This window comes from Thunnus thynnus, chromosome 10 (genome assembly GCF_963924715.1).
Source record: "Thunnus thynnus chromosome 10, fThuThy2.1, whole genome shotgun sequence".
In the NCBI taxonomy this organism is placed as follows: Eukaryota; Metazoa; Chordata; class Actinopteri; order Scombriformes; family Scombridae; genus Thunnus; species Thunnus thynnus.
In genome coordinates, this window is record NC_089526.1 from 5593640 (window position 1) to 5723391 (window position 129752).

Consider the following 129752-nt stretch of genomic DNA (forward strand, 5'->3'; position numbering starts at 1 on the left):
TGAAATCAACACTAGCTAGCATGGTCACACAGTAATGTACATGTAATGCTAAACAGCATATAGCCCTGTTGATTGTAAGCACATTAACATGTGAATTCAACATTGTTAACATGCTAACATTAGTGTGTTCGGCTAAAATTCTGTTCATGCTAATGTTAGCATGTTAAATGTTAGTGGTTCTCATTCTGCCTTCCACAGAAATGTATGGTAATAACAATAAACTTGATTTGATGTGAACATATGCACATTTCCAGATCTATATTTGTAATCAGGGGCTCTATTAGAATATTTTTGCATGATTTACAGTTCCTTATTTAACCCGTACCGACCCTTTTTGCTGTTAAAACCTGAGCTAACTACAATTAGCATTAGCATAAAACATAGGAAAACTATTTGAAAGCTAAACCTCATTAAAATCTAAATGAACTTGGCCTTTAAAAAAAGATGCTATCCTACTCAAAGTAGAAGAGAAATCAATAAAAGCAAATGCTCTTGATGAGATAGTATGTATTATGTTAATTACAATATCTGTAGATACCTAACATCAAAAATTACATGTGGAGACATCTTACCCAGCAGTGGGGTAAGACAACCTTTAGCTTTTTTCTTTATATTTGCAAGAACTACATTTAATATCCTACCGACATATTACCCATTAACCGTGTTGGCATATGCCTGATGATACTGAACAAACTGAAATCATATTCAAACACTTTGTGTCTTTTCAGTAAATTAACAATGTTCTAAAGGAGACGTCTTCCCACATTTCTACAGATGGATAAAAAGTAAAAAATGTTTGTTTCTATGCAGGTACGGTTGTCAAAACATTCATAATAATGATATAAAATATTTCTATCAGAAGAACAAGACAAGACTGCAGCCAACAACAACTGCGGTTGCACCGAGCTGTATGTTTAATCTGTGTGTAAATCTCTTGAATGGAGCTGTCTAAGGATGCAAAATGAATTTGAGTGTAAACTGACAGTAAAAGTTGTATCATATCATTAAAATAAAAGAGCCTCATGCTTCACGTCTTAACTGAAGATGCACCATCATTGTTCCCACAATGCTTGATGTGTATTTACGCTCTTACTCTGCTCATCTGACACAAAAAAATTTAAGAGCTCTTTTCCCACCATCCCCCTCCTCTTCACCTCCCACTGAGGGAGTAATCACCCTCTGGCCCCTCATCCCTCTCAATAACATCCTCATGGTCAATCTGCCGGACAGAGAAATCCCCCCTCCTGCCAGATTACAGCGCTGGACGGCTGGGATTAGGTTTTAAATGGCGATGGGAACCGTGTTATTCTTATCATTTCCCCTTCATGCGCGCACACACACACACACACACACACACACACACAGATGCTACAGAGTGCTAAGCAGCTAAGGCAGCAAAACAACCACACCATGATTTAGGGCTTTTTGTAGCAAATTGGATGTAGAAATACAGAAAGTAATGTAATGACCTAGAATGAAATTTGCAGGTTCAATCTAAATGTACAACAATCTACAAAAGTAAAAAAAATGATTCAGTATTTCCGCTACATCAGTTAAATATATTAAATAACTGAATAATGTGACATTGTTGTGTTATTCATCAGTTATTTAATTGAATTTTAAACCAATCCAGTCCTCAGTTTGTTTCTCTCAATTATCAATTTTGTATAAAACGTTTTGCAGTGATTACATTTGACATGTAAAATAGAAGTAAACAAATAAACAAGCCTTTATTCCTGAATTGTAGAGTTTTTTTATTGATTTTTTTTTACAAGTTGTGATTGGTTCATTTAATATATTCTGTGAAGCAACCATGTTATCATGCAAATGTGCTGTGTACAATTAACTAGTACCTCTGGAGATGAAATAAAGCATTTTGTCGTATATATTACAGTTTGTTTCAATCATAAATCAAATCTGAAAAGAAAAAAAAAATATATGTGGAAGCTGATGTCACACAGTATCTCTGTAATACAAAAGATGAAAGAAGTTTGAGTATAGACGTCACTATTTTTCCAAATAAGAATGAAACACACGCGTCCACAATAGCTCGATAAGCCTGTGATGTCACTACAAACTGTGCAGTTTACACACTGTGAATGAATTATGTGCAGATGTTTTGTAGCAACGTCCCTAATCCCGACACAAAGGCGACAGATAATCCAGTTTCTCCTCCTGGAGCTGCTCTTTGTGAAAAACACGGACACAATGGCAGAAAATACAGTAACAAACCTCGTTTTTTAGTCTACAAATCCTTTATTCACAAGGAAACGTGATATCTTTTGGGTTTTGGGGAGATTACTTGTCTTGTGTTTCTTCTTTATTAATTAATATCATAGTATATAGTATATAGTATAGTAGTATATAGTTTACTCAGGTAACCTTTTTCAAATACTCAGGACTCATGCCAGTTTTCTCTTAAATCACTTCTTAAAACTAAATTTTATCAGTCGACCTTAGAAAAAGTTAAAGTTTGATACCTTATTTTTCATCTTGTTCTGCATCTCAGATTTGGCTCATTGAATATATAATCTGGTTTACTGTTTTATTTATGTTATTGGTTTTGTCTCTTTCATGTGAAGCAGTTTGTAACGCTGTTTTTTATTAGTATAACTACTTTATGGGCCACATGTATGAATTGCTAAGTGGAAGTATGTGTACTGAGGTACTGCACTTCAGTATAATTTTTGAGGTTCTTGTACTTTGAGGATTTTCATTTTGCTTGACTTTATATTTTTCTCCACTAAATCTCTGAAACATTGCACTTGAAATGTTTGACTTCTGTCAGCTGTCGTTACTTTGTAGATTACGATCCAGTCAACATGAGAAGTTTGTAAAATATTGTTTTTATTTTAATTGTCCAACAGTATGATGAAGTCGTCAGATTCAGTGATCTTTCCATGAGATACTGTTCAGAGTTTAGTGCATCAATTACTTAAACCTCTTAAAGGAGCTGTTATCCTCTGATACATTTTAAGCTCTGGTATGTTTTGGTGCCAATACTTTTTTTCTTTTATCTAAAGGGACTCTACTAATTTTCCATGTCTCAGTCAATTTACGAGTCACTGGAAGTACTTCACAGCCTGTAAAAACAGTTGTATAATGACTTCTGTAGCTCAACCAGGTGTTTCAGCTTGAGTTGCATTATAGGAAGTGTAAAGTCAGGATATCTCTGCCACTGCAACGATTTTGACTATTCTTATAAATCTATAATCTGTCTTTAAAGTGCAGTATTAAATCACTGGAATAATCTTGATGATCAGAAAACTTCTACAACAGGTTAAAGTAGCATTAATAGATTTCTGTTACAAGCTGTAAACACAACATTGACAAATTATAACTGTATAAAGCTGATGTGGTCAACGCGTTGCTTGTACACATCCAGGAGACAATCAGCAGCATTAACATTTGAAGTCATTTTCCCTTCCAACTGGCAAATATAAGTCCAATATTCACTCTCCTTCTTTGGTTTCCACCAACCCTGAAGGAAAATATCTGGCTCTTCAGCTGCTAAATGCTCCACTATGTTCACCAGCTAGTCGCTAACTTTTTCTGTGTTCTGCTCAGTAGTGAGTGAGTAGTGTACAGTGGAGGTTTTTCTGGTGAAACAGCTTCCTGCTGCTGCTGGAAACGAGGTTGATGAAAACAAAAAGCTGAAAGACAGTAAAACATTACATTGAGCTGAGGAGAACAGCATAGTTGGGTGATCATTCTGTGGGTTAATCTATATGAAATATAAACAACCCATCAATCACATTACAGTCATTTGACCCACTGATTATTGCAGCTTTATACACAGTGGTTGCAACTTTTACTTAAAAACTACTTCTACAACTGGATAAAAATGTACCTCAAATTATAATATACCACACTTATTACTTAATATCAATGTGTTGATGTTAACCATGTGTTGGTCTTAAAGGACTAGTTCATCCATTCTGCACTACTGTAGAAATATGGCAGTGCAACATGGCGAGCTCTGCCAAGTCTGTTCTGCTCGATGCCACTTAATTCTACACACTGCTCCTTTAACTGTGGCCAATTTTACTTCACTTACTGGTCTAGAAAGGTCTGTCATGCACTAAAAGGACGGGTTCACAATGTTTCAAGTCTGTCTTAAAACAATAATTTCCTCCTGTTCATACTTAGAGGATCTCTTCATAATGCACTTACAATGTAAGTGATGAGGGACGAAATCCAGAGTCCCTCTTTGCAAAAATATATTTAAAAGTTCATCTGAAGCTAATATGAAGCTTCAGCTGTCCAAATGAGTCAAATCAAGTAGATATCTTTCAACGTTAGTCTTTTTAGTGCCAAAGTCCCTCTTTTTGTTACTATACTTCCACCGCAGCTCAACAGGGAAACACAGAGGGAATTTGATGCTTAAGACTAAATGTGTCAGATATCCACTTGATATGACTAACTCAGACTGTTGAAGCCTCATATAAGCCTCAGATAAACTTTTAAATGCATTTTTGCACAAAATGCATTTAAAGGTTTCACTGAAAAGTGCATTTGAAGGATCTTTTAATCACCAGTATGAACAGGAGGAATGATTACAGCCAGGAAAACCTCCTTTAGGGTTTATACGGACACCTGACTGTTGTTTTAAGACAAACTTGAAAGATTATGAACTTCTCCTTTTGCCCTGTATGAGTCTAAACCAAAATTACTTTGCTGGTGACCAAATACAGCACATGATCCCGTAGTTATTGACTAGTCCAGCTTCCACCTGCTGGGCTCATTTTATTACCTGTGGATATTTTCCAGACTGGTATTTCACAGTAACACCTGAAGCTTATGAGATTCAGCATGGCTTATGAAAAGCTAATTTTGTGTCTTTGTGTGTGTGTGTCAAGAAGCAGTGAGGAAAAATGGAACCAAGAAATGAGACATCAAACTCATACAAAACACAGTTTATTCGACAGTGTCTAGGTCCAAGTACCAACAGACCCCATACAAAATAAAAAAAGGAAAAACAAAATGCTACAAACTTCCAAAGAACAGAGATAACTTCCATCTACACAAAACTTCTCCTTAAAAATACATTACCATTAACACAAAAAAGTATCGATTAAAGATAATATATGTAAGGGGATTCCCGTCATATTTAAGTGACATTACATAACAAGCCTGGTAAGATGTCGAATGGATCGAAAGGAGGGAGCGGTGAACGAGAGCGTGAGTCGAGATGTGTGTGTTTTGTCTTCTTCCAACAGGCTGGGAGAAGAGGGGCAACAGTCAGTGATGCAGCAGTCGTGTGGGCGGGAAAGAAAAGAAACGATTAAAAAAAAAGAGGAAACGAAAGGAAATGGCGACGAGAGGTAGCGAAGGGGTGCGCAGAGAGGTAGCAGATAGCAAGAGGAAGATTTCTAGAAGAGGTAGCTAGCAGATGAACGAGGAAGAGGTAGCAGAGATACTAACAGTGCTAGCGGGGGGGGGGGGGGGGGGGGAGTCGTTTGGGGTTAAGACTTCACATTAAAAAAGACCTTATTTGAGCTTATTATTAACCTGTGTGTCGACTGTGGAGAGATGAAGGATGACGAGCACGAAATATTTTAGTATATATAGGTTACTAACCCTTTTATTTGTTAGAATAATTCTATATTTGAAGCCAACATTCATGTTAAACTAAATGTATCAAGCGAATGCAAGTCACGTGGAAGGGAAATTAACTATAAATATAATATAGACTTTATTTTAGATTTGTTTAAAGGCTAAAAACAATTAGTTGGCAAAACAATCTTGTCACAAAGTACTTTAGTAGGAGGTGTTTCTTTTCCCCAGAGGGTTTTTAATTTTTAAAGTTGAGATTGCGACTTCATTCTTGATCTTGGAAGAAGCAGCTGACAAAACTGGATGAGAAGATCTCAGAGCGCCCGGAAAAAAACTGAACATCTACAATTTCCATGACGACTGGGTGAACTTCATCTGCTGAAGATCATGTGATACTACAGCTGATTAGTTGATCAACAGAAAATTTAACCAGCAGCAATTTAGATAAATCAAATAATCGTTTTAGTAAGTTTCTAAACGAAGGGTTTCAGCTCAATCTCAAATATAGAGATTTAATGATTTTCTTTGTTGTACATGATAGTGAACTGAATTATCTTTTGGGTTTTGGACTGTTGGTTGGACAAAATAAGACATTCAAAGATGTCAACTGACTTTGGGAAATTAGCAGGCATGTTTGTCCTGTTTACTGACATTTTATTTACAAAATTGATAAAATAAAAAAAATAATCAGCAGATTATTCGATAATGAAGATAATCGTTAGTTGCAGCCCTTTGTGATACGATCAAAAGCTCTGGAGCTGCTGCTAATAGAGACTTTGTGGCAAGATTGCTTTACCAACTGCTTTTTTTTCTGAGATCAATAATGATGAATCAACAGGAAATCTGGATAATTGATAAGCAATTGAAATAAATATTTGCAGGTTCCAGCTTTAATTCTCAGTATTTGCTGTTAATGTTTTCTTTAAATAAACAGCTGTTTATATGAAATAAGCGACCTGAAGATGTCACCTTGGACTCTTCTAAATTTTCTGGGCGATTTTCCATATTTTGACACTTAATTGCCTTATCGATTTAACCATAATGAAAAAAATAAATGTTCATTGGAGCCCTATATTTGCGGTTGTTCCCCTTGTTTAGATTTACTGCAACATCACAGGACAAAATGATCTGATGACTAAACTCTGAAATCACGATTGCTTCTCCTTGTTTGTTAACACTTGAGGACGTTGAGGTGGTTCCTCAGGTGTGTTAACACACAGGAATGAGGATATTGCTAACCTTTACCATGGCTAGTGGCTAAAAAGCAATGCACAAAGGTGTGTGTGTGTGTGTGTGTGCGCGTGTGTGAGGTCGGGTTATGAAGTGGAGTAGGAAGGGGTTAGCGAGGTAGGCAGCACTAGGCGTTAGGAAACCGAGCAGAAGAGAGGAGAGGGGGGGGAGGAGGTGGGAGGAGGCGGGTTTATTGGCTACAGTATCAGCACCTAAAAAACATCTAGAAGCCCACTGCGCTGAGGAAGAGCGTCGTTCATGTTCTGATGTTTCAGTCGAGCCGCATCACAGCGTCTCCCTCTCTGTAAAAGGCTGTGTGAAGGTCAGCAGGAGATTATATGTATGTGTGAGTGTGTGTATATGTGTGTGTGTGTATATGTGTGTGTGTGGTTGTCCAGTGCTTTGTGGCAGGGTCTGGCCAAGTCGGTGTGTGCATGCAGCCTCCAGTGTGAGCCTCAGCTTAGCTTACGTTTCTGTGTGTGTGTGTGTGTGTGTGTGTTACAGTGGTGTGGGTGGTGGGAGCAGGAGGAGGAATGACGGGTGTTTTAGCTTCCTGTCCTTCCTCAACAGTTTGACTTGAACAGTTTGTGCCAGTCATGTACTAAGATTTTACATCTCTCACATCTTATGCATTAATGCTTAAAAGTTTTTTTCTTATTGTCAACAACTAGAATCAATGTATTGATTCTCCTCTGTGTCGTAGATCTCTGTTGTTGTCCAAAGTTATTATAAACACATCGATGAGCAACACTGTTGCACTGGCTGACGTGTGTTAATTCACAGCAGAAAATAGTCCAAATTCACTAATCAATCCTGTTGAGTAACATTTGTTGAATTCAACAGAGGCCAACTGATTAGCCTTCTTTTAAAATGAAATTATATATTTGTGAGGTGTTTCGAAAGATTTGTCTTTAACAGGAACCAGTGAGTTTGGGGTTGAGTGCCAGTCAAAGCAGAGTAGTCAGAGAGTCAGAAGGTTTTGTCTTTTCATGCGATTTGTTGAAAATAAAAATCCAGCCTCATATTTTAAATTCAGTCATAAAAAAACAAACAGTTCCTGTCATATTGGGGAATGATGTTACAGGTTTTACAGCATTTTGAAAGGTCATCTTCAAACTCTTCCATCTTGTAGTGACGAATATTTGCTTCTATGTACAATGAGTTAGTTTTAAGCTGTTTCACAAGGTCCGTCTCTACTGCTTGACCCACACACGGCAACTACATGAGTAAGGTAGCGTTGCTCTTCACTGTGGGCTTTTTTTGTAATCATGACAAGACAGAAGAGTCTTAAAAAAACCTGTCAAACGTTGCTTTTTGTCCTTTTACCTGCCTCTTTTAAAATATTTCAAATGTAAACTTTTTAAGCGACAGTTACATGAGAGGCACAGACCGGTCAAAGGAGGCAAAGCAGACGAGTGAACCGCCATCAAAACACCCCTCTGACTTGAACACACACACACACACACACACACACACACAGAACTACAGTGTATCATTTAAAGAGGAGTGAGAGGTAGATACTCGACAAGACAAGAGTGAGGGCAGGCTGGGTGCTCTCTCTATGTGTGTGTGTGTGTGTGTGTGTGAGCGTATTAATGTCTGATTCATCGTCTTCTTGTGTGTTACAGCTCAGGCTGATCAGCGCACAAACACACCCCTGTATGTCTGAAGGCTCTCTGGTCTCACTAGCTCCCCCTAGTGTTTGGCTTAGAGGAAAGAGGCACCAGACAGGAAGATGTGTGTGTGTGTGTGTGTGTGTGTGTGTGGTTTTGTGTGTTAAGAGACGGGAAGGGGAAGGGGAAGGGGAAGGGGGGGGGTTACAGTGTCATTTAAAACAGCATTGGGAAGAGAAAGGTGAGACAGACGGAGCTTTTTCATCTGTTCTGTCTCCTTGTTTTGTTTTCTGTACACAGAGTCATTCTCTCTCCAGCCTCCATCTGGCCCAACAGAGCAGAAAACAGTGTTTATTACTAGACGAACCTTGCCGCTGTGCCCTGAGAGGAAGTCTGGATGTGTGTGTGTGTGTGTGTGTGAGAAATTGGGTCACCCTTGCCACTGAACCCTGAGTGTGTGTTTGTGTGTCTTTAGATGAAATTTATGGTTGTTTTGGGTGTTGTGGGGGAAAAAAATACCGAGCCAGTTGCAAAGGCCATCAAAAAAGGGGGGCTGAGGTTCAGAGACAGAGTTAGATTTGTTTGTGTTTGTTTATGTGTGTGTGTGTGTGTGCTTTTGTGTGTATCTGAGTGTGTGTGTGTGTGTGTAGGTCTTAGTTGTCAGCCACACGTCCACTCGTGGGCGCTGGAGGACCAACAGGAGCTGCGGGTATCGCTTCAGGCTGTGCAGGTGGTGGGCCAGGGTCTGAGGAGAGGAAAGATGCTCAGTTTAGAAGAAGAATCTTTTGCTGATCTTATTATGTGATGTTATATTGTTTATTTCTACTGTATTGTCTGTTTAGAGTACCAGGTGTAAGCAATCTGTTTCCACCGTTTGATGAGGACCCTGTGAGGTCGAAACCAGTGACCAGAGCGAACGTTTTCTTTTACAAAGAACACAAATGCACCACGGGTTTGATCTTTCCTGGATCCACCGGAAGAGTTCTTATGTAAATCTCAGGGGTCATGAGATGTTTAACAGGTCAGGAAAGAAAACGCAAAATAATGCTTTATTTTTTCTTAAAAAAAAAAAAAAAAAAGGGAAAAACACTTTGGTTTAACTGCTTACAGGTCGTAGACGTACAACTGTGGCAAAGGTAGTCAAATGTACATATTTTTGATTTAATGGCTCACAAATTTTTAAAAAGTTTAAAAATCACTGGAGTAGACTTCATGTATAGAAACTGGCTCCTAATCAAATAATCCAGATTCAATGTTGTTTCTTTTCTGGGATTTAAAACCTACAAACTACAAAGACTGAAGGAGGATTTTAATTCCTGTAGGAAAACAGAGAGCACCTGTCTGATGAACTCTCATCAGTCTGCTAAACTGTTTTCATCATCAAAGTGCCAGAAAACGTCTATTCATGGTAATCCAAGAACATAAAATTGGAAAAATCATTACATTATTAAAGTGTCTCTGATCACATTGAAGCTACAGTTTACATGAAATATATTCGGACCTATTGTTTTTTGATCATGTTAAGTTATTTTAGATATTTGTATAGTGATATTTAAGTACGTTAATTGACTGATTTAACTTTTTTTAAATGTTAGTCTTTGCTTTACTTATAAAAACATGTCATGATGATTTCAGTTGCTGTTGAGCTGCAGGATCAACAAGGTTCTGGTTTGGCCTGTGATGTGATGCTAATAAAGCATTTAGCTGCAGCAGATATTCATATTAAACACCAACTGTCTGCTCTTGGGTCACGGCCATATTTAGATTTCCAGACACATTTTTCTCTTCGGTTGTTTGTGGTGTAAATACTGGTTTAAAGTACGCTGGCTCTGGTGAATTGAACGGTGTACTCAGCACCCAAAAATAAATCCCCTTAATAAATCTGATGTACACAAACATACGAGTTTATACATGTAAACACACACACACACACACACACACAGCTCAAACATCATGAGTGAATGTTGCAGAAGTGAGGTTTGTACTCACACATGCCGTTGGGAGCTCCGGGGTGACGTGGAGGCATCATGGGAGGCATGCCGCCAGGAGGGGGGCCGGCGGAGGGCGGGCCGGGCATCATACGGCCTGGCATCGGCTGGCCTGGTCCCATTGGTCCTGTAGTGCAGGAAGTATGGAGGGAAAACTTCAGACACTGGGAGGTATTGTTTGTTTTACTGAATGTAATCAAGAGTTTGCTGTGGTTGGTGGAGTTTTAATTTAAAATAATGTGTAACCATGGCAACAGATGACCCAGCAGCACACATGCTTTGCATTCGTGTCTCTCACCTGTCTGTCCTGGATGGTGAGGAGCCATGGGGTGGTGACCCATCGGGGGGTAGCCGGGGTGCATGGCGGCACCGGGCGGGGGCCCTCCGTGGTGGGGTGGTGGTGCTCCATGGTGAGGAGGAGGTCCTCCGTGGTGTGGCGGGGGCCCTCCAGGGTGCATGCCTGAAGGAGGTGGCCCGGAGTGGGGTCCAGGGCCTGAAGCCTGTCCCTGTCCTTGAGCCTGAGCGGCGGCGGCGGCGGCTGCGGCAGCTTGCTGCTCCATCTGCTGCCTCGCCTTCATCTCGGCGTATTTGAGCTGCTCCATGTGGAACGCCTGACGCTCGGTGAGCAGCTGCTGCCTCTGAAGCTCCAACTGCAGAGAAAGAGAGAGATGGAGGAAACGCCAAGAAAGATGATTAAATGAAGACGACCAACAGCGAGAACAACTGACAGCGACGCACTAATGACTGATGGGTGACGGTCACGGTGGAGGACAGTTGGATTTAAATTTGACAACTGTCCCCATTTCATCCTTAAATATTAGCACAAGAGAATGTGGAAGAAGGTTTAAAGGGTTTCTTTGCTGAACTATTATCTTCAATATTAATAAAAACACTCTGGTTCTTTAAAACAAAAGTCTTCTGAACAAATGTTTGACTAAATCTCATCAGAGGGGGATGTGCGGTTTGAGGTTTTGTCAGAGAGAACATTTAATGCAATCAAGCACTAAAAACAATAATAAACACTACATCATATGAAAGCTCTGTTGTCCCTGCAGCTACGGTTTGTGGTTGCCTGCACGTCTGCACGGGAGACGGTGCACCGACTGATTCAGTGTTTGTGTCTCTAAGCTGAACTGTGTGGATCTTTGTTTTTGTTTTTTTTGTTGTTTTTTTTTTTTTTTAGAAGCTAAGTGTTTTATAGCCGATGGCAGCAGCAGCAGAGGTTTGGTTTCTCTTCAGTCTTGAGAAAGCTTATATAAACCACAGTCCTTTTCATGCACTATTTACAGCTGTGAAAACTGGGCTACGGTCCGGATGCTTCCAACAGGAGAACACAGTTTTACACTCTCGCTGGCGTCTCCGGGGATAGACCAGCGGCAGGACACACACACACACACACACACACACACACACACACACACACACACACACACACACACACACACACACACACACACACACACACACACACACACACACACACACACACACACACACACACACACACACACACACACACACACACACACACACACACACACACACACACACACACACACACACACACACACACACACACACACACACACACACACACACACACACACACACACACACACACACACACACACACACACCAGAGGGCTATTCATTTACCCTGTAGAAGCAGGTAACAGTCTCACTTGCCTGACTATACAACCGCTTTACTCTCAAAATGTTTTATTTGCAATTCATCACCCCTCACAAAGAGGTAATTCGGCGTGTCCTCTTCAGTCTTGGTGGAGGACTTGGACCAGGTGGGAAGCCAACTTGTACAGCGGCCAATGCTGGCAGATGAACTTCAAATATTTACTGGCTACTTGTGTCAATTCAGCAACCACACAACTGTGTAATATTGGTCATTTTTGGATAATAATTCCAAAAACCTGTGTTTGAAATTCAGTGCTTTCCATGTACACTTCTTTGTTGTTGAGTGTAAACCCGATTTCCAACGTTTTTGTCATCTTTACATACACTGGCATTCTGAAATTATTTATCCATCATTTTAGATTTTTGTCATTTTCAATCCCCAACCGATGTTTATTTGTTTTCCCTCTGGAACCACAAACAAACAGGCTTTATACAACTGTTTTAGTTGTATAAACACTGAAGATATTAACTATTATGAGCGATTCGGTACCAATCTAAATCCAAGAAGACTGAACAAGGTACCTTTTTACCTCAGCTGGGTTGTGATTACATTTCACATCAATCAGAAATTCTTCTGACTGATCAAAAATAAACATGTCTCCTGTTCAGCAGAACACCTGTTTAAGTTTTTTTTTTTTTTTTTTTGAATGTGCATACTTTTTTCTCCTAATTGTTGAAACGCTAAATATAATTAGATTCAATAAGCGGTTTGAAAGGATTCAGATTAAACACTTAGACTCCAATTTTGGTCTAAACATGCTGCACAGTGTTTCCTTCACTTTCTGACAGTTATGATACTGAACCATCAGACTGTTACATTTGAATGTGGGGAGATTGTAAATGTGTTTCATGTTGTCCAACGTAGGGCTGCAACTAACGATTATTTTCATCATCGATTAATCGTTACCTTAAAGATTTTTAATTTACTCTCACGTATGACAAAGAAAAGCAGCTTGAAAATGACTCAGAAGAGTTGCTGATTCATTTTTGAGTTGATCAACTATTTGATTAATTGACTAATTGTTACAGTTCTCGTCCAATGTTTAATATTTACATTTACATTTAAGAGAGTGGCTGTGACTTAAAGCTGCATGATGAGCGTCTGTTATCAGTGACTAACTAGCTGAGAGCTCTTCTTGAGCGTACAGGGAGTGAAAGTGAAATACACCAGCTGGAACTCAATAATCAATACTGTGCCGTCATCCTTCTCAAAGCACAACTTACGGCTTCTTTCTCTCGATCCATGATGGTCTCGAGCTCCTCGAAGTGCCTCAGCTTGATCTCTAGCTTCTTCATCTGGGTCTCCACCAGCAGAGCAACCAGGGACTTGATCTTCCTCTCCTCCACCGCCGCCAAGTGCTGAGAGGAAGGATAAAGACGAGACAAACCGTAAATATCTGATCAATGTCAAACAACGACATGACGGTTACATCATCATGATATCTTGACTTGATGTTTGGCTCATTCTGGGAGTTAAACTGTGACAAGAATTTCACCTTGGTGGTGTAACCCTTTCTTTATACATTTCCTATGTTTTACAGGAATAAACCACAGAGGTTTCTAGTCAAGAAAAAGCACAAGTTGTTGCTTTATGTCTAAACCAATCCTTAAGGAGCGCTACATCCTTGAGTACTGTGGCTTTAGTACACATATTTGAGTAAAATTGTAGCCAAATAACAGGTGAACACTGGAAACATGAAACTTGTGTGTTTTCTATGACTCAGTCAGCACTGCCGCAGTCTCACCTTGGCCTTTGTGGCAGCAGACGCCAGGGCAGCGGCGGCCGCGGTTGCGATGTTTCCCTCTCCGATGTCGTGCTCTAGCTTCTTCCTCTTGTCCTCTCCCTCCTCCGTAGCTGCCTTCTCCTCTTTATCTTTCTCCTGCTCCGAGGACGACGTCTCCATAGCCTCCTCCTTGTCCTTGTCTGACGGGGACGAAGACAGAAAGCAGAGCAGACGGTGTCAAACACATAAAAATGTCCTTCTGAACACTAAAAGTTTTAAAGCAAAGCTTTAACTTTTGCTGAACAGCGACTCCTGTGGCCACAAGTGGCAATTACAGGATAACCATTATATCATGGCTTGTAAATTGCTTGTTTTGTGCAGTTCCATATGTATTTTATTGTTGAATTTTATGTATTTTAAAGGCCTGAGAGTAAAAAATGTCTATCATAATTTCCTGCAGCCCAGGATAAAGTCTTCAAATGTCTTGTTTTGTCCGACCAACAGTCCAAAACCCGAAGAAACTCAGTTTACAATTAGATAAAACAGAGAAAATCAGCAAATCTTCATATTTGACAAGCTGGAACCAGCAAATGCTTCACATTTTTGCTAATTATCAAAATGATTATCAAAATAGTTGCAGATAAATTCTGCCAATTGACTAATCGCTGCAGGTCTACTTTACTACTACTAACAAATAAATAAATAAAATCCTACACATCTCTGATTTTACATAAAGAGAACAAATCTTTTAATACGTAGACCTGACAAAGATCCTTACTGGATTAAAACATGTTCTAGTTGCGAGCTCATGAACTAGAAGTGTGTTGGGACATTTTTTAGTATTTTTGTCATGAATCTCAGCGTTACCTGCTGGAGCGGTCTTCGCCTCGCCTCCCTCTTCGCTCTCCTCCTCGCGCTCCGACGTCTCCGCTCCCTCCTTCTTCACCTTCTCCGTGGTTTCTGTCTTGTCGCTCTTCTCCGCAGACTCGCTGGGCTTCTCCGCTTCGTCCTTCAACTCCGCCTGAACGACGAGGACACGGACAGATGATAAAGTAAGTACAGGCACACAAATGACTGACATACAGTATCAAAGGAGAACATCAACAAAAATAAATGTGGATACAATCGTTTTGAGGGGTCATTCTAATTTAAATCTATGTGGCCAGTAACAGCTGGTAAACGCTGTGATGCACAGGGTATTAAAGGGAAACAGAATACTGGGTCGAATCATGACCCCTATTCACTTTCCGGGGACAATCGCTGTGATTCGGACAGAGTGTCTGACACTGGATAATGGATGCTAATGAAGAAGCCATCAGGCACAAAGCTGCCCAGCAGAGCGTGGACAACGTTAACTGCCGTTACATTCACCCGCTGGGCCTTTTCCAAACTATATGGTCTAAATGTAGAGGAATCAAATACAAGGTGGGACAGAGAAAAAGTGTCAGAGGGAGGACGAATACAGAAGAACAGCAATGGGACGGCTGACAAAAAAACAGACAAGCACCAGGCAATTTAGTCACTTTTAAAACGACTGATATTAAAATATAAATCAAATGAGTGCTTCTGTGGATCCACGGAGAGGTCAGATTCATACTAAGAACAAACCTTGACATGCATTTTCATTCATAAATGCATGACATGTAGGATGATGCCTGGAGATATGCAAACAGATGACCTGATTTGATTTAAAAATTGAAGAGATTGTGCCTTGCCGTCATTGCACGTAGCTATTTATAGTAAAACACTGAAAGCTTTAAGGCCATTTCTATTCTGTTGCATTTGGATATGCATAACTCTTTATGTTCAGTGTGTATATCAAGGCACAAAATTAGCACCAACCAAATACTGATGAAATATACAAGTGGCTGGTAGATTTGCTTCACTCACCAGCCAGAAAAAAAACAATTGTGATCTATAGAGAAGCTGGTAAAATTTAATCATTCACCAGTCATTTGGCCGGTGGACAAAAAAGTTAATTTTGAACCCTGGTGTACATGCTGGGGTTGTGGGGTTATAGTGTCTATAAAGCTTGCAGGTTATGAAGTTATACAGCGAGAGAAGAGACTTTTGTTCCCCGTGTTTGTTCCTCAGACAGCACTTCTCTCCAGGCTGGGAGCAGTTTTATGGGATATTTATGTTGCCTGAGAGGAGGCGTTGCCTGAAAGGTTAAAGTCAGGGGGGGAAAAAAAAAAAAAAAAGTCTCTCATGAAAAGTGAACACTATAGATTACATCAAAGACCAAAACATGATCGTCAGCAGTGCTACTCTGCAAGATGTGCAGCGATATTTGGGGTGCAACTCATCTGCAAGGGCAGTGCAGCAACCGCTATACTTATCTTGTGCTTCATCTTCAAAAAAAAAAAAAAAAAAAAAGGCAAGTGTTCAGGTGCATTTTGGATTGAATAACTTAATAATTAGCTTATCGAGACAAATGTTCAGTATTTTTTGAATACTTCATACACCATCAAAGACTACCATTAGCAGAGAGAAGCACAGAAGTCCAGCACTAACAGTCGAGACCAGCTGACCAACACACACTGCAGCACTTTTAACAAAACTTCAACCAACTCTAGTTGAGCAAAGAAAACAACTCAGTATGTTTCATTTCAGAAGCTCCTGTTCCTGTACGTTTTTTTTTTGGATAACCATAGTTTTCCCTGATATCAGCGTTGTAGCAGAGAAGCTGCTCTCCACTGCTGGAGACGTCACATTAGTAACAACAAAACTACTGAAAAGTAGCATTTTGGTCAACTTGTGCTGTTCTTAATTGTGCTTCATATATATACACATATAACGTGACTTTTCCTGAACTTTGAGCGGTTTCTTTTTTGAAGTATTCTTACCTTATCGCCCTGCTGGGAGTCTGTGTCCGTGTCAGTCTTTTCTGCTTCTGTGGTTTCTGTAAGTGACAGAAGGGCAGAGAAATGTCACATCACGTCACAGACTAAAACTGATCCTGATTATTATGCTGTAGCCTAAATTTTCATTTCAATCCCTTCCCAAATGAATCGCCTAAAAAAAAAGATACAATATGTAAGATTTGGCGAGATCCAAATAACACCGACGACGTCTGCTGATGCAGACGCTGGCCGGGTGAGACATCAGCTGGCCGTCTCAGCTGCATGATCCAGTGAACTGCACCGGGTTGCACCAGCTATGTGTAAGCTGGCATGATGGCATTTGGCATCGTAGCACATTGTAGTAAGTTAGATCGATATTGAAATATCATGAATAAATTAGGTGCTGGATTACCATGTTGCAAAATGGCAGCAATTAATTTTAAAAAAATGATGCTGTGTGGTAGAAAAAGCGCTGTTATGACATTTTATGATTTACACCTGCCCTCGGGGCATGTGTGTAACTATTCAGTTGTTACTCAGAGTTACGTTGTAACTCATCTCTGTGGTGAAACCGCTTTCTGATCCGTGCAACTCTTTTGTAATTTACCACTGGCTCTGATGTCTCTGTAGTATTTTAATATCTAGAAGCCTCCGCACAGACTCACTGTAAACATTAAGCTATAGTCAGTGAGTGATAACGGTGGTGGGGATATGTTGTCCCCTATTTGTTTGGATCAGGTGGTCAATCCTTACATACTGCACCTTTAAAAAACAAGTAAAAATCAGGGTGAGATTCTGTTCACGGATGCATAATCACACACACAGATTAGAGATCAATTTTCCACATGTTGGCAACAGAATGAGGCAACAGTGTCAAATCCAAAGGTTTTCTGTAAAATGCATTTAAAGACTCTCTGAAGGTAAACACCATCATAAACAAGTGTTTGAGAGAAAGACATCAGGAGAGGAAATTAAGGCCAAGGACATTTTTAGCGAACAGGCCTAACAGGAAGAGTGTGGAGTGTGAGTATAAGTGTGAACACGCACGTGACCGGGTGAACACATGTGTACCGTGTCTCGGGTGCACTTGAGCGTGTGTTAAAGGTCTGAATATTGATTGTGTGACGCGTGTGTCGGTCCAGCGCTTCGGGCTGGTCGAGGCACTGAATGCATTTAAAGTTTACTGATTGCAACTGTGGCTCTTAGAGGGCGTTTATTCAGGTGTAACAGATGATTGTGGTGTTGTGTGTGGATGTGTGTGTGTGTATAGAGAAGAGGAAGAAGTGAGCAAAAGTGAAAGAGAGAGAGAGAATTTTTTTAAGAAAGCACAGAGGCAAATAGAGAAGGAGAGAAAGAGATAAGCACATGGTAGAGTGTGATGACCCAGTTTTCTGCTCCCCCTCCTCCCACTCCCCCTGCCCCATCTGCCACCGTTGTTTTAATCCACTGGTTACTACGGATGTATGCACACACACACACACACACACACACACACACACACACACACACACACACACACACACACACTCCTGCATTGTTCATCCCTCTGCTGATAAAAACTGAGAGGTGCACCGACTTCAAATGTCAAGACATGATTATCTCTGTCTGATATTCAGGTGAAAACAATCTTTTGTGTTAAAAGTTGGAGGAAAAAATAAAGAGTGATGACACTGTCCACTCTTCCTTTGGCCTTAACATGTCCTCTCACACACACACACACACACACACACACACACACACACACACACACAGCAGTATTCTGCACCACAGATGTCTCTTCCTGCTAGATGGCTCGCTAGTGAAACTGATTATCTGCTGCCCTCTAGTGGCTGCACATCACAACACACAAAACTACCGAACCCTGTGTGGATCAAATTTTACTCGTTATAACTACTATACATATATTCCCTCGCTTTTTTAAACTGATGTTGTTTTGTTTTTTTATTATTTCTGTTTTGTAACAATTTTATTATTGTTTATTGATGCTGTTTAATGTGAAGCAACTTTGTAACTGAGTTTTACACAGTTTTATACTTTCATTCGTGGGTTTCTGACGTTTGTAGCCCTCGTTAGGTGTAACTCACCCGTCTTTTCTGGCTCATCTGGGGCGGTGCCAGCAATGCCGCTGCTCTCCAGGCCGAAGGCGGGGTCCACCTTGCCCGTGCTCCTGGCCGCCTCCTGCACCTTTTTCACGTGAGCCTCCACCAGTTCAGCGGGCACCTCCTCACGCACACGGGAGAACTCCTCTGCGGACGGAGGACATTTTCCATTTTCAGTTCATGACCGACATTAATATGATACTCTCAAGGTGTGTTCAGAGTGAAAAATGCTACTGCCTCGCATTATTTGCAAAAAAATGACTGCTGGACCGTTTTGGATGTCATTATCAGTCAATTTAACAGTCAAAACAGTTTAATCTTACCTAGAGCTGCCCTGGCGGCAGCAGACGCCACTCTGGGATCAACCACAGAGGCAAGGAAGGCAACAGTACTCATGACGGGGTTTCCAGACTGGCTGAAGGGTATGGGCTGGTAGGCGAGAGGGCCCAGGGAGGCCTCGGTGCTCTCCAGGTACGGATCCTCGATGGGCAGCCGCAGGAAGTGCAGGATACACTCGTCTTGGGTGCGTGAACCGACGTGCTCCGACACTTTGTTCCAGTCGTCTTTGAACATCTCGAGGGCCTGTTAGCAGGTGAGGGGAGTTATAACATTAGGGCTGCGACTAGCAACTATTTCCATATCTATTAATCTGAAGAATAATCTTAATTTTGCGATGAATCTTATAGTCTATGAATTGTTTAAAAAAAACAGTGAAAAAATTGCATTCACGGTTTCTTAGAGGCTACTGTGATGTGTTTAATTTACTTGTTTTGTCTACTAACAGTCCAAAACCTTCAGCTTTTCAATTCACTGAAGAAAAACACAACATTTGAGAAGCTGGAACCAGACACTGTCTACATAATATGAGTCTTAGTGGTCATAACACTTTGTCAGTGTGAGCAATATTGATTGATGAGCAACTGAAGCGAGGGAGGACAGAGCTACAGATTTAAGGTGTGTAAGGTAGATGACAGGTGGAGGGAAAGAGGTTTTTGCATAGTGGAAAGGAGTGTAACTCACAAGCAAATAGAAAGAGGAGAGAGAAGGTCACTGTGAGCAAGGAAGGAAAATTTCAGTCAGATAAATCAAAAAAAGGTGCAGGGCTTACAGGAAAAGTTGGAAGAATGAGGAACAAGTGGGAAGAGAGAGACAGATGGAGGACATGCAACAAGTGCAAAAACCATATTATGTGTCCATCAGTGTTTATGACATCTGGATAGAGGAAGAGACCGAGCAGCTAAAACATAATTGACAGTATTTTTTTTTTGCAGATTTGTCCTCTCCTATGTCCTTGTGGGACTCACCTCCAGCAGCAGTAGAGTCTCCTGCTCGGTCCATTCCCTGGTGGAGTTCACCCCTTTACCCTACAGGCAACCAAAACCAATATATTCACATTAAGAATCACATTAAGATAGGGATCATATAATAGGAATGTGTATTAGGAGTATTTAAAGTAGGATAGCAGACACATTTTCATTATAACCTCCAGCACAAGGTGAAAAAACTAATTATTATACATGTGTTGATACTGCTGTTCACCCTTCTTAATTTACTATTTTAAAAATCAGGAATCATAAACGTAGAAAAACATATTAAGTCTGGTGTTGTGTGCTGACCTTTTTCTTGTTGTAGAGGTCGGTCCGAAGGCCGAAGTTTTGCAGGTCGATGGGTTTGTCTTTGCCTTTGTCTGGGAAGTTGGGCATCTGCTGCGGAGGTGGAATCTGGAGGGATGAAACATATCACATTAAGCAACCAGACAACCTATATATCAGTTTGTCATTGAGTTTTTAAAATAATCCATTTCTTGGAAACAGCACAGAAAGGCATCAGAAATCCAGAGAGAGCAACACGTTACATTCTCATTTCTCCTTCCATCCATCAATCACTCCAGTTTGCTCACTTTAGTCATCCTTACCGGAGGAGGTCTGTGGTTCAGGGGCATGAGGCCCGAGGGTGTGTCGGCCAGCACGGTGAAGTGGGGTGTGGGCGGGGGACCCATCGGCAACGGGCGACTGTCTGAATCAACCTGATAGTTCACCAAACCCCACTGCTCCAAGAACGCATGAACCCTGGAGACACACAGCGATGACATTTTATTATATATCGTTTGAGCATTTTTATGGTTTATTTAAATTCATTCATAAAAATAAAGTAGAGAGAGCTAACCCCATCATAAAGATGTGCACCGTGGCCTGCTAGTGTTTAAGTGCTGCTTTGCTTTAGTGACAGTTCAGACACTGAGGTTGAAAAAATACATGGATTCACTACGCTAAGATGCTAATAATCATTAGCAAAGCAGTTTAGAAAACATTCAAGTAGCACTGACCAACGCTTTCGCCAGTCAAAAGGTCATATCAGCTGTCACTAATTAATGTTAATTCTGTGAGTAACTTCGTGACAGGCCAAAATTAAACTCATTATCTGGTTTGTGTGCTCTCTGCAGGCATATGTTTGTAATTATACTCTTCAAAGAGTGTTACTCCAACAAGAGTAATATGTCCTTTCAATTGTCTCCCAATTGAACTTTCGCTTTAAAACTTAATTTTTTTGAACTTTCAGTATTTGGATCAAGTAGCTTGTAAAAAATAAAGAATTTGAAAAAATCAGATCGGACTCTGTATCGGCAGAATAAAGAGAAACTTAGTTCACCTCATGATAGCGCAGACGTCCCCGGTCAAGTTCCTGCGGCAGGAGGTGGAGGTGAGGTACTCTTGAGGGTTTAGCCGATACGTGTCAATCATGAAGTTGCGGTAGGCCAGGTATCTGTTCAGGAGTCGGGAAGAACAGCGTTAGCGGGGCGTTACTGTAATATGCAGGTATGTGTAGATGCTGGGTGTGCGTCTAAACTCACATCTCTGGAGTTTTGGACTTGTTCTTCCCGTTGAAGAACTCAGGCAGGGCTCTTCTCTCAATCTCATGAATGCTGGCAGAGAAAGAAATAAATTTAATAGTTGAGCACTGCTGCTGCATCTGGATTCAGCCAAATGTACACACACACACACACACACACACACACACACTAACACACGCCTTCTCCTGTGACCTCCGGGCTTCCATACATCCTGACCCAGCTCTTACCAGTTGTAGTCAAACCAAGCGCCGTAGCTGGGGATGATGATGTGGTGCGTCTGTTCGGTCACGTTGTCCTCGCTCGCGTCTATCAGTCTGTTTATTTCAGCTTTGCCCTGATCCTCGTCGTCCTGCAGTCGATTTATTTAGAGAACACGTTTAAAAACAAGACAGTTTGAAAAACACCTGAATTTCCCCCCCATGGTGATCAATAAAGTGTTTACTGCAGCATTACACAGAGAACAAATAAATAGTAGAAAATAAATAAATAATAATACATTTGGTGTTTGCAATGGAAATAAGATGCATTGATTTCTTTTTAAAGGCCCCATATTCCAAAAAGCCAAAAAGCTCCAAAAATCAAAGAAACTGAGATGATGTTGGAGTAATTTATTATTTTGGTGAAAAATTGTCTCACATTTTAATACGTCCAGCTCCAACACTCAACCCAAATTAATATTAATTAATGGCATGTAAAAAAAAAACGGGCACCAACGCCTTATCTGTCTGAAAAGTTAAAATCAATAATATTAAACATTTTCTTATCCCTCAGACATGTTTCTGGATTCCCTTCATTCATAATAATTTCTTCATTTCACTTGTTGACGTGTTAGGAAGCTGTGATTAAATTTAAGGGTTTCTGTGAACAGACTGATGACGAATTTTGTAAATAATTATTTTTGTCGTGATTAGTCATTTATAACTTGCTTGTTATACCTTGTTTCACATGAGGTTATTCTTGTATTTTGTAGGGTTCATTTCATGGAAAAATAAATACCTTTTATTCTAAAATACATTTCCTCCTATGTGATAGTGTGCAGTGGATTGAAGCAGAGACATTTTTTGTTTATGTGGCATTTATTTTAGAAAACTGAGCTACTGTTACACGACCTTTGACCTACACTGAGCTCTAATAACTTAAGAGTGTCGATTTGTGACGTTCTATACAGCTAAAAATATATATTATTTACTTCCCTAGCACTCACACACACACCTACAGTGTTTGGTTTGATGACATAAGCAGACAAGGAGTCATGAATCATCTTCTTACCTTTCCACCAGACAGCACAGAGTCATCCTCCATGTCATCTGGAAGAATAAATAAAAAAACAACAACAAACGTTTTAGTTGAGATACATCACACTGTGGCATGGTCTATACTGAAAACTTACTGATCACAGTAAGTTTTTTTTTTTTTTTCTAAATGGTTGATTAATTTAAATTCATACACAACTAAACAGATCATTTCAGTCATAGACACATACCCAAGTCAGCCACATTCCCTCCTTTCACTGGAGTATTCTCACTGTCTTTCTTTGAATTTGCTGTGTATATAAATAAAAAAAGTAAAAAAAGAAAAAAGATATATGATGAGGAATTGAGCACTGAAGTAAAAGGAAGACAGTTTATAACTCAGCCTTGGGCATGGAGGCATTAATCGGCACTCTGGTTTGCAAAAGAGGACACTAAAATAGACCGGGTGTATGTATGTGTGTGTGTGTGTGTGTGTGTGTGTGTGTGTGTGTGTGTGTGTGTGTGTGTGTTAGAGAGAAGAGAGATTTTTGTAAAAGTGGGACATCGCAGATGGGACTTGGTCTAAAAAGAGCATTTTTTAGTAAGGATTGTGAGTTTAATTTTTAAAAGACAATCCTCAAGGAGAGTACTGATCAAGCTCAATTCATCATTGGTTATTCAAAAAAACCAAAAAAAAAAACCCAACAACACATCCTGAGGCTGTTTTCCTACTTTTCTGACTGGAACATGATGTGCGTCTGTTTGTGGAAGAGTCAGAGGACTTCAGCGCCGCCGAGGGGATTTAGCAACGAGCGCACAGGGAGTCATAAAAACCCACTACAGATCTAAACTGGTCTGTTAATTATGGTTTCAAAAATAGAGACCGCTCGCTCATATATTACGACATCTTCAAATACCTTTTTGAGTATGACCAACAGTCCGAAACATACAAATTTACAATGAAAGCAAAGAAAACCTGCAAATATTTATATTTGAGAAGTAAGAAAGAGCAAATGTATGAAATTCTTGGATGATAAAATACTTAATAAGACAGATTGGAAAAGTCTCCTGAGAGGAAATCATCACTTCAACTGATGAGCAACTTAAGTTGACAAACTTTCTAACAGGATTCAGAACGACAGTAAATGTAAAGACTTTGTGATGATTGGCCTAAAAATAAAATGAACAGATTCTTTTTCCATTTATTTGAAACAACATTGTGTCAAAATAGTGAGAAAGAAAAGACAACAAAGCCAAACATACAACTATAAAAACCTTCATGATGAACCAGGTGAAGGAGCTAAAATGATCTTTTTGACATTTCTCTGCCTGGTGTGAAGCTGACTGCAGTCAAACAACCTCATGTGAATATAGTTTTTTGTATTCCTTTAACCTGAAGGCCAGAATCTTTCTGTCTCTCTAAAATTTTTGCCAGAACAGAAACTCAAAAGCTTACAATAATACTAATGATGTTACATTCATGGGTAAGCCTTACAGATGGTAGTTTGTTTCACTTCTAAAGGGAAGAAGGTGGATGATGTGCACCTCAAACCTCCGTTAAGTACAAGTGAAAACATAAAGCAGCCTATAAAAGACAAGAAGGTGTTTGGATGATGCTTGCTCGACCTTGTAGGTCTCAATGTTGCATCAATACATTTTTTGGAAGCTTGAACATCTCAGCGTGTAGACGACCTCTTCTTTCCCTCCTCTACATCTCCATGTCTGTTCTTCAGTAATCCGATACAGAAGCTAAACCAGCGTTTTCAGTATTTTGTGACTAAAAGACGAGCTGTTCAGACAAGTCTGAACAAAAGAAATTCTCTGGTGTTCCTAATGTTCAACGACAAATTGTTCTCCCCCAGGCTTCTGGCTCACCAGGCGTTAACGGCACTGGGGAAATCTAAACTTAGAACACAGTTCTGCCAACTTTCTGTCAATCATTCGCACTGACATACAAACCTCGAGTGCTGAAACGATCAATAGAGAGGCAAATTAATAGACAGAAAAGAAAACTGATCTACAAGTTCAATAATAAATGAATCATTTAAGTCCTCCTCTGCTCAAAAATCTGTTTTCTTCTTCTTGTTCCTTCAGTTCGATGTTTGAGCTTCACGGTGCAGAATGACGTAAGTGAAGAGTTTGACACTGGATGGCTGTTTTCATATTAATCTGCTGGAGGAGCTCATTGATAATCCAGTATTCAACTAACACAAGTGTGATGTGGAAACTTGAAGCCTCCAGTGCAAATACAAACGGAGTTCATGAGAAATCTTGTATCCAACCGTAAATATTTGCATATTCATAGATGGTGGAATTTTAAATGAGGCAGAAAGATTAAATGTCATTTTAATGGTTTTAACAAGATAATTTAACTTTTTTTGTGGAAAAACCACATCAGTCATAAATAATTACTGAAAGCAGAGTATTTTATATACATCATGACATGAAATACAACATGTCTGGAGGGGATCTTTAAATAATTTAAGTTTTATTATTATTGTGAATTAAGTTTGGGACTGTTGGTCAGACATAACAAGTGATGTGAGAACGTTACGTTGGACTCTGGAACTTTCTAGACACAATCAATCGAAAGGATTAGTGAAAGAAAGATGAATCAATTCCTGAAAGTAACTATTAGAATCATTCCTACTTTGGCCTTAAGCTACACATGATTGCATCTGATCAATTTCATTTGTTTCGGTAGTCACAACAGTGATCTCAATTACAACACGATCAATAGCGCAGCTCTTCTTTGGTCAACATTTTAACCAAACTGCTGCCTTCATCTGATTGTTTAATCAGATCATGCAATAATCAAAAAAGGGGAGTGTCCCTCCCAGCTCGGGCCCCGACCCGCGGCACACATACCATTCTTGGACATGCTGCCTTCTTCCATACTGGCACCGGCCGAGGAGTCGTCCATGTCCTTAGTCATGTCCTCCTCCGTGTCCTCCTCTTCGCCTCTGTGGCCCCGTCGTTTCCAGTGAGGCCCCGGGTTCCTGACACAGAGAGGGCAGAGTCACAATCAGTTAACCGCAGCTGGAAACCCTGACAAAAGTCGAGTCACTGTAGATGGAACTTAACATTGTGACATTTAAAAAGATGAGGGTGCAGGTTTGAGATACTTGTTTCATCATCCTTACGTTTTGAATGTTTTGCACACACTCAAAAACACAAAAATTGGCCTCCTTACCCCTTCTTTCCTCCCTTCTTGCGGGACTCAGCGGGAGTGCTGGGCGGCGAGGGCGAGCGTCTCCTCTTCTTGCCGGCGGAGTTGGCCTTGCGCTCCTTGCGATCGGGTGTACGGGAAGACTGATCAGACAAAGCCCGTGCAGCGCAGGGAGCGAGGGATGGAGGATGAGAGAAAGAGCCGCAGAATGAGAGGATGGAACGGTTGCACACACAAGGAGGGGAAGCAGTGGGAGAACGACGGCGGGGAGGGAGGGAGGGGGGGGAAGGGGGGATGCTGTGGTGGTGGAGGAGACGACCAGGGTTCCTGTATACTGACCTCTCTTAAAATATCTCTTTTACCCAAACTTCCAATTCTTGATTTGTGCATTGTAAAGAAAGTTTTATCTTCTGAACAAATCACTAATACTTTCTTTTTTAATGCTTCCTTTCTCCATGCACTCTGCACCAAACACAAGTAAAAAAAACACCTCCGAATCAAACACACTTTCAATTTGCCGCCAATTTTACTCGTCTAAATTTAAGTAGCAGCATTGAAACATCTACATGGCCAGTTAGCTTAATATTAAGCAGAAACTGAAGGTGTTTCCATGCTTTTACATGGCATCTAATTGCAATCATGTGAAAACTTTTGATCCGTAAAGCAATTTGTGGCTAGTAAACTTTTTTTTTTTTTCAGTTTAACTTCTCTCTGTCTGATTTTTTTTTTTTTTTTTTTTTTTTTTTTAAATCGTTCAAAATAATTTTCCAAACATGAACAGAAACCCTGAAATACATCAGAAGGAGAGAAAGTGTGAGGAAAGGTTTGGAAAGGATGGGCAACAAACAGACGCAGACGGAAGGAGGACGACGCACGATCCACGAGGACACAATCCACCTCATGCAACGAGCACAAATCTGCAGCAAAAACTTCTCACACACACACAAACACACTCAGACACCAGCATTCACGTTTATTTTATCACTCAAAATTTTCCATCCCCAAGTTCCCATCCAGTACAGAACAAATTCAGTGTCTTTTGTTGGTTAGTTTTAACAAGTATCACTCTAGACTTGTTGTTGACATTGTTGACAACATACAGCATCAGTCAGTTCTCATTCAAATGAATGGGAAAGTGTTTTGACTTGTACAATAGTTTCAATTTGTACTGATGAACCAGGTCTGGAAAACTTTTGGGAACAATAGGAGAAAAAACAAACAAACAAACAAACACACACACACAAAATATCTACCTCCTCCTCCTTGGGGAAGATCCTCTGGCGGAAGCAGACTGGTTTCTTGTTCTCGTCCACCTCGTAGTCTTCTTCATTCATCCACTCGTTGAAGGCATCAGTGTCTAAAACCCACTTAGCGTGGACCTGAGGGGGGACAGTCAATGACATATTATGTGTAGCTTATCCTGCTTGCATGCGACTGCCATCACGCCGTTCTTCTAACAGACGCTTTCCCTCATCGTCTCCCAACAGACTGAACTCACTGTTGCAGCCTGATGATTAGTAGAGCTTTTTAGTGTCGATATTAGAATGATGTACTGCACTTTTAAATGTTTTCTTTAATGACATATAACAGTAACTGTAATCAGGGCATCATCTACATATCTGTTATGGATTGTTGGTCATGGCAGCTTAAGTTGCCACAGCTGCTGCTTCCTGCATGCTTCTCTTTGGAGCTAAAAGCCATCATAAAACAAAAAAATAACAATGATGGCCTCACTTGACACTAGTGACTAACTGTTTCTTTGGTATTCAAAAAAGAAAATGGTCCATTTTAGCTTAAAGATGTTGAACTCTGCTGTGAGTGTTGACTCCTCGCTGCTCACCTTCCACGGCCTGTCAGTGCTGGGCGGCTCCTCCACGTCACCATCCACCTCGCTGACTGATACCCAGGTATCATAGCTAACACAATAAAAACAAACAGCCACGGGTCAGTAATAAGTACAACATTGATAAAGAGACTAGAACAGTTACTCAAACAGACCTGAGATACAGTTTACTGTAAGTTATGAAAAGGATCATTATTTCACTAATTAAAAATACACTAAAATATTCTACAGTGCTCTTAGTACGGCACTGCTTTTGAATTACTTAGAGACATTTGATTAAAAATCAGTTTAAAAATCAAAAGACAAAAAAAAAAGACAAAAAAAGACAACTTAGAAGGAAATAAAGATACAGAAAAGTGAAGATCTTTCTAAGCGCTCTTGCCGATCTCTCTTAGGTTAGTTATACACTGCGTGAAATTTAAATATTGGACCCCAGAGCATCCGTTTGTGTCCTTTACCAACTAACTTTAAATCACTTTAAAACGAAGATAAAGGTATGTGCCTTTGGTGACATAAAAAGATGTTAATTCAGAGCTAGTTCACCAAAAATAATAATGAATGAAAAGAAATGTATAAGCGGTGGTGGAGGCCCGTTTGTGAGGCTCTTTATCCTCCTCTCTGCTCACCTGTCCGGGTAGAGACCCCAGTGCACCAACACCTGTTTGTCTTTCCTCATGACAGGACGCAGCCACTCCTCTGCAACACACACACACACACACACACACATATATTAACTTATGATCTTTATGAAATATTGAGTACTGTATGAACAAAAAAAAAAACATACACACTATAACAAAATCATTAACAACAAGATAAGTGAAGCACTTGTTTACATTTGATATTTTTTGCCATTTACTGTGTAAAAATGTATCTTTTTCATGGCAATAAGAAATGAAACACATTATGGTATATAAAGTCTTAGAGATAGTGAAAGTGGGACCAACCCTGGGAAATCAACCCTAAATGTTATGTCTTATGATTATGAATTGACCTAACAACAGTTACCTTCTTCTTGTTGAGATGGAGAAGGATAAATATGGTGGGTGGCCTTTGATTTATCCTCAGTGATGGAGCCCTGAAGAAGACGGAGAGAAGAACAAAACAATTAAATCTATCAATCAAAGAGATTGATTTAAAAGAGAAACAAACCGACGGGGTTTGCCATTAGCAGGAATCCCTTTTCTCCTCACCTGGTGCCTTTTGATGGTGTCTTTGAGCTTACTGGCTTGTTTCTGCTCAATGTCCGGTGACAGGAAGACAGTGGGTCGAGTCAGGCAGTTGTTCTGGAAGTACAGAAATATTAAGTTAAAATCAGATTACGACCACTGCTCATCTGTCCGTCCAAGCAGTTTACACTGAAGTCAAATTACAAGAAGCAGCAATACTATGGCTGCAACAAATGATTATTTTCATTATTATTAATCTGTTGATTATTGTCTTGATTAATTGTTTGATATATAAAATGTCCAAAAACGGTGAAAAATGCCGTTCAATGCTCCCCAAAGCACAAGATGCCACATAAAACATCTTGTTTTGTTCTGAGCAACTGCCACAACCCAAAGATATTCAGTTTATCATCAGAGTAGACTTAAAAAAAAAACAGAAAATATTCACATTTATGAAGCTGGAATCAGAGAATTTTAGCTTTTTTTTCTTTAAAAAAAAAACGATTAATTATCAAAATAGTTGTGGATTAGTTTTCTGTCTATTGACTAATCGTTGTAGCTCTAATCAATACCATTACTAAATCAGGATCAAAAGACCTCAAAAAAGCAGATTAATGTCAGTTAACTAAAACAGTAAACTTCTAGCTTTAATAACTGGATAAAATGAATCTTAGTTCAAATGATACAACCAGTTTAGAAGTACAGAACTATTCCACTAAGACCAGTCAGGTTTGTCAAAATAATAATAATAATAATAATAATGAAGACTGTGAGCTGTTCGTCAACCAGCGGCCTGTGTGTGTAGAGAGTACGGGTCATACCTGGACCAAGTTCTTCTCTACATTTAAGAACATCTCCACGTTCCTGTCCATCCGGGAGGGGTTTTGCAGGTCGAACCGACGCCTGGGGATGGTGAAAGACATTCAGTGAGATGTGGTTGCAGTGTTCCAGTGTACTAATCATGCAAATCAAATGACTTTTATGTCATTAATCAGTGACTTGAAGTGTGATTCCTATGACTGTTACCTTCCAACAACTGTTAAGATGTTCAGTCTGGGGTGAAAAATGGAATTTAAGGTATCAGATCCTATTTTATCTTACAGCAATCACGGAGAGAACGGATGCGTATTTCTTAATTTTCAAGAATATGAATAATTTAAGGAATTTCAAGGAAACAAATATCTTTGTTCATTTGTAGGAGTGGTTACTCTGCCACAAGAGAAGGAGCTACCTGGTTTACATGTCAGGACTATATGTGAGTTTAAATAAGGGTCTACTGAAGTTAACCACAAACAAACTCACCAGCCCTGCTCGCTCTTAAACTTGTAGACCGACCCCAGGATGTGACAGAGAGCGCCCCCAGCTTTGAAATCCAGGAAACACTTGGCCTTGAAGATAAAAGAGGAACGATGAGGACAAATACCACAAACCGAGACATGCCAGAATGTGGTTTTAATAGAAATACAAAATGTCTGTGTTGTGCTTACAGGCAGCTTGGTGAGAGCAGGATTGTTGACCCTGCGTCCAAAAGCGTCCTCCTGGAACTGCAGCAGCTGGACCACAAGGCCCGCCAAGGATTTACTGGAAGGGGAGTCGTTCTGGACATACTAGGAAGAGACAGAGAGAAATGCATTCGTTAACATGTACCAGTAAAACTTATAAACACACACATCGTGGAGCCGCACGATTTCTCACGTACACACGGGATCAAAATTTTAGTTTCGACAACCAAGAGTGGAAATTTCACCTTTGAGTAAGGCTGCAAAATTAGTTCAGTCAGTTACTTTTTGATTCATCGAATAACCATCTGATCAAAAATACAGACAAATACCATTTACTAGGGGTGGGAGTGTTTGGGAATCTCATGACTGGATTCAATTCCGATTCTTTGGTGTCCAATTTGATTCAGAATCGATTGAATGAATAGAAAAGGGGGCACAATTTTCAGTCTCTTGCTCCAGTATACTTTGTGCCAAACATTCACTGGTTCCATTGAAGTACAATATGAAACATAACTGGCAGATAAGATAAATGGTCCACAGCCTTTTTCTTTTAAAAAGTTAACTGCATTAATTAAAACATGAATTAATTTGAAAGCATCTTACAGTCTCCTGCCTGTATGTGAGGCAGAGTCCTCCTCTGTGTTATTTAAGTCATGTCTCCAGCAGTGGAGAGCAGCCTCTCCGCTGCACAGTTAGATTTGAGGGAAGCCATCGCTGTCCGACACCCTGAGCAGGCGCAGGGTTTTTGAGGCGAAGCGGTCTGAGCATCGAGTTATTTTCTTCACCTCATAGTTGGTTCAAGTTGTTTAATGTTGCAGTGTGTGTTCGTCAACCGGTCTTGTTTGTTACTACTGGATTTCACCGCTCCGCTAACATTAGTCTCTCAGCAGCAGCGTAGAGTATTCAAAATATACTTCATGTTGGTCTTGCAAAAGTAATTATTTAGACATTAAATCAAAACATGCTTGTAACCACTGCCTTTTGTGAAGATAAACTCTAGCCTGCGAGCTTTATACTGTCCGAGTGTGGCACTCCCACTCCCTGCTTTTTTCGTTCCATCAACATCACGTTCTAAACTAACATTTAGAAAATCGATTTCTGACATTTGCAAAAATTGATGCAGAACTGTCCACGCCTGCATCGTGATACATCTGAGAATCGCCCCCCCCCCAACCGCTATCATTTACAAGTAAGGACCCAAACAATGCCCTAAAATTTGTGCTTGAAAATTTTACTCCAAGTGACAAAACTTAATGTTGCTGGAATTTTCAATAAATGAACATTTAGTGTTGCCATTATTGGCAAAACAGGTGCACCTTTTTGTACCATGTCAAATTGCACACATGGTACAAAAAGGTGACCAATTAGACAGACATAAGATTTAACTAAATATACAGACAACACAATAAACAATACAAAAACAGTAAGACTTAAACAAATGTTATGAGTTGACACAGATTTTAAGTTGTTTATGTTTATAGGATTACTATGTATTGACTCATATTAGTACATGTTTCTGTGCATGTATGAACGTGGTGGACTTAATTTAAAGCAACCACTGAACTGTGTGCTTTCACTTGCTGCCCTTCACAGAAGAGGTCAGAGGTGCTTCAAGCTAAAGGTTAATCTACCAAATTTCACATACACATAACAGTTTTTCCTTGCCTCAGGTACATTTTCACTCTTGCTATGGCATTGAGCTATAATGTTGCAAGGGGAAACAATGGCACAAGGTCTGGCCATGAGGAAATAGGACAATCCGCACTAAAAAGGAGAAAAGCTAACAAAAGAGCGGGTATATTTATAACAAGGTCAATATCAGGGAGACCTACTTTTAGCCTTAAAGTTGGTGTAATCTTTGCAGTGGTTAGATATAAACAAACTCAAGCCAAGCTCCTAGGTTAGTCTTTGTAAAAAAGCTAAGTTTACATATTTAGTTTAAAGTGTATTTCCGTGTTTAAAACGTCGCTTTGTATCAAAAGCTGTACTCACAATCCCTCATCTATGTTTATTTAATTCATTTATAAATTATGTTTGTTCATTCATTGTTTTCTTCATCATAACAAACCCAATGTGTGTCTGTGGGTTTGAGCGAGAGCGTGAAGAGACAGGAGGACCATTCTTTGTTTGGCTAACTTTGTGGGCGAGTGGAGCCTGCACAGTCTGGTATGCTGCTGTGTTGACAAAACTCAACACTGCTTACTCTTCTGCACAAAATACAATTGCGCTTGCAAAGTGCACAGAGGGATCGGATGGTTATTTTATGACTAGACAGTCGTTTGAGTGGGAATAAAAAGGCAGGCTAGGTCTTATCTTCTTAATAGTATACTGTATGTTGCTTAGCTGCATGGTGTCCCGTGACTAACATTTTAGTTAGCTTCTCGGGCCTTTTGCAATGCTGATAAAAGGAGAATCACTTAACATTTTGTGAAATGAAAAAAGTTGCAAATCTAAGCTGAACAACTAACCAACAGAAGCTGCAATCTGCCGCTCATTTGTAAACATCCCCCCGTGCGTGTGTGTTATTAGTAACGTTACTGAATGGGCACTTAGTGAGCTAACGGTGAGCTAGCTATCAGATAAACAGCTTGGCTCAAGTAAATTTCGCGCCTGTCTATTTTGTAGCACATTTAACACCAGTACGAACAACTGCGTATCACCTAATACTCGCAAACAACAGTAAACGTCTGAGAAAGCAGCCACAACCTTCAAAATAGTTAATTTTGTCTGGCTACAGCTAACGTTAGCTCGGTTAGCATCGCTCCATTGTGCCAGCGGGACGCGGGCCTTCATAGGAATCAATGGAGCCGCACAGCTCGCTCACCTTCTTGTAGTGCTTTCCGACCCACAGCCGCACCGTCTCCAGTTGAGATATCGTCTCTGAACTCTCCCAGAATTTCGTGGACGGTCCGCCGTCCTTCTTTCGTCCCACTACGGTTCCACCGCCGACCGGGCCGGTGGCCGGTCCGCCCGAACCCGTTCCGCCTGCCGTTGTCGCCGCCGTCGCCATTGTGTGTTTTGTTCGCTGCGTTGTCTTTCTCCTCCACCGCGTCGCCCACCGTGCAAGTTTTCGAATGATATTGCGCAGCCGCAAACGTGTCGAGACTTTTCAAGTCTCGCGAGTCGCGATATAAAAAGGGTTTATGGGACATGTAGGCGCCAACAGGAAGTTTGTTCTGTTAGTACTTACATACATTATACATTACACGTTCTTGTCCTTATCGAGACTAATAAAACGAAAACAAGTCTCCAGCGGTGGAAAGTAAGCAAGTACAATTTTGAAGTACTTGTACTTTACTTGAGTATTTCCATTTTATGCTACTTTATATTTCCACTCCACTACATTTCATAGGGAAATATTGTGCATTTATTTGACAGCTTTCATTACTTTTCAGATGAAGATTTGTCACAATGAATAATAATATATATAATATTCCAACTTTTAGTGCACTAAAAGTCTCTCCTTATAACATAATAAGAACTGAAAGTATTTGCTGGAGGATCACTAGGATCGCTTTTGTTTATTTATTTATTTGTTTTTAAAGGCTATTGTTTTCTTTTTCTTTCTTTTTAATTTTTTTTTTACTTTATTTATGTGTTTATTTAAAACACATACACATGTATACATTTTCCAACTTCTATCACTAGTTAGTGTGATGGTTGTGCACACTACTTCGTAACAGTCTTTGGAGGCCCATTCAGTCCACTTGCACTGTAGGACACATTCAGACCTTGTCTTTAATTTCATGGGATAAACAGCCTTTCTTTAATTTTAAATTGAGGAGGTGAGTGAATTCCACAGACATGGAAAACCGCCCCATCCCTGGACCCCTGAACTGACCTCTTTGCCGAATGGGGGTCTGACAACATGATACTAACCAAATTAAACAAAATTTTAACTTTTGATCTATTAACCTCATAGACATTCATATTTTAATAGTTAAATTAGATAGGTAGCTGTATTGAAAGAATGAATATTCTGAGGTAACAGGCATGTAAAGAAATTATGTGTGAAGAATTTCAGGTTGAACATTTTCTTTTATTAGGAAATAATAGTCATATTGAATGTTTTTATATTATGAAATAATAGTTATGTTGAATTCATATTTGAAATTATGTTTCTGAAAGTTTAATCTAGTAACATTATTGTTGCTTTATTTCATTCACATAGTATTAAACTTTATATCAGTGTAGATAGTTTGAAAAGGTTGAATCAATGAAGGCTGAATGTCTAAACATCAGGAGAAGCGTTACTATGAATGTTAATGTTTGGTATGTTGATGAGGAAGGATTAACTTATTATGAAATGAATGTATAATGCTGGACTGTTTTTTCTAATTGGTTTTTACAATATATGGTATAAGGTGATATGAAGTATTCAAACATAGTGACTCTGAAGTGTGAATGTGCATTTAAAACTCAAAACTTAATTCCCCAGCAGTGTAAGAAAAGTTATTTGCCATGTCAAGTCAAAGTCAGCCACACCTTAAGAGTTCCCCTGAAACAAGGAAATTGAATATTCATCAACAATTGAGTGTGAAAACATTTAAAACACACCCAAAACTCCGCCTGTTATATCCAAACTTATAAAACAACCTCAGGGGGATTTCTCTCTGAGCTGGTTTCCAGAAACTCATGAACCAAGACATAATTCCTCTATTACGACGTCTCTTTTCTTTGTTTTTTGACCAAGTATGTGCGTATTTTAATTTTTTATTGAAACAATTTGTTTCTATTTTACTTGTAACATTAAGTCTCGTGCTTCCACATATAGTATTTCACTTTGAAGTTTACACCGCTACTGAATAAAGATTATAATGTAGTCAGGAAACTTTATTCGGCACTCAACTAAGATTTCAAGAAGCCGGCCAAAGCCTGAATCCTCAATTCAAACTAAAACGTCGCTTTGAAGAAGACAGCGACGCTTAAACTGGAGCTCAGCCTGCTTGTTGAGAGCGTATGGCCACTGGGAGTTAAACCGACAGAAAAACTCTTTCACAGAGCAGCCTGAAACACGGCGTGACTCCTCATCAGTGGTTCAACACTGCTATATCACAAGGACTCATCTGTAACACGGCCCAGGCCGGGCTGCACCGCATCGCTGTATAACTACAGTCTAACTCTAGCTGAACCCAAACAACCCCGGATCTGCCGAGACGACATCTCTGCAGCAACGAAACTCGTCAACAGTAGGGCATAGCGTGGCTTTGTGATCAAGGGTTGATGTTGAATAACTTTAAAATTAAAAGATAATTTCTTTAGAGAAGTTGAGTTAGCTTTTCTTTAGCATACCCGTTGCAATATGTTAACCATGAGTCACTATTTCTTTATTATTTTATTTTTATTATCATTTAAAGGCCTTGTTATTCTTTTTCATTATTATCTTTATGCCGTATCATGTATCCCCAAGACATTTAGCTATTAATAAATGTCTTCATTTATCCTAAGAAGTCGTTGTTGAGTCAAATCAAGTAGATATCTTTCAATATTACAGTCTTTTTGGTGCCAAAGTCCCTCTTTTTGTTACTATACTTCCACCGCAGCTCAACAGGGAAACACAAAGAGGGAATTTGATGCTAACAAGACTGTAAATATGTCAGATATCCACTTGATGTGACTAACTCAGACTGCTGAAGCCTCGTATGAGCTTCAGATCAACTTTTAGATGCGTTTTTGCAGCATCCTTTGCTGCTGTGTTTGTTGATGATGTTTATTTTTCCTGCTGCATGCTTGTTCTGCTATGACTGGCTTGAACTTGTGCACATAAGAGAGAGCACGACAACTGGTGTCAGATTCTTCCTGGCAGGAGAGAGTTTGTGCCACTGGCAGTCACATCATCTCCTCATGAACATGGATGCATGGACATAGATGTATTACTCCACGAACACAGGCCCAGGAGCCCCAAATCCAGAGCTTTAGTGTTGGCAAGTCTCTGTTGAAAATGTTCAATACTTCTTTCACTGAGTCAGTTCTCACATTTGCTGTGATCTGATGGTTAGCAATCTCATTGTGAAAAACAAAAACTTGCATACCCTTTCCAATGTGCTTTAAATGTAAGTGATGGGGAACAAAATCCACAGTCTTTGTGCAATAAATGTATTCAAAAGCTTATTTGAAGCTCACATGAGACTTCAGCTGTCAAATAAAGTGGATATCTTCCAAAGTTAAAGTATTTTTAGTACAAAATTCCCCTTTTTTGTTTCTGTGGACAGAGTTTCCCTGTTGATCTGCAGTGGAGGGATAGAAACTTGAAAAATTGTGAACCTATCCATTACTATTCTTCCATCAGGACAGAGGATTTACCTCCCTAGAGGTGACATGAACAGATACATGAGGTCTTTTGTTTCATCAGCTTTTTAAACAAAATGTGGTTCAACCTGCTACGTACTAGCTGTGGGTGTTACATGCTGTGCCCTAGTTTCTGCCTTCTTCTCTTCTGTTGCTTTCTCTGATGATTTTGGTGACAATGACAGCAGTGATGTTGGTGTTAACCTGTGTTCTTGTGTATTCTTTTGTACTGATTACTGTTTTTATTTATTGTTGTATTCTTGTGACATATGACCATCACCAGTCAGATCAAATATTTATTTTTTAGTATACACACACACACACACACACACACACACACATATATATATATATATATATATATATATATTTGTTTTGTTTGTTTTTTGCTAACATAGCATCTCATTGCATACTTAGGCAACAGTAAACCTACTTTAAAATGAGTAAAACAATTTCAATATATTTGAGTGCAGAACATCTCTGCTTTAAACAAATGTAACCTGCATTACAGGTTTGCTTTGATGATTTTCTACATTTTGTATGGTAAGCTAGAGTATTTAGTATGATATGAGAGAAGTGTCACTGTGGATCTACTGTGGCATAAAAAATGGAGAACATACAACCAGCAAATCCTGTGAAAAGATAAAAAGAAAAAAAAAAGGAATCCATTAGTCTCTCTCAGTACTTTCTTACTCACCTACAATGTCTGTAGCCCCAAGCCTTTTGCTCCTACTTCCCACTAAAGATGTAAATCTTTTAAAACTGTTACTCAAATTCCACAAAAGAGTACATTTGTTGGGGACTATTTTCAGACGCGGATTAACACACTATGATGCACTAGTGAGTATTTTCAGTATTACTCAAGTAATACTCAACATGAACTACAGTGTGTGTTCATGGTAATGAATGATATGTTTTTAATTTTTTGGACAATGACATGACAATGATAATGACACAGAGGAATGAAATAGATCTGCATCAGTCATCATCACCTGATCATCATCTGCCAGCACACATGCCCTTCATTTCCCGAAATACCCCACTGGGTACATATACCTGCCCACTTATTATTGTCCTCTGCCAGACTGCACTGTGTGCTTTTGCATTCAGCCATCAAACCTTATCCTGGAGTTGCTGTGTGCCTTTGCATTCAGCCATCAAACCTGATCCTGGATCCTGTAAGGTGAGATGAGGCAAGTTTATTTGTTCATCATAAATCATACAAAAGGGAAATTCAAGGTGCTGTACATAATGCATTAAAACATTAAAGAAGAAAAACAGCATAAAACATCAAAATCAGAATCAAAATCAGAATCAGATAAATTGCGGATTAGGTTTGCACATAGGCTACAAGGAATTTGCCTTGGTATCGTGTATCATATCATATCATATCAGTCAAAAATATACACAAAATTAAGCACAGTAGTCTTGAATAATACAAAGAATTTATAATAAAAAATATGTAAAATATATATCAGGTGAGAAGAGCTGCTACAGGTTTAAATTTTATATTGAAGAGAAATGAGAATGAGATGTACAAAATATTGACTAGGATAATAATAATAATAACAACAATAATAATACAAGTTGCGTTAATGTAACACTCCATCTTATGGTAAATGGACTGCATTTATATAGAGCCTTTCTAGTCTTCCGACCACTCAAGATGGCAGAGGCTGCCATGCAAGGTACCAACCTGCTCATCAGGATCTAATCTAATGCACATTCACCCACACACTCTCGCAGGCTGGCGCAGCCATTGGGAACAATCTGGGTTTCAGTATCTTGCCCAAGGACGCTTTGACATGTGGACTAGAGGAGCCAGGGATTGAACTGCTGATCTTCCGATGAGTGGATGACGTGCTCTACCTCCTGAGCCACAGCCGTCGTCAAAGGTCATCACAGTGCAAATATAAGATTGTGAGTTTTACGTACTTGCTGGCAAGGTCATCAGGTCATCTTCCGGGACTCCTAGCAGCCTTTACACAGTGAATTTAAAGGATAGGTTCACAAATTTTCAAGTCTGTCTTAAAAAAACAGTCAGGTGACACTATGACCATTTATACAGGTTTTTCTTTCTGTAATCACTCCTCCTGTTCATAACCCTCTTAATGTGCTTTCAATGTAAGTGATGGGGGACTAAATCCACAGTTTGTGTAAAAAATGTATTCAAAAAGCCTTGTTGATGAGGCCGACAGCAGCCGTAAAGAGTGTTCTTGTGGCGTGAGGTTTTGGTCTTGACAGATCACAGCCTCTTGCTGAAGGGGAGTGTTTCAAAAAGTTTATGTCTGGGGTGGAAGGGGTGGGCCATAATCTTTCCTGCTTGCCTCAGTGGAGGTGTGCAGGTCCTGGAGGGATGGCAGTTTGCACCCTCTCAGCACAGTGAATGATATGCTGCAGTCTTGCTGTTGCCGTTGAAAAGGGTGGTGTGTGTGTCAGCTGTGGTTCACCTTACCCTCCTGGGCAATTATACACTGGCATTCTCCTGTGATCCAAGATGACTCTGGAAATGGGGTGTGCAGGGTGTTTGGTATATGACCTATGACCCCTGCGAGGTTAGGCCATTTCTGTCCCCCTGCTATGGTCCATGTTAACTGGACTGAGTTGGGCCCCCTACTGCCATGCTAAGCTGCTGGGATTATAAAGTAGTAGGTAGTAGGTAGGTAGTAGGTAGTAGTACTAACCTCTGGCTGGCCGGGCCTAGTGAGGCAGTCTGATGATATGGCGCGGCAGGGCGTACATTCGTTGGGCTCCACCTACTGTAACCATAGTGTACAGTATAGGGCAGAGCCTGTGTGAGATAGAACGAAGGTTACGATATTGTAACCCTAGTTCTATAAGCACAAGGGGAGCCCTCTACCGATGGACCCTGCTGCTCCCACCTCGTCCACTGAAGTGCTTTTGGTGAGCGGCAGTGAGACACTGCTAATATAGGGTTTGGGACCCACGTAATCAGTATGCGCATTCTGATTGGCCGGCCATGTACATGCAAATTTCAGTGAGCGATTGCGTGCGTGTGATTGGAGAGGAGTATTACCCATAGAGTCCAGTAGATGGCTCTGCCTGTGCTTATAGAACTAGAGTTGCAATATTATAACCTTCGTTTTCAACCTGGATTTAAAGTTGGAAGTTTGACCCAGCACTGAGACCTGAGAACTTGTGTGATGTGTTTAGTTAATCTAACCTGTTGGAAATGAAGGTATGGATTAGTTTTTCTAATCTATACTCTAATCCATCCTGTGTGGATCGTCTGATTCTTGCTTTGTTTTCAAGATGGTAGAATGCATTTGATGTGGCTGTTAAAGTTTAACTCTGAGTCAAGAATTACACCAAGATTTCTGACTTGGTTTTTGGTTTTCTGAGTCGAGATAAGTACTGACGAAGCATGTAAATGTTAAATAAAATAGGACCAATAATTGAGCCTTGGGGAACTCCACACCTTATGTTGGTCCACCCAGATGCATAATTACCAATTGAGACAAAATAGTTCCTGTCCTGAAGATGGGACTTGAACCACTTTAGTACTGTGTCTGAAAGCCCAACCCCCTGCACCTTGTGTCCTGTTCCTGCCTGTTACTGGAATCCTGATCCTGTTTTATTTTTCTGGGTTATCTGTATTATGCTACCTGTGTTGTGACTCACTGCCTGTTCCTGACCTGCTCTTCTGTAATGCCCTTTTAGATCAGTTTGACTGTTCGGACTGCCGTCCCATTTCTAACCTCGTTAGACTGGCCATTGCCTTAAGTAAGTTTCCCTTAATCCTACCTGCTTGCCTCATTACAGGGAGGGGGTTTGTGCCACTGGCTGTCAAAGGCCAGGAGGTGCAACAGGTTTATACCATCTCCTCTTCTAAAAAGTGGACAACACCATCTCCATCATCAAAAAAGGTTCACCAGAAAGGTAGAATTGTAAGTTGTTGAGAGTTGGAAGCTTCAGATCTCTTGGGCTGGGAAAAAATATTTGTTACTGAATTTCCCACTCTTTCTCTCTTTGATGAACATAAGACTCAAACTCAGAAGTAAATTCTTTAAACTAAATTTGGCCAATTATAAATCATACCAGGGTGACTGTCTTGAGCTAGTGGCTGCTAGATTCCAAAACAAACCAAATACTGTAATATTTTGCCTGCTAATTTGATATTTCAGTGCAGTGGAGAAGGGGCAGATCATAGATGAAACTTTCCAGAATTGTGTTAATGGCCAGCAGAATAGTTGGCAAAACCCAGAAGTCCTTGATTCAACTGTTTAAGGAAAGGACGAGGAAGAAGGAAAGTAGTATCCTGGCCTCTTAGCTCCCGGAGGTACTAAAGAGCGCCTCTGGAAACTAAAAGCGTATTTAAGAAGTCCTTCATTCCAAGTGCCATCATTATTCTTAACTTTGCAAAGTGACTGATGAGAACTAAGCCTCAGACATGAACTGTGTTTTATGTGTAATGTGACTTTGTCTAAGTGTTTGTTTTACTGACTGCTTCGCTGTCTCTATGTTGTAAGAATCATGTATAGTGCATCTTCATGTTTTGGTGAGCTGAAGACAATTTTCCACCCTGGTGGACAATTAAGATCTATTCTGTTCTATTCTATTCTAAACTCAAAGGAGATACATGTATTCGCCTCTGATGGTGAAATAAAGTTATTTTACTAGCTTATTTATTTTGCAAGTTCAGGGTGTATATTTGTTGGCAGAAGGTGAGGTGTGAACTGTTTTGGTAAGCCAATGTAAGATACATATTTGTCCCAATGGGCAAATTTGTTTTGGATCGCACTGTAGTTCCACACCTGATCATCATGTGCCAGCACATCACTCTGTTGGATATATATGCCTGTACACTTACCCTTAGCCAGATCATCAACGTTGCTTTGAGCCTTTTCATTCAGCCACCTGGACCCGAACCTGAACATCGTTTTACCCTTTTACAGCACAAACAGCGTATCAAGGTATGTGGTTGTAGCTGAATAGCCATGCTCTCAAATACATTATTTAATTGCCATTAGTCATTCATTTTACAAAAGTTATTACATCTTTATGCACTTCTAATTCTATTATTGACTGTAATCTGTCTCAAACAGAACAATGAAACACGGTTCAGTTCTGCTGTTGCTGCTCTTCCTGGGGACGTGCTCGGCTTACACCTATAGTAAGTATGATCTGGCTATGTCTGTGATATCTGTGTTATAAAACATTAACAAGTATAATTGCCAAAAAATCCCGGTGCCCTAAAATGGTTAATTAGTTCTGTGTAAATAATAATGGTGGAGTGACAATTAAGATTCACGTGGCTTGGATGTGTTAAGTAGATTTGTTTCCGAATTTTGTTTACACTGTACACAAGTTTGGTTTTTTTGTGGAGAAGTGATTATGTGTATGTTGTGGTTGAAAAATGAATTCAAATTTATGTAGCAGAACTATGTTTTTTCTTCTCTTCTATCCAATCTATCAACTTAAGACCCCTCAGATTTATCTTGGGACCCTTACAGCAGTTCAAACTAGCTTCACCTCGACCAGCTACAATAATAAAATGCTGCTCATACATTAACTTAAATGTATTTAATATATCAGTCACAACTCAATTTTCTGCAAAATGAATACTTGTACTTAAGTACTTTTAAGTATATTTAGCTGGTAATACTTCTATGGTTTTACTTAAGTAGGAAAATGAATGCAGGACTTTTACTTGTAATTAAGTATTTTTAAATTCTAGTAGCCAGCGACTAGCTGGTGAACATAGTGGAGCATTGAGCAGATAAAGAGCCAGATATAACAGAGCAGAAAGAGTGAATATTGGCCTTTTACCAGGTGGACAGAAACAAGACTCCAAATGAATGATAATGTAGCTCCGTACCTGCGGGATGTGGAAAAAATAAACTGTTTGCAAACAAGTTCCCCATATCAACTTAAAGATGATGATAAGTCATTGTTGTGTTCACAATTCGTCACCATTTGCCGGCAAGATTTTATTTTTTGTTGCATCGCAAGGTAAACAGCAGAATTACAACATCAGTCTGGACCAAAGTGGTGGACCAAATGTCTCTATGTCCACGCCGCTAACGTGGCTTAAAACAAAGCATTCAAATCACACTAATGCAAACCACAGGATGGGCAAGCAGAGGTTCTCAGGTGTGATATAATTTCTCCACAGGGATAATCAACATTAAACTTTGGAAAAAAATGTGTGTATTTCTTTCACAGAAAATGTGGCCTTGCGTGGAAAAGCAACTCAGTCATACCGCTACCAGGGATCGCCTTTGTCTGTTTTTGGAGCTGCTTCCAATGCCATTGATGGAAACCGTGAATCTAATTACAAGGCCGGTTCATGCAGCCTCACTACAGCACAGACCAACCCCTGGTGGAGGGTGGACCTGTTGGAGTCCTACGTGGTCACCTCTATCATCATCACCAACAGAGGAGACTGCTGTGCAGACAGGATCAGTGGGGCAGAGATTCACATCGGAAACTCTTTACGAGACAATGGTGCCAGAAACCCAGTGTAAGTGAACATACTGTAATTTCTCATTAGATACAGGACTCCTCCCTGGAAGCAGACATAAACCACCCAGATACTGATGTAGCCCATCTACCCTCTATATATGTAGTTGGGGCCCTGAGTTCTTTATCCAATTAACTTTGATATGGTAAAGCTGATTCACTTAATGGTATTTATATTGGCTCACTTTGGAAACCTTATACCTCCCGGATATAACTAAAAATTGTGAGACCACAATATAGCAAATAATTGTGTGCACTAGCCCTTTAACACAGTATACAAGCATTAATAATCTTATAAAAGAAATTGAATGACTGACGTTTTTTTTTAAAATACATAAAATAACCTTTAAGGTACTTCAGTTATAAAATGCATTCATGCACTGTTTCCTCTCTCTCTCTTTTAGGGTTGGTGTAATTCCTCGTATCCCAGCAGGCAGGTCTTATACAGTAACTGTTACAAAACACATGGAGGGACGTTATGTGACTGTGGTTTTACCTGGTCCAAAAAGGATGCTCACACTCTGTGAAGTGGAAGTCTACGGGTACCGTGCCCCAACTGGTGAGAATTTAATATGTAGCTGAAGCCACACAAATTTAATTTGCTAGGTGATGCTGGCGCCTCATTTTCTTTACAGCTGTGGTCACAGCAGGAGTTGAACTGCATTCATTTGAATAAAGGAAATGAGTGAAATGCATGTACTTCCTGCTACAAATAAATCTCTGGTGGTATCTATTTGAAGTGAGGCCTCATTTACACCTGGTGTGTTCTGAATCTGGATACATTATCTGGATAATGAAATCCAATCAGTCTTTGCATTTACACCTGGTTTTAAAATGTGTTCTCATTTTTTCAGCTGTTCCTGCCTTGTGATTGGATCTGAATATGCAAATTTTCTAGGCAGAGCTGCAACTTGTCAGCAAACATATTGCGTCCCAGGTCAAGGAAACTGCTGCCATGAATGGATGTCATTCACTTTTTTTCAAGGGAAGACTTCTAGTTACAGCTATTTGTAGATTTTACAAAGCTTGCTTTAGCTTGCAGGAAGAGCTAGGTGACCTTTAAACTTACTGTGATGACTTTATTCTTATGAATGTGGTCACGCTTTACAGATACGTACAGCATTTACACCTGGCTAAGATCCAATCACAGTGGGAGCCCGACCACCTCCAAATGTTATCTGCCTAATCTGATTGCATTCTGATCACAATGCGTTCATTCTGAGTGCATGGACACCTGCATTAACATGTGTTTTTCTTTACTCAGATAACATCCAGATACAGATGGCATATTAATGCCAAGTGTAAATAGGGTATAAATGCGTCATAACTCGAACATGCAATCAGTACATTTACACCTGGCATTAAAATGCCATCTGTATCTGGATATACATGTGAAAGCAGGGTGTAAATGCACTCAGAACGCATTCTGAGGTTGTCAGGCTCATATTGTGACCAGATCTCAGCTAGGTGTAAATGCAATCTGTACATTATGAACAGTGATTTAGAAAAGAATGAAGTCCATTCATGGCAGCAGTTTCCTTTACCTTGGAAGATGACTGTTGACAAGTCTGCCAGATGCGCCTAGCTAATGTGCATATTGAAACGTGATCATAATGCAGGCACAACTGAGAAAACAAGAACGCACTTTAATACCAGGTGTAAATGCAAAAACCCATGAATTGAATGTCATTATTCAGATAATGGATCCAGATTCAGAGCACATGTTAATACCGGGTGTAAATGGGACCATAGTGAGAATCAGAAGTATCTGGTCAGCTGGTTTATTTAGAAGAACAATGAACATCTTAAATTATTCATCGGAGACAAGAACTGATAAATCCAATGAAGAAACTATTTCTCAAGAGTTACTGGGATACTGGATAGTGTCTGAAAAAGATTTGCAAATGTGTTGAATAACAACAAGATAATAAACACTTTGGATTCTATTACACAACATAAAATCTGGCACATTTTCTACGGCCAACTGCTGGTGCATCCTTCAATTTTTGTGACAAGCATTTGCACAACTATACATAAATGCTCCATATTTCAGTGCAGCTTCCCACTACTGGAAAGGACACCAATGTGCAAATAATTTTGACTTTTAGGTTTAAGACATCCACAAATTGGAGCCACTTTGTTCTACAAAAGCAAGGAAAACTAGGTATTAGTGCTGATGGTTGTAAATGTGTCCTTTTGTACAGGAGAGAACATGGCACTTCAAGGAAAAGCCTCACAGTCATCATTGTATTCATATCTTGGCAATCCATATAATGCTATAGATGGGAGTCGTGACAGTAAATTGTCAGACGGCTCCTGCACTTACACAAAATACACGGCCAGTCCCTGGTGGCGAGTGGACCTGCAGAAAACACATAAAGTGTTTTCTGTTAAGATAACCAATGAAGCTACATACCCAAAACGACTTGATGGAGCTGAGATCCGCATCGGAGATTCTTCTGTGAACAATGGCAACAGCAATCCCAGGTAGTTTACAGTCCATTAATTAAAATACTACTATGACTAAAAGTTGGTCATTAATGGATATTTGTCATTAGGTTTGTTAGCAGTAACTTATATTTATATTAACCTTTGAAAATGAATAGGTCTATCCATTTATTAAAGTGATCATTCAATAAGTTAACAAAGTAATTTCTCTTTCTCCTAGGTGTGCTGTGATCACACACATCCCTGGAGGTTTTACCCACACGTTTGACTGTAAGGGGATGGAGGGTCGCTACGTCAGCATAGTCATTCCTGGAAAAACCCAGTACCTGACCCTGTGTGAGGTGGAGGTGTATGGCTCTGAACTGGATTAGATCTGATGAAGTTCAAAATATACAACAATTTACATTGCCGATATTTAGCTGATGCTCTTTTATAGATTCTGGTTGCAATCATAGCTTAAGCTTCACTTATGACATTGACATTATTAGAGACAACATATAGTTAGATCACATTAAAACTGCATTAGTAAAGTTCGACCACTAGGAGGCAGAATAATTCTAAAACAAGCTGACAAACACAGCCCTGACAACATCATCTAGCTGAATAAAATTGTTGTGGCTAATATGTTAGCAAACAGTTGCCCATTTACACAACCTGTCAACACAAACATAACGTTAGCATTCATTTGGAGTCATGTATCTGCCCACAAGATGAATGTGAATTCAATATTCAGTCTCTTTTTAGCTCTAGTTTGGTGTCCATGACTCCTGAGAAAAATATCTGTTCTATAGCTACTAGATACTAGATGAGGAGCTGAACTTGTCATACTTCCTCCAATTCATAATATTATGTCTGCTGCAAAACATGAACCTTTTGCACTTGATTTCACATAATTCTTGTTTTTCTGTTTTTAATGTATGGGTTTGGCACCTGGACATTGGTTCTGGCAATTCCCACCTTTTAATCTATTGCCCAATATGTTTGAACTGTTCAACCTTCTGCCCAATAACAAACATACATCTATCGTAAGGTGACTACATATGTGTGTTTGCCTTATGCCTTTGTCCTCTTTGATTCTGATGTAGACCCAGTAGTTTTGAAACATTAGTCTGCTTGCATTATTAAAGGCTGCATATCAATCAGTGTGGTCCTGTCTTTTCTCTCTGAAGTGTGCTGTGGGTTTATCAGAGCCTTTTGAGTAGTGAGACTAAACCATACAAATGTGTAAAACCAAAACAAGAAGCAAAAGAGGCTAAAAGGCTCTGTTGGTGATAATTATGTGTCCGTCACTACAAGTGACACTTTTCACATTATGCATAATAATGTCATTCAGTGTAATATAAATATCAACATTGGAGCTGGCTGTACGGGCTGTAGAGTTGTAGGCAGAAGGTGAAGTGTTTATTGTTTTAACAAGATAAGATGCACTTTATTTGTCCGTATGGACAATTTTGTTCTGGACTTAGCACTGTAGTTTCACGACTGATTGTCATCTGCCAGCACACCTGCCCTTCACTCTTGTACTGTACTGTCACTCAGTTGTGTATATATATACCTGCCTACTTACCTTTGTCTTCGGCCAGATCATCAACGTTGTTTAAAGCCTTTTCGTTTAGCCACCTGGACCTGATACTGAACATAAATATTCCTGTGTGGTCCACATCAAATCATATTCATCAGCACAGCACAGACAGTGGCTGCTAATCTTTCTTTGAGTTTATTTTGCATGTCAAGGTATGTGGTTGTAGCTGAATAGCCATGTTCTCAAATACACAGTTTGGAGGGTTATTTCATTTTTGTGTGTTCTGTTGGCTACATATAATTACTTAATTGTCATTAGTCATTCATTTTACATTTAGGTAATTTCATTTTTATGCACTTTGGATATCCAACTTCTGGAACAAAGCATTAGATTTTTGGTCTGGGATAAACTTCATAATAATGACAATGTAAATGTATTCAGTGTAATTCTATTATTGACTCTGTAATCTGTCTCAACCAGAATAATGAAACATGGTTCAGTTTTGCTATTGCTGTTAATCCAGGGGACGTGCTCGTCTTACATCTATTGTAACTATGATCTGGCTATGTCTGTGATATCTGTGTTATAAAACATTAACAAGTATAATTGCAAAAAAACCCCAAAAATTCTTGTGCCCTAAAATGGATAATTAATGAGTGTAAATAATAAAAAAACGGAGGAGTGATGACAAAGACTAATGTGGCTTGGATGTGTCAAGTAGATTCGATTCCAGTGTAATGGGATGGATGGTCGCCCACCAAGAGCCGGGTTCTGCTTGAGGTTTCTACCTGTTAAAGGGGAGTTTTTCATTACCGCTGTCACCAAGTGCTTGCTAATGGGGGAATTGTTGGGTCTCTGTAAATTAAAGAGTACAGTCTTGACCTGCTCTATGTGAAAAGTGCCTTGAGATGACTTTTGTTGTGATTCGGCGCTATATAAATAAAAATTGTTTGTATTTGTGTTAAAGACTGTTTCCCTGTTAATATTAGTTTCCTCTTGCCTCAACCTGAACCCAAACTTATCTCTAACCCCAACTAGACGTCCTCTGAAATGTTTAAAGATCCCCATCAGACATGTATAAAAACATAAAAATACTCTGCTTGGAACAATAATGTATGTTTCATATTAAATTTCCACCAAAAAAAGTATAATTACCACATTAAAATCATTAAAATGGCATCTCCTCCTTCTCCCTCATTAAACATTCCATAATCTTTAAATATGCAAATATTGTTCATTTCAAAAGTTTAACTTTTGGACACAAGATGTCTCCCTCTTCACTGTAAAGTCCATTCTCAGTGTATGTGCCCTGGTGGCTTCAAGTTGCCACGTCACACCTGTGTAAGTTACATACTGGAGCACAATTGACTCCAAACTCAGCCCAGTTGGCAGAATAAAATTTTGACATTGTACGTTTCTGCAAACCACGGATACGTTGAACCTCTATGTTTCAATACGTATCATTTCATCGTTTCTACAATACGTAGCATAGAAAAAGAGACGTAGTTCAGATGACATCTACATGTGCTGACTATCTTATTAAGAGGAGGAAAGGTTGGGTGGTTGGTTAGAGAGTTAGATGGAAGAAAGTTGGAAAAGCATCAAAGCAGCAGAGAGCACTGTTGGAAACCACCTCGAGACCACAGTCCGCTTCCCATTTCAATTGACAAAAAGGGGTGTTTGTAGCGAGACGTTGGGACATTTGCAGCCATTTTTCTTGCAACAAAAATCGGGTATTTTAACCCAAACCATGATCTTTGCCTAACCCTAACCAAGTGGTTTTTGTGCCTAAACGTAACCAGACCTTAACCACAGCGTTATCACATCATAAAACATCATTATTCAACTGGTAATGGCCATTTAATGGGAAAAGTCAACATTGAAACGTAGACATTCGATGCATCCATGGTTTGCAGAAACGTACAATGTAAACATTTTATTCTGGCGATTGGGTAGTTGTTAAGCTCTCAGTCAATAGTATATTTTTTCTTTGCAAGTAGTTTCATGTTAAAGCTGATAACAGACAGTAGATTAAACAAGTGTTAATTTACGCTTAAGGACTGTTGGTGATAAATTGCGCTGTATAAAAGGTTAAAGATCCCTCATACATGTTTTAAAACATATAAAATGACTGGTTTGAATGATAATTTCTGTCTGATGTGGCTCTTCTCCTCCTCCCTTTTTGAAAAACCCATAATCTATGAATATGCAAATATTCTCATTTCAAAGGTTGAACTTCTGGACACAAGATGTCTCCTGCAAATAGCTCCAAACTAGTTTGGGTAGCATTTGTGTAGCATGGGCTACTCTATGTTTTAATTTGTCTCTTATGCCTGTTATCCCTGTATATTATCTGGTCTCTTTGTTTTATTTAATTTGATTTGATTGTATTTGATTTTATTTCTTTGGCTGCAAAGAACTTTGTGATTGGTGTCTGTGAAAGGTGCTATATAAATAAACTTTGTTGTGCTTGCTAGTTGTTATGTCACAAAACATGCTTGTTGGTACGCGTCTTTAACTTTTCAGTGAGCACAGAGAAACTTTCCCTCTTCATCAGATGAATGTGGAAACACATAGTGTGATGACACACAGTGAAGAGCAAATATCCAACTGATGAAACAAGAAAAACACATTTTTGAGTGGAGGGGGACTTTAAAGAGGAATTTCACTACTGTAAATATGATGAATTCTTAAAATTAGGTAACCTATGTAGTAGAAATGTGCAATTATTTTCGAAATTGGTGCCCTATGACTAGATAAAACTGAGAAAAAGGCTGTAGATTCCGAAACCTAACCAAAAGCCTAAACCAAATCCATGTGATACAAATGTTGCTGCAGTTGTAGGCAGCATTTCTGCATGTTTCCAAGCCTCAGGCGATTTATTACTTTATTACTTTATTTATATACTTTATTCTCTGACACAATGGGGCCAATAAGAAAAGCACAGAATTTCACTAGCCTTCTCCTTTTAAAGGACTCTTCTAAACCAACAAACAATGCTGGATTGAACCTTCCAGAATAGCACATATGTTACCGCTGTTTGCAGTCTGCATGAGTCGAGGGCTTTAGATAAACTCTGAAAGGATCTAATACACCTCACACTTTCTCCATAGACTGCTGTTATCACAATATCTGTCTCAGTAGTATTTATTTTTCCCATCCTGCCTTCAGCCACACTCTCACTTCCCCAGTCCCCTGCATTTCCATGGAAGTCTCCATTCCCTGCCATTCATCATCTGACCACCAGAGGCCCCCGGACTTTCCCATCTTTCCCAGTCACCTCTCCAATCACCCTGTACCTGCAACAGTCATCACCTGATTGTCATCTGCCAGCACACATGCTCTTTTTTTTCCTGATCATTTCATTATTACTCCATTGTGTAAATATACCTGCCCTCTTATTATTGTCCTCTGCCAGATTGCCAATGTTGCTGTGTTCCTTTGCATTCAGGCACCAAACCTGATCCTAGATCCTGGATCCTGTATGGTGAGACTAGGCAAGTTTATTTTCATATCACATTTTCTATATAAGAGGAATTCAAGGTGCTTTACATAATGCATTAAAATATTTAAAAAAGGAAAACAGCATAAATACAGGATATGTAAAGATGTAAGTGCAAGATGGTTAATGAGGAGTACTTAAAGAGGAATTTCACTGCTGTAAATATGATGATTTATAAAACTAGGTCACCTACAGTATGTAGTAGAACTGAGAAAAAGGCTGTAGATTCCCTTATCGCTCTAAAGGGGGAAATCCTACAACAACCAGGATACATGGCACGCGGTCCCATCCAAGGCCACTGATGGTGTGTTTATAGAACGTAGGTGGTGAATACGTTTCCTAGCAGAACAGCCAATTATCAAAGACAAAGTTAGTATTGAGCTGCATTATATTTCTTTACAAAGGCATATTTTCATTTACAAAAGGCTTTGCCTCATTGAGATCAGTTATATCATACTGGTATGCAAGGATCATAAAACAAAGGGTGAGCTGGAGTTACTTATGTGGCTCATTTTAAACGTACAGAGAGCTGCGCACAAGCCAGAAAGCTGCCAGAGGACATCAGTGGACAGTCAAAAAACCTTTGATCTGCATTCTCTATTTCAGTTTGGTTTGGAAAACAATTATGGACGAAGGCGTGAAAAATTACAATGAAATGCTGTTTCTGGCTCAATTCAGACACAACAGCGACATCATTTGTTTCTTCTTTGTGTGTTTACAGTTTGCAGATGTATTTTTGTGGTGGATGTGCTGGCACTGTAGCACTGTGCTTTAACTGATTTCAACTGAAACCCAAAATACACATAATTGAATTTGTCCACCAGCTAAACACCATTTTTCCTCTTTAATGATAAAATATTACAGTCAGCATAGAGCAAGGTGGTCTAATTCTATAAATGGGACCAAAATACCTAATTATGAGAAGGAAACTTCTCCATGGGCTGCTACTTTCACAATAGCTGCGTCAGTGGTTTTTATTTTTCCCATCCTGCCTCTGTCCCTGCCTTCAGCCACACTCTCACACACTCTCCAGGCCTCTGCATTTCCATGCAACTCTCCATTTACACCTTTCCCAGTCACCTGGTTCCCAAACCCACCTGCCCACCTGAGTCTCATGCTTATCCTGCTGTTTTCAGTCTACACGAGTCAAGGGCTTTGGTCAAGATTTAGTTTGTCATTTTCTGCTGTATTTGCATACACAAAAAAACCAAATGCTGCTCCTCCCAGCCCACAACAGTGCAACAACAGAAAGGATAAAGATATACTGTATATCTAAAAATTCCCTTTAAAAAATGATAAAAACATATAAATCCCAAGGAAAACAAAACAAAACAAAACAAAAAAGAACAAGCAGTTAGGAGCACAGTGCATCAAAGTGCATTTAGAGAGAGTTATATAATCCATTTTACTGTCCAGAGAACATTAGGCAGCATGATTGTTGGAACTGCTGTATGTTTGTTTGGGTTAACAGTTAGCCTAGCTTGCATCCCTCCGTGCTTGCCCTGCTTCCACATCCTGTCACATCGCTTTCAATGTTTCCTCTCTGGTGCAGCTACAGGCAAGACCGTGGGTCCACTGGGCTTAGCAGACCAAGCACACTCAGCTGATTTAGCTCCCAGACAGTATTTCTCGTAGCAAAAGTCTTTGTTATGAATGTCCAAAAGAAACTGACGATCATTGACATATGTCCCTTGCACTCCACATGATGACACAGACTTAGACGTGGACATGGACAAAGACACTGCAAAGTTGGAACTAGGAGAGGCCGCCGCAAACGGCGGTTGCGCCGCCATCACACCAGTTCATAGAGAGGGAGAGAATACCACTGACAAGGACCCCTTAATTTGTTTTCTTGTCTTTACAAAATAACTCTTAGTTTAGCTTCTGCAGTGCAGTTTCTCCTTTTGAATGTTGGTAACAGTGGCAGGTAGCAGTTAGCAGTTGACAGCTAGCTAGTTGTTTGTTGTTGATTTAAAAAATATATCCAAAGATGATAGTTCCTCTTCTGTTTTTGCTGATTAATGCTGTTACCTTTTCTCTGTAAAATTTGATGCAGTATTTGATCTTTAATATCGACATACAAAACTTCACACAAAATCAATAGAACTGCAGCTGCCATCCTCTATTTTACAACATCATCTACAGTTGCCCATCCCTGCTCCACTTCATAGCCGAAATTATTCTTATCTAGATACAAGACTGTTGTATATCAGCAATAAACAGCACATGCCACCATAAGACGTGCACATAAATATCCCTGTGTGGTTCACATCAAATCATATTCATCAGCACAGCGCAGAGAGCGGCTTTTCATCTTCCTCATGTCAAGGTATGTGGTTGTAGCTGAATAGCCATGCTCTCAAATACACAGTTTCGAGGGTTATTTCATGTGTATGTGTACTGTCGGTTAATATAATTACTTAATATCCATCAGTCATTCATTTTAGAGAAGTAATTTCATTTTTATTTACTTTGGATATCCAAATTCTGGAACAAAGCATTAGATTGTTGGTCAGGGATAAACTTCATACATTAATAATGAGGATAAAATAAATTTCTTCAGTGTAATTCTATTATTGACTCTGTAATCCGTCTCAACCAGAACAGTGGCACACGGTTCAGTTCTGCTGTTGCTGCTCTTCCTGGGGACGTGCTCGGCTTCCACCTACAGTAAGTATGATCTGGCTATGTCTGTGATATCTGCGTTATAAGACATTAACAAGTATAATTGCCAAATAATCCTGGTGCCCTAAAATGGATAATTAGTTATATGTAAACAATAAAAAGATAGTAGTGGAGTAGTAATAAAGATTCATGTGGCTTGGATGTGTTAAGTAGAATTGTTTCAAAATTTTGTTAATAACACTGTGCACAAGTTTCTTTTCTTTGTTTTTTTTATGGAGAAGTGGTTATGTCACTTAGAGATGATTAGTTTTATGTTTAATACAAATCAAACAGAATATGTTTTATTTAGTTATTTGTGTAATGCAGTGAAAGGTGACCCTTGTTGGTCACAGGAATAGACTCTACTATTTTTTATGCATTTAATGTCTAATTTGCAGAAATGATGGCCTTGCACGTCTGCAGAGTTGTCTAAATTTTCAGAAATATTTCTTAAAAACTGAGTGACTTTTTTCTAAATCAACGCATATTCTATGGAAAGAAAGTAACTATTAGTGTCATTTTTGGCCACAGCAGGAAGCTGTTTTCACAGAAAAAACTCAAAAAACCCACTGTACACTACCTGCTCAGCACCAAATGGCAAAAAGACTGGTGAACATAGTAGAGCATTTAGAAGCTAAAGAGCTAGATATAACATAGCAAAAAGAATGAATATTGGCCTTACACCAGGTGGACAGAAACAAGATAACGTAGCTCCGTAACTGCTGGATATGGAAAAAAACAGCTCTTCACAAACAAGTTCTCCATATCAACTTAAAGATGATGATAAGTCATTGTTGTGTTCACAATTTGTCACCACTGCCCACACAATTTCATTTTTCATTGCAACGATTGCAAGGTAAACAGCAGAATTACAGCATCAGTCTGGCCCAAAGTGGTGGACCAAATGTCCCTATGACCACGCTGCTGACGTGGCTGAAAACAAAGCATCCAAATCACACTAATGCAGATCACAGGATGGGCACACAGAGGTTTTCAGGTGTGATATAAATCCCTCCACAGGGATAATCAACATTAAGCTTTGGAAAAAACAAGTGTGTATTTCTTTCACAGAAAATGTGGCCTTGCGTGGCAAAGCAACTCAGTCACACCGTGCTGATGGAAATGAGGGTATTTTGAGTGCTGCTTACAACGCCATTGATGGAAACCGTGAATCTAGATTCTCAGCCAGTTCATGCAGCATCACTGCAAAACAGAACAACCCCTGGTGGAGGTTGGACCTGCTGGAGTCCTACATGATCACCTCTGTCATCATCACCAACAGAGGAGACTGCTGTGAAGACAGGATCAATGGGGATCAATCGCAAAGAATTTACATTACAATGGTGCCACAGACACAGTGTAAGTGAACATACAGTAATTACTCATTAGATGCAGGACTTCTCCCTGGAAATCATTAAACAGATGTTTTAAACCACCCAGATCCTTATGTAGCCCTCCTACCCTCTATATATGTAGATGGGGCCCTGAGTTATTTATCCCAAACAACTTTGATATGGTAACTTTGATTAACTTAATGTTATTTATATTAGTTCACTTTAGAAACCTTATACCTCCAGGATATAACTAAATATTGTGAGACCACAATATACCAAATAATTGAGTGTATTGGCCTTTTAACACAGTATAGAAGGACTGCAGTCTAATGTATGTATATGTCCTTCAACCTCTGAAATAATAAACACACCTAGACAGCATTTTAAAAATAAAAGAAGTAATTTCTTACTTTAATTGTAATGCAAAAAAAAATTCTATATTTTCACTTCAAAGGACATCACACTGTTTTCTTGTTAGTAGTCCTTATTTCAAGGCGAGAAAATCAGTCAGAATACTAAATCTCCCACCGTACCTGTGAAACCCTTTTCTTCCATCAGCTGTTTGTTGTTTAGCTGGACAACATGATGCTTAGTAATGCAGGCAGCAGAAATCCTAAGACAAGTTAACTATATTTAACTTATAACAAAAAACATTAATAATAAAAGTGAATGAATGATTTTTTTCTAATACATTAAATAACTGTTAAACTACCTCAGCTATAAAATGAATTCATTCACTGTTTCCTCTCTCTCTTTTAGGGTTGCTGTGATATCTAGTATCGCAGCAGGCAGGTCTCATATAATAACTCTTGAAAAACACGTGGAGGGACGTTATGTGACTGTGTTTTTACCTGGTCAAGGAAGGGTCCTCACACTCTGTGAAGTGGAAGTCTACGGGTACCGTGCCCCAACTGGTGAGAATTGAATATGTGACTGGAGCCACACAAATTTGATTTGCTGGATGATGCTGGCACCTCATTTTTTATAGAGCCGCAGTCACAGCAGAATTTGAACAGCATTCATTTGAATGAAGAAAATGAGCAAAATGCATTTCCTTCCTGCTGCAAATGAATCTCTGCTTTGTAAAGTGGTATCTATTTGAAGTGAGGCCCCATTTACACCTGGTATTAGCATGTGTTCTGAATCTGGATACATTATGTGGATAATGACATCCAATCAATGGGTCTTTGCATTTACACCTGGTTTTAAAATGTGTTCTCCTTTTTTTAGCTGTTCCTACCTTGTGATTGGATCTTAATATGTAAATTTTCTAGGTGGAGCTGATCGACTCGTCAGCAAACATATCGCGTCCCAGGTCAAACAAACTGCAAAAGAGATATCATTTGCTTTTTTGTAAGGGAGGACTTCTAGTTACAGCTTCTTGTAGTTTTTACAAGCCCGCTTTAGCTGGAAGTAAGAGTTAGGTGGCCTTTAAACTTAATGAGATGATTTTTTTTTCATGAATGTGGTCACACTGTACAGATATGGATTGCATTTACACCTGGTTGAGATCCGAGAACAATGTGAGCCCGACCACCTCCAAATATTATCTGGCCAATCCGATCGCATTCCAATCACAGTGCATTGTGAGTGCTTTTACACTTGCATTAACATGCATTTTTCTTTATTCAGATAACATATCCAGATACAGATCGCATGTTAATGCCAGGTGTAAACGGGGTATAAATGTGTCTTAACTCAAACATGCAATTAATACATGGCGTCCATTCATGACAGTAGTTTCCTTTGCCTGGGATGCAGATGATTGTTGACAAGTCCGCCAGATGTGCCTAGCTAATTTGCATATTGAAATGCGATCATAATGCTGGCACAACTAAGAAAACAAGAACACATTTTAATACCAAGTGTAAATGCAAAAACCCATGAATTGAATGTCATTATTCAGATAATGGATCCAGATTCAGAGCACATGTTAATACCAGGTGTAAATGGGACCATAGTGAGACTCAGAAGTATCTGGTTAACTAGTTTATTTAGAGTTAACATCTTTAAAATTATTCATAGGAGACAAGAACTGATATATCCTATGAAGAAACAATTTCTCAAGAGTTACTGGGATACTGGATAGTTGCTGAAAAAGATTTGAAAATGTGTTGAATAATAATAAGAAAAATACTTTGTATTCTGATGCACAACATAAAATCTGGCACATTTTCTACTGCCAACTGCTGGTGCATCCTTCAATTTTTGCGACAAGCATCTGCACAACTATACATAAACGCTCCATGTTTCAGTGCAGTTTCTCACTACTGGAAAGTACAACAATGCGCAAATAATTGTGACTTTTAGGTTCAAGACATCCACAAATTGGGACCACTTTGTTCTAGAGATAGCAAGGAAAACTAGGTATCAGTGCTGATGTTTGCAAATGTGTCCTTTTGTACAGGAGAGAACCTGGCACTCCAAGGAAAAGCCTCACAGTCATCACTGTATTCACATCTTGGCGATCCATATAATGCTATTGATGGGAATCGTGACAGCACCTATGCAGATGGCTCCTGCTCTTGTACATCATACATAGCCAGTCCCTGGTGGCGAGTGGACCTGCAGAAAACACATAAAGTGTTTTCTGTTAAGATAACCAACAGAAATGCATTCGAACATCGACTCGATGGAGCTGAGATCCACATCGGAGATTCTGCTGTGAACAATGGCAACAGCAATCCCAGGTAGTTTACAGTCCATTAATTAAAATACTACTATGACTAAAAGTTGGTTATGAATGGATATTTGTCATTAAGTTTTTAACAGTAACTTATATTTACTTATATTAAGCTTTAAAACCAAAATGAATAGGTCTATCCATTTATTAAAGTGATCATTCAATAAGTTAACAAAGTAATTTCTTTTTCTCCTAGGTGTGCTGTGATCACACACATCCCTGCAGGTTTTACCCACACATTCGACTGTAAGGGGATGGATGGTCGCTATGTTAGCATAGTCATTCCTGGAAGAAGCGAGTACCTGACCCTGTGTGAGGTGGAGGTGTATGGCTCTAGACTGGATTAGATCTGACGAGGTTCAAAATGACAATTTACATAGCTAGTACTTAGCTGATGCTCTTTTATAGATTCTGGTTGCAATCATAGCTTAAGCTTCACTTATGACATTAACATTATTAGAGACAACATATAGTTAGATCACATTAAACTGCATTAATAAATGTTTGACCACTAGGAGGCAGAGTAATTACAAAACGAGCTGACAACATCATCTAGCTGAATAAAATTGTTGTGGCTAATATGTTAGCAAACAGTTTCCCATTTACACATCAACACAAAACCAACATTAGCATTCATTTGGAGTCATGTATCTGCCTGCGGGATGAATGTGAATCCAATATTCAATCTCTTTTTTAGCTCTAGTTTGGTGTCCATGACTCCTGAAAAAACATATTTGTTCTATAGCTACTAGATACTAGATGAAGAGCTGAACTTGTCATATGTTTGAATTTCTGTTCAGCCTTCTACCTAATAACAAATGTACATCTATCCTAAGTTGACTACATATGTGTGTTTGCCTTATGCCTTTGTCCTCTTTGATTCTGATGTAGACACAGTAGTGTTGTAACATTAGTCTGCTTGCATTATTAAAGGCTGCATATCAACCAGTGTGGTTTATCAGAGCCTTTTGAGTAGTGAGACTAAACCATACAAATGTGTAAAACCAAAACAAGAAGCAAAAGAGGCTAAAAGGCTCTGTTGGTGATAATAATAATAATAATAATTAAGAGTGACACTTTCACATTGCACATATTAATGTCATTCAGTGTATTATAAATATCAACAGTGGAGCTGGCTGTATGGGCTGTAGAGTTGTAGGCAGAAGGTGTGGACTGTTTTGACAAGATGAGGTCCCTCCCAGTCTTGCTATAATGACTATAGCACTATTATAATTCAACCATGTAAACTGTCATCTGGAGTTTCACAGGAAAGCAAAACGGAACAAAACAAAACAGTTTGCAGTGATTACAGCAGTCTCGTCGACAATAGAGCTCTACTCTTAGCAAAGTCTCTGACTGTATTCTAAAGAGTTCATGTTTTAACTGTTTTAACTCATCACTGGAGCTTTATTTCTCTCAATATGTTGTGTGTTTTTCTTTAAGAAAAGATTAGCCTCGTGTATATACTGAGAAGTAGCAACCCTTTTTAGTTTTCCACTCCAGAAAATATATTGTTTCATACTTGAAGTTGACCATATTTTCAATAAAAACAGAACTGGTATGCATGTATCGTGACTTTAACATCACTTGAAAAAATATATCCAACTTTAATAATCCACTGGGTAAGTGGAAGGAAGAATGCTTTCAAATCGTGAATCTTGACTTTAGAAGATTGTATGTAGGAAAAAATAGTTTAGTTGAAGGAGGTGTGATATCTTGTTCAGAATTAGAATCAACTTTAATGGCCAAGTGTGCTTCTGCATACAAGGAATTTAACTGGTTTACAGTAGTCTCTACTTATATATATCACAACAAAGTAATAGAAAAATGAAATAGAATTAAATAGGAATAATAGCAATAGAATAATTGAAGAAAATACGTATATACAAAATGGTATGTTCAGCCATAACACCATACAAAAGTTTTACAAGTATGCTCAGCGTACAAGTCATGGAACATAAAACAATGACATAATGTCAGCATAGCATGAAATATCAGGTTAGGTACTATTGACAGCATGTGATTGACTTCAGGTACTTAACAGTCATGAAAACAATCACCCTGCATTTATTATTATAGTTATAAGTAATTGTGTGTTATTGAATGGAACTTGGAATCAGTCAGGAAGCATGCTGAGTTTTGCTTTTGTAAGGAAGAAGCCACCTGTTTTCTCTTTCATCCTTCCCTCCTATTGACAGCATGCGATTGTCTTCAGGTACTACAGCCAGGAAACCCTGCATTTATTATTATAGTTATAAGTAATCATGTATTCTTGAACTGAACTCGGATTTCTATCCCCCCACCACACTGTTTTCTATTTCAAACTAGCTCCACATATATATATGTTATATATAATAATATATCAGTCAGAGGGATGAAATTAGTATTTTTACTTTACTACTTCAAGTACATTTTGGTGTTAATACTCTGTATGTGTACTTTTACTTAAGTAGGATTTTTCATGCAGGACATCTCTGTATTGGTACCTTTACTTAAGTAAAGGAGTAATTAGTCCATTAGTCTCTCTCAGTACTTTCTGACTCCCCCACAATGTCTGTAGCCCCAAGTCTTTGAGTTCCTACTTCCCACTAAAGATATAAATCTTTTAAAACCATTACTCAAATTGCACAAAATAGTACATTTGTTGGGGACTATTTTCAGACACGGATTAACACACTATGGTGCACTAGTGAGTATTTTCAGTATTACTCAAGTAATACTCAAAATGAACTACAGTGTGTGTTCATGGTAATGAATGATATGTTTTTAATTTTTTGGACAATGACATGACAATGATAATGACACAGAAGAATAAAATAGATCTATCACAGTCCTCTGCCAAACTGCCACTGTTGCTGTGTGCCTTTGCATTCAGCCATCAGATCTGATCCTGGAGTTGCTGTGTGCCTTTGCATTCAGCCATCAAACCTGATCCTGGATCCTGTAAGGCTACGTGAGACAAGTTTATTTGTACATCACATGTCATACACAAGGGGAGTTCAAGGTACTTTACATAATGCATTAAATCATATTGCTGAGTAGGTTTGCACATATAGGCTACAAGGAATTTGCCTTGGTGTTGTGTTGTATAAACAAAATTAAGTACAGTAGTCCTAAATAACATACAAATAAATAAAGAATTTACAATTTTTAAAAGAAAATATATTCCAGGTGAGAAGAGCTGCTACAGGTTTAAATTTCAAATTGAAAAGAATGAGATGTACAAATATTGACCAGGAGTACAGTATATGCAGTGCAGAGGTTTAGGCTACAGACAAGCAGCAGTACTTTATTCTCTAACACACTAGGAGCCAATAAGAAAAGTACAGAATTTTGATTCCCTGCCTGCTCATCCAAGTCTCTTTCTCCAATCACTCTTCACCTGCTTCAGTCAGCACCTGATTGTCATTTGCCAGTACACCTTCCCATTGTCAGATCATCAGTGTTGCCTTTGCGTTCCACCACATAAACATAATCCTACATCCTGAATCCCGTATGGAAAGGCAAGGCAAATTTATTTGTATATCATATCACATTTCATAAAACAGCATTAAACACTAAAATGCAGATTTAAAAGAATAAAAACCTTAAAAGAAATGCAAAAAGTTCATAATTAAGGTTCAGTTAAAGGAGGTGCAGAACATATAACATGCAGTTTTCAATCTGGGTTTAAAAATGGTCAAGTCAGAGCAAGTCTACTATCCTCTGGAAGTTTGATCCAGCACTGAGACCTGAGAACTTGTGTGATGTGTTTAGTTAATCTAATCTGTTGGAAATGAAAGTATGGATTAATTTTTCTAAGCCCAAGTTATCGGTTATCTGTTTGAGATTCTTTCTAAAGGATTTGTCCTCACAATTGATGTTAAAATCTCCCATAATCATTACCTCTTTATTGAAATTACATTTCTTTTAATAATTTCTCAAATTTCCCATAGAAACTACTAGTGGAAGAGGGAGGATGATACATTGAAATAAGAACAAAGGACATTTGTGATGACAAAATAATATTTATACCAATACATTCCAGTTCTTTACAGTTTGACCAATGGATTTCATTACAGTGGATACTATCCCTCACATCATATCTCTGCCTCCCTTTGAGCCCACTCTATCTCTCCTGTAAATGTTAAAACCAGGGACTTTTAATGCTGCTGATGGAGTGTTTTCGTGAAGCCAAATCTCAGATAAACAAAGGAAGTCTAAACTAAAGTCCAATAAAAGATGATGGACTTGATCACTTTTAGATTTAATACTTCTTATGTTCAAATGCCCACCCAAAAGACCCTTTGGCTTAGCTTTAGAAGCCCAAACGGTTCTTGACTGATTGACAGTCCGAAAAACATCCCACTTCCTGTTCTTTGAGATCTGCCTATTCCTTACCTGCTCTCTTGTCGTGCCCTTTTGGATTAGTTTGATTGTCCAGACTGCCATCCCATTGTTAGCCTGGCCACTGCTTTAAGTAAATTTCCCTTAATCCTATACCTGCTTGCCTCATTACAGAGGGGGGGTTTCTGCCACTGGCTGTCAAAGGCCAGGAGGTGCAACAGGTTTATACCGTCTCCTCTTCTCAAAAGTGGACAACACCATCTCCATCATCAAAAAAGGTTCACCAGAAAGGTAAAATTGTAGGTTGTTGAGGGTTGGAAGCTTCAGATCTCTTGGGCTGGGAAAAAAATATTTGTTACAGAGTCGCCTGCTCTCTCTTTGATGAACATGTGACTCAAACTCAGAGGCATCTTCTTTAAACTAAATTTGGCCAATTATAAACTGGCTGCTAGATTCCAAAACAAACCTAATACTGTAATAATTTACCTGCTAATTTGATATTTCAATGCACTGGAGATGGGGCAGATCACAGATGAAACTTTGTGTTGGCCGGCAGAATAGTTGGCAAACGCCAAAAGTCCTTATTCAACTGTTTACGGAAAGGACGAGAAAGAAAGCCAGGAGTATCCTGGCAGATAGCTCCTATATGGAAGAGGATTAGGGCCAGATGTGAAAATTTTATTTCAGTTCTGAGTCAGAATTCTGACTAATTCTTTATATATTATATATAATTCTTTATATATTCTCTAATCCTCTTCCATACTCCCATCCTCTATTCAGCCAGTTTTAGCCTCTTAGCTCCCGGAGGTACTAAAGAGTGCCACTGAAAACTAAAAGTGTATTTAAGAAGTCCTTCATTCCAAGTGCCATCAGTGTTCTTTACTCTGCAAAGTGACTGATGAGAACTAAGCCTCAGACATGAACTGTGTTTTATGTGTAATGTGACTTTGTCTAAGTGTTTGTTTTACTGACTGCTTCGCTGTCTCTATGTTGTAAGAATCATGTGTAGTGCATCTTCATGTTTTGGTGAGCTTAAGACAATTTTCCACCCTGGTGGACAATAAAGATCTATTCTGTTCTGTTCTATTCTAAACTCAAAGGAGATACATGTATTCGCCTCAGATGGTGAAATAAAGTTATTACTAGCTTATTTATTTGCAAATGCAGGGTGTATATTTGTTGGCAGAAGGTGAGGTGTGGACTGTTTTGGTAAGCCAATGTAAGATACATATTTGTCCCAATGGGCAAATTTGTTTTGGATCACACTGCAGTTCCACACCTGATCGTCATGTGCCAGCACATCACTCTGTTGTATATATATACCTGTACTCTTACCCTTGGCCAGATCATCAACATTGCTTGAGCCTTTTCATTCAGCCACCTGGACCCGAACCTGAACATCGTTTTACCCTTTTACAGCACAAACAGCGTATCAAGGTATGTGGTTGTAGCTGAATAGCCATGCTCTCAAATACATTATTTAATTGCCATTAGTCATTCATTTTACAGGAGTTATTGCATCTTTATGCACTTCTAATTCTATTATTGACTGTAATCTGTCTCAAACAGAACAATGAAACACAGTTCAGTTCTGCTGTTGCTGCTCTTCCTGGGGACGTGCTCGGCTTACACCTATAGTAAGTATGATCTGGCTATGTCTGTGATATCTGTGTTATAAAACATTAACAAGTATAATTGCCAAAAAATCCCGGTGCCCTAAAATGGTTAATTAGTTCTGTGTAAACAATAAAAAGATGGTGGAGTGACAATTAAGATTCATGTGGCTTGGATGTGTTAAGTAGATTTGTTTCCGAATTTTGTTTACACTGTACACAAGTTTGTTTTTTTTGTGGAGAAGTGATTATGTGTATGCAGTGGTTGAAAAATGAATTCAAATTTATGTAGCAGAACTATGTTTTTTCTTCTCTTCTATCCAATCTATCAACTTAAGACCCCTCAGATTTATCTTGGGACCCTTACAGCAGTTCAAACTAGCTTCACCTCGACCAGCTACAATAATAAAATGCTACTTATACATTAACTTAAATGTATTTAATATATCAGTCACAACTCAATTTTCTGCAAAATGAATACTTGTACTTAAGTACTTCTAAGTATATTTAGCTGGTAATACTTCTATGGTTTTACTTAAGTAGGAAAATGAATGCAGGACTTTTACTTGTAATTAAGTATTTTTAAATTCTAGTAGCCAGCGACTAGCTGGTAAACATAGTGGAGCATTGAGCAGATAAAGAGCCAGATATAACAGAGCAGAAAGAGTGAATATTGGCCTTTTACCAGGTGGACAGAAACAAGACTCCAAATGAATGATAATGTAGCTCCGTACCTGCGGGATGTGGAAAAAATAAACTGTTTGCAAACAAGTTCCCCATATCAACTTAAGATGATGATAATTCATTGTTGTGTTCACAATTCGTCACCATTTGCCGGCAAGATTTTATTTTTTGTTGCATCGCAAGGTAAACAGCAGAATTACAACATCAGTCTGGACCAAAGTGGTGGACCAAATGTCTCTATGTCCACGCCGCTAACGTGGCTTAAAACAAAGCATTCAAATCACACTAACGCAAACCACATGATGGGCAAGCAGAGGTTCTCAGGTGTGATATAAATTCCTCCACAGGGATAATCAACATTAAACTTTGGAAAAAAATGTGTGTATTTCTTTCGCAGAAAATGTGGCCTTGCGTGGAAAAGCAACTCAGTCATACCGCAACCAGGGATCGCCTTGGTCTGTTTTTGGAGCTGCTTCCAATGCCATTGATGGAAACCGTGAATCTAATTACAGAGCCGGTTCATGCAGCCACACTGCAGTACAGACCAACCCCTGGTGGAGGGTGGACCTGTTGGAGTCCTACGTGGTCACCTCTATCATCATCACCAACAGAGGAGACTGCTGTGCAAACAGGATCAATGGGGCAGAGATTCACATCGGTAACTCTTTACGAGACAATGGTGCCAGAAACCCAGTGTAAGTGAACATACAGTAACTTCTCATTAGATACAGGACTGGAAGCAGACATAAACCACCCAGATACTGATGTAGCCCATCTACCCTCTATATATGTAGTTGGGGCCCTGAGTTCTTTATCCAATTAACTTTGATATGGTAAAGCTGATTCACTTAATGGTATTTATATTGGCTCACTTTGGAAACCTTATACCTTCCGGATATAACTAAAAATTGTGAGACTACAATATAGCAAATAATTGTGTGCACTAGCCCTTTAACACAGTATACAAGCATTAATAATCTTATAAAAGAAATTTAATGACTGACGTTTTTTTTTTTAAAATAAACCTTTAAGGTACTTCAGTTATAAAATGCATTCATGCACTGTTTCCTCTCTCTCTCTTTTAGGGTTAGTGTAATTCCTAGTATCCCAGCAGGCAGGTCTTATACAGTAACTGTTACAAAACACGTGGAGGGACGTTATGTGGTTGTGGTTTTACCTGGTAAAGGAAGGATCCTCACACTCTGTGAAGTGGAAGTCTACGGGTACCGTGCCCCAACTGGTGAGAATTTAATATGTAGCTGAAGCCACACAAATTTAATTTGCTAGGTGATGCTGGCGCCTCATTTTCTTTACAGCTGTGGTCACAGCAGGAGTTGAACTGCATTCATTTGAATAAAGAAAATGAGTGAAATGCATGTACTTCCTGCTACAAATAAATCTCTGGTGGTATCTATTTGAACTGAGGCCTCATTTACACCTGGTGTGTTCTGAATCTGGATACATTATCTGGATAATGAAATCCAATCAGTCTTTGCATTTACACCTGGTTTTAAAATGTGTTCTCATTTTTTCAGCTGTTCCTGCCTTGTGATTGGATCTGAATATGCAAATTTTCTAGGCAGAGCTGGCGTACTTGTCAGCAAACATATTGCGTCCCAGGTCAAGGAAACTGCTGCCATGAATGGATGTCATTCACTTTTTTTCAAGGGAAGACTTCTAGTTACAGCTATTTGTAGCTTTTACAAAGCTTGCTTTAGCTGGCAGGAAGAGCTAGGTGACCTTTAAACTTACTGTGATGACTTTATTCTTATGAATGTGGTCACACTTTACAGATACATACAGCATTTACACCTGGCTAAGATCCAATCACAGTGGGAGCCCGACCACCTCCAAATGTTATCTGCCTAATCTGATTGCATTCTGATCACAATGTGTTCATTCTGAGTGCATGGACACCTGCATTAACATGTGTTTTTCTTTACTCAGATAACATCCAGATACAGATGGCATATTAATGCCAAGTGTAAATAGGGTATAAATGCGTCATAACTCGAACATGCAATCAATACATTTACACCTGGCATTAAAATGCCATCTGTATCTGGATAATGAAAATACATGTGAGAGCAGGGTGTAAATGCACTCAGAACGCATTGTGATTGGAATACAATCAATTTTTGCCAGATAACATTTGGAGGTCTCATATTATTTTGTCAGGCTCATATTGTGATCAGATCTCAGCTAGGTGTAAATGCAATCTGTACATTATGAACAGTGATTTAGAAAAGAATGAAGTCCATTCATGGCAGCAGTTTCCTTTACCTTGGAAGCAGATGACTGTTGACAAGTCTGCCAGATGTGCCTAGCTAATGTGCATATTGAAATGTGATCATAATGCAGGCACAACTGAGAAAACGAGAACGCACTTTAATACCAGGTGTAAATGCAAAAACCCATGAATTGAATGTCATTATTCAGATAATGGATCCAGATTCAGAGCACATGTTAATACCAGGTGTAAATGGGACCATAGTGAGAATCAGAAGTATCTGGTCAGCTGGTTTATTTAGAAGAACAATGAACATCTTAAATTATTCATAGGAGACAAGAACTGATAAATCCAATAAAGAAACAATTTCTCAAGAGTTACTGGGATACTGGATAGTGTCTGAAAAAGATTTGCAAATGTGTTGAATAACAATAAGATAATAAACACGTTGGATTCTATTACACAACATAAAATCTGGCACATTTTCTACGGCCAACTGCTGGTGCATCCTTCAATTTTTGTGACAAGCATTTGCACAACTATACATAAATGCTCCATATTTCAGTGCAGCTTCCCACTACTGGAAAGGACTCCAATGTGCAAATAATTTTGACTTTTAGGTTCAAGACATCCACAAATTGGAGCCACTTTGTTCTACAGAAGCAAGGAAAACTAGGTATCAGTGCTGATGGTTGCAAATGTGTCCTTTTGTACAGGAGAGAACCTGGCACTTCAAGGAAAAGCCTCACAGTCATCATTGTATTCATATCTTGGCAATCCATATAATGCTATAGATGGGAGTCGTGACAGTAAATTGTCAGACGGCTCCTGCACTTACACAAAATGCACGGCCAGTCCCTGGTGGCGAGTGGACCTGCAGAAAACACATAAAGTGTTTTCTGTTAAGATAACCAATGAAGCTAGATACCCAAAACGACTTGATGGAGCTGAGATCCGCATCGGAGATTCTTCTGTGAACAATGGCAACAGCAATCCCAGGTAGTTTACAGTCCATTAATTAAAATACTACTATGACTAAAAGTTGGTCATTAATGGATATTTGTCATTAGGTTTGTTAGCAGTAACTTATATTTATATTAACCTTTGAAAATGAATAGGTCTATCCATTTATTAAAGTGATCATTCAATAAGTTAACAAAGTAATTTCTCTTTCTCCTAGGTGTGCTGTGATCACACACATCCCTGGAGGTTTTACCCACACGTTTGACTGTAAGGGGATGGAGGGTCGCTACGTCAGCATAGTCATTCCTGGAAAAACCCAGTACCTGACCCTGTGTGAGGTGGAGGTGTATGGCTCTGAACTGGATTAGATCTGACGAAGTTCAAAATATACAACAATTTACATTGCCGATATTTAGCTGATGCTCTTTTATAGATTCTGGTTGCAATCATAGCTTAAGCTTCACTTATGACATTGACATTATTAGAGACAACATATAGTTAGAGCACATTAAAACTGCAATAGTAAAGTTCGACCACTAGGAGGCAGAATAATTCTAAAACAAGCTGACAAACACAGCCCTGACAACATCATCTAGCTGAATAAAATTGTTGTGGCTAATATGTTAGCAAACAGTTGCCCATTTACACATCCTGTCAACACAAACATAACGTTAGCATTCATTTGGAGTCATGTATCTGCCCACAAGATGAATGTGAATTCAATATTCAGTCTCTTTTTAGCTCTAGTTTGGTGTCCATGACTCCTGAGAAAAATATCTGTTCTATAGCTACTAGATACTAGATGAGGAGCTGAACTTGTCATACTTCCTCCAATTCATAATATTATGTCTGCTGCAAAACATGAACCTTTTGCACTTGATTTCACATAATTCTTGTTTTTCTGTTTTTAATGTATGGGTTTGGCACCTGGACATTGGTTCTGGCAATTCCCACCTTTTAATCTATTGTCCAATATGTTTGAACTGTTCAACCTTCTGCCCAATAACAAACATACATCTATCGTAAGGTGACTACATATGTGTGTTTGCCTTATGCCTTTGTCCTCTTTGATTCTGATGTAGACCCAGTAGTTTTGAAACATTAGTCTGCTTGCATTATTAAAGGCTGCATATCAATCAGTGTGGTCCTGTCTTTTCTCTCTGAAGTGTGCTGTGGGTTTATCAGAGCCTTTTGAGTAGTGAGACTAAACCATACAAATGTGTAAAACCAAAACAAGAAGCAAAAGAGGCTAAAAGGCTCTGTTGGTGATAATTATGTGTCCGTCACTACGAGTGACACTTTTCACATTATGCATAATAATGTCATTCAGTGTAATATAAATATCAACATTGGAGCTGGCTGTACGGGCTGTAGAGTTGTAGGCAGAAGGTGAAGTGTTTATTGTTTTAACAAGATAAGATGCACTTTATTTGTCCGTATGGACAATTTTGTTCTGGACTTAGCACTGTAGTTTCACGACTGATTGTCATCTGCCAGCACACCTGCCCTTCACTCTTGTACTGTACTGTCACTCAGTTGTGTATATATATACCTGCCTACTTACCTTTGTCTTCGGCCAGATCATCAACGTTGTTTAAAGCCTTTTCGTTTAGCCACCTGGACCTGATACTGAACATAAATATTCCTGTGTGGTCCACATCAAATCATATTCATCAGCACAGCACAGACAGTGGCTGCTAATCTTTCTTTGAGTTTATTTTGCATGTCAAGGTATGTGGTTGTAGCTGAATAGCCATGTTCTCAAATACACAGTTTGGAGGGTTATTTCATTTTTGTGTGTTCTGTTGGCTACATATAATTACTTAATTGTCATTAGTCATTCATTTTACATTTAGGTAATTTCATTTTTATGCACTTTGGATATCCAACTTCTGGAACAAAGCATTAGATTTTTGGTCTGGGATAAACTTCATAATAATGACAATGTAAATGTATTCAGTGTAATTCTGTTATTGACTCTGTAATCTGTCTCAACCAGAATAATGAAACATGGTTCAGTTTTGCTATTGCTGTTAATCCAGGGGGCGTGCTCGTCTTACATCTATTGTAACTATGATCTGGCTATGTCTGTGATATCTGTGTTATAAAACATTAACAAGTATAATTGCAAAAAAACCCAAAAAATTCTTGCGCCCTAAAATGGATAATTAATGAGTGTAAATAATAAAAAAAATGGTGGAGTGATGACAAAGATTAATGTGGCTTGGATGTGTCAAGTAGATTCGATTCCAGTGTAATGGGATGGATGGTCGCCCACCAAGAGCCGGGTTCTGCTTGAGGTTTCTACCCGTTAAAGGGGAGTTTTTCATTACAGCTGTTGCCAAGTGCTTGCTACTGGGGGAATTGTTGGGTCTCTGTAAATTAAAGAGTACAGTCTTGACCTGCTCTATGTGAAAAGTGCCTTGAGATGACTTTTGTTGTGATTCGGCGCTATATAAATCAAAATTGTTTGTATTTGTGTTAAAGACTGTTTCCCTGTTAATATTAGTTTCCTCTTGCCTCAACCTGAATCCAAACTTATCTCTAACCCCAACTAGACGTCCTCTGAGATGTTTAAAGATCCCCATCAGACATGTATAAAAACATAACAATACTCTGCTTGGAACAATAATGTATGTTTCATATTAAATTTCCACCAAAAAAAGTATAACTACCACATTAAAATCATTAAAATGGCATCTCCTCCTTCTCCCTCATTAAACATTCCATAATCTTTAAATATGCAAATATTGTTCATTTCAAAAGTTTAACTTTTGGACACAAGATGTCTCCCTCTTCACTGTAAAGTCCATTCTCAGTGTATGTGCACTGGTGGCTTCAAGTTGCCACGTCACACCTGTGTAAGTTACATACTGGAGCACAATTGACTCCAAACTCAGTCCAGTTGGCAGAATAAAATTTTGACATTGTACGTTTCTGCAAACCACGGATACGTTGAACCTCTATGTTTCAATACGTATCATTTCATCGTTTCTACAATACGTAGCATAGAGAAAGAGACGTAGTTCAGATGACATCTACATGTGCTGACTATCTTATTAAGAGGAGGAAAGGTTGGGTGGTTGGTTAGAGAGTTAGATGGAAGAAAGTTGGAAAAGCATCAAAGCAGCAGAGAGCACTGTTGGAAACCACCTCGAGACCACAGTCCGCTTCCCATTTCAATTGACAAAAAGGGGTGTTTGTAGCGAGACGTTGGGACATTTGCAGCCATTTTTCTTGCAACAAAAATCGGGTATTTTAACCCAAACCATGATCTTTGCCTAACTCTAACCAAGTGGTTTTTGTGCCTAAACATAACCAGACCTTAACCACAGCGTTATCACATCATAAAACATCATTATTCAACTGGTAATGGCCATTTAATGGGAAAAGTCAACATTGAAACGTAGACATTCGATGCATCCATGGTTTGCAGAAACGTACAATGTAAACATTTTATTCTGGCGATTGGGTAGTTGTTAAGCTCTCAGTCAATAGTATATTTTTTCTTTGCAAGTAGTCTCATGTTAAAGCTGATAACAGACAGTAGATTAAACAAGTGTTAATTTACGCTTAAGGACTGTTGGTGATAAATTGCGCTGTATAAAAGGTTAAAGATCCCCCATACATGTTTTAAAACATATAAAATGACTGGTTTGAATGATAATTTCTGTCTGATGTGGCTCTTCTCCTCCTCCCTTTTTGAAAAACCCATAATCTATGAATATGCAAATATTCTCATTTCAAAGGTTGAACTTCTGGACACAAGATGTCTCCTGCAAATAGCTCCAAACTGGTTTGGGTAGCATTTGTGTAGCATGGGCTACTCTATGTTTTAATTTGTCTCTTATGCCTGTTATCCCTGTATATTATCTGGTGTCTTTGTTTTATTTAATTTGATTTGATTGTATTTGATTTTATTTCTTTGGCTGCAAAGAACTTTGTGATTGGTGTCTGTGAAAGGTGCTATATAAATAAACTTTGTTTTGCTTGCTAGTTGTTATGTCACAAAACATGCTTGTTGGTACACGTCTTTAACTTTTCAGTGAGTGCAGAGAAACTTTCCCTCTTCATCAGATGAATGTGGAAACACATAGTGTGATGACACACAGCGAAGAGCAAAAATCCAACTGATGAAACAAGAAAAACACATTTTTGAGTGGAGGGGGACTTTAAAGAGGAATTTCACTACTGTAAATATGATGAATGCTTAAAATTAGGTAACCTATGTAGTAGAAATGTGCAATTATTTTCGAAATTGGTGCCCTATGACTAGATAAAACTGAGAAAAAGGCTGTAGATTCCGAAACCTAACCAAAAGCCTAAACCAAATCCATGTGATACAAATGTTGCTGCAGTTGTAGGCAGCATTTCTGCATGTTTCCAAGCCTCAGGCGATTTATTACTTTATTACTTTATTTATATACTTTATTCTCTGACACAATGGGGCCAATAAGAAAAGTACAGAATTTCACTAGCCTTCTCCTTTTAAAGGACTCTTCTAAACCAACAAACAATGCTGGATTGAACCTTCCAGAATAGCACATATGTTACCGCTGTTTGCAGTCTGCATAAGTCGAGGGCTTTAGATAAACTCTGAATGGATCTAATACACCTCACACTTTCTCCATAGACTGCTATTATCACAATAGCTGTCTCAGTAGTATTTATTTTTCCCATCCTGCCTTCAGCCACACTCTCACTTCCCCAGTCCCCTGCATTTCCATGGAAGTCTCCATTCCCTGCCATTCATCATCTGACCACCAGAGGCCCCCGGACTTTCCCATCATTCCCAGTCACCTCTCCAATCACCCTGTACCTGCAACAGTCATCACCTGATTGTCATCTGCCAGCACACATGCTCTTTTTTTTCCTGATCATTTCATTATTACTCCATTGTGTAAATATACCTGCCCTCTTATTATTGTCCTCTGCCAGATTGCCAATGTTGCTGTGTTCCTTTGCATTCAGGTACCAAACCTGATCCTAGATCCTGGATCCTGTATGGTGAGACTAGGCAAGTTTATTTTCATATCACATTTTATATATAAGAGGAATTCAAGGTGCTTTACATAATGCATTAAAATATTAAAAAAAGGAAAACAGCATAAATACAGGATATGTAAAGATGTAAGAGCAAGATGGTTAATGAGGAGTACTTAAAGAGGAATTTCACTGCTGTAAATATGATGATTTATAAAACTAGGTCATCTACAGTATGTAGTAGAAATGTGCAATTATTTTCAAAATTGGTGTCCTATGACTAGATAAAACTGAGAAAAAGGCTGTAGATTCCCTTATCACTCTAAAGGGGGAAATCCTACAACAACCAGGATACATGGCACGCGGTCCCATCCAAGGCCACTGATGGTGTGTTTATAGAATGTAGGTGGTGAATACATTTCCTAGCAGAACAGCCAATTATCAAAGACAAAGTTAGTATTGAGCTGCATTATATTTCTTTACAAAGGCATATTTTCATTTACAAAAGGCTTTGCCTCATTGAGTCCAGTTATATCATACTGGTATGCAAGGATCATAAAACAAAGGGTGAGCTGGAGTTACTTATGTGGCTCATTTTAAACATACAGAGAGCTGCTCACAAGCCAGAAAGCTGCCAGAGGACATCAGTGGACAGTCAAAAAACCTTTGATCTGCATTCTCTATTTCAGTTTGGTTTGGAAAACAATTATGGACGAAGGGGTGAAAAATAACAACGAAATGCTGTTTCTGGCTCAATTCAGATGCAAGAGAGACATCATTTGTTTCTTCTTTGTGTGTTTACAGTTTGCAGATGTATTTTTGTGGTGGATGTGCTGGCACTGTAGCACTGTGCTTTAACTGATTTCAACTGAAACCCAAAATACACATAATTGAATTTGTCCACCAGCTAAACACCATTTTTCCTCTTTAATGATAAAATATTACAGTCAGCATAGAGCAAGGTGGTCTAATTCTCTAAATGGAACCAAATACCTAATTATGAGAAGGAAACTTCTCCATGGGCTGCTATTGTCACAACAACTGCGTCAGTGGTTTTTATTTTTCCCATCCTGCCTCTGTCCCTGCCTTCAGTCACACTCTCACACACTCTCCAGGCCTCTGCATTTCCATGCAACTCTCCATTTACACCTTTCCCAGTCACCTGGTTCCCAAACCCACCTGCCCACCTGAGTCTCATGCTTATCCTGCTGTTTGCAGTCTACACGAGTCAAGGGCTTTGGTCAAGATTTAGTTTGTCATTTTCTGCTGTATTTGCATACACAAAAAAACCAAATGCTGCTCCTCCCAGCCCACAACAGTGCAACAACAAAAAGGATAAAGATATACTGTATACTGTCCCTGCCTCACACACTCTCCAGGCCTCTGCATTTCCATGCAACTCTACAGCCGTCATCTTCTATTTTACAACACCATCTACAGTTGCCCATCCCTGCTCCACTTGATAGCTGAAATTAGTCTTATCTAAATATGAGCCTATTGTTAATCAGCAGTAAACAGCACATGCCCCAATAAGACGTGCACATAAATAGCCCTGTGTGGGTCACATCGAATCATATTCATCAGCACAGCGCAGAGAGCGGCTTTTCATCTTCCTCTGAATTCATTTTGCATGTCAAGGTATGTGATTGTAGCTGAATAGCCATGCTCTCAAATACACAATTTAGAGGTTTACTTCATTTTTGTGTGTATTGTTGGTTACATATAATTACTTAATATCCTTAATAAACATGGTTCAGTTCTGCTGTTGCTGCTCTTCCTGGGGATGTGTTCAGTTTACACCTATCGTAAGTATAATCTGGCTATGTCTGTGATATCTGTGTTATAAAACATTAACAAAAACATTCTTGTGCCCTAAAATGGATGATTAGTTGTATAAAGAATAAAAAGATAGCAGAGTGATAATAATGATTAATGCAGCTTGGATGTGTTATGGGTCGGTGTATCATCCGTTCATCAATCTCACCAATAAAAAACAAAAAAATGAATCACTTGGCTACTTTGTTTTATATAACACCCATTAGCTGCATTAGCAAACAGCCCATTTACACATCCTGTCAACAAAAAAACAACATTAGCATTCATTTGAAGTCATGTATCCTGCAGGATGAATGTGAATCCAACATTCAATCTCCTTTTAGCTCTAGTTTGGTGTCCATGACTCCTGAGAAAAATATTTGTTCTATAGCTACTAGATACTACATGAAGAGCTGAATTTGTCATACTTCCTCCAATTCATGATATTATGTCTGCTGCAAAACATGAAACTTTTATGCTTGATTTCACATAATTCTTGTTTTTCTGTTTTTAATGTATGGGTTTGGCACCTGGATATTGGCTCTGGCAATTCCCACCTTTTAATCTTTTGTCCAATATATTTGAACTCCAGACAGTGGATTAAACAAGTGTTAATTTACAAGTGTTTAATTTATTAATGTCTATGTTTCAATGTTGGCCATTATCAGTTAAATAATTATGTTTTATGATGTGACAACGCTGTGGTTAAGGTCTGGTTAGGTTTAGGCACAAAAACCACTTGTTAGGGACTTGTTAAAGATCATGATTTGGGTTAAAAAGAGAAAAAAAAAAAACAGCTGCAAATGTCCCAACATCTCACTGAAAACACCCAGTCTTATTGGTTGAAACAGGAAGCAGGCATTGGTGTCAAGTTTCTAACCATGCTCTCTGCTGATCTCCAACTTTCTTCCATCTAACTAACTTTCCTGCCATCCACCGACCCCCCCTCCTCCTCCTAATAAGAAAGTCAACTCATATAGATCTCATGTGAACTAGGTCACTTTAGAAATGTTGATATGATACATATTCTAGAAATGTTGATATACTACATATTACACGTGTTGAAACATAGAGATTCAACGTATTTTGCAGAAACGTACAATGCCAACGTTTTATTCGGGCAACTAGGCTGCTCTATTCCCTGCCATTCATCACCTGACCACCTGACATTCCCATCTTTCCCAATCACCTCTTCAATCACCCTGTACTTGCAACAGTCATCACCTGATTATCTGCCAGCACAGATGCTCTTCATTTTCCCGATCACTCCATTATCACTCCATTGTGTAAATATACCTGCCCATTTATTATTGTTCTCTGCCAGATTTCCAATGTTGCTGTGTGCCCTTGCACTCAGCCACCGACCACCTGGATCCTGTATAGCGAGGCTAGGCAAGTTTATTCAAGGTGCTTTACATAATGCATTAAAATATTAATGCAATGACTAAATAAAACTGAGAAAAAGGCTGTAGATTCCCCTATCGCTCTAGAGGGGGAAATCCTACAACAACCAGAATGCATTGCAAGTGGTTCTGTCCAAGGCCACTGATGGTGTGTTTATGGAAAGCAGGTGGCGAATATGTTTCCTACTAGAGCAGCTGGTTGGCAGAGACAAAGTTAACATTGAACAGCATTATATCTCTTTACAAAGGCTTATTTTCATTTACAAAAGGTTTTACCTCATTGAGTCCAGTTATATCATCCTGGTATGCAAGGATCATAAAACAGATGGTGCGCTGGAGTTACTTATGTGGCTCATTGCAAACTTACAGAGAGCTGCACACAAGCCAGAAAGCTGCCAGAGGACATCGATGGACGGTCAAAAAACCTTTGATCTGCATTCTCTATTTCAGCTTGGTTTGGGAAACAATCATGGATGAAACGGTGAAAAACTACAACAAAATGATGTTTCTGGCTCAATTTAGACGCAAGAGTGATGTCATTTGTGTCTTCTTTGTGTGTTTACAGTTTGCAGCTGTATTTTTGTGGTGGATGTGCTGGTAATTTAGCAAATTGATTTAATTGATTTCAACTGAAACCCAAAATACACATAATTGAATTTGTCCATCAGCTAGATGCTATTTTTCCTCTTTCATAGAATATAACAGTCAGCACAGAGTAAGGTGGTCTAATTCTATAAATGGGACCAAAATACCTAATTATGAGAAGGAAACTTCTCCATGGGCTGCTATTGTCACAACAGCTGCGTCAGTGGGTTTTATTTTTCCCATCCTGCCTCTGTTCCTGCCTTCAGCCGCACTCTCCAGGCCTCTGCATTTTCATGCAACTCTCCATTTACACCTTTCCCAGTCACCTGGTTCCCAAACCCACCTGCCCACCTGAGTCTCATGCTTATCCTGCTGTATACAGTCTACAGGAGTCAAGGGCTTTGGTCAAGCTTAAAGTCATTCAAGATTCAAGATTCAAGATTTAGTTTGTCATTTTCTGCTGTATTTGCATACACAAAAAAACCAAATGCTGCTCCTCCCAGCTCACAACAGTGCAACAACAGAAAGGATAAAGATATACTGTATATCTAAAAATTCCCTTTAAAAAATGATAAAAACATATAAATCCCAAGTAAAAAAAAACAAAAAAAACAAAAAAAGAACAAGCAGTTAGCAGCACAGTGCATCAAAGTGCATTTAGAGAGAAAAGTACATATCTCAGTTGGATGTAGACAGCTCTTGCATGTGAATGAGTGACCAGCAATGATGGAGGAGTTATATAATCCATTTTGCTGTCCAGAGAACATTAGAGAACATTAGGCAACATGATTGTTGGAACTACCGGTTTGTATGAGTTAACAATTAGCCTAGCTTGCATCCCTCCGTGCTTGCCCTGCTTCCACATCCTGTCACTTCGCTTTCAATGTTTCCTCTCTGGTGCAGCTACAGGCAAGACTGTGGTCTCCTTTGGGTCCACTGGGCTTAGCAGACCAAGCACGCTCAGCTGATTAAGCTCCCAGACAGTATTTCTCGTAGCAAAAGTCTTTGTTATGAATGTCCAAAAGAAACTGACGATCATTGACATATGTCCCTTGCACTCCACATGATGACACAGACATAGACATAGACATGGACAAAGACACTGCAAAATCGGAACTAGGAGAGGCTGCCGCAAACGATGGTTGCGCCGCCATCACACCAGTTCATAGAGAGGGAGAGAATACCACTGACAAGGACCCCTTAATTTGTTTTCTTGTCTTTACAAAATAACTCTTAGTTTAGCTTCTGCAGTGCAGTTTCTCCTTTTGAATGTTGGTAACAGTGGCAGGTAGCAGTTAGCAGTTGACAGCTAGCTAGTTGTTTGTTGTTGATTTAAAAAATATATCCAAAGATGATAGTTCCTCTTCTGTTTTTGCTGATTAATGCTGTTACCTTTTCTTTAGAGTCTTTTCTGAACATTATTTGCCCTACTTTTTAGGTCCAAGTTTGAGATGTATTCAAGAGCCCATCTCTGGTGCAGCCACTGTCTCTCATAGAACACAAAGTTAACACACCTCACACTTTCTCCTGTATCTTTAATATTGACATACAAAACTTCAAACAAAATCAATGGAACTACAGCTGTCATCCTCTATTTTACAACACCATCTACAGTTGCCCATCCCTGCTCCACTTGATAGCCGAAATTATTCTTATCTAGATAAAAGACTGTTGTATATCAGCAATAAACAGCACATGTCACCATAAGACGTGCACATAAATATCCCTGTGTGGTTCACATCAAATCATATTCATCAGCACAGCGCAGACAGCGGCTTTTCATCTTCCTCATGTCAAGGTATGTGGTTGTAGCTGAATAGCCATGCTCTCAAATACACAGTTTCGAGGGTTATTTCATGTGTATGTGTACTGTCGGTTAATATAATTACTTAATATCCATCAGTCATTCATTTTAGAGAAGTAATTTCATTTTTATTTACTTTGGATATCCAAATCCTGGAACAAAGCATTAGATTGTTGGTCAGGGATAAACTTCATACATTAATAATGATGACAAAATAAATTTCTTCAGTGTAATTCTATTATTGACTCTGTAATCCGTCTCAACCAGAACAATGGAGCACGGTTCAGTTCTGCTGTTGCTGCTCTTCCTGGGGACATGTTCGGCTTCCACCTACAGTAAGTATGATCTGGCTATGTCTGTGATATCTGTGTTATAAGACATTAACAAATATAATTGCCAAATAATCCTGGTGCCCTAAAATGGATAATTAGTTATATGTAAACAATAAAAAGATAGTAGTGGAGTAGTAATAAAGATTCATGTGGCTTGGATGTGTTAAGTGGAATTGTTTCAAAATTTTGTTAATAACACTGTGCACAAGTTTCTTTTCTTTGTTTTTTTTTTATGGAGAAGTGGTTATGTTTATGTCACTTAGAGATGATTAGTTTTATGTTTAATACAAATCAAACAGAATATGTTTTATTTAGTTATTTGTGTAATGCAGTGAAAGGTGACCCTTGTTGGTCATAGGAGTAGACTCTACTATATTTTATGCATTTAATGTCTAATTTGCAGAAATGATGGCCTGCACATCTGCAGAGTTGTCTTAAATTTTCAGAAATATTTCTTAAAAACTGAGTGACTTTTTTCAACGCATATTCTATGGAAAGAAAGTAACTATTAGTGTCATTTTCGGCCACAGCAGGAAGCTGTTTTCACAGAAAAAACTCGAAAAACCCACTGTACACTACCTGCTCAGCACCAAACGGCAAAAAGACTGGTGAACATAGTAGGGCATTTAGCAGCTAAAGAGCTAGATATAACATAGCAAAAAGAATGAATATTGGCCTTACACCAGGTGGACAGAAACAAGACTCCAAATAAATGATAATGTAGCTCCGTAAAACAGCTCTTCACAAACAAGTTCTCCATATCAACTTAAAGATGATGATAAGTCATTGTTGTGTTCACAATTTGTCACCACTGCCCACACAATTTCATTTTTCATTGCAACGATTGCAAGGTAAACAGCAGAATTACAGCATCAGTCTGGCCCAAAGTGGTGGACCAAATGTCCCTATGACCACGCTGCTGACGTGGCTGAAGACAAAGCATCCAAATCACACTAATGCAGATCACAGGATGGGCACACATAGGTTTTCAGGTGTGATATAAATCCCTCCACAGGGATAATCAACATTAAGCTTTGGAAAAAACAAGTGTGTATTTCTTTCACAGAAAACGTGGCCTTGCGTGGCAAAGCAACTCAGTCACACCGTGCTGATGGAAATGAGGGTATTTTGGGTGCTGCTTACAACGCCATTGATGGAAACCGTGAATCTAGATTCTCAGCCGGTTCATGCAGCATCACTGCAAAACAGAACAACCCCTGGTGGAGGTTGGACCTGCTGGAGTCCTACATGATCACCTCTGTCATCATCACCAACAGAGGAGACTGCTGTGAAGACAGGATCAATGGGGCAGAGATTCGTATCGGAAAGAATTTACATTACAATGGTGCCACAGACACAGTGTAAGTGAACATACAGTAATTACTCATTAGATGCAGGACTTCTCCCTGGAAATCATTAAACAGATGTTTTAAACCACCCAGATCCTTATGTAGCCCTCCTACCCTTTATATATGTAGATGGGGCCCTGAGTTCTTCATCCCAATTAACTTTGATATGGTAACTCTGATTAACTTAATGTTATTTATATTAGTTCACTTTAGAAACCTTATACCTCCAGGATATAACTAAATATTGTGAGACCACAATATACCAAATAATTGAGTATATTGGCCTTTTAACACAGTATAGAAGGACTGCAGTCTAATGTATGTATATGTCCTTCATCCTCTGAAATAATAAACACACCTAGACAGCATTTTAAAAATAAAAGAAGTAATTTCTTACTTTAATTGTAATGCAAATAAAATTCTATATTTTCACTTCAAAGGACATCACACTGTTTTCTTGTTAGTAGTCCTTATTTCAAGGCGAGAAAATCAGTCAGAATACTAAATCTCCCACCGTACCTGTGAAACCCTTTTCTGCCATCAGCTGTTTGTTGTTAAGCTGGACAACATGATGCTTAGTAATGCAGGCAGCAGAAATCCTAAGACAAGTTAACTATATTTAACTTATAACAAAAAACATTAATAATAAAAGTGAATGAATGATTTTTTTCTAATACATTAAATAACTGTTAAACTACCTCAGCTATAAAATGAATTCATGCACTGTTTCCTCTCTCTCTTTTAGGGTCGCTGTGATATCTAGTATCGCAGCAGGCAGGTCTCATATAATAACTCTTGAAAAACACGTGGAGGGACGTTATGTGACTGTGTTTTTACCTGGTTCAGGAAAGATACTCACACTCTGTGAAGTGGAAGTCTACGGGTACCGTGCCCCAACTGGTGAGAATTGAATATGTGGCTAAAGCCACACAAATTTAATTTGCTAGGTGATGCTGGCGCCTCATTTCCTATAGAGCCGCAGTCACAGCAGAATTTGAACAGCATTCATTTGAATGAAGAAAATGAGCAAAATGTATTTCCTTCCTGCTGAAAATAAATCTCTGCTTTGTAAAGTGGTATCTTTTTGAAGTGAGGCCCCATTTACACCTGGTATTAGCATGTGTTCTGAATCTGGATACATTATGTGGATAATGACGTCCAATCAATGGGTCTTTGCATTTACACCTAGTTTTAAAATGTGTTCTCCTTTTTTTAGCTGTTCCTGCCTTTTGATATGTAAATTAATATGTACATTTTCTAGGTGGAGCTGATGGACTCGTCAGCAAACATATCGCGTCCCAGGTCAAACAAACTGCAAAAGAGATATCATTTGCTTTTTTGTAAGGGAGGACTTCTAGTTACATCTTCTTGTAGCTTTTACAAGCCCGCTTTGGCTGGCAGTAAGAGTTAGGTGGCCTTTAAACTTAATGAGATGATTTTTTTTTCATGAATGTGGTCACACTGTACAGATATGGATTGCATTTACACCTGGTTGAGATCCAAGAACAATGTGAGCCCGACCACCTCCAAATATTATCTGGCCAATCCGATCGCATTCCAATCACAGTGCATTGTGAGTGCTTTTACACCTGCATTAACATGCATTATTCTTTATTCAGATAACATATCCAGATACAGATCGCATGTTAATGCCAGGTGTAAACGGGGTATAAATGTGTCTTAACTCAAACATGCAATTAATACATGGCGTCCATTCATGACAGTAGTTTCCTTTGCCTGGGATGCAGATGATTGTTGACAAGTCCGCCAGATGTGCCTAGCTAATTTGCATATTGAAATGTGATCATAATGCTGGCACAACTAAGAAAACAAGAACACATTTTAATACCAAGTGTAAATGCAAAAACCCATGAATTGAATGTCTTTATTCAGATAATGCATCCAGATTCAGAACACGTTAATACCAGGTGTAAATGGGACCATAGTGAGACTCAGAAGTATCTGGTTAACTGGTTTATTTAGAGTTAACATCTTTAAAATTATTCATAGGAGACAAGAACTGATATATCCTGTGAAGAAACAATTTCTGAAGAGTTACTGGGATACTGGATAGTTGCTGAAAAAGATTTGAAAATGTGTTGAATAATAATAAGAAAAATACTTTGTATTCTGATGCACAACATAAAATCTGGCACATTTTCTACTGCCAACTGCTGGTGCATCCTTCAATTTTTGCGACAAGCATCTGCACAACTATACATAAATGCTCCATATTTCAGTGCAGTTTCTCACCACTGGAAAGTACAACAATGTGCAAATAATTGTGACTTTCAGGTTCAAGACATCCACAAATTGGGACCACTTTGTTCTAGAGATAGCAAGGAAAACTATGTATCAGTGCTGATGTTTGCAAATGTGTCCTTTTGTACAGGAGAGAACCTGGCACTTCAAGGAAAAGCCTCACAGTCATCATTGTATTCATATCTTGGCGATGCATATAATGCTATAGATGGGAATCGTGACAGCACTTATGCAGATGGCTCCTGCTCTTGTACATCATACATAGCCAGTCCCTGGTGGCGAGTGGACCTGCAGAAAACACATAAAGTGTTTTCTGTTAAGATAACCAACGAAAATATATACCCACATCGACTTGATGGAGCTGAGATCCATGTTGGAGATTCTACTGTGAACAATGGCAAGAGCAATACCAGGTAGTTTACAGTCCATTAATTAAAATACTACTATGACTAAAAGTTGGTTATGAATGGATATTTGTCATTAAGTTTTTAACAGTAACTTATGTTTATATTAACCTTTAAAACCAAAATGAATAGGTCTATCCATTTATTAAAGTGATCATTCAATAAGTTATCAAACTAATTTCTTTTTCTCCTAGGTGTGCTGTGATCACACACATCCCTGCAGGTTTTACCCACACATTCGACTGTAACGGGATGGACGGCCGCTATGTTAGCATAGTCATTCCTGGAAGAAGCGATTACCTGCACCTGTGTGAGGTGGAGGTGTATGGCTCTAGACTGGATTAGATCTGACGAGGTTCAAAATGTACAACAATGACAATTTACATAGCTGGTATTTAGCTGATGCTCTTTTATAGATTCTGGTTGCAATCATAGCTTAAGCTTCACTTATGACATTAACATTATTAGAGACAACATATAGTTAGATCACATTAAAGCTGCATTAATAAATGTTTGACCACTAGGAGGCAGAATAATTCCAAAGCAAGCTGACAACATCATCTAGCTGAATAAAATTGTTGTGGCTATTATGTTAGCAAACAGTTGCCCATTTACACATCCTGTCAACACAAAACCAACATTAGCATTCATTTGGAGTCATGTATCTGCCTGCAGGATGAATGTGAATCCAATATTCAATCTCCTTTTTAGCTCTAGTTTGGTGTCCATGACTCCTGAAAAAACACATTTGTTCTATAGCTACTAGATACTAGATGAAGAGCTGAATTTGTCATACTTCCTCCAATTCATGATATTATGTCTGCTGCAAAACATGAACCTTTTGCTATTGATGTCATTTCTTGTTTTTCTGTTTTTAATGTATGGGTTTGGAACCTGGACATTGTCTCTGACAATTCCCACCTTTTAATCTATTATCCAATATATTTGAACTGTTCAACTTCTACCCAATAACAACTGTACACCTATCCTACGGTGACTACATATGTGTGTTTGCCTTATGCCTTTGTCCTCTTCGATTCTGATGTAGACACTGTACTGTTGAGATATTAGTCTGCTTGCATTATTAAAGGCTGCATATCAATCAGTGTGGTCCTGTCTTTTCTCTCTGAAGTGTGCTGTGGGTTTATCAGAGCCTTTTGAGTAGTGAGACTAAACCATACAAATGTGTAAAACCAAAACAAGAAGCAAAACAGGCTAAAAGGCTCTGTTAGCGATAATTATGCGTTTGTCACTATGAGTGACACTTTTCACATAAGCTCAAACATCCAAGTGAAGTAACAATAGACAAAACACGTTTTTGAATGGAGGGGGACTTTAACTTGACCCCAAACTTTCCCTAAACCAACCAGTTATCTCTGCTACGCCTAACCAAAATCCAACCCCAACCTTACCCCAACCGCAGAGGGGGGTGCTACAGGAAACATATTTTAACAGGAGGAAATCACTATTCAAAGGTGGAACAGAATTTGAAACATGGTTTTGGTTTGTAGTTAAGCTCTCAGTCAACAGTCAACATACCTTTTATCTGCAAGTAGTCTCATGTTAAAGCTGATAGCATACAGTGGATCAAACAAGTGTTAATTTATGCTTAAGGACTGTTGGTGATAAATGTAGTGTATAAAAGTTTAAAGATCCCCCATACATCTTTTAAGATGTATTAAAAGACTGGTTTGAATGATAATGTGTCTGATGTGGCTTTTCCACAAAGAAGTTCAATTACCTAATTAGAAATTAGACATCTCTTTCTCCATTTTTGAAAAATCCATAATCTATGAATGTTCAAATACTTTCATTTCAAAAGTTGAACTGCAGGACACAAGAGCAAATAGCTCCAAACTAGTTGAAACACAAATCATATTTGTTGTTACACATGTTAAAGTTTTCGTTGAGCACAGAGAAACTTTCCCGTTTCAGCAGATGAATGTGAAAACAAACAGTGAAGCGCAAACATCCAACTAATGGAACAAGAAAAACACATTTTTGATTTTGGAGGGGGACTTTAAAGAGGAATTTCACTGCTGTACATTTGATAATTTCTTAAATCTAAGTCCCCTATGTAGTAGAAATGTGCAATTATTTTTGAAATTGGTGCCCTATGAAAAGTCCAGTCAAGTTGCAACTACTACTCAAATTCATGTCAAATGTCAGGTGTGCAGAATTACATTATTTTGTGTAGCCTAAACCAAAGTCATGTTATTCAAATGTTGATGCAGTTGTAGGCAGCATTTTTGCATGTTTCCAAGCCTCAGGTAATTTATTTTTATTCCAAGATTATGCTGAATTACAGCTGAAAGTCCAACTTGCTCTTTAAGCAGTACTTTATTCTCTGACACACTGGGGCCAATAAGAAAAGTACAGAATTTGACCAGCCTTCTCCTTTAAAAGGACTCCTCTAAACCAGCAAACAATGCTGGATTGAACCTTCAAGAACAGCACATATGTTACTGCTGTTTGCAGTCTGCATGAGTCGAGGGCTTTAGATAAACTTTGAATGGATCTAATACACCTCACACTTTCTCCATAGACTGCTGTTATCACAACAGCTGTCTCTGTAGTATTTATTTTTTTCCATCCTGCTTCTGTCCCTGCTTTCAGCCAAACTTCCAAACTGAGAAAAAGGCTGTAGATTCCCCTATCGCTCTAGAGGAGGAAATCCTACAACAAGGAGAATGCATTGCAAGTGGTTCTGTCCAAGGCCACTGATGGTCTTTTTACGGAAAGCAGGTGGCGAATATGTTTCCTAGTAGAGCAGCTGGTTGGCAGAGACAAAGTTAACATTGAACAGCATGATATCTTTTTACAAAGACTTATTGCCATTTATGAAAGGTTGTGCCTCATCGAGTCCCATAATATCATACTGGTATGCAAGGATCATAAAACAAATGGTGCGCTGGAGTTACTTATGTGGCTCATTGCAATCTTACAGAGAGCTGCACACAAGCCAGAAAGCTGCCAGAGGACATCGATGGACAGTCAAAAAACATTTGAGTCTGCATTCTCTATTTCAGCTTGGTTTGGGAAACAATCATGAACGAAGGGGTGAAACACTACAACGAAATGCTGTTTCTGGCTCAATTCAGATGCAAGAGCAACATAATTTGTTTCGTCTTTGCGTGTTTACAGATTGCAGCTGTATTTTTGTGGTAGATGTGATGGCAATTTAGCAAAGTGCTTTATTGATTTCAACTGAAACCCAAAATACACGTAATTGTCCACAAGCTAGACACCATTTTTCCTCTTTCATAGAATATAACAGTCAGCATATAGCAAGGTGGTCTAATTCTATAAATGGGACCGAATACCTAATAAGAGGAAGAAACCTTCTCCATGGGCTGCTATTGTCACAACAGCTGCGTCAGTGGTTTTTATTTTGTCCATCCTGCCTCTGTCCCTGCCTTCAGTCACACACTCACACACTCTCCAGGCCTCTGCATTTCCATGGAACTCTCCATTTACACCTTTCCCAGTCACCTGGTTCCCAAACCCACCTTGCCACCTGTGTCTCCTGCTTATCCTGCTGTTTGCAGTCAACATGAGTCAAGGGCTTTGGCCAAGCTTTAATTTACTGAACGCACCTCACACTTTCTCCATGGTCTGCTATATTGTGTCATATGTTGTCCTGTGCCCTGTTTTTATGGCTGCATGCCTTTATGAACGCACTACAATTTGATGCAGTATTCAATGTTTAATATTGACATACAGAACTTCAAACAGGATCAATGGAACTACAGCTGTCATCTTCTATTTTACAACACCATCTACAGTTGCCCATCCCTGCTCCACTTGATAGCTGGAATTAGTCTTATCTAAATATAAGACTGTTGTATATCAGCAATAAACAGCACATGCCATGATAAGAAGAGCACATTAATATCCCTGTGTAGTCCACATTGAATCATATTCATCAGCACAGCACAGAGAGCGGCTTCTCATCTTCCTCAGAGTTCATTTTGCATGTCAAGGTATGTGGTTGTAACTGAATAGCCATGCTCTCAAATACACAGTTTGGAGGGTTATTTCATTTTTGTGTATATTGATGGTTACATATAATTACTTAATATCCCTAATATTCATTTTAATATTCATTTCATTTTTATGCACTTTGGATATCCAAGTTCTGGAACAAAGCATTAGATTGTTGGTCAGGGATAAACTTCATACATTAATAATGAAGACAATATAAATTTCTTCAGTGTAATTCTATTATTGACTCTGTAATCTGTCTCAGCCAGAACAATGAAACACGGTTTAGCTCTGCTGTTGCTGCTCTTCGTGGGGACGTGCTCGGCTTCTACCTACAGTAAGTATGATCTGGCTATGTCAGTGATATCTGTGTTATAAGACATTATCAAGTACAATTGCCAAAAAATTCCAGTGCCCTAAAATGGATAATTAGTTATATGTAAACAATAAAAAGATGGTGGACTGATAATAAAGATTCATTGATGTGTTAAGTAGAATTGTTCAAAATTTTGTTAATAACACTGTGCACAAGTTTGATTTTTTTTGTGGAAAAGTGGTTATGTTTATGTCACTTAGAGATGGTTAGTTTCATGTATAATACAAATCAAACAGAATATGTTATGTTTAGTTATTTGTGTAATGCAGTGAAAGGTAACAAACCCATATTGGACATATGACCCTCTTTGTATTTGTTGCAGTAGACTCAACTACTTTTTTATGTATTTAATTTAAGAGTTGTCTACAACAATTTTCAGCAACATTTTTTAACGACTGAGTGATTTTTTTTCTAAGTTAATGCATATGCTATGAAAAGAATGTAACTCTTAGACAACTTATTGGCTGATATTTCTTTCACAGAAAATGTGGCCTTGAATGGCAAAGCAACTCAGTCATACCGCCTCCAGGGATCTCAGGCTTATCTTGGGGCTGCTGAAAACGCCATTGATGGAAACCGTGAATCTAATTTCTTGGCCGGTTCATGCAGCCACTCCAACCCACAGACCAACCCCTGGTGGAGGTTGGACCTGATGGAGTCCTATGTGGTCACTGCTATCGTCATCACCAACAGAGGAGACTGCTGTGCAGACAGGATCAATGGGGCAGAGATTCACATCGGAAACTCTTTACGAGACAATGGTATTGCAAACCCAGTGTAAGTGAACATACAGTACTTACTCCTTAGATACAGGACTTCTCCCTGGAAATCATTAAACAGATGTTTATGTATATCCTTATGTAGCCCTCCTACCCTTTATATATGTAGATGGGGCCCTGAGTTCTTTATCCCAAACAACTTTGATATGGTAACTCTGATTAACTTAATGTTGTTTACATTGGTTCACTTTAGAAACCTTATACCTCCCAGATATAACTAAATATTGTGAGACCACAATATACCAAATAATGGAGTGTACTAGCCCTTTAACACAGTATAGAAGGACTGCAGTCTAATGTATGTATATGTCCTTTAACCTCTGAAATAATAAACACACCCAGACACCGTTTTAAAATTAAAAGAAGTCATTTTTTACTTTAATTGTAATGCAAAAATTAAGAAAAAATATCAACTTAAACCTTAAGTTTAAGGAAACCCTGAGATCCAATGTGTTTAAGAGGTAGTCTTATCATTTTTATTTTTCTACAAACAGTAGTTTTGACTGAGCATTATATTCATTTATAGCTTAAACATTTTCAATATTCATAAATTTGCGAGTAATGCAATCAAACCTTTAACCAAGTCTAGTCACAAGCCTGTTACCTTTAAATTTATACCATGGCCGTGTAGAATTATCGATTCTCACTGATTCACCCCCATGCAGATTGTCTATGTGTGTGTGGTCAAACCAAATGTAAAAATCAGTCAGCTGTTTGTTGTTTAGAGGGATAACATGATGCGTAGTAATGCAGGCAGCAGAAATTCTAAGACAAGTGAACTATATTTAACTTATAATAAAAAACATTAATAATAAAAGTGAATGAATGACTTCATTTTTTTCTAATACATTAAATAACTGTTAAACTACCTCAGCTATAAAATGAATTCATGCACTGTTTCCTCTCTCTCTTTTAGGGTCGCTGTGATATCTAGTATCGCAGCAGGCAGGTCTCATATAATAACTCTTGAAAAACACGTGGAGGGACGTTATGTGACTGTGTTTTTACCTGGTTCAGGAAAGATGCTCACACTCTGTGAAGTGGAAGTCAACGGGTACCGTGCCCCAACTGGTGAGAATTGAATATGTGGCTGAAGCCACACAAATTTAATTTGCTAGATGATGCTGGCACCTCATTTTCTATAGAGCCGCAGTCACAGCAGAAGTTGAACAGCATTCATTTGAATGAAGAAAATGAGCAAAATGTATTCACTTCCTGATGCAAATAGATCTCATTATTTGGCATTGATGACATCCAATCAGTGGGTTATTGCATTTACACCTGGTTTTAAAATGTCTTCCTGTTTTTTCAGCTTTTCTTGCCTTGTGATTGGATCTTAATATGTAAATTTTCTAGGTGGAGCTGGCGGACTTGTCAGCAAAGAAACTGCTGCCACAAAGAGACATCATTTGCTTTTTTGCAAGGGACTTCTAATTACAGCTACTTGTAGCTTTTACAGAGCTTGCTTTAGCTGGCAGTAAGAGCTAGGTGACCTTTAAAATCAAGGGGATTTTTTTTTCATGAATGTGGTCACGCTGTACGGATATGGATTGTATTTACACCTGGCTGAGATCAGTGGGAGCCCGACCACCTCCAAATGTTATCTGGCCAATCTGATTGCATTCTAATCACAATACGTTCATTCTGAGTGCATTTACACCTGCATTAACATGCGTTTTTCTTTATTCAGATAACATATCCAGATACAGATCACATGTTAATACCAGGTGTAAATGGATTATAAATGTGTCTCAACTCGAACATGCAATTAATACATTTACAGCTACCACTAACATGCGATCTGTATCTCGATAAGGAAAACGCATGTTTAAGCAGAGCGCATTGTGATTGGAATGCGAACGGATCAGCAAGATAACATCTGGAGATTGTCAAGCTCATATTGTGATCAGATCTCAGCCAGGTGTAAATGCAATCTGTACATTATGAACAGTGATTTAGAAAAGAATGGCGTCTGTTTGTGGCCACAGTTTGCTTTACCTGGGATGCAGATGTTTGTTGACAAGTCTGCCAGACATGCCTAGCTAATTTTCATATTCAAATCTGATCATAACACACTGAGAAAATGAAAATGCATTTTAATACCGGGTGTAAATGCAAAAACCCATGAATTGAATGTCATTATTCCCTCCATGGATCCAGATTCAGAACACATGTTAATACCGGGTGTAAATGGGACCATATTGAGACTCAGAAGTATCTATACAGATTTGTAGGAGATAAGAATTGATAAATCCTGTGAAGAAACAATTTCTCAAGAGTTACTGAGATTCTTGATAGTTGCCGAAAAACATTTGTAAATGTGTTGAATAATAATAAGAAAAATAGACACTTTATGATACACAACATGAAATCTGGCACATTTTCTACTGCCAACTGCTGGTGCATCCTTCAATTTTTGCAACAAGCATCTGCACAACTATACATAAACGCTCCATATTTCAGTAGTTTCCCGCTACTGGAAAGGACACCAATGTGCAAATAGTTGTGACTTTCAGGTTCAAGACATCCACAAATTGGGGCCACTTTGTTCTACAGATAGCAAAGAAAACTATGTATCAGTGCTGATGTTTGTAAATGTGTCCTTTTGTACAGGAGAGAACCTGGCACTTCAAGGAAAAGCCTCACAGCCAACATTGTATTCACAACTTGGCGATGCATATAATGCTATAGATGGGAATCGTGACAGCAACTATGACTACGGCTCCTGCTCTTGTACATCATACATAGCCAGTCCCTGGTGGCGAGTGGACCTGCGGAAAACACATAAAGTGTTTTCTGTTAAGATAACCAACAGAAATGCATACGAACATCGACTTGATGGAGCTGAGATCCGCATTGGAGATTCTGCTGTGAACAATGGCAACAACAATCCCAGGTAGTTTAAAGTCCATTAATTAAAATACTACTATGACTAAAAGTTGGTCATTAATGGATATTTGTCATTACGTTTGTTAGCAGTAACTTATGTTTATATTAACCTTTAAAACCAAAATGAATAGGTCTATCCATTTATTAAAGTGATCATTCAATAAGTTATCAAAGTAATTTCTTTTTCTCCTAGGTGTGCTGTGATCACACACATCCCTGCAGGTTTTACCCACACATTCGACTGTAACGGGATGGACGGCCGCTATGTTAGCATAGTCATTCCTGGAAGAAGCGATTACCTGCACGTGTGTGAGGTGGAGGTGTATGGCTCTAGACTGGATTAGATCTGACGAGGTTCAAAATGTGTAACAATGACAATTTACATAGCTGGTATTTAGCTGATGCTCTTTTATAGATTCTGGTTGCAATCATAACTTAAGCTTCACTTATGACATTAACATTATTAGAGACAACATATAGTTAGAGCACATTAAACTGCATTAATAAATGTTTGACCACCAGGAGGCAGAGTAATTACCAAACAAGCTGACAACATCATCTAGCTGAATAAAACTGTTATGGCTAATATGTTAGCAAACAGTTGCCCATTTACACATCCTGTCAGCACAAAAACAACATTAGCATTCATTTGGAGTCATGTATCTGCCTGCAGGATGAATGTGAATCCAATATTCAATCTCCTTTTTAGCTCTAGTTTGGTGTCCATGACTCCTGAGAAAACATATTTGTTCTATAGCTACTAGATACTAGATGAAGAGCTGAACTTGTCATATGTTTGAATTTCTGTTCAGCCTTCTACCTAGTTGACTACATATGTGTTTGCCTTATGCCTTAATCCTCTTTGATTCTGATGTAGACACTGTAGTGTTGAAACATTAGTCTGCTTGCATTATTAAAGGTTGCATATCAATCAGTGTCGTCCTGTCTTTTCTCTCTGAAGTGTGCTGTGGGTTTATCAGAGCCTTTTGAGTAGCACAGAGACTACACCATGCAAATGTGTAAAACCAAAACAATAAGCAAAAGAGGCTAAAAGGCTCTGTTGGTGATAATTAAGAGTGACACTTTCACATTGCACATATCAATGTCATTCAGTGTATTATAAATATCAACAGTGGAGCTGGCTGTACAGGCTGTAGAGTTGTAGGCAGAAGGTGTGGACTGTTTTGACAAGATGAGGTCCCTCCCAGTCTTGCTATAATGACTATAGGACTATTATAATCCATGTAAACTGTCATCTGGAGTTTCACAGTAAAGCAAAACAGAACAAAACAAAACAATTTGCAGTGATTACAGCAGTCTCGTCGACAATAGAGCTCTACTCTTAGCAAAGTCTCTGATTGTATTCTAAAGAGTTCATGTGTTGACTGTTAATACAAGTGGTCACAGAAATAATTTGCTTCTGCACCATCTGTTGCTGCTTCTAAAACTGTTTTAACTCATCACTGGAGCTTTATTTCTCTCAATATGTTGTGTGTTTTTCTTTAATATTTATGACACTGTGTATTTGGGAAAGATTCGCCTTGTGTATATACTGAGAAGTAGCAACCCTTTTTAGTTTTCCACTCCAGAAAATATATTGTTTCATACTTGAAGTTGACCATATTTTCAATAAAAACAGAACTGGTATGCATGTATCGTGACTTTAACATCACTTGAAAAAATATATCCAACTTTAATAATCCACTGGGTAAGCGGAAGGAAGAATGCTTTCAAATCGTGAATCTTGACTTTAGAAGATTGTATGTAGGAAAAAATAGTTTAGTTGAAGGAGGTGATATCTTGTTCAGAATTAGAATCAACTTTAATGGCCAAGTGTGCTTCTGCATACAAGGAATTTAACTGGTTTACAGTAGTCTCTACTTATATATATATATATATATATATATATATATATCACAACAAAGTAATAGAAAAATGAAATAGAATTAAATAGGAATAATAGCAATAGAATAATGGAAGAAAATATGTATATACAAAATGGTATGTTCAGCCATAACACCATACAAAAGTTTTACAAGCATGCTCAGCGTACAAGTCATGGAACATAAAACAATGACATAATGTCAGCATAGCATGAAATATCAGGCTACGTACTATTGACAGCATGTGATTGACTTCAGGTACTTAACAGTCATGAAAACAATCGCCCTGCATTTATTATTATAGTTATAAGTAATTGTGTGTTATTGAATGGAACTTGGAATCAGTCAGGAAGCATGCTGAGTTTTGCTTTTGTAAGGATCGGGTGAAGTTTTTGGCCTTTTTGGCAATGGAAATCAACTGTGTGGCCGGAGCAGAGAGAAAATCTGAGAAAACTGACATGATTGTAGATGCAGCAAGGAGATTTCTGGGTGTTGTGGAAGTTTCTGAAGGTGTGCATCAGTTGTTGAGAGAAGCTTTTAGTCTCTCTTAAAAACCTGAAAAATGTATTTATAACAGAACGGGAAATGGACGGGAAGGGGTTGTAATTCTTTTATTTAGTATTTGGAGATTTTAATCTAAATACAGTAGATGATGAAGAAGAAGAACTGAACTTTGATTTTAACACATAAACACAAATTATAAACATTTACCGCAAGAAAAGCCCTCAACTTTTGATGGCCACCTGTTTTCTCTTTCATCCTTCCCTCCTATTAACAGCATACAATTGTCTTCAGGTACTACAGCCAGGAAACCCTGCATTTATTATTATAGTTATAAGTAATCATGTATTCTTGAACTGAACTTGGATTTCTATTCCCCCACCGCACTGTTTTCTATTTCAAACTAGCTCCACATATATATATGTCATATATAGTAATATATCAGTCAGAGGGATGAAATTAGTATTTTTACTTTACTACTTCAAGTACATTTTGGTGTTAATACTCATGTACTTTAACTTAAGTAGGATTTTTAATGCAGGACATCTCTGTATTGGTACCTTTACTTAAGTAAAGGAGTAATTTTCTTTTTTTCTTCTTTTACTTAAATGTAATTATTTATTTATGGTTTTTAAAGGCTACTGTTTTGGCTACTGTTTTGCATATATATATATATATATATATATATATATATATATATATTTTACTATCGTTTGTTATTTCATCTTCATCCATTTCTCCATTTAAACACATGCACGTACAAATTTTCCATCTTCTATCACTAGTTAGTGTGATGGTTGTGCACACTACTTCATAATAGTCTTTGGAGGCCCATTCACTTTAATTGCATTATATCATAGCACTGGTATACAGTATAAAATCCATTGAAATTTCAAAATATTCATGTACAGTTTGTGAGATATTATGAACTATATAATGACTTAAAGTCTACTGAGGACCATTCAGTCACATTGTACTTATAATTTCACACCTGTATACAGTACAAATGTAATTAGAATTTCAAAGTCTTCTATATTGCATGCTCATCAGCGGTACATGAGCTCATTTTCAATGACATGTACAGTTGATGAGTCATTTACATTTTCATGTGATTACAGTGTCATCCAAACTCATGCCAATCAGCATTAATGCGTACAGGAACTGAATGCTTCTCAAGTTTGGGTATTTTATTTTATTATGGTTTTGCTCGCTCCTCATTTGTCCTCATGTGGTTTCACACTTTAATATTTATTTTACATTGCAGAATTAAAAGACGGGTTCACAATTTTTCAAGTCTGCCTTAAAACAACAGTCAGGTGTCCAAATGAACATTGAAACAGGTTTTTCTTGCTGTAATTATTCCTCCTGTTCATACTGACCATTAGAAGATCCCTTCATAATGCACTGACAATGTAAATGATGGAGGACAAAATCAACAGTTCTCCTTCTGTGCAAAAATGTATTAAAAGTTTATCTGAAGCTAATATGAAGCCTCAGCCATCCAAATGTAAAGTCCCGCTTTTTGTTACTATACTTCCACCGCAGCTCAACAGGGAAACACAAAGAGGGAATTTGATGCTAACGAGACTGTAAATGTGTCAGATATCCACTTGATGTGATTAACTCAGACTGCTGAAGCCTCGTATAAGCTTCAGATCAACTTTTAAATGCATTTTTGCACAAAATGACTGTGCTGCTTTATCTCTGTTTATTTTGAAATCTATCCAGGAAATACAACCATCACCATTCATCATTCATTCTCTTATTTGCTCTACATGGTTGAAGAATAAAAAATGCTATATTTACTGTGTGTGTCAGTGTGTGAGAGTTCACATGGCAGCATCCTTTGCTGCTGTGTTTGGTGGTGATGTTTATTTTTCATGCTGCATGCTTGTTCTGCTATGACTGGCTTGAACTTGTGCACATAAGAGAGAGCACGACAACTGGTGTCAGATCCTTCCTGGCAGGAAAGAGTTTGTGCCACTGGCAGTCACATCATCTCCTCATGGACAATGTCATCTCCATCATCCAAAAAGGTTCACCAGAGACTTGGAAACCTAGAGACATAGATGTATTACTGTATGGACACAGGCTCAGGGGCCCCAAATCCAGAGCTTTAGTGTTGACAAGTCTCTGTTGAAAATATTCAATACTTTTTTCATTGAGTCAGTTCTCACATTTGCTGTGATCTGATGGTAAGCAATCTCAGTGTGAAAAACAAAAACTTGCTGGCAAGGTCTTTACACAGTGAGTTTAAAAGATGGGTTCACACATTTTCAAGTTTGTCTTAAAACAATAGTCAGATGCTCATATGAACAGGTTGAAACAGGTTTTTCTTGCCGTAATCATTCCTCTTGTTCATACCCTTCCCAATGTGTTTTCAATGTAAGTGATGGGGGACAAAATAATAGTCTTTGTGTAAAAACTGTATTCAAAAGCTTATTTGAAGCTCATATGAGACTTCAGCTGTCAAATAAAGTGGATATCTTCCAAAGTTAAAGTATTTTTAGTACAGAATGCCCCCTTTTTGTTTCCATGGACAGAGTTTCCCTGTTAATCTAGAGTGAAAAACTGTGAACCTATCCATTATTATTCTTCCATCAGGACAGATTTACCTCCCTAGAGGTGACACAAACAGATACATGAAGTCTTTTATTTTATCAGCTATAAACTTTTTAAACAAAATGTGGTTCGACCTACTACGTACTAGCTGTAGGTGTTACATGCTGTGCCCTAGTTTCTGCCTTCTTCTCATCTCTTACTTTCTGTGATTTTGGTGACAATGACAGCAGTGACGTTGGTGTTAACCTGTGTTCTTGTGTATTCTTTTGTACTGATTGCTGTTTTAAGTTATTGTTGTACTCTTGTGACCTATGCCATCACCAAGTCAGATCATATATATATATATATATATATATATATATATATATATGCTAATATAGTATCTCACTGCATACTTAGGCTACAGTAAACCTACATTAAAAACATCTCTGCTTTAAACAAATGTAACCTGCATTACAGGTTTGCTTTGATGATTTCCTATATTTTGTATAGTAAGCTAGAGTAGAGAGAAATGTCACTGCAGGTGAATCTGCAAAATACCACAGAAAAAGATACAAAATGACCGTTTGTGACAAGTGGGGTGCTCTAGCAGAAGTCTGAAGTTTAGGTTGTTGAGTGGGGATTCTACTCAACTATCTTCTTTAAACTAAATTTGGCAAATTACAAATCATACTAGGGTGACTAGTGGCTGCTAGATTCCAAAACAGACCAAATATTGTAATATATAATGTGCTAATTTGATATTTTAATGCACTGGAACAGGGGCAGATCACAGATTAAACTAAAAGGTGATAGATTTGTGCTTTCTTTAAAGTTGTTGAGTTGTTGATATTTACCAGCTAAATTAGTTGCATTTTGGTGAGTGCAGGCTGTAGAGTTGCAGGCAGAAGGTGAGTAGTGGACTGTTTTCTGACAACAAGGTAATGTAAGATAAGGTACACTCCATTTGTTCCCATGTGTGTCACATTTGTTTTGGACTCCACGCTGAAGGTCCACAATAAATAAAGAAATAAAAACCACCAACCATAAAACATATCAAAAATAGAACCAGCAAGACCAAAAACAAACAAATAAACAAACACACACCAAAAAACCAATCCATTAGTCTCTCTCAGTACTTTCTGACTCCCCTACAATGTCTGTAGCCCCAAGTCTTTGAGTTCCTACTTCCCACTAAAGATGTAAATCTTTTAAAACCATTACTCAAATTGCACAAAATTGTACATTTGTTGGGGACACTATGGTGCACTAGTGAGTATTTTCAGTATTACTCAAGTTATACTCAAAATGAACTACAGTGTGTGTTCATGGTAATGAATGATATGTTTTTCATTTTTTGGACAATGACATGACAATGATAATGGCACAGAAGAATAAAATAGATCTGCATCAGTCATCATCACCTGATCATCATCTGCCAGCACACATGCCCTTCATTTCCCAAAACACTGTATTGTGCAAAATATATCTGCCTACTTATCACAGTCCTCTGCCAAACTGCCACTGTTGCTGTGTGCCTTTGCATTCAGCCATCAGATCTGATCCTGGAGTTGCTGTGTGCCTTTGCATTCAGCCATCAGATCTGATCCTGGAGTTGCTGTATGCCTTTGCATTCAGCCATCAAACCTGATCCTGGATCCTGTAAGGCTACGTGAGACAAGTTTATTTGTACATCACATGTCATACACAAGGGGAATTCAAGGTACTTTACATAATGCATTAAATCATGTAGGTCATCAAGTAGGTTTGCACATATAGGCTGCAAGGAATTTGCCTTGGTGTTGTGTTGTGTAAACAAAATTAAGTACAGTAGTCCTAAATAACAAACAAATAAATAAAGAATTTACAATTTTTGAAAGAAAATATATTCCAGACGAGAAGAGCTGCTACAGGTTTAAATTTCAAATTGAAAAGAATGAGATGTACAAATATTGACCAGGAGTACAGTATATGCAGTGCAGAGGTTTAGGCTACAGACAAGCAGCAGTACTTTATTCTCTAACACACTAGGAGCCAATAAGAAAAGTACAGAATTTTGATTCCCTGCCTGCTCATCCAAGTCTCTTTCTCCAATCACTCTTCACCTGCTTCAGTCAGCACCTGATTGTCATTTGCCAGTACACCTTCCCATTGTCAGATCATCAGTGTTGCCTTTGCGTTCCACCGAATAAACATAATCCTACATCCTGAATCCCGTATGGAAAGGCAAGGCAAATTTATTTGTATATCATATCACATTTCATAAAACACTAAAATGCAGATTTAAAAGAATAAAAACCTTAAAAGAAATGCAAAAAGTTCATAATTAAGGTTCAGTTAAAGGAGGTGCAGAACATATAACATGCAGTTTTCAACCTGGGTTTAAAAATGGTCAAGTCAGAGCAAGTCTACTATCCTCTGGAAGTTTGATCCAGCACTGAGACCTGAGAACTTGTGTGGTGTGTTTAGTTAATCTAATCTGTTGGAAATTAAAGTATGGATTAATTTTTCTAAGCCCAAGTTATCGGTTATCTGAGATTCTTTCTAAAGGATTTGTCCTCACAGTTGATGTTAAAATCTCCCATAATCATTACCTCTTTATTGATGACAAAATATTTATACCAATACATTCCAGTTCCTTACAGTTTGACCAATGGATTTCATTACAGTGGATACTATCATTCACATAAATCATAACTCTTCCTCCCTTTGAGCCCACTCTATCTCTCCTGTAAATGTTAAAACCAGGGACTTTTAATGCTGCTGATGGAGTGTTTTCGTGAAGCCAAATCTCAGATAAACAAAGGAAGTCTAAACTAAAGTCCAATAAAAGATGATGGACTTGATCACTTTTAGATTTAATACTTCTTATGTTCAAATGCCCACCCAAAAGACCCTTTGGCTTAGCTTTAGAAGCCCAAACGGTTCTTGACTGATTGACAGTCCGAAAAACATCCCACTTCCTGTTCTTTGAGATCCGCCTATTCCTTACCTGCTCTCTTGTCGTGCCCTTTTGGATTAGTTTGACTGTCCAGACTGCCATCCCATTGTTAGCCTGGCCACTGCTTTAAGTAAATTTCCCTTAATCCTATACCTGCTTGCCTCATTACAGAGGGGGGGTTTCTGCCACTGGCTGTCAAAGGCCAGGAGGTGCAACAGGTTTATACCGTCTCCTCTTCTCAAAAGTGGACAACACCATCTCCATCATCAAAAAAGGTTCACCAGAAAGGTAGAATTGTAGGTTGTTGAGGGTTGGAAGCTTCAGATCTCTTGGGCTGGGAAAAAAAAAATTTGTTAGAGAGTCGCCTGCTCTCTCTTTGATGAACATGTGACTCAAACTCAGAAGCATCTTCTTTAAACTAAATTTGGCCAATTATAAACTGGCTGCTAGATTCCAAAACAAACCTAATACTGTAATAATTTACCTGCTAATTTGATATTTCAATGCACTGGAGATGGGGCAGATCACAGATGAAACTTTGTGTTGGCCGGCAGAATAGTTGGCAAACGCCAAAAGTCCTTATTCAACTGTTTACGGAAAGGATGAGAAAGAAAGCCAGGAGTATCCTGGCAGATAGCTCCTATATGGAAGAGGATTAGGGCCACATGTGAAAATTTTATTTCAGTTCTGAGTCAGAATTCTGATTAATTCTTTATATATTATATATAATTCTTTATATATTCTCTAATCCTCTTCCATACTCCCATCCTCTATTCAGCCAGTTTTAGCCTCTTAGCTCCCGGAGGTACTAAAGAGTGCCTCTGAAAACTAAAAGTGTATTTAAGAAGTCCTTCATTCCAAGTGCCATCAGTGTTCTTTACTCTGCAAAGTGACTGATGAGAACTAATCCTCAGACATGAACTGTGTTTTATGTGTAATGTGACTTTGTCTAAGTGTTTGTTTTACTGACTGCTTCGCTGTCTTTATGTTGTAAGAATCATGTGTAGTGTGTCTTCATGTTTTGGTGAGCTGAAGACAATTTTCCACCCTGGTGGACAATAAAGATCTATTCTGCTCTGTTCTATTCTAAACTCAAAGGAGATACATGTATTCACCTCTGATGGTGAAATAAAGTTATTACTAGCTTATTTATTTGCAAGTGCAGGGTGTATATTTGTTGGCAGAAGGCGAGGTGTGGATTGTTTTGGTAAGCCTATGTAAGATACATATTTGTCCCAATGGGCAAATTTGTTTTGGATCACACTGCAGTTCCACACCTGATCGTCATGTGCCAGCACATCACTCTGTTGTATATATATACCTGTACTCTTACCCTTGGCCAGATCATCAACGTTGCTTTGAGCCTTTTCATTCAGCCACCTCAACCCGATCCTGAACATCCTTTTACCCTTTTACAGCACAAACAGCGTATCAAGGTATGTGGTTGTAGCTGAATAGCCATGCTCTCAACTATACAGTTTGGAGGGTTATTTTTTGGCTACATATAATTACTTAATTGCCATCAGTCATTCATTTTACAAAAGTAATTCCATTTTTATGCACTTTGGATATCCAATATCTGGAACAAAGCATTAGATTGTTGGGTCAGGGATAAACTTCATACATTAATAATGATGACAATATAAATTTCTTCAGTGTAATTCTATTATTGACTGTAATCTGTCTCAACCAGAACAATGAAACACGGTTCAGTTCTGCTGTTGCTGCTCTTCCTGGGAACGTGCTCGGCTTCCACCTACAGTACGGTACACTACGGTATGTCTGTGATATCTGTGTTATAAGATATTAACAAGTATTATTGCCAAATAATCCTGGTGCCCTAAAATGGATAATTAGTTATATGTAAACAATAAAAAGATGGTGGACTGATAATAAAGATTCATGTGGCTTGGATGTTTTATATAGATTTTAGCACCGTGCACAAGTTTTGTTTTTTTTGTTTTTTTTTAGGGTGGGGTGTTTATGGTTATGCTTATGTCACTTATAGATGGTTAGTTTTATGTATAATACAAATTAAAACAGAATATATTATATTTCATTATTTGTTTAATGCAGTGAAAGGTGACATACAACCCTAAATGTATTTGTCACAGTAGACTCTACAAGTTGTTTATGCATTTAATGTCTAATTTTAGCAACCAAAGAGCCAGATATAACAGATCATAAAGAGAGAATATTGGCCTTACACCAGGTGGACAAAAACAAGACTCCAAATGAATGATTATGTAGCTCCATAACTGCTGGATGTGGAAAAAAGCAACAGTTTGCAAACAAGTTCTACATATCAACTTAAAGATGTCATTGTTGTATTCACAACTTGTCACCGCTGCCCGCAAGATTGAATTTTGTGGCACAACGATTGCAAGGTAAATAGCAGAATTACAGCATCCGTCTGGACCAGAGTGGTGGACCAAATGTCCCTATGGGCACTCTGCTAATGTGGCTGAAGACAAAGCATTCAAATCACATGCAGACCACAGGATGGGCACACAGAGGTTTTCAGGAGTGATATAAATTCCTCCACAGGGATAATCAACATTAAGCTTTGGAGAAAAAACAAGTGTGTATTTCTTTCACAGAAAATGTGGCCTTGCGTGGCAAAGCAACTCAGTCACACCGCTACAGGGGATCGTGGGATGCTTTTGGGGCTGCTGACAACGCCATTGATGGAAACCGTGGATCTAATTACAGAGCCGGTTCATGCACCCACACTGTAGCACAGACCAACCCCTGGTGGAGGGTGGACCTGCTGGAGTCCTACGTGGTCACCTCTGTCATCATCACCAACAGAGGAGACTGCTGTCCAGACAGGATCAATGGGGCAGAGATTCACATCGGTAACTCTTTACGAGACAACGGTGCCAGAAACCCAGTGTAAGTGAACATCCAGTAATTACTCATTAGATTCAGGACTTCTCCCTGGAAATCATTAAACAGATATTATAAACCACCCAGATCCTGATGTAGCCCATCTTCCCTCTATATATGTAGATGGGGCCCTGAGTTCTTTATCCCAATTAACTTTGATATTGTAAAGCTGATTAACTTAATGTTATTCATATTGGTTCACTCTAGAAACCTTATACCTCTCGGATATAACTAAAAATTGTGAAACCACAATATAGTAAACAATTGAGTGTACTAGCCCTTTAACACAGGCAATGTACCTGTGAAACCCTTTTCTACCATCAGCTGTTTGTTGTTTAGCAGGACAACATGTTGCTTAGTAATACAGGCAGCAGAAATTCTAGGACTCGTGAACTATATTAATAATAATAATATTAATAATCTTATACAAGTTAAGTTTTTTTTTCAGATATATAAAATAACCTTTAAAGTACTTCAGTTATAAAATGCATTCATGCACTGTTTCCTCTCTCTCTCTTAGGGTTGGTGTAATTCCTAGTATCCCAGCAGGCAGGTCTTATACAGTAACTGTTACAAAACATGTGGAGGGACGTTATGTGGTTGTGTTTTTACCTGGTAAAGGAAGGATCCTCACACTCTGTGAAGTGGAAGTCTACGGGTACCGTGCCCCAACTGGTGAGAATTGAATATGTGGCTGAAGACACACAAATTTGATTTGCTAGGTGATGCTGGCGCCTCATTTTCTTTACAGCTGTGGTCACAGCAGGAGTTACACTGCATTCATTTGAATAAAGAAAATGAGTGACATGCATGTACTTCCTGCTACAAATAAATCTCTGGTGGTATCTATTTGAACTGAGGCCCCATTTACACCTGGTATTAACATGTGTTCTGAATCTGGATGCGTTATCTAGATAATGACATCCAATCAATGGGTCTTTGCATTTACACCTGGCTTTAAAATGTGTTCTCATTTTCTCAGCTTTTCTTTCCTTGTGACTGGATCTTAATATGTAAATTTTCTAGGCGGAGCTGGCGGACTTCTCAGTAAACATACTGCGTACCATGTCAAGGAAACTGTCGTCATTCACTTTTTTGTGAAGGAGGACTTCTAGTTACAGCTACGTGTAGCTTTTACAGAACTTGCTTTAGTAGGCAGGAAGAGCGAGATGACCTTTAAACTTACTGGTATGATTTTTTTCTTATGAATCTGGTCATGCTGTATGGATTGCATTTACACCTGGCTGAGATCTGATCACAATGCGAGCCCGACCACCTCCAAATGTTACCTGGCCAATCCGATCACATTCCAATCACAATGCGTTCTTAGCGCGTTTAACATATGTTTTCCTTATCTAGGTACAGGTGGTATTTGAATTTTTAATTTAATTTAATGCCAGGTGTAAATGTATTAATTGTATGTTTGAGTTCAGACATATTTATACCTCATTTACACCTGGCATTAACATGCGATCTATATCTCGATAAGGAAAACGCATGTTAAAGAAGGGTGTCAACGCACTCAGAACGAATTGTGATTGGAATGCGAGCGGAACGCCAAGATAATATTGGGAAGTTGTCAGGCTCGCACTGTGATCAGATCTCAGCCTGGTGTATATGCAATCTGTACATTATGAGCAGTGATTTAGAAAAAATTGGTGTCTATTCGTGGCAGCAGCTTCCTTTACTGGGGATGCAGATGTTTGTTGTAAAGTCTGCCAGCCATGCTTAAATAATATGCAAAGCTAATTTGCATATTGAAATTTAAATTTTCAATTTTATCAAATAGTTAATTTTAATTCAATTTTATAAATCACAACAAAAATCATCACTTTTCACATAGAGCAGGTCAAAGCCGTACTCTTTAATTTAGAGACTCAACAATTCCCCCATGAACAAGCGCTTGGCGACAGTGGCAAGCAAAAACTCCCCTTTAACAGGAAGAAACCTCAAGCAGAACAGGACTCTAGGTGGGCAGCCATCTGCCTTGACCAGTTGGGTTGAGAGAGAAAGTAAGAGGGAGGGGGAGAGGGGGGGAGAGAAACACAGAGACGCATTCTAACACAACAATAACAATAACAACAATAACAATAATAGAGATATGACTAGCAATAACGATAGCAGTAAACCAAAAAATAATAATAGTAATGATAATGTATCCAGATTCAGAGCACATGTTAATACCTGGTGTAAATGGGACCATGGTGAGACTCAGAAGTATCTGGTCAGCTGGTTTATTTAGAAAAACATTGAACATCTTTTAAACTTTCATAGGAGATAATAATTGATAAATCCTATGAGGAAACAATTTCTCAAATGTTACTGGCATCCTGGATAGTTGCCGAAAAAATATTTGCAAATGTTTTGAATAATAATAATAAAAAAAAATCATTTTTATATTTTATTATACACAACATAAAATCTCGTACATTTTCTACTGTCAACTGCTGGTGCATCCAAGTTTTGCAACAAGCATCTGCACAACTATACATAAACTCTCCAGATGTCACTGTAGTTACTTCTCACCACTGGAAAGGACAACAATATGCAGTTTTACTTTTAGGTTCAAACATCCACAAATTGGGGCCACCTTGTTCTGCAGATAGCAAGGAAAACTATGTATCAGTGCTGATGTTTGCAAATGTGTCCTTTTGTACAGGAGAGAACCTGGCGGTCCAAGGAAAAGCCACACAGTCATCATTGTATTCATATCTTGGAAATGCATATTATGCTATAGATGGGAATCGTGCCAGCAACTGGAACAAGGCCTCTTGTGCTTGCACTCTCTGTGAATTCAATCCCTGGTGGCGACTGGACCTGCAGAAAACCCATAAAGTGTTTTCTGTTAAGATAACCAACAGAGATGCACACGCACAACGACTCAATGGAGCTGAGATCCGCATTGGAGATTCTCTTGCAAACAACGGCAACAACAATCCCAGGTAGTTTAAAGCCCATTATTAAAATACTACTATGACTGAAAGTTGGTCATTTATGGATATTCGTCATTAGGTTATTTAGCATTAACTTATATTTATATTAACCTTTAAAACCAAATATGAGTATCCATGTAAAAGTAATTTCTTTTTCCCCTAGGTGTGCTGTGATCTCACACATCTCTGCAGGTTTTACCCAAACATTCCAGTGTAACGGGATGGATGGTCGCTACATTAACATAGTCATTCCTGGAAGAACCGAGTACCTGACCCTGTGTGAGGTGGAGGTGTATGGCTCTAGACTGGATTAGATCTCACAAGGTTCAAAATGACAATTTACATAGATAGTATTTAGCTGATGCGCTTTTATAGATTCTGGTTGCAATCATAGCTTAAGCTTTACTTATGACATTGACATCATTAGAGACAACATATAGTTAGATCACATTAAAGCTGCATTAATAAATGTTTGACCATTAGGGGGCAGAATAATTCCAAAATAAACTGACAAACACAGACCTGACATCATCATCTACCAAATAAATTCGTTATGGCTAATATGTTAGCAAACAGTTGCATTCATTTGGAGTCATGTATCTACCTGCAGGATGAATGTGAATCCAATATCCAGTCTCTTTTTAGCTCTAGTTTGGTGTCCATGACTCCCGAGAAAAACATCTGTTCTATAGCTTCTAGATACTAGATGAAGAGCTGAATTTGTCAATTATTGTCAATGAATTCCTGTTCAGCCTTCTACCCAATAACAAATATACATCTATCCTAGGTTGACTACACATGTGTGTTTGCCTTATGCCTTTGTCCTCTTTGATTTTGATGAAAACCCAGTTATGTTGAAACATTAGTCTGCTTGCATTATTAAAGGCTGCATATCAATCAGTGTGCTCGTCTTTTCTCTCTGAAGTGTACTATGGGTTTATCAGAGCCTTTTGAGTAGTGAGACTAAACCATACAAATGTGTAAAACCAAAACAATGAGCAAAATAGACTAAAAGGCTCTGTTGGTGATAATTATGTTTGTCACTACGAGTGACACTTTTCACATTACACATAATAATGTAATTCAGTGTAGCGTAAATATCAGGATTGGAGCTTTGAGAATAGATGTAACAAAATATTGTGGAGGGAGCTTCATCTCTGTCCTTTCTAGACTTTTCTAGCTACAGAGAGATGTGAAATCTAGCTCACTGAAGCAGAGCTACTCAGAAAAAGAAGTAATCTTAGAGGTCAAACTTAGAACCGCTGTGTCTTGCATAGCACAAGTGACAGCCGAACACCAGAGTTTTGTCAAATATAACTGGCAAAAACTTTTTGTCCAATCATTCACAGCCTTTCCATTTACATCAATACTAATCATCATATGGTCCATAATTTGAATAAAGTATAGACCTAACAGTAATGCCATAATATTCATAATTACAGATACAAGTACATTTTAGAGAATTTGATGAGTTTGCGTGTTTTCAGATCATAAAAAAGGGAAATAGCAGAACATTAAGATGTTGAAACACCCAAAGATTCAAGTGATACTAGCAAAAAACAAAGAAGTACCAGAAAGTGTGGAAATTGTGCAAAGTAAAAATTTGCCACTAAGCATTTTCTGAATGCTTCTTTTTGGTTTTGTAGTGGCCTTTCCAACCCTCATTATGTCTGACATTTTTTGAGTTTTTAGAAGAGTTTTGTAGAAGCTATTATCAAGTGTTTGTTCACTTTAAATTAATGTATAGCTGAGTGTATGTGGGTAAGTGTTTCTATAATATGTGAATGTCTTTGTGTGCATATCAAATCAATACTTTTTTAATAATCAGTGTTTCATGCGTAAACAATCATTTATTCATTTTAATCAAACCCTATTCTGCAGCGGTTGAGGTCGGCACCCAGTAACACCACTAAGTGAGTGAGAGTTATTGTATTAATTTGGTTTTGTCAAAGTTATATACTCTTTATTGGTAAGAAAATTGGTTTGTAATGTGTGATCTTCGGCATACTTGTTGCCATCAACTTGGATAACCTCTCATATTTAATTCACAAATAGGGAAGTGAAATACATGCACATGGGAGTAAACCAGTGGGACATGATGGGACACTGTTGACATGAATATGAACTGATTTCTGATGATTGATTGGATATGGTTCAACTAATGAAGAAGAGAAAAAAAAGATGCATATGGAGAGCACAGAAAGTGTGTTGTTTTGTCGTCTCCAGGCAACACCTATAATTTCTTTTCTGCATCAGATCATCTTAGTAGACCAAGTTCTAAGTATCCAGGCTCTCTTGACTCACTTTTCACTGCCTGAGAGTAATACTTTACAAAACATTTTACACTGCATGTATACACATATCTCAGCAGCATAAGGAAGCAATTTTATTATAATTTGAATAATATATTATATTATAATATAATATAATAATATAATTGTGAAATTGGCCTCTCTTGTTACAACATTACTAACAGTATTAATAAAGAATAAGAAGTGTAAATTTCTTAAATATAGTGTATTAAGGACTGTCACCTGTCTCAACCAGAATGATGAAACTCAGCACTTTCCCTCTGCTCCTCATCCTGGGGACATGTGTCTCATTCATAGAAAATGTGGCCTTGCATGGAAAAGTGACACAGTCAGACCACCAAGTAGATACAGAACATAATTAATGAGCCGCTGTATCTCTTTCTCTTTTAGGGCTGGTGTAATTTCTCTGGTGTGAAATCTCTGCTGTGGATTCATTCACTCTGACTTTCAGTAATCGTGTGGAGGGACGTTATGTGACTGTGCTTCTACCTGGTTCACAAAGGACTCTAACACTCTGCGAAGTGGAGGTTTATGGGTACCGTGCCCCAACTGGTGAGAACTTGAGCCATACTATTTTGTATAGATGAGGTGTATGTGACTGGTATTTATTCTCAACTAATCAGTCGCTATATACTCACAGATCAGTGGTTGATATTGGGCTGTCCAGTCTGCAGGTCTCACAAGACCCACAGCAGATTTAAGTATTGCAAGGATTTTATTTTCCAAGGATGTGGACGGGCATGAATAGTCAGTATGCTATTATGGACCATGTAGGCTAGACAGCCTGTTACAGATTCAGGACCAAGATGTTCTTACAGTTCATGTGATATATTTTTTCATACATTTACAAAAAAAATGATTGAGGAAACAGGACAACAAACATTTTCAGTTCAGCCCAAATCAGTCCATCAGCAGTGTAGACCGCTGTCCATGGTGCTGAACCTAATGACATGATCTCTGAAAAAGTTAGAATTCATTTGCATATTGAAATCTGATCATAATGTGTGCACAACTGATAAAACGAGAATGCATTTTAATACCAGCTATAAATGCAAAACCCATAAATTGAAAGTCTTAATTCAGATAATGTATCCAGATTGGAACGCAGTGAGACTCAGCAGTATCTGGTCGGCTGATTTATTTAGAAAAAATGATGAACATCTTTTAAATTATTCATAGGACATAAGAACTGATACATTCTATAAAGAAAATATTTCTATAATCTATAAATGTGCAAATATTGTTCATTTCAAAAGTTTAAGTTCTGGAAACAAGATGTCTCCTACTTCACTGTAAAGTCCATTCTCAGTGTATGTGCACTGTTACATACTTGAGCATAATTGGCTCTAAACTAGTAGTGAAGTCACAAATCCTGCTCGTAGGCCTGCCACTTAAAATTGTATTTTCAGTGAGAACAGAGAAACTTTCCCCCTTCAGTAGATGAATGTGAAAACAATGAAGCACAAACATCCAACTAATGGAACAAGAAAAACACATTTTTGAGTGGAGGGGGACTTTCACTGCTGTAAAAATGATTATTTCTTGTGCAATGTGCAATTATGTTCAAAATTAATGCCCCATGAAAAGTCCAGTTTAGTTGCAACTACTATCCAAATTCATGCCAAGTGTCAGGTGTGCAGAATCACATTACTTTGTGTAGCCTAAACCAAATTCATGTTATTCGAATGTTGCTGCAGTTGTAGGCAGTGTTTTTGCATGTTTCCAAGCCTCAGGCCATTTATTTTTATCCCCAGATTACGCTGAATTACAGCTGAAACTCTTACTAGGTCTTTATTCTCTGACACACTGGGGCCATAAGAAAAGTACAGAATTTGACCAGTCTTCTCTCTTTAAAGGACTCTTCTAGACCAGCAAACAATGCTGGATTGAACCTTCCAGAATAGTACATATGTTACTGCTGTTTGCAGTCTGCATAAGTCGAGGGCTTTAGATAAACTTTCAATGGATCTAATACACCTCACACTTTCTCCATGGGCTGCTATTATCACAACAGTTGTCTCTGTGGTATTTATTTTTTCCCATCCTGCCTTCAGCCACACTCTCACTTCCCCAGTCCCCTGCACTTCCATGGAACTCTCCCTTCGCTGCCATTAATTACCTGAACTCTAGATGCCCCCGGACTTTCCCATCTTTCCCAGTCACCTCTCCAATCACCCTGTACCTACAACAGTCATCACCTGATTATCATCTGCCAGCACACATGCTCTTCTTCATTTTCCCGATCACTTCATTATCACTCCATTGTGTAAATATACCTGCCCACTTATTATTGTCCTCTGCCAGATTGCCAATGTTGCTGTGTGCCTTTGCACTCAGCCATCAAACCTGATCCTGGATCTTGTATAGCGAGGCTAGGCAAGTTTAGTCAAGGTGCTTTACATAATGCATTAAAATATTAATGCTATGACTAAATAAAACTGAGAAAAAGACTGTGGATTCCCCTATCGCTCTAGAGGAGGAAATCCTACAAGGAGAATGCATTGCAAGTGGTTCTGTCCAAGGCCACTGATGGTGTTTTTAAGGAAAGCAGGTGGCGAATATGGTTCTTAGTAGAGCAGCTGGTTGGCAGAGACAAAGTTAACATTGAGGAGCATTATATCTCTTTATAAAGGCATATTTTCATTTACAAAAGGTTGTGCCTCATCGAGTCCAGTTATATCATCCTGGTATGCAAGGATCATAAAACAAATGGTGTGCTGGAGTTACTTATGTGGCTCATTGCAAATTTACAGAGAGCTGCACACAAGCCAGAAAGCTGCCAGAGGACATCAGTGAACAATCAAAAAACCTTTGAGTCTGCATTCTCTATTTCAGCTTGGTTTGGGAAACAATCATGAATGAAGGAGTGAAAAGCTACAACGAAATGCTACAACGAAGAGCGACATCATTTGTTTCTTGTTTGTGTGTTTACAGTCTGCAGCTGTATTTTTGTGGTGGATGTGCTGGCACTGTAGCACTGTGCTTTAACTGATTTCAACTCAAACCCGAAATACACATAATTGAATTTGTCCACCAGCTAGACACCATTTTTCCTCTTTAATGATAAAATATTACAGTCAGCATAGAGCAAGGTGGTCTAATTCTCTAAATGTTATTATGCTTCTCTATGTCTCTCTTTCCCCCCTCTCCCCCTCCCTCTTTCTTTCTCTCTCAACCCAACCAGTCAAAGCAGATGGCCGCCCACCAAGAGTCCAGTTCTGCTTAAGGTTTCTTCTCGTTTTTCCTTACCGGTGTCGCCAAGTGCTGCTCATGGGGGGAATTGTTGGGTCTCTGTAAATTAAAGAGTAGGGTCTAGATCTGCTCTATGTGAAAAGTGCCCTGAGATGACTTTTGTTGTGATTTGGTGCTATATAAATAAGATTGGATTGAATTGAATTGAATTGAATTGAATTGAATTGAATTGAATTGAATAGAGTAGGGGAAGGAACCTTCTCCATGGGCTGCTACTATCTGCCTCAGTGGTTTTTATTTTTCCCATCCTGCCTCTGTCCCTGCCTTCAGTCACACTCTCACACACTCTCCAGGCCTCTGCATTTCCATGGAACTCTCCATTTACACCTTTCCCAGTCACCTGGTTCCAACACCCACCTGCCCACCTGTGTCTCACGCTTATGCTGCTGTTTGCAGTCTACACGAGTCAAGGGCTTTGGCCAAGCTTTAATTTACTGAACACACCTCACACTTTCTCCATGGTCTGCTATATTGTGTCATATGTTGTCCGGTGCCCTGTTTTTATGGCTGCATGTTTTTATGAACGCACTACAATTTGATTCAGTATTCAATGTTTAATATTGACATACAAAACTTCAAACAAGATCAATTGAACTACAGCTGTCATCTTCTTTTTTACAACATCATCTACAGTTGCCCATCCCTGCTCCACTTGATAGCTGAAATTAGTCTTATCTAAATATAAGACTGTTGTATATCAGCAATAAACACCACATGCCATGATAAGAAGAGCACATTAATATCCCTGTGTAGTCCACATTGAATCATATTCATCAGCACAGCGCAGAGAGCGGTTTCTCATCTTCCTCAGAGTTCATTTTGCATGTCAAGGTATGTGGTTGTAGCTGAATAGCCATGCTCTCAAATACACAGTTTGGAGGGTTATTTCATTTTTGTGTGTATTGTTGGTTACATATAATTTCTTAATATCCATCAGTCTTTCATTTTAGAGAAGTAATTTCATTTTTATGCACTTTGGATATCCAAGTTCTGGAACAAAGCATTAGATTGTTGGTCAGGGATAAACTTCATACATTAATAATGAAGACAATATAAATTTCTTCAGGTTAATTCTATTATTGACTCTGTAATCTGTCTCAGCCAGAACAATGAAACACGGTTTAGCTCTGCTGTTGCTGCTCTTCGTGGGGACGTGCTCAGCTTCCACCACTAGTAAGTATGATCTGGCTATGTCTGTGATATCTGTGTTATAAAACATTAACAAGTATAATTGCCAAAAAATCCTGGTGCCCTAAAATGGCTAATTAGTTATATATAAACAATAAAAAGATGGTGGACTGATAATAAAGATTTACATGTTCATGTTTATGTCACTTAGAGATGGTTAATTTTATGTAGAATACAAATCAAATAAAAATGTTATATTTAGTTATTTATGTAGTGCAGTGAAAGGTTGTTGGTCATAAGACCCTTGATATATTTGATGCAGTAGATTCTACTACTTTTTTATGCATTTAATGTCTAATTTGCAGAAAATATGGCCTTGCACATCTGCAGAGTTATCTACAAAATTTTTGGCAACATTATTTAAAAACTGAGTGACTTTTTTCTAAATTAATGTATATGCTAATTATGACAAAACTTATTGGCTGATACATTTATTTAAGCTTAAAGCTGCTATGATCATTATTCTTACAACATAATCAACATTTTAATTTAATTTAATTTAATTTTCACATTCAAATCCCCCCCCCCCCCACAATATGAATGACCTTGCTTGATGTAACTCTGCATCTCGCCTCAGCTTAATGAAATTACAACATCAGTCTGGACCAGAGTGGTGGACCAAATGTCTCTATGGCCACGCTGCTAATGTGGCTGAAAAACAAAGCATTCAAATCACACTAAAGCAAACCACATGATGGACACACAGAGGTTTTCACGTGTGATATAAATTTCTCCACAGGGATAATCAACATTAAGCTTTTGAAAAAAATGTGTGTATTTCTTTCACAGCAAAAGTGGCCATGCATGGCAAAGCAACTCAGTCACACCACTCTGAGGGAAAGGAGGATGATTTGGTCCCTGTGGCCAAAGCGCTAGCACGGCTGAGAACAAAGGATTCAAATCATACTAACGCAGACCACAGGATGGGCGCACAGAAGTTTCCAGGTGTGATATAAATTCCTCCACAGGGATAATCAACATTAGGCTCTGGAAAATAATGTGTGTATTTCTTTCACAGAAAATGTGGCCTTGCGTGGCAAAGCAACTCAGTCACACCGCTCTGACGGAAAGGGGGATGCTTTTGGGGCTGCTTACAACGCCATTGATGGAAACCGTGATTCTAATTTCCCAGCCGGTTCATGCAGCAGCACTACAAAACAGACCAACCCCTGGTGGAGGGTGGACCTGTTGGAGTCCTACGTGGTCAACGCTATCGTCATCACCAACAGAGGAGACTGCTGTGCAGACATGATCAATGGGGCAGAGATTCTTGTCGGAAAGACTTTACATCACACTGATGCCAGAGACCCAGTGTAAGTGAACCTACAGATAATTACTCATTAGATACAGGACTTCTCCCTGGGAAGTGATAAGCGGACATTTTAAACCACCCCCCCAATTACAGCTCAAATCTGTTTAATATTCATAAGTTTGCTATTAATGCAATCAATCCTTTAACCTGAGTCCAGTCACAAGCCTGTTAACTTTAAATTTATACCACGGCTGTGTAGAATAATCGATTCTCACTGATTCACCCCCATGCAGATTGTCTATGTGAGTGGTCAAACCAAATGTAAAAATCAGTCAGAAATATATATATATATATATATATATATATATATATATATATATATATATATATACATATATATAATATCTCCCACCGTACCTGTGAAACCATTTTCTGTCATCAGCTGTTTATTGTTTAGCTTGACAACATGTTGCTTAGTAATGCAGGCAGTACAAATTCTAAGACTATATTTAATTTATAATAAAAAACATTAATAATCTTATGAAAGTATTTGAATTAAGTTTTATTAAATACATAAAATAACATTTGAAGTACTTTAGTTATAAAATACATTCATGCATTGTTTCCTCTCTCTCTTTTAGGGTCGCTGTGATATCTAGTATCGCAGCAGGCAGGTCTCATATAATAACTCTTGAAAAACACGTGGAGGGACGTTATGTGACTGTGTTTTTACCTGGTTCAGGAAGGGTCCTCACACTCTGTGAAGTCGAAATCTACGGGTACCGTGCCCCAACTGGTGAGAATTGAATATATGGCTGAAGCCAAACAAATTTGATTTGCTGGGTGATGCTGGTGCCTCATTTCCCATTGAGCCGCAGTCACGGCAGAAGTTGAACAGCATTCATTTGAATGAAGAAAATGAGCAAAATGCATTTACTTCCTGCTGCAAATAAATCTCTGCTTTGCAAAGTGGTATCCATTTGAAGTGAGGCCCCATTTACACCTGGTGTGTTCTGAGTCTGGATACATTATCTGTATATTTAGTTATTTAGAAAAAAATGGTGTCCGTTCTTGGCAGCAGTTTCCTCTTACCTGACATGCAGATGTTTGTTGACAAGTCTGCCAGACACACTTAGCTAATTTGCATATTGAAATGTGATCATAATGCGGTCAGCTGGTTTATTAAGAAAAACAATGAACATATTTTAAATTAGTCTTTAGTTTTTTAAATGTTACTGGGATTCTGGATAGTTGCCAAATGTGTTGAATATCAAATAGGAAACATAAACACTTTGGATTCTGTTACACAACATGAAATCTGGCACATTTTCTACTGCCAACTGCTGGTGCATCCTTCAAGTTTTACAACAAGCATCTGCACAACTATACGTAAACTCTCAATTTTTCCCTGCAGTTTCCCATTACTGGAAAGGACAACAATGTGCAAATAGTTGTGACTTTTAGGTTCAAGATATCCACAAATTGGGGCCACTTTGTTCTACAGATAGCAAGGAAAACTATGTATCAGTGCTGATGTTTGCAAATGTGTCCTTTCCTACAGGAGAGAACCTGGCACTCCAAGGAAAAGCCTCACAGTCATCATTGTATTCATATCTTGGCGATGCATATCATGCTATAGATGGGAGTCGTGACAGCAACTATGACTATGGCTGCTGCTCTTGCACAACATACATGACCAGTCCCTGGTGGCGAGTGGACCTGCGGAAAACACATAAAGTATTTTCTGTTAAGATAACCAACAGAAATGCATACGAACATCGACTTGATGGAGCTGAGATCCGCATTGGAGATTCTGCTGTGGACAACGGCAACAGCAATCCCAGGTAGTTTACAGTCCATTAATTGAAATACTACTATGAATAAAAGTTGGTCATTAATGGATATTTGTCATTAGGTTTGTTGACAGTAACTTATACTTATATTAATATTTAAAACCAAAAATGAATAGGTCTATCCATTTATTAAACTGATCATTCAATAAGTTATCAAGGTAATTTCTTTTTCTCCTAGGTGTGCTGTGATCACACACATCCCTGCAGGTTTTACCCACACATTCGACTGTAAGGGGATGGATGGTCGCTACGTTAGCATAGTCATTCCTGGAAGAGCCGATTACCTGCACGTGTGTGAGGTGGAGGTGTATGGCTCTGAACTGGATTAGATCTGATGAGGTTCAAAATGTACAACAATGACAATTTACATAGCTGGTATTTACCTGATGCTCTTTTATAGATTCTGGTTGCAATCATAGCTTAAGCTTCACTTATGACATTAACATTATTAGAGACAACATATGGTTAGATCACATTAAAGCTGCATTAATAAATGTTTGACCACTAGGGGGCAGAATAATTCCAAAACAACCTGACAAACAGACCTGACAACATCATCCAGCTGAATAAAATTGTTTTGGCTAATATGTTAGCGAACAGTTGCCCATTTACACATCCTGTCAACAAAAAAACATAAGCATTCATTTGGAGTCATGTATCTGCCTGCAGGATGAATGTGAATCCAATATTCAGTCTCTTTTTAGCTCTAGTTTGGTGTCCATGACTCCTGAAAAAACACATTTGTTCTATAGCTACTAGATACTACATGAAGAGCTGAATTTGTCATACTTCCTCCAATTCATGATATTATGTATGCTGCAAAACATGAACCTTTTGCTATTGATTTCACATAATTCTTGTTTTTCTGTTTTTAATGTATGGGTTTGGCACCTGGACATTGGTTCTGGCAATTCCCACATTTTAATCTATTATCCAATATGTTTGAATTTCTGTACAGCCTTCTACCCAATAACAACTGTACACCTATCCTAAGGAGACTGTATATGTGTGTTTGCCTTATGCCTTTGTCCTCTTTGATTCTGATGTAGACCCAGTAGTGTTGAAACATTAGTCTGCTTGAATTATTAAAGGCTGCATATCAATCAGTGTGGTCCTGTCTTTTCTCTCTGAAGTGTGCTCTGGGTTTATCAGAGCCTTTTGAGTAGTGAGACTAAACCATACAAATGTGTAAAATCAGAACAATAAACAAAACAGGCTAAAGGGCTCTGTTGGTGATAATTATGTGTTTGTCACTACAAGTGACACTTTTCACATTACGCATAATAATGTCATTCAGCGTATTATAAATATCAACATTGTAGCTGGCTGTACAGGCTATAGAGTTGTAGGCAGAAGGTGAGGTGTTGACTATTTTGACAAGATAAGATGCAGTCAGGGATAAACTTTACACATTAATACTGATGACAATATAAATGTCTTCAGTGTAATTCTATTATTGACTCTGTAATCTGTCTCAACCATAATAATGAAACATGGTTCAGTTTTGCTTTTGCTGTTATTCCAGGGGACATGCTTGGCTTACATCTATTGTAAGTATGATCTGGCTATGTCTGTGATATCTGTGTTATAAAATGTTAACAAGTAAAATTGCAAAAAAGTGCCCTATAATGGATGATTACTTAGTGAAAATAATAAAAAAAAAGATGGTGGAGTGATGATAAAGATTAATGTGACTTAGATGTGTTAAGTAGATTTGATTCCAAATTTTGCTCTCTGGTCTTCAGCTTCAACTCCAAATTAAATAAAACCTTTGAGAAGATAGATAGATAATGTAGGGTCAGGCCTTTTTCTGGAAAGAAGGACTTATGTTTATGTAGCCTAGTAATGCAAGCAGAAGAAATGCTAAGACACATGAACTATCTTAATTTTTTACAAAGAAGTGAGTCTCTTGTAAATCTCATTGTAAAACTAACCTCTTCCTAACCTGGCACCTTTGGCCTACACCAATTGGCCTTAAACAGAGAACCACACTTTTACGAGGTTTAAAACCTAGCTTTGCACACTTTGCTTCTGGCAGCGCACGTGGTCTCAAGGAACCACATGGTCTGGCCTTTTGTCTGTGTATTTCTCCTTGTCAGCCATATTGTCTACATACCATGTGTGGCCATGTCGGCCGTCGATGTGAGTCATGCACGTGCGAGCCTCTCCGCCATCTTGGACATCTAGGAACGGCAACACCTCTTGGAAAAACCACATACTCACCCGACACAATTGCGTTTAGCGAGAAAATGCGAAAGAAGAACTTTTGATTGCTTTCCAAATACTACGACTGAAGGCTTGTTACAATAAGGTGAATCTAACAATTAACCACGTAGTCACATTTAAAAAGTCACACATCTTGACATACTATATCTCTAAAAATACAAGTAACATAATTTTCATTATTATTGAAATTATACATAACTATCACGGCCAAATCATCTAAGTTATCTTTAGCTCATACAGTCGATGCTTTAGTTTGGTTAGCACATGCACATTCAATATGTTAGCAGCTGGTAGTTAGCAATGCCACGCACCTCTGCTTTTCTCATACAGAGTTAATATATTTGAATGGATAGTTAGTCATTGTTTTATTTTTGTTATCCTCGTTTTAAGAAATATGCCATCATTGACTGGCTTGACATCCTCAACAGAGGCCAAGAGTGAGTATAAATATCATGGAAATATCTGGAAATCAGATCCTGCCTATTGTGATTTCAGCATAATGTAATTTTTAATTTGAGAATGATATATGATTATTAACTCCAGTATGCATGCCTCTGATTTACTGTCGCATTACACACTATTAGAAGAACAAGTGGTTTAAGAATTCCAGAGTAAAGTTTTTTTGTTAACATACAAGTAAAGACCTTTACCTTACATCACATTAGGTTTTATTTAATACTGTTAAAGAAAATATACATTACATAACAAGACAAATGCATTTTTCATATAGTCATCGGCAGTTGACATCAGTTAATGTTAAATACAAGAACTTCAGAACTTATTCTTAAACACCAAACTGAGTGACAGTTTATGCCAATAAGTTTAAGGCTAAAATATTTTTGTCCCTGACAAGTGTTAATTAACTCGTGGTGTAAATGATTGTATTTGATTCATGATCCGTACGGATCGCCCACCACGGTTCAGCAGGTATATGAACTGTGGATTAATTGCAAACTTTAATGTCTCATCCAAGACAAAGTCAACAAACTACTGTAAGCACAAGTCATGGGCAGACAGCATGTCGCTAACAGGGATTTTGAAGGGTAACGATCAAACCAGCATCTAACGGGTCTGAAGTGACATCTGTAGGTATGTTTACACGCTGTTTGATGTGCTGCAGCTGATTAGGAAGGTATCTTGCCTCATATTGCAATAATTGAGCATTGAATATTTCATATATTTTATTTTATTTTGTTTAAACATTGGACATCTTAAATGTTGTTTTCATTTAAGACCATGGGCAAAAGTTCCTTGCTGTTTCTTGCTGTAAGTGTGTTACAGAATAAATGGAAAACAGAGTTTTATTTGTTTGACTCAAATCCGTGATACGATCCGAACCGTGAGTTTTGTGATCCGTTGCACCCCTAGTGTCAACATGTCAGCTTTGTAGACTATATTGTGTATGTCGTGCACATAGATAAGAGTGTGTAAGTCATGTATTTGATACATGTATTAATACTTTCTGATGTGAACCTACACTTTTAGATCTGTGAATGTTTTTAGTGTTCAGTCGAAAGAAGAACTTTTGATTGCTTTCCAAATACTACGACTGAAGGCTTGTTACAATAAGGTGAATCCAACAATTAACCACGTAGTCACATTTAAAAAGTCACACATCTTGACATACTATATCTCTAAAAATACAAGTAACATAATTTTCATTATTATTGAAATTATACATAACTATCACGGCCAAATCATCTAAGTTATCTTTAGCTCATACAGTCTATGCTTTAGTTTGGTTAGCACATGCACATTCAATATGTTAGCAGCTGGTAGTTAGCAATGCCACACACCTCTGCTTTTCTCATACAGAGTTAATATATTTGAATGGATAGTTAGTCATTGTTTTATTTTTGTTATCCTCGTTTTAAGAAATATGCCATCATTGACTGGCTTGACATCCTCAACAGAGGCCAAGAGTGAGTATAAATATCATGGAAATATCTGGAAATCAGATCCTGCCTATTGTGATTTCAGCATAATGTAATTTTTAATTTGAGAATGATATATGATTATTAACTCCAGTATGCATGCCTCTGATTTACTGTCGCATTACACACTATTAGAAGAACAAGTGGTTTAAGAATTCCAGAGTAAAGTTTTTTTGTTAACATACAAGTAAAGACCTTTACCTTACATCACATTAGGTTTTATTTAATACTGTTAAAGAAAATATACATTACATAACAAGACAAATGCATTTTTCATATAGTCATCGGCAGTTGACATCAGTTAATGTTAAATACAAGAACTTCAGAACTTATTCTTAAACACCAAACTGAGTGACAGTTTATGCCAATAAGTTTAAGGCTAAAATATTTTTGTCCCTGACAAGTGTTAATTAACTCGTGGTGTAAATGATTGTATTTGATTCATGATCCGTACGGATCGCCCACCACGGTTCAGCAGGTATATGAACTGTGGATTAATTGCAAACTTTAATGTCTCATCCAAGACAAAGTCAACAAACTACTGTAAGCACAAGTCATGGGCAGACAGCATGTCGCTAACAGGGATTTTGAAGGGTAACGATCAAACCAGCATCTAACGGGTCTGAAGTGACATCTGTAGGTATGTTTACACGCTGTTTGATGTGCTGCAGCTGATTAGGAAGGTATCTTGCCTCATATTGCAATAATTGAGCATTGAATATTTCATATAATTTATTTTATTTTGTTTAAACATTGGACATCTTAAATGTTGTTTTCATTTAAGACCATGGGCAAAAGTTCCTTGCTGTTTCTTGCTGTAAGTGTGTTACAGAATAAATGGAAAACAGAGTTTTATTTGTTTGACTCAAATCCGTGATACGATCCGAACCGTGAGTTTTGTGATCCGTTGCACCCCTAGTGTCAACATGTCAGCTTTGTAGACTATATTGTGTATGTCGTGCACATAGATAAGAGTGTGTAAGTCATGTATTTGATACATGTATTAATACTTTCTGATGTGAACCTACACTTTTAGATCTGTGAATGTTTTTAGTGTTCAGTCGAAAGAAGAACTTTTGATTGCTTTCCAAATACTACGACTGAAGGCTTGTTACAATAAGGTGAATCCAACAATTAACCACGTAGTCACATTTAAAAAGTCACACATCTTGACATACTATATCTCTAAAAATACAAGTAACATAATTTTCATTATTATTGAAATTATACATAACTATCACGGCCAAATCATCTAAGTTATCTTTAGCTCATACAGTCTATGCTTTAGTTTGGTTAGCACATGCACATTCAATATGTTAGCAGCTGGTAGTTAGCAATGCCACACACCTCTGCTTTTCTTATACAGAGTTAATAAATTTGAATGGATAGTTAGTCATTGTTTTATTTTTGTTATCCTCGTTTTAAGAAATATGCCATCATTGACTGGCTTGACATCCTCCACAGAGGCCAAGAGTGAGTATAAATATCATGGAAATATCTGGAAATCAGATCCTGCCTATTGTGATTTCAGCATAATGTAATTTTTAATTTGAGAATGATATATGATTATTAACTCCAGTATGCATGCATCTGATTTACTGTCGCATTACACACTATTAGAAGAACAAGCGGTTTATGTGAAAGAATTCCAGAGTAAAGTTTTTTTTGTTAACATACAAGTAAAGACCTTTACCTTACATCACATTAGGTTTTATTTAATGCTGTTAAAGAAAATATACATTACATAACAAGACAAATGCATTTTTCATATAGTCATCGGCAGTTGACATCAGTTAATGTTAAATACAAGAACTTCAGAACTTATTCTTAAACACCAAACTGAGTGACAGTTTATGCCAATAAGTTTAAGGCTAAAATATTTTTGTCCCTGACAAGTGTTAATTAACTAGTGGTGTAAATGATTGTAGTTGATTCGTGATCCGTACGGATCGCCCACCACGGTTCAGCAGGTATATGAACTGTGGATTAATTGCAAACTTTAATGTCTCATCCAAGACAAAGTCAACAAACTGCTGTAAGCACAAGTCATGGGCAGACAGCGTGTCGCTAACAGGGATTTTGTAGGGTAACGACCAAACCAGCATCTAACGGGTCTGAAGTGACATCTGTAGGTATGTTTACACGCTGTTTGATGTGCTGCAGCTGATTAGGAAGGTATCTTGCCTCATATTGCAATAATTGAGCATTGAATATTTCATATATTTTATTTTATTTTGTTTAAACATTGGACATCTTAAATGTTGTTTTCATTTAAGACCATGGGCAAAAGTTCCTTGCTGTTTCTTGCTGTAAGTGTGTTACAGAATAAATGGAAAACAGAGTTTTATTTGTTTGACTCAAATCCGTGATACGATCCGAACCGTGAGTTTTGTGATCCGTTGCACCCCTAGTGTCAACATGTCAGCTTTGTAGACTATATTGTGTATGTCGTGCACATAGATAAGAGTGTGTAAGTCATGTATTTGATACATGTATTAATACTTTCTGATGTGAACCTACACTTTTAGATCTGTGAATGTTTTTAGTGTTCAGTCGAAAGAAGAGTTTATTTTGCATGTCAAGGTATGTGGTTGTAGCTGAATAGCCATGCTCTCAAATATGCAATTTGGAGGGTTATTTCATTTTAGTGTGGATTGTCGGTTAATATAATTACTTAATATCTATCAGTCATTCATTTTAGAAAAGTAACTTCATTTTTATGCCCTTTGAATATCCAAGTTCTGGAACAAAGCATTAGATTGTTGGTCAGGGATAAACTTCATAATGATATAATGTAAATTTCTTCAGTGTAATTCTGTTATTTACTCTGTAATCTGTCTCAACCAGAACAATGAAACACGGTTCAGCTCTGCTGTTGCTGCTCTTCCTGGGGACGTGTTCAGCTTCCACCTATCGTAAGTATGATCTGGCTATGTCTGTGATATCTGTGTTATAAGACATTAACAAGTATAATAATAATTTAAAAAAAGGATAATTAGTTGTATATATAATAAAAAGATGGTGGAGTGATATTAAAGATTGGATGTGTTAAGTAGATTTATTCAATTTTTTTTAATATCACTGTGATCACTGGTCTAAAGTTTCAACTACAAACTAAAAAAAAAGTTGGTGACTTGCTGGTGAATAAAGTGGAGCATTTAGCAGCTAAAGCGCCAGATATAACAAAGGTAAAAGCGGAAATATTGGCCTTACACCAGGTGAACAGCAACAAGACTCCAAATAAATGATAATGTAGTTCCGTAACTGTTGGATGTGGAAAAAAGCAACTGTTTGCTAAATGTTCTCCATATCAACTGAAAGGTGATGATAAGTCATTGTTGTGTTCACAACTTGTCACCACTGCCTGCAAAATTTTATTTTTCGCACAACGATTGCAAGGTAAACAGCAGAATTACAGCATCAGTCTGGACCAAAGTGGTGGACCAAATGTCCCTATGGCCACTCTGCTAACATGGCTGAAAACAAAGCATTCAAATCACACTAATGCAGATCACAGGATGGGTAAGCAGAGGTTCTCAGGTGTGATATAAATTCCTCCACAGGGATAAACAACATTAAACTTTGGGAAAAAATGTGTGTATTTCTTTCACAGAAAATGTGGCCTTGCGTGGAAAAGCAACTCTGTCATACCGCATCCAGGGATCGCCTTGGTATGTTTTTGGAGCTACTTCCAATGCCATTGATGGAAACCGTGAATCTGATTACATGGCCGGTTCATGCAGCCACACTACAGCACAGACCAACCCCTGGTGGAGGGTGGACCTGATGGAGTCCTACATGGTCACCTCTGTCATCATAATCAACAGAGGAGACTGCTGTGCAGACAGGATCAATGGGGCAGTGATTCACATCGGCAACTCTTTACAAGACAATGGTGCTGCAAACAGAGTGTAAGTGAACATCCAGTAATTACTCATTAGATTCAGGACTTCTCCCTGGAAAGTGTTGAGCAGATGTTGTAAACCACACAGATCCTGATGTAGCCCATCTACCCTCTATATATGTAGATGGGGCCCTGAGTTCTTCATCCCAATTAACTTTGATATGGTAACTCTGATTAACTTAATGTTATTTATATTGGTTCACTCTAGCAAATGTATACCTCCCAGATATAGCTAAATATTGTGAGACCACAATATAGCAAATAATTGAGTGTACTAGCCCTTTAACACAGTATAGAGGTAACATCTTACTTTAATTGTAAGGCAAAAAAAAAAAATAATAATAATATTAACTTAAACCGTAAGAGTGTTCTCTATTTTCATTTCAAATGACATCACACCTTTTTAGTAGTCCTTATTTCAGGTCATGTAATCCCCCACCGTACCTGTGAAACCCTTTTCTGCCATCAGCTGTTTGTTGTTTAGCTGGACAACATGTTGCTTAGTAATGCAGGCAGCAGAAATTCTAAGACACATGAACTATATTTAATATGTAATAAAAATATATTAATAATCTTATAAAAGTAATAGAAGTTTTTTTAAATACATAAAATAACCTTTAAAGTACTTTAGTTATAAAATGGTTTCCTCTCTCTCTCTTTTAGGGTTGGTGTAATTCCTAGTATCCCAGCAGGCAGGTCTTATACAGTAACTGTTACAAAACACGTGGAGGGACGTTATGTGACTGTGGTTTTACCTGGTCAAGGAAGGATGCTCACACTCTGTGAAGTGGAAGTCTACGGGTACCGTGCCCCAACTGGTGAGAATTGAATATGTGACTGAAGCCACACAAATTTAATTTGCTAGGTGATGCTGGCGCCTCATTTTCTTTACAGCTGTGGTCACAGCACAACTCTCCATTTGAGGCCCCATTTACACCTGGTATTAACATGTGTTCCCTATCTGGATACATAATCTGGATACTGAAATCCAATCAATCAGTCTTTGCATTTACACCTGGTTTTAAAATGTGTTCTCATTGTGTTCTCTCAACGCATTGTGATTGGAATGTGATCGGATCAGCAAGATAACATTTGGAGGTTGTGATTTAGAAAAGAAAGGCATCTGTTCATGGTCACAGTTTGCTTTACCTGGGATGCAGATGATTGTTGACAAGTCTGCCAGATGCGCCTAGCTAATTTGCATATTGAAATGTGATCATAATGTGGGCACAACCGAGAAAACACATTTTAACACTGCATGCCAACATTCACCCATTCACAGACATAGTCATACACTGATGGCAGGTTTACCATGCAAGGTGCCAATGTGCTCATCAGGAGGAGTATCTAATGCATTCACACACACTCTCACATCAATGGCATGGCTTTCGGGAGCAATTTGGGGTTCAGTATCTTGCCCAAGGACATGTTGACATGTGGACTGGAAGAGCTGGGGATCAAACCACTGATCTTCTGATTAGTGGATGACCCACTCTACCTCTGAGACACAGCCACCCCTAAATACACAACATGAAATCTGGCACATTTTGTACTGCCAAACGCTGGTGCATCCTTCAAGATTTACAACAAGCATACGCACAACTATACATAAACTCTCCATCTTTCATTGCAGTTACTTCTCACTACTGGAAAGGACAACAATGTGCAAATAATTGTGACTTTTAGGTTCAAACATCCACAAATTGACAAACACCTTATTCTGCAGATAGCAAGGAAAACTAGGTATCAGTGGTGATGTTTGCAACTGTGTCCTTTTGTACAGGAGAGAACCTGGCACTCCAAGGAAAAGCCACACAGTCATCACTGTATCCATCTGGCATAGCATATAATGCTATAGATGGGAATCGTGCCAGCAATTGGGATGAGGCTTCTTGCTCTCACACAAACTACAACTTCGGTCCCTGGTGGCGTCTGGACCTACAGAAAACCCATAAAGTGTTTTCTGTTAAGATAACCAACAGACATACACAAGCACAACGACTCAATGGAGCTGAGATCCGCATTGGAGATTCTACTGCAAACAATGGCAACAACAATCCCAGGTAGTTTACAGTCCATTAAATAAAATACTACTATGACTAACATTTTGTCATAATGGATATTTGTCATTAGGTTTGTTAGCAGTAACTTATATTTATATTAACCTTTAAAAGCAAATATGAGTATCCATGTATTGATCATTCAATAAGTTAAGAAAATAATTTCTTTTTCTCCTAGGTGTGCTGTGATCACACACATCCCTGAAGGTTCTACCCAAACGTTCCAGTGTAATGGGATGGGCGGCCGCTATGTTAACATAGTCATTCCTGGAAGGAAAGAGTACCTGACCCTGTGTGAGGTGGAGGTGTATGACTCTAGACTGGATTAGATCTCATGAGGTTCAAAATGTGTAACAATGACAATTTACATAGCTGTTATTTAGCTGATGGTCTTTTATAGATTCTGGTTGCAATCATAGCTTAAGCTTCACTTATGACATTGACATCATTAGAGACAACATATGATTAGATCACATTAAAGCTGCATTAATAAAGTTTGACCACTAGGGGGCAGAATAATTCCAAAACATCCTGACAAACAGACCTGACAACATCATCTAGCTGAATAAAATTGTTGTGGCTAATATGTTAGCAAACAGTTGCCCATTTACACATCCTGTCAACAAAAAAACATTAGCATTCATTTGGAGTCATGTATCTGCCTGCAGGATGAATGTGAATCCAATATTCAGTCTCTTTTTAGCTCTAGTTTGGTGTCCATGACTCCTGAAAAAACACATTTGTTCTATAGCTACTAGATACTATATGAAGAGCTGAATTTGTCATACTTCCTCCAATTCATGATATTATGTCTGCTGCAAAACATGAACCTTTTGCTATTGATTTCACATAATTCTTGTTTTTCTGTTTTTAATGTATGGGTTTGGCACCTGGACATTGGTTCTGGCAATTCCCACATTTTAATCTATTATCCAATATGTTTGAATTTCTGTACAGCCTTCTACCCAATAACAACTGTACACCTATCCTAAGGAGACTGTATATGTGTGTTTGCCTTATGCCTTTGTCCTCTTTGATTCTGATGAAAACCCAGTAGTGCTGAAACATTAGTCTGCTTGAATTATTAAAGGCTGCATATCAATCAGTGTGGTCCTGTCTTTTCTCTCTGAAGTGTGCTGTGGGTTTATCAGAGCCTTTTGAGTAGTGAGACTAAACCATACAAATGTGTAAAACCAAAACAATAAACAAAACAGGCTAAAGGGCTCTGTTGGTGATAATTATGTGTTTGTCACTACAAGTGACACTTTTCACATTACGCATAATAATGTCATTCAGCGTATTACAAATATCAACACTGGAGCTGGCTGTACAGGCTGTAGAGTTGTAGGCAGAAGGTGAGGTGTTGACTATTTTGACAAGATAAGATGCAGTCAGGGATAAACTTTACACATTAATACTGATGACAATATAAATGTCTTCAGTGTAATTCTATTATTGACTCTGTAATCTGTCTCAACCATAATAATGAAACATGGTTCAGTTTTGCTTTTGCTGTTATTCCAGGGGACATGCTTGGCTTACATCTATTGTAAGTATGATCTGGCTATGTCTGTGATATCTGTGTTATAAAATGTTAACAAGTAAAATTGCAAAAAAGTGCCCTATAATGGATGATTACTAAGTGAAAATAATAAAAAAAAAGATGGTGGAGTGATGATAAAGATTAATGTGACTTAGATGTGTTAAGTAGATTTGATTCCAAATTTTGCTCTCTGGTCTTCAGCTTCAACTCCAAATTAAATAAAACCTTTGAGAAGATAGATAGATAATGTAGGGTCAGGCCTTTTTCTGGAAAGAAGGACTTATGTTTATGTAGCCTAGTAATGCAAGCAGAAGAAATGCTAAGACACATGAACTATCTTAATTTTTTACAAAGAAGTGAGTCTCTTGTAAATCTCATTGTAAAACTAACCTCTTCCTAACCTGGCACCTTTGGCCTACACCAATTGGCCTTAAACAGAGAACCACACTGTTACGAGGTTTAAAACCTAGCTTTGCACACTTTGCTTCTGGCAGCGCACGTGGTCTCAAGGAACCACATGGTCTGGCCTTTTGTCTGTATATTTCTCCTTGTCAGCCATATTGTCTGCATACCATGAGTGGCCATGTCGGCCGTCGATGTGAGTCACGCACGTGCGAGCCTCTCCGCCATCTTGGACATCTAGGAACGGCAACACCTCTTGGAAAAATCACATACTCACCCGACACAATTGCGTTTAGCGAGAAAATGCGAAAGAAGAACTTTCGATTGCTCTCCAAATACTACGACTGAAGGCTTGTTACAATAAGGTGAATCCAACAATTAACCACGTAGTCACATTTAAAAAGTCACACATCTTGACATACTATATCTCTAAAAATACAAGTAACATAATTTTCATTATTATTGAAATTATACATAACTATTGTGCTGTAAGCACAAGTCATGGGCAGACAGCGTGTCGCTAACAGGAATTTTGAAGGGTAACGATCAAACCAGCATCTAACGGGTCTGAAGTGACATCTGTAGGTATGTTTACACGCTGTTTGATGTGCTGCAGCTGATTAGCATCTAGCTGCTAAGTGACGTTAGTGATCAATGTTTGTCTGGAGGCTCGTTCAACAAGCTGCAGGAAAAGACGTGTGTTCATGTTTCTAAGTTATCATCAAGTTTTGGTGATGTGGACAGAGGCTGTTTCATTCACTATCGTGTTTAAAAGAGGAAGGTATCATGCCTCCTATTGCAATAATTGAGCGTTGAATATTTTATATATTTTATTTTATTTTGTTTAAACGTTGGACATCTTAAATGTTGTTTTCATTTAAGACCATGGGCAAAAGTTCCTTGCTGTTTCTTGCTGTAAGTGTGTTACAGAATAAATGGAAAACAGAGTTTTATTTGTTTGACTCAAATCCGTGATACGATCCGAACCGTGAGTTTTGTGATCCGTTGCACCCCTAGTGTCAACATGTCAGCTTTGTAGACTATATTGTGTATGTCGTGCACATAGATAAGAGTTTGTAAGTCATGTATTTGATACATGTATTAATACTTTCTGATGTGAACCTACACTTTTAGATCTGTGAATGTTTTTAGTGTTCAGTCTCTGTAGTATTCAGCACTGATCTGTTCCTGTATCACATTATATGCTTTGTGGTACTTTATATATTTCTGTATACTAAGAAAATACATAGGAAACACGTGTAAATCATGTCATATCTTGTCTGTTTTTGATGAGAACATAAATGTTTTGTCACAATAGAACAATACTATAAATTTGAATTTCACTTTGTTGGTAACACACATCTGAGCCACTCCACGGCTAAAATGAGCTCTTCTTTTAGAAACAATATGTATATGCTAAATGTCTTTAAAGAAGCATCCTTTACACCACTCAGGGGTTTTTGTTTTTAAAAGCAAATTGTTTTATTGGCATATAAAATTGCCCCCCACCCCTCCGATTTCATCAGGTGGGGGACAATGATATAGTTTGATGTGGTTTGTTGTAAGACTCCATGTTGGTTTTCCTCCTGTCCTCCCAAATTTTTTAAGTCACCAGCCGCCACTGGTGTGGGGGTTGAATGCAGCTCATTTTTGTAGGATACAGCAGAAAGGCCTGTATACATACAGTAGATTATATACAAACTTTGTATGAACTTTAGTGTTATTATCATTTATTTTACAATAATTATAGGTCTTATATGTATAATTCAGTAGTGGGGATGACCTATGAGGGGAAGGGAAAAGATTGAGTGAGGGTGACAGTTTAGTGATAAAGTGCAGTAGAAAAATACAATTAAAACTAAAATTTGTAGCTCTGTACTGCAGTTTTTCCTTTATTAGGCCCTGAGAACCTAGTGGTTCGCTCACACTCTCCATTCAAATGTATGAGTATTTTTCTGTGTCCAGTGCAGTTACTTATTGTCTCTCCACACCTGACAGTGCATATTTCAATCAAACTTTGACCAGGTCATGTGGGTTAAAAGTCTTTACTTTTCTAAAAATAGACTTCATGAAAATTAGGAAATTAATTTGTCTTACACACAAACTCATCAAGAGTTTTCAATTTATTAATTGAAATTCAAGTGAATGGGCCCAAAACATAATTTTGATGACACAGGTGTGAGCAAGACAGAAATGTCTCACCCTGCAGAAAATTCTCATCCTTACACCGTTGAGATTTGATATTTGGCTATGACAGAGGAAGTTGCTATAACTTTATTGTAAATGCTCCAGTCTGCACCAAACTTAATATGTTTAATAAGACTCCCGGCCTGAGCACGTCTACATGCCAATATTCCATCAGTGATGCAAACTGGCTGAATAGTGCTCCCTACAAAATTTCAGCGAAGCAGCCCCAGCAGCAGGAAAAATCGTGGACAAAGGAAGTGATGTTTATCTCCTTCTTGCACTCTCTGAAAACAGCCGGGTCTGACGACATCTACATGCCTGTGACAGAAGCCCTTCGATTGCTCAACATGCGTGGAGGCACGAGGGCCCGTTTGTTGCTGCTTGCAGCTTTAATTTCTATTGATTTTAATGATTAATAATTATCTTTATGTAGCCTAAACCAAATTCATGTTATTCAAATGTTGCTGCAGCTGTAGGCAGCATTTTTGCATGTTTCCAAGCCTCAGGCAATTTATTTTTATTCTCAGATTACGCTGAATTATGGCTGAAACTGCTACTAGGCCTTTAAGCAGTACTTTATTCTCTGACACACTGGTGTCATATGAAAAGTACAGAATTTGACCAGCCTTCTCCTTTTAAAGGACTCTTTTAAACCAGCAAACAATGCTGGATTGAACCTTTAAGAATAGCACATATGTTACTGCTGTTTGCAGTCTGCATAAGTCGAGGGCTTTAGATAAACTTTCAATGGATCTAATACACCTCATACTTTCTCCATAGACATTATCACAACAGCTGTCTCTGTGGTATTTATTTTTCCCATCCTGCCTTCAGCTACACGCTCACTTCCCCAGTCCCCTGCATGTCCATGGAACTCACCATTCCCTGCCATTCATCACCTGTCCATTAATGACCTGACCTCCAGAAGACCCTATACTTTCTCCTCTTTCCCAGTCATCTCTCCAATCACCCTGTACCTGCAACAGTCATCACCTGATTGTTATCTGCCAGCACACATGCTCTTTTTTTTCCTGATCACTTCATTATTACTCCATTGTGTAAATATATCTGCCCACTTATTATTGTCCTCTGCCAGATTGCCAATGTTGCTGTGTTCCTTTGCACTCAGGCACTAAACCTGGTCCTGGATCCTGTATAGACTAGAAAAGTTTATTTGCATATCACATTTTATACACAAGGGGAATTCAAGGTGCTTTACATAATGCATTAAAATATTAAAAAAAGGAAAACAGCATAAATACAGGATATGTAAAGATGGAAGAGCAAGATGGTTGATGAGGAGTACTTAAAGAGGAATTTCACTGCTGTAAATATGATGATTTATAAAACTAGGTCACCTACAGTACGTAATAGAAATGTGCAATTATTTTCAAAATTGGTGTCCTATGACTAGATAAAACTGAGAAAAAGGCTGTAGATTCCCTTATTGCTGTAAAGGGGGAAATCCTACAACAACCAGGATACATGGCACGTAGCCGGTCCAAGGCCACTGATGGTGTTTTTATAGAACGCAGGTGGTGAATACGTTTCCTAGCACAGCAGCCAGTTATCAAAGACAAAGTTACCATTGAGCAGCATTATATTTCTTTACACGAGTCAAGGGCTTTGGCCAAGCTTTAGTTTACTTAACACACCTCACACTTTCTCCATGGTCTGCTATATTGTGTCATATGTTGTCCGGTGCCCTGTTTTTATGGCTGCATGCCTTTATGAACGC

General features: G+C 38.4%; 7 protein-coding genes across 17 annotated transcripts; 6 read left to right on the plus strand and 1 right to left on the minus strand.

The window, feature by feature from the left end:
- Window positions 1-4901: 4901 nt before the first annotated feature.
- smarcc1a (SWI/SNF related, matrix associated, actin dependent regulator of chromatin, subfamily c, member 1a) lies at window positions 4902-33582 on the minus strand. Of its 6 annotated transcripts, none has more exons than XM_067600591.1 (28): window positions 33333-33582; window positions 30494-30613; window positions 30309-30394; window positions 29828-29909; window positions 29031-29123; window positions 28846-28915; window positions 28464-28533; window positions 27835-27910; window positions 27248-27373; window positions 26019-26113; window positions 25694-25824; window positions 23077-23136; window positions 22863-22900; window positions 21821-21942; window positions 21594-21665; window positions 21392-21505; window positions 20658-20811; window positions 20359-20463; window positions 20047-20106; window positions 19066-19324; window positions 18728-18889; window positions 16647-16702; window positions 14668-14821; window positions 13822-14000; window positions 13301-13435; window positions 10686-11037; window positions 10389-10514; window positions 4902-9144 (listed from the first exon to the last, which is right to left on the minus strand). In XM_067600591.1, exons 1-28 carry the CDS (start codon window positions 33516-33518, stop codon window positions 9053-9055), a joined length of 3375 nt encoding a protein of 1124 aa, XP_067456692.1. In that variant the 5' UTR covers window positions 33519-33582; the 3' UTR covers window positions 4902-9052. The 6 variants fall into 6 exon arrangements, with proteins under 6 accessions (XP_067456692.1, XP_067456688.1, XP_067456687.1 ...); XM_067600587.1 differs by having other exon boundaries at window positions 20643-20811; XM_067600586.1 differs by having other exon boundaries at window positions 26019-26137.
- Window positions 33583-38342: 4760 nt separating this feature from the next.
- Window positions 38343-68384, plus strand: LOC137190647 (uncharacterized). Its single transcript, XM_067600169.1, has 17 exons — window positions 38343-41730; window positions 41863-41930; window positions 42983-43280; window positions 43684-43838; window positions 45484-45766; window positions 45948-46095; window positions 50668-50736; window positions 53354-53421; window positions 55509-55663; window positions 57157-57439; window positions 57629-57777; window positions 63123-63195; window positions 63328-63395; window positions 64453-64750; window positions 65141-65295; window positions 67002-67284; window positions 67466-68384. The coding sequence occupies exons 2-17, from the start codon at window positions 41867-41869 to the stop codon at window positions 67614-67616; spliced, it is 2700 nt and encodes an 899-aa protein (XP_067456270.1). The 5' UTR covers window positions 38343-41730; window positions 41863-41866; the 3' UTR covers window positions 67617-68384.
- A 9378-nt stretch (window positions 68385-77762) lies between these two features.
- LOC137190880 (uncharacterized) lies at window positions 77763-83287 on the plus strand. The gene is made up of 6 exons (XM_067600594.1): window positions 77763-77832; window positions 78106-78173; window positions 79237-79531; window positions 80265-80419; window positions 81912-82194; window positions 82380-83287. Exons 1-6 carry the CDS (start codon window positions 77825-77827, stop codon window positions 82528-82530), a joined length of 960 nt encoding a protein of 319 aa, XP_067456695.1. The 5' UTR covers window positions 77763-77824; the 3' UTR covers window positions 82531-83287.
- A 2787-nt stretch (window positions 83288-86074) lies between these two features.
- LOC137190884 (uncharacterized) lies at window positions 86075-91144 on the plus strand. Its single transcript, XM_067600603.1, has 6 exons — window positions 86075-86168; window positions 86435-86506; window positions 87028-87322; window positions 88241-88395; window positions 89938-90220; window positions 90407-91144. Exons 2-6 carry the CDS (start codon window positions 86443-86445, stop codon window positions 90555-90557), a joined length of 948 nt encoding a protein of 315 aa, XP_067456704.1. The 5' UTR covers window positions 86075-86168; window positions 86435-86442; the 3' UTR covers window positions 90558-91144.
- Window positions 91145-99776: 8632 nt separating this feature from the next.
- LOC137190887 (uncharacterized) lies at window positions 99777-104798 on the plus strand. The gene is made up of 5 exons (XM_067600605.1): window positions 99777-99840; window positions 100680-100974; window positions 101489-101643; window positions 103628-103910; window positions 104065-104798. Exons 1-5 carry the CDS (start codon window positions 99777-99779, stop codon window positions 104213-104215), a joined length of 948 nt encoding a protein of 315 aa, XP_067456706.1. The 3' UTR covers window positions 104216-104798.
- Window positions 104799-110131: 5333 nt separating this feature from the next.
- Window positions 110132-114861, plus strand: LOC137190878 (uncharacterized). Of its 2 annotated transcripts, none has more exons than XM_067600593.1 (7): window positions 110132-110296; window positions 110567-110638; window positions 111443-111598; window positions 111672-111966; window positions 112547-112701; window positions 113467-113749; window positions 113937-114861. In XM_067600593.1, the coding sequence occupies exons 2-7, from the start codon at window positions 110575-110577 to the stop codon at window positions 114085-114087; spliced, it is 1104 nt and encodes a 367-aa protein (XP_067456694.1). In that variant the 5' UTR covers window positions 110132-110296; window positions 110567-110574; the 3' UTR covers window positions 114088-114861. The 2 variants fall into 2 exon arrangements, with proteins under 2 accessions (XP_067456694.1, XP_067456693.1); XM_067600592.1 differs by having other exon boundaries at window positions 110246-110296; window positions 110571-110638.
- Window positions 114862-116966: 2105 nt separating this feature from the next.
- Window positions 116967-124984, plus strand: LOC137190882 (uncharacterized). 5 transcript variants are annotated; one of them, XM_067600599.1, is made up of 8 exons: window positions 116967-117073; window positions 117860-117906; window positions 119345-119391; window positions 120766-120833; window positions 121532-121829; window positions 122486-122640; window positions 123606-123885; window positions 124061-124984. In XM_067600599.1, exons 4-8 carry the CDS (start codon window positions 120770-120772, stop codon window positions 124209-124211), a joined length of 948 nt encoding a protein of 315 aa, XP_067456700.1. In that variant the 5' UTR covers window positions 116967-117073; window positions 117860-117906; window positions 119345-119391; window positions 120766-120769; the 3' UTR covers window positions 124212-124984. The 5 variants fall into 5 exon arrangements, with proteins under 5 accessions (XP_067456700.1, XP_067456698.1, XP_067456702.1 ...); XM_067600600.1 differs by lacking the exons at window positions 116967-117073; window positions 117860-117906 and adding exons at window positions 118449-118558; window positions 118955-119039; XM_067600597.1 differs by lacking the exons at window positions 116967-117073; window positions 117860-117906 and adding an exon at window positions 118448-118558.
- Window positions 124985-129752: the final 4768 nt, after the last annotated feature.

Excerpts from the sequence above, each read along its gene's own strand:
- LOC137190887 (XM_067600605.1), top strand. The coding sequence starts at position 99,777 with ATGAAACACGGTTCAGTTCTGCTGTTGCTGCTCTTCCTGGGAACGTGC. Across the intron at positions 100,975-101,488 it reads AACGGTGCCAGAAACCCAGT|GGTTGGTGTAATTCCTAGTA; the intron begins GTAAGTGAACAT and ends TCTCTCTCTTAG. Across the intron at positions 101,644-103,627 it reads CGGGTACCGTGCCCCAACTG|GAGAGAACCTGGCGGTCCAA; the intron begins GTGAGAATTGAA and ends CCTTTTGTACAG.
- LOC137190884 (XM_067600603.1), top strand. The coding sequence starts at position 86,443 with ATGAAACACGGTTTAGCTCTGCTGTTGCTGCTCTTCGTGGGGACGTGC. Across the intron at positions 87,323-88,240 it reads AATGGTATTGCAAACCCAGT|GGTCGCTGTGATATCTAGTA; the intron begins GTAAGTGAACAT and ends TCTCTCTTTTAG. Across the intron at positions 90,221-90,406 it reads AATGGCAACAACAATCCCAG|GTGTGCTGTGATCACACACA; the intron begins GTAGTTTAAAGT and ends TTTTTCTCCTAG.
- smarcc1a (XM_067600585.1), bottom strand. The coding sequence starts at position 33,518 with ATGGCGACGGCGGCGACAACGGCAGGCGGAACGGGTTCGGGCGGACCG. Across the intron at positions 29,910-30,308 it reads TTTAAGAGCGAGCAGGGCTG|GCGTCGGTTCGACCTGCAAA; the intron begins GTGAGTTTGTTT and ends CACCATCCCCAG. Across the intron at positions 14,001-14,667 it reads GGCGAAGACCGCTCCAGCAG|ACAAGGACAAGGAGGAGGCT; the intron begins GTAACGCTGAGA and ends CGTCCCCGTCAG.
- LOC137190882 (XM_067600599.1), top strand. The coding sequence starts at position 120,770 with ATGAAACACGGTTCAGCTCTGCTGTTGCTGCTCTTCCTGGGGACGTGT. Across the intron at positions 122,641-123,605 it reads CGGGTACCGTGCCCCAACTG|GAGAGAACCTGGCACTCCAA; the intron begins GTGAGAATTGAA and ends CCTTTTGTACAG. Across the intron at positions 123,886-124,060 it reads AATGGCAACAACAATCCCAG|GTGTGCTGTGATCACACACA; the intron begins GTAGTTTACAGT and ends TTTTTCTCCTAG.
- LOC137190878 (XM_067600592.1), top strand. Across the intron at positions 111,967-112,546 it reads ACTGATGCCAGAGACCCAGT|GGTCGCTGTGATATCTAGTA; the intron begins GTAAGTGAACCT and ends TCTCTCTTTTAG. Across the intron at positions 113,750-113,936 it reads AACGGCAACAGCAATCCCAG|GTGTGCTGTGATCACACACA; the intron begins GTAGTTTACAGT and ends TTTTTCTCCTAG.
- LOC137190880 (XM_067600594.1), top strand. Across the intron at positions 79,532-80,264 it reads AATGGTGCCACAGACACAGT|GGTCGCTGTGATATCTAGTA; the intron begins GTAAGTGAACAT and ends TCTCTCTTTTAG. Across the intron at positions 80,420-81,911 it reads CGGGTACCGTGCCCCAACTG|GAGAGAACCTGGCACTTCAA; the intron begins GTGAGAATTGAA and ends CCTTTTGTACAG.
- LOC137190647 (XM_067600169.1), top strand. The coding sequence starts at position 41,867 with ATGAAACACGGTTCAGTTCTGCTGTTGCTGCTCTTCCTGGGGACGTGC. Across the intron at positions 55,664-57,156 it reads CGGGTACCGTGCCCCAACTG|GAGAGAACCTGGCACTCCAA; the intron begins GTGAGAATTGAA and ends CCTTTTGTACAG. Across the intron at positions 63,396-64,452 it reads GTGCTCGGCTTACACCTATA|AAAATGTGGCCTTGCGTGGA; the intron begins GTAAGTATGATC and ends TTTCTTTCGCAG.